Below are 144,179 nucleotides of genomic sequence, written 5' to 3'. Positions count from 1 at the left end.
AAGTGGGGGGGGGGGGGGGGGGGGGTAGAAAAAAAAATATGAATGGTAAGTGAAATAATACATTTTTATGAAAGCATATTTTATGTATAGCAAAAGGTATACTGTATAAAGTTTTAAAGAAAAAAAAGTATTTTAGATAACTCTGTTGCAAAAACTTTGTACGGAGGCCATTAAAAGCAATAAGAACAAAATAATCTTTTTGCAAATAAACAATAAATAATTTAAATCAAATTTTAGGCACACTCCCTAAATATTTCAGAATATAGTACTCACTGATTGCAATTGTTGCACATTACTAAACTATAAAATATAAATATTTACAGGGGTCATATTTAATTATAGGTAATTTAATTTATAGGTATTCAGGAGCATGTAAAATGTTGATATGCAAATTGATAAAATTGTTAATAACTCAAAACATCGTTCTATTACTTTTTAAAATCAAAATAAATTGTATACTTTTTAAAATCAAATTTTACTTACAATTTTGTTGACGACAATGCCATTTTAGTGCTTTTAATATTGCTAAGATCAATAATTAAGAGACTGTTTAAAAATAAAGTGTTTTTCGGTCACAAAGACTATTTACATTAGATTTGTCATGTGAATACTGCTCACAAACAAAAGACAAGCTGTCAAATAATAGAAAAGGAACTGTGTATTATTGAGCAAAATTTTGAACGATCTAGGGATGCAATCCATCAGGACGATGTACATCCATACATTCGAAATTTGTGGATAACACATTTATTTAATGATCAAAATCGAATAGACATTATAAAATCTAAAGAAAAACAAATAAACAAGGAAATAAGGCTCCATCTTAATAAAAACATAGCGCAAAATGTCAGTTGTAGATATGGATTCAGATGATGAAGAAAGTTTAACACTAAGTACATTGAAAACAAAGTAACGAACAACAATAAATGTGATGCTGAAGATGATATCCCTCTTAATATACTGGCAACCACTCTAAAAGAACATCAAACCAATCAAAATACTAGTAAAAAAAACCATTTTTGATGAACAAGAACAAGCTAGTGTTCATACTGTGATCATTTAGATTATTTTCGATCGACATGTGAAAATGGTGATATGGAAGTCAACTATGCTACTTCTGAAGAAACCAGTGTCTACACTGAGTTATCTGTAGAAATTGTCTCCAACAAAAACCACATTGAATCAATGGAGTGTGACGGAATTTTTGACATGAATGAGACTCATGTTGTTGATGATGAAGTTCAAGAGTTATATGACGCTCTCTCAACATTGATGTACTGCATCCATTGTTTGACATCCCAGAAAATGCCTCGGACACATAATTCTACATGATACTTGGAAATGAAGTTATGCCTGAATTAAATGTTCATGATGAGAATTTGACCACCGGAACTGACTCAACACTTGAAAGTGATAAAGAAAATGAAGAACCCGAGAATGAGGATGACACAGACACTTCTCATGGAATCGGGGCAGGAAGAAAGTCCGTTTAGATCACGTCGACACATGAAAGATCCAGTAAAATGGAAACAAAATATAAGAAAATGGAAACGTAATGCTGGTGAAGAGTATCTATCATGCAAGACGAAAGATGCAAAACCAAATTGTTAATGCAAGTATAAATGTGCAGATAAAATTTCAGAAGAACATCTTTCAGAATTACTGGAAGAACATTTACAGTAGTCAACGAGACTTTATTAAACGCCATGTGACCAAAAAAAGAAAAATCCCGAAAAACAACACAACGGAATTCCAGGAAAAAAATATTTGCCAATACAGGCTTTCAAACGAAACAGTTCAAGTATGCAGAACCTTTATTGTAAAACGTTGGGCATTGATGAAAAAACAGTATCGTTCACATTGACACAAAAAGACGAAATAAGCTCGAAGGACGACAGGCAGTTTGTTAGAGAACACAGTAAACCTTTTCCTACAGTTGAATCACATTATTGTAGGAAAAACACATCTAGAAAATACTTGGAAAAAGATTTGTCAATTAATAAATGTACGATTTGTACAAACAAAAATGTCAGAAAGAAGAAAGAACGCCAGTAGAGTACTGGCTATACGACAAAATATTTGGAAATGAATTCAACATTGGTTTCCATCATCCAAAAAAAGATGTTTGTACATTCTGTGACTCGTATGAAAAAATATCCCCAGGGGACAAGGGGAAAAAATACATGAACACGAGAAACATTTAGAAAGAAAACAGAATGCTAGAGAACAGAAAGCTAAAGACAAAATGCGCTTTTTGACTGATAAGAATATACAAGTAATCAATTTTGATTAACAGAAGGTGCTTGTGACACCTAAGCGATGCTTACTACAGTAGAAACATATAATTTTACCACCTACGATTTGAACAGCAGAAATGTAGACTGTTATGTCTGGGATGAGAGTCAGGCCAAACGAGGCAGTTGTGAAATCGCAACATGTCTTCTTAAGGAAGGAGTCTTTTCTGGTTTTCGACTTGTCAAACGTAAATTTGATTAATTGTTCATTAAATCAAGATGAAAGGAAATTAAAATAGTATATTTTTCTTTCTTTTTTACTATCATACAACTTGGCATAGAAAAATGTAATCAATGTTTAGAATGGAACAAGGACTATATTTTTGGCGTAACATTGGCGTAGGAAAATATCACATGTTGCGCAATTCAGAATTGCTGCAGATTATATATATATAATGAGTCTGTTTTAGCATTTTAAAAACAATAACAATAATGTTGGATTTTTTTTTACTAATGTGAATTAATAATATGATATTTTGGTTTCAGAATATGTTTTTAAAATATGATTTGCCTATCAAATAACATTTTTATAAGCTTTTCAAAGCGCCCATTCTATACATTGATTTTTGTGAAAAAATCACTAAAATCAGTTTTTCTCTCTTATGAAATGGTCAATATATTAGCTTTTCTGTCAATTTATATCTTTATATAAAGTCTTCATAATACATAAAAATTAGAAATATTTTATTATTGGAAGCATAAAAAAATAATCAAAATTTCTTCAAAATTTAAGAAAATTAGAGGAAATGCGGGCTAAGCAATATCAATTTTAGTATAAATATTTATTCCAATTTAGTAGTATAAGCTGATAGACACTCTAGGTCTATGATTTCATTGAAGATTTGAATCTTCAAATCTCAAACAAATGTCTACAGAACTATAAAGAGCTACACTTATTTTTATCATTCTTTACGTTGAGGAAAAAGGTAGTGACCTTGACCTGACCTTTATCCGAAAACAAAAAGGTCAAATTTAATTAAACTGATAGAATCAATAAGTAATATGATCCGTTTGACTGTGTCAAAATTTCATGCATTTCTTATTATAAGAAGTATGTTTGATAATGAAAAGACTCCTTCCTTGAGCACAACAGGAGCGCAGGTGAAAAAGACGAAGTCATTTACTACTCTGATAGTTGCATTGGACAACAGAGAAATATCCAGTTTTGTACTATGGTTTTGTACTCTGTCACAAATTTACCTATCGAAACCATTTCACACAATTACTTTGAAAGAGGTCACTCCCAAATGGAGGGGGACTCTGTTCACACAACATTTGAAAATGCTACAGAACGTTTGGAAATTTACAGTCCCAAAGATTGGGTTCTTGGGATTAAAAACTCAAAACAAAATCCTCCCAAGTACAATGTGACCGAAATAAGACATAACATGATGATTGACTTTAAGGAATGTGCTTCATCTGTTATTTCTAACAGAAGGAAAGGCATCAATGGGCAAAGCGAACGATGGAACAAAATCCTAAGCTTCCAATATAGGAAGGAATCACCAATCATCATATTCTTTAAGTATGATTACATCGATGCCTATCAGATGCTTGATGTCAATCAGGATAGAAGGAGAAGGAGTTTAAAAAACTACAATTTGAAAAGACTCTACAGAACACGCTTGTCCATTTATAATCCAAAATATGCAGATTTAGTGAGATTGTGCAACAAGGGGCTTATCCCTTCCAAACACCACTTGTTTTATGAGAATCTGCCAAGGGATAGGCAAGTCGATAAATTGCCAGAGCCTCATTCATCAAACGAGTCAGATGGCAATTCTGATGCAGATTAAATGAAGTGCTGTAGATAAAACTAAATGATCTGTAATGTTAAGTAAATTCATTTAAACATCAATCAAGTAAAATACATAATATTGTTATGTTTCGTTTTCAGGTTTCTGTTGGAATTAATTTTGTTAAATATTTATAGTTTTTATTGCTGTTCCATTCCTTCATAGTTAATTAAAGTTGTAACAAATCAATGAAACTGCTTTGTTTATCTTTGATATTTATGTAGAATTAAATTTTTTTTTATTAATTGAAAAAAACAAACATTGTAACATTGTTTTAGACAAAAAAATTAATTGTTAACCTTATGTAAATTGTCTTATAAATCGTTAAAAAACATATCAATTAAAATAAAATATGACAAACCAAACTTTAAACAAGACTCATCTAAAAAATCTTAACAAGCCAAAAAAAAAAAAAAGGAAAATTTAAAGTTTCACAAAATCTTCAAAATCCTAATCCGGGGGGGGGGGGGGGGGGGGGGGGGGGGGATAGTATTTGACTTTAACTTCAATTTCACTCCTCATTTCCTTATTTTCATATCAATTTTTTACATACTTCCAAAAAAGTGGGGGGGGGGGGTAACTCCACGATAATTCAATTTTTTATCTGTAAATTTTTTTGCTGTGAGAAAAAGAAGGGGGGGGGGGGGGGGGGCACCCACCCCCCCCCCCCCCCCCCCCCCCCCACCAATGCTACGTGCCTGTAGTTACTGCCAGAGATGAATTGAAATTGATAGTATAATTCTATAGCATTTTTTGCTCTCCTGTAAAATCATTAAATTACAGTTACGACCTTTCCATCCCACAGCGTCGAATTATCAATTCCTGTAGAATATTAAATTGGTAACCCTTTTTGATTGCATTATGTTATTTAGGCGACACTTAAATTGTGTCTTCTATAATTTGACTTCATAAACTACGCCGTCCGGATTGCCCATTTGCATAAGCTCAACAGCACGTAATCACAGATTACAAAGCTCACCGAGACGAGACATCATCCTTATGAGACTTCACCTTTATGAGACCACCTTTATCATATTAAATGAAAATCATACTTTATGATGTTGGATATTCATGGATTCTGTTTTGACACAATATCGTATATCATCTGTTAAAAAATTGTATGATAATCATATGTTCATATGTTAATCAATACAATAATATAAAATTAAATATTGCATACTATCATATTTACAACATATATCAAATAATACAATAAAATATCATAATAAACAATGATGAGATATGATATTGTAATGTATGATATGACATTCTATTGTGTTAATATACGTTATTGTATTTGATTACACAATACAATATCATTATATATAAAACAATATAGTATTATATTACAATATCATATTACATAATACATCATAACATTGAAACATATGATATTATATTGTATAATATAGTATGATATTGTATGATACTGTATCATTTTTGAAACATAATGATATTGTATCATATGATACAATATAATTTGATACAAAATTGTATCATATCAAATGATACAATATTATGTGATAAAGTAAAATATATAATACAACATTATACATATTGTATCATATGATACAATAATATAGTTTACAATATTATACAATACAATTTCATGTGATGTGATAATATATCATATTATAAACCAATGTCATATTATACAATATCGTATGATACGATATTATATAATATTACAGCATCATATAATACAATTTCATGTGATATGATTCTATATTATAGAAACTAATATCATTTAATACAATATAGTATGATACAATATTATAGAATATACTATATTGTATCATAGGATACAATATTATATTTTGCAATATCTTATATAATAGTATCATATGATAAAATAATAAATTAATAATACAATATAATATTATACAATATTGTATCATAATATACAATACTATACATAACGATATCATGTTACAATATCATAACATAAAAAAAATTGATACAATATTATATCGTATCATATAACTTTTTATAATATTACATATGATATTGTATTGTATCATATTAAACAATATTGTTTCATACCATACAATACTATATCATAGGAATCATGTTATATAATTTATTAACAAACACATCTATCTATCGAGCAGGTTTGAGCGAGGTAGGAGATTTCTTTAGTTTCCTTGATAATGGAGATCAGGCTCTGCATCTGAAGCAACCTCTGCGTTTCATTTATAATATAGTTAAATCAACTATGAAAGCTATCATCTATAAAACATGTGACCTGTTCCAAAAAAACTAAACCTAATCCAGCATCTGAAACCTATGGCTCAGATTCAGCATTCAAGCCTGTCAGGTGCATCAGTATACATAAGACGCATCTCCATGCAAGTTTGGTGAAGTTCAGGGTGCCGTTTCACAAAAGCATCGTAAATTAGGTACTACTTAACGAGTTACGACACACTTAAGTACTACGTACGCACTTAGTTAAGACCGTTTCACGACAGATACGTAGAAATGACGTAAATGTTCGCAACTTAAGAACGACGTAAATGTACCGGAAGTTTAGAAAAAATGGCAGACGGCACGATCAAAAAAGAACGAAAGAAGAACTTTTCTGCAAGAGAGGTAGAGATCCTTGTGGAGGAGGTCGAAAAGAATAAATCCGTCTTATTTGCCCCCCACAAGGATGTAAACACCAATCAGCGGAAAAATAACTGCTGGAAGGACATTTGTGGCGTGTATGTATAAAAGATTAATTTTTTTTATCATGTATTGCATAATATGCATATGCATTCATGTATATGCATATATATATATATAATATGCAATTAAATTAAGGGCACTTTATACTATACCCCGGTCCCCTTATAGGTGCCCCACTGCTCGGAGTAATGCTCATTTATTTCAAAAGGAACAATCAACAATTAAGTAAATATATAATTACATGGACATTGCTATACACATAAGTTATTGAAATCGGTCAATATTTTAATACATCCTAAGGTGTGAATTAGCTTCTGTAACCCAAAGATATCCGTAGGCCTAACATCTTCTGTTGTAGTTGAAAAATCACTGTTGAATGAACAACTAAAGTGTTATCATAATACAATTTAAACTGAGATTTATAGAATTTAAGATATATTATATGCTATGAAAAGCGATGGTTTTATAAAAAACAAAGACAATAGTACACGTTTGGTGTTTGAACCAGGAAAAATATTCGTCTGCTGTTTATAACATTTTTAATGTAGACCTTGACCTTTGATACGCGAGACCCCTTATGGATAAGATAAAATTACAGTAGGCTACAAGTATATTGTTACTGTGGCAGAGCAAAATATTTTCCTTTCATCCAAATGAATTTAAAAAAACAACATTTATAACTTGAGAAAACATAAAAGAAAAATCATTTCCTCTATGAATTCATTTAATTTCAGCTACCGGTACTTTCATTTTCAATCAAAGTGGCGGATCATGTTGCTCATAAAAATTAAGAGAGAGAGGATGGGGGGGGGGGGGCGGGGTATGTAAGTTTGTAATTTTAAGGTGTCTTTGTAATTTTGCATAATAAACATGTACATTGATTAAGCAAATTATTGATAGAACATATGCTATGAAAATAAAGACGTTTACATTATCCTTTCTTATTAAAACAGAATAAACAGCATCGGAATTCAAGAGCGGACGTCCGCGGAGATAATTAAAAAAATGGAGAGACATATCCTTCCAAACCAAAAAGAAGGAGGCTCAGTATAGGAGAGAGCTAGGGAAAACCGGTGGCGGACCTACTCCTTCCCCTGTGAACACTTCTGATGTCGGTCAAAAGGTGGTACTGCGTCTACACTTTTACATTAATAATGCAAGTTGTTATTTGTATTGAACATGAATCAATAACATTAGTTAATATGTTAACCGAAGGGGGCACTGATTGTCTGAGACAAAAAATGTATTATTGTCGCAGTTGTCATATAAAAGTTTCATACTTTGCATATTTATATTTGGCGCGCATTGCCAATGGAGCGTGTATGAGAGATGAATGAGTGAACGTATGAATGAGTTTTGGGTTAGTCACGTGAGGATTTTGTTTACAGGTGTATGTTGACCACGTGTTTATTCTTTACTACTATATTACAGCTGACCAATAAAAATTTACGACTGAATTCATTAATATGCATGACTTTACTAACTCACTATAAATAGCAAAAATCCCGCCAATTCCTCAACCCCCACGACTTTTACCTTCATGGTAGACACAGTGAAGTGTATCTTTACCTTACCTGTACAAGATATTTCATATATTTTGTTAACTCATAGTTCTGGATACCTGGTAAGCTTCCGTTTACCTTGTAATTGAAATAATATATTATATTAAATGTAAATTACTTTTAATTCATTTTATTCAAATATTCTAAATTACCGTGCGATGTTGCGTATGAATTGTGAGTGTGAGTGTGTTTGTACTTATAGGTTTTATTTGATAATATACAATCCTCGAAATAAAGAACCATTGAATACATGTAGCTGAAATCAGTACCAGCGTTATTTATTCATACAAGACCCTGCGACATTATAATTAATATCATAATTAATGATAAATAAATATATTGACATTTATGAATTTCAGGTTGTTGCTATATTAGGTAAAACCTCAGTCGAAGGAATCGAGGGTGGTTTAGACACAGACGATGTGAATGGTATGGTCCCCGTTCTTCTATCATCATTCACCAGATAAATTAAAGCGAAGATATAAGTAAAGTTAAAAATATCAAATTTTATTTCAGAGGTGGATCTGTTCAAGGTAGAAGAGTTGTGGCTCTCTCCTCCGATGACTTCCGAGTCCGAGCGAGCTGTTGTTCCCAGCCATGTGCCTTCACAATCTCCTGGCCCATCCCATGCTTTGCCTGATAATCCTGCTGTCACTCCTACTCTGCCAAAGTCTCCAAGTCACGGAGAGCATCTACAAATGAAAAAGTATGTGTCTTATCAAACATACATGTAAATTATGCAACTGAAGTCGATTGATTTTTTTGAATATTTAGAACGTATATTAAGTAGAGTTAATACAATTTGAATACAAGCTAGTGATACCAATTTCTAGCACTTTAGGCCGCAAACAAGTTAAAAATTATACGTTAGAAGAAATTCAAATTGAAAAAAAGTTTTAAATACTTTTTTTACAGGAAAAAATGTGCTGTGAAGCGGAAGAGGACAGCGGAGGATGTTTATGACCTGCAATGCCAAGTTTTAGAACAGGAGATGGAGAAGAACAAACTGGAGATGGAGAAAACTCAGCTCCAGATTGATCTACTGAGAACACTGAATGCGGGGGTTGCACCTGGCGGACGGAGTGCCCTAGCGGAACTATTCACTTCTCTGAGTCGTTGAGAGAGAGAGATGAGAGAGAGAGAGAGTCGGCGTACGTATTTCTTAATTTGATTTTTTGTTCAATTTTAAGTATATTTTTCATTGATGTATTTGTTTTGTCTTTTTTATTTGTATAGATGGAAAATGCCTGAAAGCATAAATCAAATAACTAATGAAAAAATAAAATGTTACAAGTACATGAATTTATATTATTAAGTTAATTAATGGTTTACCTAAGAGAACCGTTGCCTGATAAGTTGGTCTCTGGTTGATTTACCGTCATTGACCGGGCCCTGGTACACAACATCATTTTCGTCTTCGGGCAGTTCTTCTGGATTATCACTAACTGGAAGATGCTTGTCGATACAGATATTGTGTAGCTGGCAACAGACAAAGATAATCTTGCAACACTTTGTAGGTTGATGATCCAAAACCCCTCCTGTTTTATGCAGACATCTGAAAATGATGTTATATATGTGTCTTAGTGTTTAGAACGTATGGTTCTTTATAACTTTCATCGCTGTTGACATTTTTTCGTTGTTTACTCCTCAAAAAGGTTCATTTACGAATTGATTATTTTTTTAATTATATCATGAGGAAGACGAAACAACTTTAAAGAGGTGTAGCGCACTAAGTATACGATTTCGTCTACGAAATAGCGCTTTTGCAAACGGCAGACATTTTCAATATTATACGATATTTATGTAGTTTAAATATATTCAAAGAAACGCAAGCTACTCAACAAGTTAAAAGAGTCTTAACTGTCTTACACAACATTGTTGACCACTTTACATGTATATGCAAGACACAAACATGAGTGAATAAATAGAGTTACTCTTGACATAATAGATAATTAATTAAAAGGATTACTAAGGATTAATAATTGATTTCATAACAGTGGCATCTTAATGTCCGATGGTCAAGGTCTAATTAGAACTAATTAGCACTGAATTAAAGAAACAATATGTCACTCTAAATAAGTATTTTTCACACGGTGACAATAAAATTGGAAAACAGAATAAAACAAAAAAGTGTATATTGGGTATTTGAACTACATTAAGGTGGTATGGGACATCTGTCGATATTAAGTACCTAATAATTGGAATACATTTAACCAAAGAATTGCTTTTAAAATATTTGGACAGGTAAAAATTGTAAAAGCCCGGATTCGAACTCATGACTTACAGATTCGTAGTACACCCTCTAACCCAGTGCACTACGCTGTTAGGTGACAATATTGGGAAAGAAACTACTTGTATAATAACACTTCATTTTATTGTCTATTTCGATATATAATACGTCACAACAGGGATGTGTCCCATACCACCTTAAACCAAAGAAATCCGATTAAAATAATATTTTTTCATGAACATGTATTATGATATATATGTTTACATTGAATTAATTTAGGTTTGTACTGTAAATTGTACTTGTTTCAATTAGTGACTTTTCTTAAACATTCATGAATAGAGCCACATATATTGAAAGGACATTCTATAATTGTGTTGTAAGCGTGACCAAATGGTAACGCATTGTTCTTTTTTTTTTAATTTTATCGTCGCTGAATCGATTCCCCCAAGTTATATATTTTTTCTTTTCATTAAAATAAAAAGCATGATAAAAATAGAAAGTATAAATCATATGTGTCTGATATGCAGGATGTTTCTTTTCAATTCATCTTTTATAATACGCCGAGTCTGAACTCATCCAAGATGATCATTATGATATCTCCCTTTATATTCATTTCATTTTGCTGGAAGTAATGTTAACTAACTTTATACACAGAGTTCTATATATTCATTTTTGATGCAGATTTCTAGAATTTATGACAAGTAGTTACAAACCTTTATAAAATCAGTTCTTAGGTTTATAAAATCGTATATAGCGAGAGGTACCTGAATCTATTTTTAGTAAAAGTACTTTCCGTTCAAACACGGATGTAGGTGAATTTAGCGAGAATTGGGCGGACTAAATTAAGTGGGATACCTGAAGCGGGATTTTAAAACGCCAAAGGCTTGCTCCACGACAACCCTCGATCTTCTGTGTGACCGGTTAAATCGATCTTCTCCCCGGCAACTTGGACGATTGACTGGTGTTAAAAGCCACGGTCGAAGAGGATAACCGGAATCGCCCAGAAGCCACCCATCAACCTGACCACTCTCGAAACGTCTGGCTATTGAGGAATTGGCCCAGACAAAAGCATCATGTGTTGAGCCTGGCCATTTACTGACAATGCTCAGAAATCTGAATAAAGATTAATGTTATAAATTACAACTGGTGTCTCACGATTACAAACCCCTTTACATGTATAAAGCCGTTGAACATTTTCAAAATCAGATAAGTCGAAGATTACCCTTCCATTTTCTTTATATAATTCTTTTATGGAAGTTATTGCTATATAAATACTAATATTTAAACATTTTTAGTATTATTCTGCCCCTCGTATCAATTAGTTCTAAATTATTGTAATTTATAAGGAAATTATTGAGTTTTTCTTATGCTAAAAAAACTTCATAGTAATATAAATATGATTTATATGTATTCAATACACCTTCTCCATACTTTTTCATAATTAAATAATTACATGCAGCTACATTTTTCAGTTTATACTTTGACCTTGGATTCGTAGCTTATCAAATATGTAATGAATAGGAAATATTTTTATTTAACACTGCGACATTTAAGTCCGGACTTCAAGTTTCATACCCTTTCTGTAATATATAAACTAAGTTTTGAAATACTTAATGAAAATAATCACATTTATATACTATAGTAATTAACATTTACTTCATGTCAGCATCAACTATTGCCTGGACATTGGTTGAATGATAGCCCTTCCGACATATGGAAAGGTGCTCGTCTGTAGAAGGTGCAGTTATTGCGATGTGGGTCCTGTCGATGGCTCCTAACACATTGGGAAATCCAGCGATGGAGTGGATATCCACCTTCGTCCTGGTTACGTCAATGTCACTGGTTGGAAATTTGATGTTTTGCAGTGATGCACTCAAGGCATTTGTTACATCTTCGACGGATCTGAACAAAATTTTACATCGCACTGAAGAACTATTACAGAATTATATAGTGAATATATGTGCACCCTTCTGCAATTAAAATGTCGATTTTTGCGAATATAGAATATATCAAACTATGTGCTATTTTTAAAATCACAAAATTACTTTCTCATATCTTATGCTACATGTATATATCGATTATTTTTATCAAAATTATGTAATAATTAAATAAGTGTAGTTGTTAAATTAGACAGACCCGTGAACTTTCACTCGCAGCGTAAGAACACTGTATTCATAGTAAATTTCTGAATGAAAATTTCATAACCTGCAAACGGAGGACTTAGAAATTCCTAGCGTGTCCCCAATCAGTCTCTGCTGGGTGCCAGAACCAAGGAAGCGAAAAGTTGCAAAGACTTGCAGAGATACAGGAAGGCTGACCGATCGCTGGGTGGGCCTCTCTAAGCGGTCTTTAACCAAATCGATGATGGAAATGATGGATTGCCTGTCTTATCGATAACGCTGAATGATTTCAAGGTCGTTGTAGGCGTCAAGGGGATTCTGTCTGTCCCTAAAAATGCGCTGCCGCCTCAAATCCCGTCGCACTTGCTCATCAATAACCATCATGAACGCCGCCATTTTGATAAACTAACGCTGAGAAGTAATTTTACGTCACCTCCGAGATGACGTAGAGTTACGACGTAACTTACGATGCAATGTGAATTAAGACGCTTTCGTGAAAGTTACGTACTACGTAAGATTTACGATGCTTTTGTGAAACGGTTCCCAGACCAGTAAAAACTAAGATATCATCATCAGAGGGCACTAGCAATTAAAACCTTAACCTGCTCCAGCATCCGCAACCTATGGCTCAGATTCAACATCCATGACTGTCAGGTGCATCTGTATAATAAGACACACCATCCATTCAAGTTTGGTGACGTTAGGAATTGTAATAACTAAGATATATTTTTTAGCATCCTTGATAATGGAGATCAAGCTTTGCATCTGAAGCTTCCTCTGTGATTCATTCATATTACAGTTTAATCAACTACGCAAGTTTGAAATAGTACTATTAAAACATGTGACCTGTTCCAAAAAACTTAACCATATCCAGCATCTGAAACCTATGGCTCAGACTCAGCATTCAAGCCCGTCAGGTGCATCAGTATCATAAGACGCACCATCCATGGAAGTCTGGTGTAGTTAGGACAAAGTAATAACTAAGATATAATCATCAGAGGGCACCTGTTTCAAAAACTTTAACTAGCTCTAAAAACCTAAACCTCCTCCAGCATCCGAAACCTATCGCTCAGATTCAGCATTCAAGCCTGTCTGGTGCATCAGTATCATAAGACGCACCATCCATGGAAGTCTGGTGAAGTTAGGACAAGTAGTAACTAAGATATAATCATCAGAGGGCACCTGTAACAAAAACTTTAACCAGCTCTAAAAACCTTAACCTCCTTCAGCATCTGTAACCTATAGCTCAGATTCAGCATCCACGCCTGCCTGGTGCATCAGTATCATAAGACACACCATCCATGGAAGTCTGGTGAAGTTAGGACAAGTAGTAACTAAGATATAATCATCAGAGGGCACCTGTAACAAAAACTTTAACCAGCTCTAAAAACCTTAACCTCCTTCAGCATCTGTAACCTATAGCTCAGATTCAGCATCCACGCCTGCCTGGTGCATCAGTATCATAAGACACACCATCAATGCAAGTTTGGTGAAGTACGGACCAGCAGTAACTTAGATATTGCTATCAAAGGGCACCTGCAACAAAAACTTTAACCTGCTCCAAAAACCTTAACCTCCTCCAGCATCCGAAACCTATCGCTCAGATTCAGCACTCAAGCCTGTCTGGTGCATTAGTATCATAAATCATGCAAGTTTGGTGAAGTACGGACCTGCAGTAACTTAGATATTGCTATTAAAGGGCACCTGCAACAAAAACTTTAACCTGGTCCAACAACCTTAACCTCCTCCAGCATCTGAAATTTAGGACTCTAATTCAGCATTCAAGTCTTTCAAGTCCATAAGTAGGTCCAGATGCATCATCCATGTAAGTTTGGTGAAGATAGGACAAGTAATAGCTTAGATACAGGACCTGCAACAAAAACTTTAACCAGGTCCGGACGCCGACACCGACGCCGAGGGTATAGCATAAGCTCCCCCTGACTTCGTCTCGGTGAGCTAAAAAGCCTGCATGCATGCCAATACTTTGTCTTTTAACATGCCTATATGATAAACTATCTTTACACAACACACATTGGCGCGGATACAACTTCTCAAAACACATAACACAACTTCGCACAACTCGCTAGCATAAACACATGTGCAATGGACAGTACATGTAGCTCAAACACAACTTCACACAACACGCTGTTTTGTTTTAAAAATGTGTTGTCGAATACCACGCCATCGCGCTAAATGACCGAAATTATAATATAGCACGATGGCGGTTAGTTGTGTATATAGCTGCGTTAGCGCAACGGTGTGTTGTGTAACTGCATAATGTGTGAAGTTGTATTAGCACGACTTCATGTTGTGTGCATGGTGTTTACGTTATGGTTTGTTGTGAATAGTGGTTTTAGCGCCACGAGATGCTATGTACCTTGTTTTATCAGCGCAATGGCTTGTTGTGTGAGGGAAAGATTTTTTAACACCAAAAGGTTAAACTTTGCAATGGCCGTTTCGGAATACCATATTAATGATTTGGTTGATCGGAATATAAGCTAACGGGAAAATATTAATAGACAATCAATTAATTTACATATTAACAAACAAACAATGGTTTAAAAAAGGAACATATAAAATTACAATGATTTTATAGAAAATACTTCCTTGCCACCCGATATGATATAAAATAGAATGAATAACAACGAAAAATATGATGTAACTAAGGAAGGAGTCTTATCTGGTTTTCGACTTGTCCAAATATCAAAAAGTACTTTTGATAATGTTTTCATTAAATCAATGGAAAGGAAATTTAAAGGAACATATACAACTTGGCATCGATATAATCATCAAAGTTTAGAGCTTTACAAGAACTATAATTTTGTAGGAAAATTGCTTAGGAAACATGATATGTTTCTGTTATTCAGAATAATTGTAGATTTATGAGCTTATGTAGCATTTTTCAGGCAATAAATCAATTATAGTGAAGCTCCTGTATTATAGTAATCTATTAGGGTAAAAATTAAGTTTTAAAAGTTAGACATATGTGTCATTACGTGTCCTATAAAAAAAAGAGAGACGAGCGGTCGCTGTAAGCTCTGTTTACCCGAATTTTCCAGTAGAACTACATTTATGTAGCCGATACCACCAATGCTCACTATAACATAAATCCTTATTGTTATGTCCAAATCGGGCGTTAAAAATTTTTCCCGATGCCACTAAAATCAACTTTCTTGATACAATAATTGTACTCCCGCTCCAAAGGAGAGGTGGGTAGACTGTTTTAGCCTTGTCTGTCTGTCTGTAACGAATCTCAATTTTCGCAGCTGCTTGAAGTTTATAAAACACTCTTTCGTTAGGCATGCCATATGGTTGGATTCATTGTTTATCAATCAGGCGTTAACTTCCTGTTAAATGACGACTTTGTTTAGTTTTGGTCAAAATTTTCGTAAAAGATATCCAGGAACTATTTTTGTTGTTGCAAATTTATTAACTATCTAATCAAAGATGGCGAAAACAGAATTTTCGGAGTAAAATTATTGTTTGGCCTAGAAATCCTTCAGGACTGGCCTGCTACTGAAAGAATCCAAAATAATTTTATAGGTTTAGTTCAAAGGAATAAATTGAGATAGAAATTTTTTAGGGGCACCCTGGCCCTAGAGTAAAATTTTGCAAAAACCGAGAACTTCGGTGCACCGCACAGCCCTAGTGGAAGAAGTACTGTAAAAAGATTTAGATCGTTCTTTGAGAGGAATGTGTGCATTGGTAAAATTTAATGTAAAAAAATGCAGGACGAAGGTATATAGATTTTAAACAATGGTGGTTGGGTCAGTTAGAGTTTGATATCCATGTCATCTTGGTATCAGGTAAGTCCCATTATACAAAGGACGCAGCAGTTAATAAAGAAAAGAGTTCAGTTGAATGTACGTCGAATGATGATAGTGTTTCAACGCCTCGTAAAAACCCTTCCACGTCTACAAACATCATTCTTCCAGTTATTTTCGTTGAAAAAACTAAGGCGACGTGCATCATTTGTAGCAAAGACTCAAAGGGTTTGCGACCTTTGAAATTCTGTCACGCAAGACTTTTGATAATTGCTAATATGTCCATGGTTGTAAATGAACGCATATAAGGAACATGTACTGTATTAAAGAAAGTAAACTGAAAATAAAAATTAACTACAATTAACTTTTTTTTCAATCACTATACATCATGAGAACAAGAACCTAAGAGTTTACACTGTCTGGCCTAAAATCAAGAAGTGAAATCGATATGTTTTTTTGTAATGACAGAAACCAATACCAGACCTATAGATCAATTCAGTTGTTATTCGCAATAGAATCTTTGATAGCAACTTCCTGTCAAATGTCAGCTTGCTTTTTTTAAAATTATATTTACAACAAAGCAGGAGGACATGTCTCACTAGTGAGCATTGCTCACAAATATCTTGTATATTTCTGATCCTTAAATATCTGTAATTTGTTAATATGCGTTGAATTGCATATAACTTTAAAAAGTGTATATTGAATACTAAAACTTTAATCATGGTTAAATAAATTAATTAAAATTTTGAAAAAAAATCAAGTCGTATCGTCCTCTTTCCGAAAATAACTATAGAAATAGAATAATTTCCTGATGCGCGAATGACTACTTTGTTCATGATTTGCATATCGAATTCAGTTGTCTTAACTTAATATTAACAGTGTAACTTCTCGTGCTTGTGAGGGACACTACAGTAGATTTATCTTTAGATAGCATCTTGCAGTAGGAAAAAAGATGGTCAAACTGAAAAATGTTACGTTTGACGTCGAGGACTGGAACAGTGAATATGCCAAGAGGTACCTAGTGAGCACTATTTTGCAGTCACTGTTTTTAGTCTTAGGATTCTGTGGAAATATGATTGTAATCGTCATTTACACCACCAGAATGAAATCGAAAAATGATGACAGGTACTTTATACCGTTTCTTGCTTGTGTGGATCTTTTGGGTTGTCTTGTTTCAACAACCTTAATTTTACTGAACAATAACCTACCGTACAAATATCCAAATTCTGCTATTTGTAAAAGTTTAAATGTAATGGCTTGTGGGCTTATTGTTGCTTCCGTATTTCTGTTGTTTGTCATATCGGTACAAAGATATCAGAAAATCTGTCGCCCATTTGGGTTTCAAATGACATTACACTTGAAGCGGAAAGTTGTAGCATTAGTGTTTACTTTAGCAATAGCTTTCGCATTCCCAACGATCTTTCTGACTGAGAAAATTGAAGTCCTGCATCCAGTGACCAACATCACGGGTTATAGGTGTGGTCCTGTGCCTAATACTGAACAAATTGGTGAGACACATCTCGGAATTCTCATAACTGCAGAGCTAACCTCTGTAATTTGCATGTCCATTTTGTATGGTTTTGTTGCGTACACGCTGGTAACGAAATTAAAACCATCAAGAAAAATAAACAAAACAGAAATTGTGTCACGGACGACTCACTTTGAAATTACCAGTAATGATACCAAAACTACAAGAGTAACTGATAATACACCAAAAATGGACGACTTTGATAGTAACGAATGGGATCACACAAACATTGATGCAAAGAAAGGCAAAACACGCTCCGGAAAACATTATTCAATGATGTTTATGTCGATTTCGTTGGTCAGTATACTTTGCCTTTTACCACCTTGGGTATTTGTCTTGCTGGAAACAAAGAATAAGGCGTTTTGGAATAACTTAACGTACCAGGAAACCCAAGGATATGTAATCATCCGAGGGCTTTTTGTGTTGAACTTTGTGGTAAACCCTTTTATCTACGGATATTTTGATTCCAAATTCCGACACAATGTTGCACAGATATTCGCTTCTATTTTCAATTTGAAATTTAACAAATTCAAAATGCCGCACCGTTTGCCTGAGCAACAATGGTCGTAACTGTGATGAAGGCAGTTTAAAATAACTGCAATTTTGTATAGTATCATTTATGTTTTAATTTTTCTCTACACATTTTTATAAATGTTTGCAGTATTTGGGTTTTAGAGAGTATGTTTCACTTTAAATAGGATTTTTTAACACTTTCTCACGAAACCTTCCTACTAATACCATACATGATAAATTTATTATATGCGTTTATCAACTCGTATGCAAAATTTTATATTACGGTTCAATTCTACCCCCGGAATTTATTATTTGAACAAACTTTATCTACGATATAGTGTTTAATTTCTTTAATGCCAAAAACGTTTTTCTTAAATTACCGTTAATTATCTCCCATTGTAAGAGGACACGATGACATTTCGTTTTAAAAACAAAACAAATTTCATTAAAATAAAGCCGGACGACGGAAAAAAGGGATCGGAAAAGCTCAGTTTAATTTTAATTTCAGCTCAGGTGAGCTAAACAGGGGAAAAACAAAAGATACACAATATCAGATTAAAAATAATAAGGAATCGGTTTTATATATTACTGAATAAATTTTAAATGTATTAATAAACTCTGCTTGTTTTACTGTAATATATATATTAACAAAATATAACTTCTTGAAAATTTGAAATTTTATTGAATCCTGCATTAGCCATAAAGAGCAAAGGTGAAAATTGTTCCTTCCAATTATATTTATATCTATTTGAGATGACAAATGTGCACGTTCATTCTTTCTCAATGGGAGGATATTCTGTTTTTCTTAGTGTTGTATTATTTTCTATATCTATATATAGTTATTACCAATAGACAGACACCATACTTCTTACATAAAAACATAGATATTAGTTTTGTCAAATTAAAATAGATTTTTAAAATGATAATTAATAATAAGTATAAGGAAATAGTTGATAATATGAGCTATTTTTAATATTCTTCATTACATACATTTAATATGATTGGCACTTTTTCGAGGAAATTATGTCCTGACGGTTTAATGAAATTAGAATATTCTCATGTTATCAAACAGGAAATAACATATATGACTTCCCTGATTTTTTCATGTTGTATAGCACTAAAAGGAAGAAATTTAATTAAATTAGGTGTTCTCTTAACAATCTTAAGTACTTATTATGTTTGAGGATGCTATGTTCAAGTTAAATGATATTGTGTAGAAGTACAACCGATAAAGGCATATTTATGATTTATAAGTAATGCTGTATTTAGCTGTTAGTTATTTTTACTATATCATGTTAAAAGATTTGTTGCTATAAATAACATTCTGCAGAAACAAAAGGAAAGAAAATATTCATACAATAGATTAAAACACTGCTGTTGGAAATTCTCTTCATCTCTTGCAATGTATTTGATAAATAAATAAATAAATATATATGTGTGTGTGTGTGTGTGTGTGTGTGTGGTGTGGAAGGGCGGATCGAAAGACAGACTCGCCAAATAACTTTACCGATGCGTTTCGAGCAAAAATTCCAGCTGATGTGACAATTTTAAATAAAATTCAAGATGGCGAAGATGTGAACCTTTTTTACTAATAAATAGAGGGTATATTTTTAATTATAAGAAAATTATATAATGTTAGGTGCCATTTGTTCATAACCTATTTACTTAAAATCTAAAACGGTCTACTTTCCAACTTAAACGCTGAACGAACGGTGTCTGAAAGTTGAGCTGGATTTTGTGAACAGTTAGCGCACGTACAACGCGAGCGCAGAGTAAACGATGAACGCAAGTTATCCTCAAATTGTGTTTTAACACGTACACAAATGAAAAAATAGCACTGTTCAATTCTGTTTACAGACTAACAAAGTTAAAAGATTAATACGTGTATTTAAATGTTAGTAATGTATTAGTATTTTTTTCTCTATCATGAATTCTAAGGCTTTTCGACAAGAATTCCGAGCTTTGTACGAAAAACCCTTTATGAATCATGTTGTGTAAAATAAATTTAAAGATAGAATTAACGCCATCAAAGTTTACGAAGCCTTATATATCAGTAATTGAAATATATCTGAAAAAGAGTATCCATGGCCAATCTTAAACAAACAAATAAAATAGAGCCGAGTCTGTGCCTGGACTTGTTCTATCTTTAAATTATAAAGTCTGCAATTGATTTCAAACGCTACCGTTGTAGGAATCAATGACAGTCTAATTGAACTGTAGCGTATGAATACATACGATTCCAAAAATATCCAAATTGTTCTTACCATTTAAAATCTCCATACATGTAGGACTTGATTCAACTCCCAGAAATCTGCAATTGCCGAGTATTTAACTGTAACAACGTTGGTATTTTCTATTTATTGATGAAAAAGTTGCAGCATGGCGTCGTTTGCCTTACCCCCGCTTATGGAGTGATTTACGATATATGTTTAACGTAATCTGTACTGGCACTGTACCAGTTTTTGGCTAAAATTTAACGTTTTCCATTTTCGTAATTCCTTATTTTTTGATATGTTTGGATAAAACTTGACATACCCGGTACTTTAAAAAGTGAACTCCTTATTTATCAATCTGTTAGTTTATATCATTATTTAGAACCCAAAACATCTTGTTTTGTGCTTTTAAGCACGCCCCGATTTTACTGTACCAGTCATCGGCTTCGTAATAATAACTAAGATAAAAATCCGTGTTCCTGTTGATTTTATACTCTGCTAAATGTAGTTTGAATTATGCCCCTTTGCTAGGTCATACTAAAGTATTCGGGGTCATGATACATTACAAACAAAACTCATAAAATAATTCGTTTATTATCATACGGTAATACACCAAGTCGTATACTATTCAATACATAATTGTGCAATCAGGCGTTCAATTGCGCTACGAATTTCTCGTGAATTCCTTTTGTTTATACATGTTAAATGTATTGATTTTATATGTCAAATCAAAGAAGGGATATAATAACGTATCACAAAGAGATAATATTCTATTTTTACCTTATTACGTCACTTCCCCCACTGCTGAAAGTGTAAAGATGTAAAATCAGCGGTAAACAATGATCGTTTAAGCTCATGTATAAAGCATATTCAAGAAAGTTTTCAAGCAAACTTACTTCTCTTTATTCGAAAAAGACGACTGAATTAAAAAATCTTGGATTGTCGCGTGCTATAAACCCGAACTCTCAGTTTAGCCGATAACTGGTACAGTACCAGTATACGATCAGTTGTCTGACAGCCGATTTATCAAAATCGCCGGACAGACCAGTTTGAAGGTGAACAAGTGAAAAATCAACCCCTTGTTTCATCGAATAAGTATATTCTAATGAAGTATTACAAACATTAAACGTACTCGTCTTCTGTATTTTAGGAGGAAAATTGCTCCATCTAAATCAAGTACATAGCTTGTAGTAATAACATAGGTGTCTAAATCGATAGTTTCAGAAATATACTAAATCAATTTCAAGAAGATAGGGAAATGAGATGTCGCAAATGCTTATTTGGGTCAATTACAACTCAATTTTTGACCAATTAAATATTTTTGATAATGTTATAATACAAATTTACAAAAGGACAATTCTAACTTTATACAGATTTGAATATTTTGATAAACGACAAGAAGAAAATAATCCTAAAGTTTTGGTGGTATCGAGCCCACCACCAAAGAGGCCAAGTTCTATAAGGTAAACTAATTTCTGGTGCTCTTAACAACGGAGCCATTTCGGTCAAAACATGGTGCATTTATTTTAATGCTATATGCGTTTTTGGTCACGAATTTACGGACTTGTAATATTTTTCTAAAACGTTCAATTGTTGGGATAAACAAAAGTATTTTTGAAGTTTAATGGGCTATCACTTCCAAGTTTTCTTTTAATTGAAATCGGTTTGATTTCCATTAGACCTTACTTAGATTATGAAAAAAATATGAAGCCCAGAGTCGCTCTGTAAAAGAAAGGCATTGCATAAAGATCTAAAAATGACATTATTTTGGAGTTTTGATACGCATACACTGATTTAAATTATCACATTCCAAGTAATTAAGGTCTACAGATCGATGTTTTTTAAATATACATTGTTTTGAATGGTTTAAAAAGAAAAGCAAATCACATAAGTGGATATTTTAATTTTACAGTATCTTATTTGTTTTCATGCCTTATTTACCCATCTTCTTTTCTTACAAAAAAAAAAAATTCCGACAAATATCGCGACAATTTTTACATCATGTGGAAACAATATAAAGTAACTTGTGGTTGTTCTTTAAACAGTTGTAAATCCTTATGTTGCAGATCGATTAAGCAATATAATCAAAGCATTCTTTTAAAGATATTTACCGAAAGCTAAGTTGGTTAATATGTAAAATCATTGTTAACATTCCACTGAGAGGTTGTAGGTATAACGCTACAAGGAAAAGGTGTGCAAGTTATTTATCCTTAATTATATATTCCCTATAAATAAGAAGAAAATGCATTCTTTCACTAATTATACCTGCTGACTACTGAACAGCGTAACGACAGGAATCATGAAGTGCCTGTTACTGCTTTGTGTGGTTTCAGTCAGTCTGTATATTTCTGAAGCCTGCACCTGTCTACCACAGCCTCCTAACGGATGCAAATCAGATTACTGTATGTCGTAAAAAGTATTTGTATTTAGTGAAAATTTCAGTCTAGCAAAATATGGCTTAACGTGATGTATGGTAAAACATGATGTATATTTTATGATTTTGATAGCGATTGTTGGGTGTGTACTCAAAGTCAAGAAAGTAGGAAAGACTCAAGCAGCCCAATTTATCTACACAGTAGCTGTTAGACGAGTTTTTAAAGTAAGTAAAACTGTAAATTTAATTGTCATGTATCTTAGCAAAATGTTATACTTATTTATCCACACTTTAGTGAATAAAAATTTGATTTTCTTTCGAAATGGAACTATCGTTTTACATTTTCTACATTTTTTTTACTCAAATCTGACTTAACCGAAGAAAGTAACGTATCTTCGATCAATGCAGGAAATATATATATGCTATGACGACTTTTATAAAATGAAAATAATATGTTTCTACAATTGATTAAACGACAGGGCGCGAAGTATTCCAAGTTGAAACGGGGACGAGTCGTCACGATTAAATCAGCAGTGTCCAGCGCCGCTTGTGGAGTTTCCCTGAAGCCCAAAGCAACCTATGTCATTTCCGGTAAATGAATTATTTCATTTCTTATGGTAAAATAATTTTGAAATTATTGAAGCTTAGAAATGGAATTCAGTTAAGAGTTTATTAAGAGCTTTATCATACGATATTCACTTTCTATACAGGAAGTTCACGTGGACACATTTTAAGAACCAACTCTTGCCAGTTTGTTAGATTATGGAAATCCATTCCATTGAAAAAGAGAAAATCCCTTTACTGCAAGAAACGTGAGTATTGTGTTAACACCAACGTTTGCAAAGCGAGTTCAGTGATTCCAATTAGGAATTAAAATTATTTTTGAGATGTAAAATGACGTACTTGTTTTAGTTTCGACATTTTTCAAATACCGGATAAATTAATAACATTCAGTATCTTTTTACGGAAATACCAGGTATTACACAGATTGCTTATTCTAATGCTGTCTCTGATCTTGTGCTCTTTGTAATAGTCCACCTATCTGTATGACATCAAAAAAGATGAAATAAGTTGAAACTGAGAAACATTTTTTGAAAGAGTCATAAATACTTAGTTACAGTGTTTTCAAGATCGATTATCATAACTGCTAATTTTAAAAAGTTAGTTCACACTTAAATAGATTGAAGATTATTATCTTCACATTTACCTTCATTTCAGCGCAAGTCTATGGAAAAAAGCAATACATATTTGGCCGAAAACGTAATCAAAAAAGATATGGGAGACGCCAAGGCAAACGATACGGTAAAGGTTACGGCAGACGTCGCAGCAAAGGTTACGGCAGGCGTCGGGGAAAAGGTTACGGCAGACGCCGCGAACGATTTTGGAAGAATGGCGGGAGGAAAGGAAAGCGTTCCGGAAATAAAGGATATTATTAGTTAATTTGACAACAAAATATCTTATTGCAAGATTAAATGAGATATACAAATGTAGAATAAAACATCTATAAATGCCTAAAAAATAGATTTTTTATGCCTCAAAAACAGGAGCTTAGTTGTGTATGTCCTGTCAATGTGTTTGTGGCATTGTGTTTTACAGATATTGTTTTATAAGCTTTTTAATTAAGAAATAGTCCGTGACACAAATCTGTTTCCTGACATGATAACCATTCTGTTGATACAAAACAATTCATCATAAAACGCGCCTTTATATATATTTTGCAACCAATCACATTAAAACGTAACTACTTCTAAATAATTTGTGAAGGACTAGGACAAAACACCGTTATCCGTTATTAGTTGTTAGAAAACAGAGAAAAGATGTGAAGACATCGGAACCAAATGACATGAATCTTATCTTTGTCCTTTGATAGGCCCTGGAATATTAGCAAATGCTACTTTTTACATAGTCATCCACATCCAGTTTGATAATTACTACATCGCTTGCTAATGTACACCAGCCATTGTTCGAGTTTTCGTGGTCGTTATGACAACGCACTAGAGATGCCGTGAAGGAGCGGTTCAAACGCCAATTAACGCAAAAGAAACGTGAAGAGAGCGCGATGAACGCAGCAACAGCTCTTTAGGGGTCGCTGTGTGAACGCAACCAAATTAAAAACACCTTGTTAAAACGCCGTGGAAGCGCAGTGAGAGCGCTAAAGAAACGCAGTGAGATCCCAAAGGACTCCGAGAGGTCTCCATGCAAGCGCAATTGACTTATCACTGCGTCTACACTGTGATTAGCTGCGTTCCTTGTGCACGCGAATGGAGCTGTCGTGGTGCTGTTGGAGACCTTATGGCGTTGTCACTGCACCTTACTACGCTTCTACGGCATGTTTATCAGAACGCAGAGCCACGGCGCGAACTTTGTGCATGTTTAAAGTGTGCGCCTTCGCATGACGTTCTAAAATGTTCTAGGTTATCCAACCGCGACGAACGAAGATACCGTTGCGTTGTAACGGCGCTGTAGGAGACCCTACTGCATTTACCTTGGGGTTTTACATTATTTAACGACACAGCGAGATCGCCGTGAGGACGCAGCACTGGTGTGAGAGGGGTTTTACGGAGACAGCCGGGCGTCTAGTTGAACGAGACTATATTGAATAAGTGTCCTTGAAAAACAATACTTCAAAAAAAATTAAATCGAATTTATCGATTATTTTCAGGAACTTGTCAAGAAGTCTTGTCAGCGGTTATGATTTGTGTTAAGATTAAAACACGTCAGGTAATAAACCGGAATGTTCAGCCTCTGCGACGACAATGAACGGAAACTGTTGGTGGACCGACCGACAGGCAGCAACAAAGTAATATGCCCATCCTTCTTCGAAGGGGGGGCATAACAAATAGTAGACACAGAAAGAAACTACGATCAGAGGCATACGCTAGCAGACGCTACATGTGTATTTGGAATATACAAGGGCAGGAATTATAGGCAGTAAGGCGGTTAGTTAAAAGACTAGTCTGATTACTACCTAAATGCATCAAGTGGACCCCAAAAAGCAAATCCCGAGTGGACCAAAGGAAACCCTGAGTGAACGCAAATTTCAAAGAGCAGACCCATAGTAAACCCCGGAAGTACACCCGGGGATAAGTTGGGGTCTGCTGTTGTGTTATGTTGTTAGGTACTGTATCTTTAAGCGAAGGACCAAAATCGCCATATATCGGGTCAATCCTTTCATTTCAGAAATTCATAATCAACAGCCGAAGAAACCAAATGGTAATCACACTAAAATAAATGAATTTCTAATTTCTGATATACAAGTTGTGCAAGGTAAAAAGGTTGGTGGTGGTCTCTCACGCCATAATGCAACTGAGCAAATTAATTGACGGCCAGCTACTCACAATGTATTTGTCGAAAGAAATTACTAAATTTTTCAAACTTGTTAGTTTTAACTATTGAAGATCGTTTAAAAGATTTAATTATTTACATGTACGATCCAGAGTTTTATGAATGATAATTTAATTATTACCTTCATAAATTTAGATGTTGGTAATAAAGTTAACTTTTAAAGTGTTTTGAAATATGGATTATCCGAAGCAAAGTGCTTTACAAAATACTTGTGTATTAAAATATAAATAAAAAAAAAACACCTAAAGAGGATTTTGATTATATTGATGTCGGCACCTAGTTGTCGCGCCATATTATGTTGCCTTTGACTTGCACGAGGTTAAGGTACTTCACTACACAGAGCAATCTCTCACCAGAGGGTGCGTTCCGCAAGCTTCACTAACACCTCTGTTATCGTCTAAAAAATAGTCCGGCTTATCACGTGAATATCACATTGTTTTGCTTGGAACAAAATGGCGGCCTCGACGCCAACTAAGAGTGTGGCTATTGACTGTTTTTTGTGTTTTACAAAAAATGCGACTTGTTTTAAACTTTCTGGAAGAAAAGCGATAAAAGAAAACTTTCAGGAAAAGTTGAACAACATAATTGGACAGACATATCAGCATGAACTAATGCGCAGAGATGCAATGGTTTGTAGGAATTGTTATTCTCGTGTTATCAGTGTTAATGATTTCATTGAGAAATGTAAACATTCAACACAGTCTTTTTTAAACGTATCCGTGTGTAAACGAGGTGCTCTCTCTCCTTTGACACCTCGTTCTGCGTCAAACATTCAACTTCCTGTATTGCCTAAATCGAGGAAAATGTTGAAACTTGATTCTGTTACTGTTGATTGTGTCAGTGCTGTGAATCCCAGCGTTTCCCCTGTCATTGAACATGATTATGTGTCCAAGCCTATATCCCAGACTGAGACGGAGACGGAGAATAATGCAGTTCTTGATGTCATCTCTGACGTTTTCAAGGAAATGAAAGAGAAAAATGAGGAGGCAATGCTAGACTTGAGAAGCCAGTGTCAGAGTTTGACATCAAGAACTGCAGTATTTTCATCAGTGTTGCAGAAATACAGAGGAATTACAGATTTGTTAGACAACAGGGAACATTTTCTGCAAGACATCATTTTGGAAATGAGGAAAAGGTAAAATTAAGACAGAAATAGTATAATATTATACATAAACTGACACTTTATTAGTCTAATCAAGAGATTTATACATCTATAAAAACCATTTATTTATTTGAAGAAAATTCTCAGTCTTCTTTCTTTGGTTCAGTTAAGGATTATTCAGTTGATAAAAAAATCACACCAGTATTTATAGTAAATAAATATCTACATTACAGATTTATTGTAAAGATCTCTATTATATTTACTAAGGCTGTAAGTAACACAATTATCAGTATTATTGTAGAGTTCCATTGTTACTGGAGGTACTCTGTTGTGCTGCCATTCCTGCAAATGGAAAAGTGGCCCCATCTTTGATTCCCATCCTTGCAGCTTCCTACGCCATATTGATGAAACACAGGTTTCATAACCTCTCAGCATTTCAGAGGCTTACTACTGCCATTGCCATCAAAGGAGGACTAGATGATAGGGTATCTACCATTTATTAAAATGTAACTTAAGTTGGCTCTGCATTTCAAGTTCATTATTAATTATTTTCCAATTGTTAAATACTAACATTCATTTAAATTTATTGTTATTGGCTTGCTTATCTCTCAATTTATATTTTGTCTACAAATAAGCTTTTTGATTGCTTTTATCCTGGTAATTTATTCAAATTTATGCTCATAAGACATTACATTTATGAAATCTATTAATTTTTTCAACCTTACAGTGAAACATATTTAGTTTACGGTAATTAAAATTAGCCCTTAAATTCCTATCAAATTATACGTCAATATTTTGCATTTACAGAATGAAATAATTAGAAATCTACAGTGGCTTATTTTAATTTAATTTAATTAATACACTGAAAAATATTGAGAGATGTACAGAATTTGCATTATTTGAAATTTTGATCATTTATGCTTTATAATTTTTTATATAGATATATAAATTTATCACATGTTTGTAGCCTTGGATATCATCCATTACATATTTTTTTCATATTCCAAGTGTCCTTACGTGGCGTGACGCCATAATATAACACAATACATTGAACACAACAATATGTGTGTCATTAGTTTGTTTAAAAATATGTCAAGAGCAGAATTACTTATAATTATTACATATTATACACATTTTTGTAAACTTGTTTTTGGAAAAAATTTAAATACACTTAAAATAATTTTTTGTTTGTTTTGTAAGGAACTTTTTCCTCTTTCCAACATGAAATGTAAGAAAATAAGAAATTTACAAAAATATGTGATAAAAAGAATCTTTCATGATTTGTAGTGGTATACGATTTGTATTCAATGAGTTTTGTGGGTTTTTTTTTATCCCTTTGCGAAGGCCCAGGGGTAAAAAAACACACAACTTAATGAATACAAATCATTATGATATAGTAGCATACCACACATTAGATCCTATATTTACACATATAATATACATATAATATACATGTGACATTTTTCTTGTTTACTTTTTTTTCGTATCAAAGTTTCATTCAACATATAATATTAAAGTGTACTGTAGTTAGGTATGATATGCATGTAATAAATTACTGCATCTATTTATTAAACAATATATACCGGTCACACACTAACAGTTGTTTCTGAAAAAGAGATGAAGTGAAATGAATAACTTTCATTCCTGTCTATTTGTTTTATCTCCGTTTGATTTTCAGATTTGTTCAGTTTTGTTGTCTGTTGTTCTTTTAGAACTGTTTCTTGGGAAAGCTCGAGTTGATTTGTTTTACTGTTCAGAATTCTTGTGGACTGTACGGTAAGAAATGTGAAATATATTTTTTGTTTCAAATTAATTATTTCAAGGTTACTTATAATTATATTTATATTGACTTTTCCAATTTATTGGTAATTTATAAAGAAAATGTAGGGTGATAATTCAAATTTAAAAATATATACCGGTAGTAATTTCCAAACATAATTTTAAAATTAAAAAAATTTTTTAAATATATATCACAATCACTTTCACTTTAGACCATTGAAGATATGCATTCTTTGAATTTTAGGCACAGACAAGGTTGAACCATCTTGGACTGACATTATCAACTTCAAATAGAATAAGGTTCCAAGAAAGTGTGCATGACTGTTCTTTGAAGCTGATTACAGAGAGTCTAAAATCAAATCCACTAGTCAAGATAACAGGTAATTAATATTTATTGATAACTTTTAAAATACCTTATTTATAACATGCATTAAGTTAAAAATTGAGATTTGTAATTTTCAAAACATTCAAGATTAGGAGGTTAAAAATTATTTTGCAACATCTATGATTGACCATGATCAAATATTTTTCTTTTAACTCAGAATTGTAGCTGATTGCTTCCTCATTTTAAAAACGATTAAAGAGGTCAATGAAGATATCTGCTCTAGGTTATTTAAAAAGGATTATAGAAAGCTTGTTGATCATTGTTAATGAATAAAAAAAAAACAACCTTTGTTAATAATGCATTTGAAATACATTTTGAAAGTATCCTTATTATAAGGGCATGGTTGGTATGTTGTTTTTGTGTATGTGTGGATGATCATCCCCTTTCATGGCTGCTGTGTTTCTTTAATTACAATACTGACAGCATGCGGCAGAATTTTGAATATGGGACATTTTTTTTTTTGGTAGGTGATAACCTTGATATATATGTGAAAACCTCAAAACTTACATCAGAAAAAAGAAACCAAGACCTTCATCTGTTTACATCAAATGTAATATTCAGCCGAATTGCAACCACAGACATGTCGAACACAAAGCCAAATGTTGAAGCAAACAAGCTCACAGCTGATGATGTGCTGTTGACATCAGGAAGTCTGAAACAAGAGAGACTTGCATATGCATATAGCGTTTTACTGGCAAGAATCCTGTGTAAGCTGCCTGCTTTCCAGAGCTACAAGAAACTTATTCCTGAGCATTTGCCCCATGAGTATTCTAAGAAGATGGAAGCCAAGTCTTTGGTGTACCCACTTCCTATCCAGTTTAGGAATGAAGCCAAACACGAGGACTGCCTGTGTATAATGGACACATATGAAGACCAGCTGATCAAAATGTTCACAGAAGCTTTTGGTTAGTGTTAAGACTAACAACTGAAGATAGTGTTTACATTTACATATAAATAGCAGATGTTTTTATGCATCTTTTAATTATCAACAGGTAACACAGATGTCTTGAGGAAGTTTGGTGTACCAGTTGGTGGCGACCAGCTGACCAGAGTCAGACTACAGGAAGCAAAGAACATCAGATGTCTCTCTGTTACTCCTGAGAGGAGACTGGATGACCTACATCCTATTGTTTGTGAAATGTGGCACAATAAGCAAGACTTTCTTGAGGTAAACTAAATTGAATTGCAGATAAATTTCAATATGTATACCATGTTAAGTGTACCAGTAACTACAGTATGTTGCAAGTAAGAATGATATCCTTAGATACATGTAATACGCCATTTGGTGAGAGATTTGCAGACTGTAGTGAAGATACATGTACCTTAATTTTTCTTGTTTGCAAAATATGATTTAAATATTCAAAAATATAAATTATTTGGCATTGATTAAAAATCTTACTAGATAATCTCACTATACAGTTTTATTTTTGTTATCTGTACTTTAGAAATGCTTTAAAGCACTATACAAGACAAGCAATACTCCTCCAACTCTGGCATACTTCAAGACTCTGCTGCAACGCTCCAATGTGAATGGCAAAGTTAAAGGAAGGTTTCAGCCTCATTTTGACCTTTTGATGACAGTTGGTGAGGGAATGATCACAGAGCAGTTCATGGAATTCTTCAACATGGAGGACATGGACAGTAAGCCTCAGCATCGAGACTTTGACGATTTGAGTCATCAACCAAAAGATCAACAGAAATCTTTTCTTTTGGATATCATCCAAAAATTTATGAAATACTTTGGTTATGGATTGTTGGAGACACCACATTTGATACCCAGAAGAAATGAATATCAAGAAAGAGTGGAGAAAAGAAGCACCATACTTGTGAATGGGCAACAGTTCATCATTCAGACATCCGAAGAGAAAACATGCTACAAAGAAGAGGATGAAGTATACAATTACTGCATGCTTCTATGTCACTGGTACCTGCATGTTATTGAAATGCATGACACTGCTAAAGAGGGAGATATCCACAGAGCAGTACTTAACTGCAAGTATGCCATCCCATTTTTTTATTCTCATTCTAAACTAAGTAAATACTTGGTGGAAAATGTCAATTATGTCCTCCAAACAGAACACTTATTATCTCCTCTGCAAAGTTTGCGAGTGCTAGAGGGATCATTTGTTAACACCATTGGTGGGAAGGGTAAATGTGTTGAGAGTGATTTAGTGCAGGAACATTCCGTGTGCAACCAAAAGAGCCTTATACGAAGTCTCGGCGCTAACAAGACTGAGAAATCCATTTCAAGAGCCACAGCATCAGCAGATGCTATTGCAGAGATTTGTTCCCAAATGGACAACTGCTTGCAAATTAAGCCCAAAAGTGGTCGTCATTCCAAGACGGTTTCCGTGAATGATCAAATTATCGTTAGCAGGGAACTTCGAAAAATTCGCCCATTTCAATACATACCTGGACGAAAGTGTCAAGGATTTTCATCTCTCCATCCAATTCCTGTTGCAACTGAAAATGTGCCAAACATGAAAGACTGGATAAATCACCTTATAAGGAGGCTTACTCGTGGACAGGTAGTTCCAGTGGAGGAAGAGGAGGATGAAGAGGAGCAAGATGATTGGGAAGAAGACTAACTTTATTAAGTTTATGATCATTTTTTTCCATTTCGATTTAATAGGGGATTTTCATAAAACACTTTTGGGGGGAATATTCTATCTGAATTTTTATTACGAACTATTTCATTTATTGATAAAGCATGCAGTTTTAATTAATATTTTGACCAATTTTAATTTTTAGTGATTTTTCTTTTCAGTTGGTATTTTATAGCTTGTGTTTCTGTAAAAATAGTCAGTGGTATAATACAGTTATTATGGTATATGCATATAATGCATATAATGTTAAATTAATGTTTGTATATTGATGTTTGTATGTATTGTGTATACCTTACACTCCCTTGATTAAATCACCTGTGATACACAGATACATATAATGCATTGTCATCTCTGTCAAAGTGATCAAAGAGTTCACAAATATTTGTTTTCTGTTTTATACCATGGATCATATGAACATTTCAGTTCATTGCAGATAATCATTTTTCTTCCTCATCTTTATCATTTGCTTTATATTATTGAAGTTTTCTCTTTTTTCAAAGGTTGAATTATACATCATACAGTCATTTCATAAGCTTGGTTTTTCATATAGGAAGATATTTAGAAGTTTTGGCACCTTTACTAAATTTCTAGCCAACATTAATTTTGGATATGTATGTAATGCTATAGTATACTGGAAGCTTGAATGGATGTTTTTTTTGTGTGTAATGAATTTAGCTGAAATATCATAATTGAATATGTCTGGTATTACATGTACATGTATAATACTTGATGTTTGTCTGGATGGATGGATGTATATTATAATTGTTTGCATGTATATATATTTTTCAATATATGTATAGACAAGTATCAAAAAGCTAAAAAAAAATTAAGGAATTAAAGTTCATATTTAATTTGTTCATATGGCATCTTTCTCAGAACACTTTGTACATTGACATTGTGTAATGCAGCATGAACAGCATTCACAACCAGTGATGGTTTTGTCTTTTGTAAAACCAAATGTAGATAAAAGCTGATCTCTTAAACACATGGAGTTATTTTTGCAGTAATTAATAATATTTTCATGGATTCCTGGTAAATTGCGAGCATATCCTGATTGTTGTAGTAAAGAACTGCATGTGATCGCTGTCCTCGGCGGCCAGCTCTTCCCACTTCCTGAAAATACTGAGATAAATCTCTTGGAGGACAGGCATGGATAACTTGGGTAACATTACTGGGGTCAAAACCCATGCCCGATATAGAGGTGGTTAGCACCAAACGAATTCTCGGGTTTTCTTTTTTTAATTCATTAATTGTTGCATCAATGACTTCATTATCCTGTCCAGTACATAAGGCACTGTATATGGAACTGTAAATATTTTGAATGCCAAATATGCTATTAATATATCTCAGTGCTTCACTCATATAGTTGATTATGTAATAATCATTGTTTATATATATATTAAACTCTTTCAATCTTCCCTTGGGACACCCTATGTTTATAAGTTATTTTTAGACAAGCCTCGTTTTCAGTGTAATTTTCAGCGTCAGTAGCCATTGTTGTTTTGTTTGATAATTCATCTAATCTCAAGCCATCCTCTTCCATGGACTTATTTATCTACTCTTTTTGTGAATTATCGCTTTCCTGGAACATGGATTATTTATTTGTGTTAGTGTTTCATTGGGATGATTATTCCTTTTAATTTATTTTATTCGAACTGTGAACTTTGAACAATGGCTTCGGGTCGGAGATCACGCGCCAATTCTTCTAACGTTATGCCTCCTGTAGAGGAATCTGACAATCCTTCTAACTGGACAGTTACAGTTTTAAAGAAGAAATTGGCAGATATGGGAATAGTTATCAATGCACAATTATCTCATAGCGTGTTAAAAAGAATTTATTTAGACAATGTAGACAATGGTGTTAGCGTCCGAGAGGGTACCACGGCCACACCTTCCGATTCTACTACAGTGCCTCCAGTCAGGGCCGTCCAAAGTACAGACTTGCCTGTCAGTAATGCAGCTGGATCTTCGAATTTGCCTTACTCAAGCGGTTCGCTCGTTCAAATGCCCGGAGCCAGTCCGGAAAATTTAAGGCAGTCCGGTTTTGCTCAAACATTAGTATCGCCCATGTCAACAACAATGGCCGACAATGTCCTCGTTTCCACGTTGCAACTGTGTCAACAAGCTTTGACCACGTTGGGGCAATCTGTTAATAAAACAGACGTCAACCAGTTCAACCTCAGCACAGCTATGGTCAGTCCCGGAGCTGGAACTCCTGCGTCTCAGTTGTCAGAAGTGGATCTTGTTTCGCCTGATATACGGGCAGACATCATAGCAGGTAAGGACGTGAATTTAAACGTCTTACTCATACCCAACTATACTACGCCATCTCATAAGAAAATCAGAGAGAATGACGAACGTCTCGTGAGAAATTTGACTTTAGACGAATTCATAATTGCATTTGGACGGTACAAACGTATTATGTGCAATGCATATCCCAACAGAATGGATGAATTAGACGCATACTTGTCTCATATCATCGAAACTGCCAACATCTGGCCCGAACGTTTTTATGAATATCATCAGGTTTTCTCTAACAAATGTGCCGCTTTACTTCTACAACGAAATATCAAAGTTGACTGGTCTAAGGGAGACAATGAGCTCCGTATGCTAATCTGTGCTGGTTCCCCTGTTAAATCTTGTGATTTTTGTGGATCCAATATTCACAGTTCGTCCATGTGTGCACAGAAATATTTTCGGAAAAATCTAAACAGTAGACCTTCCATGGCAAATCGTTCATCTCGACAGGCCGTTGACATGCACGGGCGTGACGTCAAATTTCATGATGGAAAACAAATCTGTAACAATTTTAATACTTCTAAAGGTTGCTCAAAACCATATTGCAAATATTTACACATATGTAAATCTTGCAAGTCAAACCATCCCAAGATTGAATGCAATCAAACGAAGACTGACGCAAAAACTAAAGTCGCTTCAAATCCATCACCATCTCAAAAGTGACTAGGCCCTTTGACTAATATTAATATAGACAGACTTCATCTCGAATTGGCAGAACATCCTGATAGAAACTTCGTAAATTACTTGTGTTCAAGCTTAGAGTTCGGATTTGATACCCTTGTGACTTACGAAAGTATTAATTCTTATGAATGTAAAAACGCCTTATCAGCCAGAAAAAATCCACTGGTGGTCGATGAACTTCTCTATACTGAAATTCAAAGAGGTTACGTTAAAGGACCATATCCCTCTCCGCCATTTGAAAATTACAGAGTCAGTCCTTTAGGAATAGCAACACACAAATATTCCGGCAAGAAACGATTAATTTTCGATTTATCTTCTCCTCATAATAATGCAGAACCCAGCATCAATGAACTCATCAACAAAGATCTATGTTCATTAAGTTATGTCAGGATAGATGATGCAATAGAAAAGATTCAAGACTATGGAGTAGGAAGCATTCTGTGTAAAACTGACATGACTGACGCTTTCAAACAAATTCCAATTGTACCATCACAATATCATCTGTTCTGTTTCAAGTGGAGAAATTCTTATTTTTATTATGTTCGTTTACCTTTTGGATGCAGATCAAGTCCAAAATTATTTGACAACTTATCTACGGCTATTTGTTGGATTGCCAAAAACAATTATGGTGTAGATGCCATTTTTCATTTATTAGATGATTTTTTGACTATAGATAAACCAGACGCTTGTGGTGATAGAACTATGGCACTCTTGTGTACCATTTTTCATCGACTGAGATTACCCTTATCTGAGAAAAAGACTATTGGACCTACTTGTGAATTAGAATACTTGGGCATTATCCTAGACACTGATAAAATGCAAGCTAGGTTACCACGTGAGAAAATTGACAGAATTTCCCAGTTTATTCTACAGATTTTGTCTCAAAAAAGTTGTACGCGCAAGGACCTCGAACAATTATTAGGGCATCTCAATTTTGCTTCAAGAGTTATTCTCCCTGGACGTTCATTTGTTTCCTACTTGTACAAATTAATGTCTTCCGTTAAAGAAAGTTATCACCATGTTTACCTTAACCAGGAGTGTAAAGCGGACTTGCATATGTGGTTAACGTTTTTAAAAAATTGGAATGGAATTTCAATGTTTTATGATAATTTCAAAGTAAACGCCTATGATATGGAGCTGTTTACAGATGCTTCCTCCACTTTAGGCTTCGGAGGATATTTCCAAGGTCATTGGTTCAACAGCAAATGGCCTGAAGACTTACCATCAGTAGTGGATTCTAAATTATCTATGGCCTTGTTAGAATTATATCCCATTGTCGTCGCATGTATTCTTTGGGGTGATCGCTGGTGTGGAAAAAGAATAGTGTTTTACTGTGATAATCAAGCGGTTGTTCATATCATTTCAAAAGGCAGATCCAAAGAACCTACCATCATGAAATTTATGAGAAGACTTACTATGTGTGCGGCACATAATAACTTTGCGGTGTATAGTACTTATATACCTGGTGTTCAGAATGAAATAGCTGACAGTTTATCTCGATTTCAGATGGACAGATTTCGTCAACTGGCTCCAGATGCAGACAATCTCAGTACCCCATGTCCACCTTTGAAGGAAGTGATCTGGACAGTGTCGTGAGCAGTCTCTGGGATCATTCCATTTCCAGTAAAACCAGAGCGCAATACCGTACAGGACTAGATTCCTATATTAAATTCATGTTACTTAGAGGAATTCAAAAACATTCTAATGATTGTTTACCCCCCATTTCTGAACAGATGTTGATCTATTATGTTGCACATTGTGATGAAAACCTTCATTTGTCATATTCTACAATCAAGCTATATCTTAGTGGTATAAGATTTTTTTACTTAAAAATGAAAGGATTCAATCCTTTAGAAAACATGTCAGGTCAACCTTCACCATGTTTGCAAACAATTTTAAATGGTGTCAAGAAAAAACAAGCTAGTTCACATGTTAAGCGTACAAGATTGCCTATAACAAGTTCTATTCTTTGTAAAATTTGTCATTTGCTTCATTCGGGTATATTCGATATGTTTACTAGTTCTTTGTTAGAAGCAGCATGCACTGCTGCTTTCTTTGGTTTTTTAAGATGTGGAGAGTTCACTGTCTTAAGTGAAACGAATGTCAATGATTGCCTTTCGACACAAGATGTTATGTGTTTTGAGAATTATGTCGTTATAAATTTAAAACAATCAAAAACTGATCCTTTCAGAAAAGGTGTACAAATTCAGTTATTCAAGACAAATACAAATGTGTGTCCAGTTAATGCCATACACAAATATTCAGATTTAAAAGTTAGAACATTTTCATGTGTACCAAATCCTTTTTTCGTTACCAAAGAAGGTTCTGTCTTGACCAGGTCTTATTTTGTAGACAAGTTAAAACTCCTTCTGAGTAAGTTAGGTTACAATCCTGAAAATTATAATGGTCATTCATTCAGAATCGGAGCAGCTACTACAGCTCAAGAAGCACGTATCGAAGATCATGTTATTAAAACATTAGGGAGATGGTCTTCAAATTGTTATACAACATATATTCACAAATCATCAAATGTGATTCAACAAGCCCAAAAACAATTGGCATCTACCTATTTCTAATAGTTATGTCATTGAATTCGTTTGTAAATATTTGTCAACACTTTCATATCTATGGTAGTTCATTTCATCGTTTTTGATTGTATTTAGTCATTAGTGTTCAATTTATTATATTGCACAAAATATTACAATTACATTTTGTAATTTTTTAAGGTGGTGGCAATTTAATTTTATCCTTACACAAACTTGGGGGCTACAATCGTTTACAGTTTTTGTTTTAACTTCCAACTCTTGTATTTGGCATTCTTGGTTCAAATTCAAAATTCTTGTTGTTTAAATTTTTGAATTTTCACCAATTTCCCCCATGTTTTTCTAAGGGGATAATTTGTACGTAATTTTAACTCTCTTTAGAGGGTTAATTTTGTCATTTAAGTATCCATGTATTTTGTTGGAAGTTATGTTACCCGATTACAGGGTGTGTTTTTTCCTTCGGACAGTATTTGTCATTTACTTACATCTGTTAATCTTAGCTGTAAACAGTTAGTAGTCCCCAGTGTCCAATATGGAATGGTTCAATAAATTGTTGGTAAACTATTTTAATCTTGTTATATATTTATATAAATAGAATATTGGAATAAAAAGTAATGTCACAGGATACAACTCTCGCTTCTTGTACAGCTCATCACATACTTGATATATTATCTGCTCGTACTGACTAAGAACATCTATACCAGACTGTTTTTGCTTTTTCTCAAGAAATATATTTGGTCTATCTGGTGTTGTTTCTATTATTTCATGTTTCACTAAACACAGATGTTTTGGAATAGTAATCTTTTGTTCTCTAGTGAGAGTACCACTAAGGGCAACAAAAGGAACATCAGGGAAGAAGACTTTGAGGGTTCCTAACCTCTTAAATGCAGTTCTGAATTCATCTCCCCTTAATTGTGAAACAAACAATAGTATTTTAAATACAATTAGAAGACTGTTAATATTGTTAGATTAATAAGATGATGGTGAGTTGTACATTAAATAACAACAGAATCCAAAACATAGATAATAATGAAAAGTCTATTTAGATAATTAAAATTGTCATGACAGCTACAGTACCGATCAGACCAAACCTAACACCAGAGTAAACCCCAACTAAACCCCGGGTTTACTTTTTTGGTTTACTTGGGGTTTACTTTTTTGAAAATTTGGGTCCACTCGGGGTTTACTTTGGGTTTACTTTGAAATTGCTTTTGAGGTCAACTGTATGCACTGAAGTGTGAAACAGACAAGTATTTTATCTTACCATCTTACTGCCTGCAATTCCTACCCTCTGTATATTCCGAATACACAGTTAGCGTCTGCTTTCAGGGGTATACTTCTGACTGGGTTTACTCTCTGTGTCCACTCTGGGTTTACTCTGGGTCCACTCTAGTAAACCCGAAGTAAACCCAGGGTTTAGTTTGGGTTTATTTTCTGTTAGGTTGGGTCTAATCGGTACTGTACATTACATGTATTTATTGTGAAATGAATTGCATACCATTTTTCTATTATGTGGCATTCATCTATGACAACGCCAACTACGTTTTTCTTAAAAGCAGGATCGATTAACAGAGAGTACCCTTTCTTAGTGTTAAGAAGGGCCTCTGGGTGACACAATAATACGGAATATCGGCCATGTATAACATTATCTAGATCAACCCCCGTCGAGTCCAATTCAAATGATCCCATATCTTCATCATCCGTAGTCTCCTCAACTTTCGAACAGATGTTTAGTCTACATGCAGAAATGCCATGTTTTTTCAAGTCTTCCATCTGGTCTTTATGAATAATATTTAAAGGGGACACTACTATCACAACGGGGGATATTCTGTGGGTTGCTAGGGCCTGCGGTAAAAGATGGTATATTAGGCTTTTTCCAAAACCCACGGGTAAGTTAACCAACAAATCACCTTTTTGTTTCATTAAAAACAATAGAGCCTGTTCTTGTTCTTTTCGTAGCTTAATATCGGGATCGTATGCAGCAACTATGTCTTTTAACTTTGCCTCCATGTTTTGAAGTGAAAGTGAAAGTAAATACCGAATCAAAACAAAATAGTCCATTAATTTTTTGAGGTTTGATAAATATATACCACGTTTAAGATGCAAAAAATGTTCATCAAATCTACATTCTTATTTTTACTTTTCAAAATTTACAGAGTTAGTGAATAAAATAAAATACTTTAGTTTTTACAAGATTCTTGTAATTTAGACGATAACAGAGGTGTTGAAGCACAGCGTAATACGCCCTCTGGTGAGAGATTGTACACAGAGCTGTATACTTTTTAAGACACTACGTCACAAGATGGCGATTTAAATGTTTTGTTAAACTGTTTGTATCAATCGATTCAGATGTGTATCGTCATAGCTCAGTTGTTAAAGTATTATGCTTGTGAACTGCAGATCATTAATTTGACTCCACCTGGAGCTTTTGTTCATGTTTACTGAATGACATTTTTGAAAAATATCATTTTTTATCTAAAATTGAACATTTTTTCGCCTTTTTGACAAACAAATTCTTATCCATCATGCTTTCTATCAAAATCAAGTAATACTCTGCCGAGTTGAGAAACTATTTCAAGGTTAAGTGAGGCACCTTAAAGAATATTATGTATTCCTATCAAGAGACGATGTTTGTTTGACAGAATGTTGTGTACACATTATCAAAATACAAGTAATTAAGTTTGAAACATAATGCTTGTCAAAATATTTTCGTCATTCCTTTTACTTTTCAGTTTTCCTTGAAAATTCTAATATGATTTCAAAATGGTAATAAATCATTGTAAAATCTTTAAATTTTCTAAAATTATCAATCAAACCTGAAACATACAAGCTTTAAACTATTTTTCCAAGAAAAAGCCAATTATATGGATGTCGACTGTATTTAAAACAATAAAATATGAATCTATTGAGATCGTTCTGGCATCTGTACGTAAGAATGAAGGCTGTTGTTATCTTGTTTTCCGTTTTAACCCTTTGTGTGGGATACGCTCATTGTTGCAGATGTGATATGATCCCAACCAACGGATGCAATTCGGATTTTTGTAAGATTGATTTTCTTCCATAATTGATAAATAAATTTTACGCCATAACTGGTTGTTAATGATAAACTTTTCAATTAAAAGTTAATAATTATTTAAAGGAATTATGGTAATGAAACTAACTATGCCTTTAATTTCAAGATGGAATGTGTTTGGTCCTTTCTTTCTGACAAAAAAAGCATTAAGTAATAAATATGTTTGAACCGCTTTTGGTAAATTGGCTTATTTTTTCAAATTTTTTGTTAAGTTGTGTGAAGAAAAAAATTTTATGTAATGTTTTTTGTAAACGTTCTGTAGAAAATCAATGAGATTAATTTAACGACTATTATCAGATTTTCTAAAATCATAATCTTATTGAATGTGTTTGTCTGCATTATTTAATAAATTACAAGATCAGTATTTATTGTTTTAAACTTTTGCTGTTGAATTTTTGGACCTTGGATATACTGTAAGAAAACAAACACGCAAAGAAATAAATAATTTGACCTCCTTAGTTTGTTTATAGGTTGTTTTAAGGTCAGACGACACGTTCCTCGAGAATCTTTTTTGTATCTCCTCATAATAAAGAGTTCCAATAAAAAAATATTAATTTTATAATTATTTTAAAAATGATTAAAATTTAATTGTTTGAGGTTGTCTGTCTAGATGGCCGAGTGGTTAGAACCGTGGTCGCTCACTGCCAGAAGCGTATAGGTTCTTGAGGTCGTGAGTTCAATGCCACACCCCGGCCGAGATAGAGTTCCAATATAGTGAATTTTGCTCTGCTGTAAATGTATTTGTTTTTATATCAGCAATTCAAGTGTATTTTCAAAAAAATTATATAGGAAATTGCATAATCTAGTATTTTACAGAAATGCCTGGTAAGGTACCATAATTTTTTGCAAGAAAGCTTGTTTAAATAGTAGTAAACCATCAACAAATTCCTGGAAAAAGTTATATAAAACTGAGGACCATGTCATCTGACCTTAATTGTTAAAATTAAAAAAAAAAGTTTGGTTTGACACAGGTTTCCAAAACAATGGGTCTTCCTAAAATAAAATGTATTTGGTATGTGAAGGGCTGTTACATGTGTTTATTCAATTAGATATTCCAAGTGAGCTGTCCTTTCAACTTCAGTGTCTGATGACTTGTCAAATTTTTAAGCTTTCCGAGGTTATGTGCTCGGGATGCAGCCACGCGGAACCCCTCCAAACGATGAAAGAATATATACTGTCTTTGTTGACCAGGTGTATAAGGTAGGTCAAAACTTTTCGGAAATGAAATATGAATAAATGCATTTCGCTGCTTAACTACGAAAGCTCTGCAACAAAACTGCTTACAACTTTGAGATTTCAACACATGAGATGATAATGCATTTTTTCTTAAAATGGAATTACTGTGAAATCCTCTTCAATAAATTACCCAAAGAAAGCAAAACTAAATGTTAGCTGGTACACAGACTTTGGATGATGTAAATCACTCGGTATTTATATCAAAATGACACTTTGGAATGATATGAAATTAATTCTAATGGTGAGTACGTACATATACAGTTAATGAATATATTTATTCGATAATGATCCAAACAGCACACAGAAATGTACAAACCCTGAAAAGGGCTACCACATCAGTTGCACGGTTCGGTTCGGTACGCTTTATGGAAGGTACTTTTCGCACGTTACATTTCAATATGTAAACGGTATGGTTCGTTTTGTGAACGGTACTTTTCGCTTCTTGCACGGTACGCTTATAATTAGCTGAAAAAATAGCTGCACGTTTTCTGAACGTTTTGCGTGCTTTATTAATGAGGTGGGTGTGGCCTGAACACTTTCTTAAATTTGTCCTATAGACTTGAGCAAGATGGTGATTTTGAGAAGCATTTTTTCTGTATCTATATAAGGTATAATTTCATTCTATATATATAAAATTAGAATTTTTATCCGTTCACCCATTTTTAGACGTTAAGGTTACCAAGCGATAAAACTATAGGCTATGATAAACGTGATGATTTTAAATTTTTCAATAGTCATCTTCCCTTACTTATGTAGCAATATACTATGATCATCCCCTGCTTATTTCGTTATGAAAGAGCTCGCTGTACATACGAACGAATTCTGAAACGAGTAAGGCTTCTAAAAACAAATTATTGGAACAAAATCATTGTACGCAAGTTCTTAAGGTCGATACAATGACCTTGTCAGCAAGTACAATGTTTCATTAAGACACAAGTTGACTGACGTTATTCATACTTGTTAGACCATTATTTATATCTCGAACGGTTTCTTCCGTCTTTTATGATCACGACATGGAAACACGGCAGGTGATGCTTACTACTCCTAGGCACATGGGACTCCTAACATAAAGAGAACTTAAGTCTAAGACAGTGCTTAAGTAGGACTTAAGTACATTCTTATACCTAATTCCGTAACTAGAAGACTGCTTAGCTAGGACAATTTTCCCTAAACTTAGACTGCCGAAAGAGGTGGATTAAGTTTGTTTTAAACAAATGTAGAAGTTTATTTGTTAATTATTTCAATTCAGCATGTAAATACAGTGTATTTATAACATAATTTAAACAAATGTATTATCTTGAAATTCACCTATATCAATGTTTTGATTTAATTGAAATAAACATAAGCATTGTTTGTAATGAGCTGTAACATTTTCCATATAGTATGCAAGTTAAGTGCGGAATAGGTTGTAAACACGTAAGTCAGTTTACAATATACGTAATCATAATATTGTATATCATATGTAAATTCCCAAAACCTGTTAAATTTTAAATAGGACGTTTAAAAACGACGAAAATTGTAGGTAAATATATTTACACTGATGCCACCTTATATTTGGGTGTCTGTACATTAACTTCTACTCCATCTGATAACAAACAATACCAAGCACTTGTATCTATAAATAAATATATCAACCTAAGATAACGAATTATTACCAATACATTCAAATTCTATAAAAATAATGGATAATTCGTTTTTACTTTTTAACATAACCAGGACAATGCTAAGTTTGCTTTATGTTACAGTAGAATACATACTTAATATCACTTATGTAGGTCCTAAGATTCCGCCTAAGTCCTACTTCTGACCCTACTTAGTCAAAATCTTAGCGGGCTACATGTTACGAGCCCCAGATCCTACCCCTTATCTATTTAGAGGTCCATGTTTGCTCTGTTTTGAATTGTGTTAAGCTTTATGGCTTTTTGAGACGGTTGACAGTTTGAATAGTATTATTTGTTTTGACTTAAAATAATGTACTTATTAAAACAAGCATTCTGAGAGTATTGCATAAGCAATACACGTCCCCTACCGGTTTGTATTATTCTATGAAAGCTTCCAAGCACACAACTATTTCAGAGCTATTGTAAACGAGATGTCATGCTTTAATCAGAGATAAAAGAACAGAGGAAATTAAAACTATATAGTTGATATAGAAATTAAATAGGAAATAGGTAAAATAATACTCTTTATTTCATCTCCTGTAATTGCGCCAAGTCTATTCTGTATTCGCTGGTAAAAATTTGTGAAAACAATGCACTGTTATGCACAATATCATTTCTTACCGTCTTCTGTACCCCGAATCAAACCAAACAGTTAAACAGCCCAACCCGACAACGAACCCGATTGTAATAATAATACAAAAAAACCCTGCCGATTAAATTTACAAATCAATGCTTGACACTATTTTATAGAATTCATTTGTTTGTTAGAAATGATACAAGGAATGGTACAGGAAAAGGAATGGTACAAGTAACGCACAGTATACTGACTACATACTGACCTCGTTTATTCAGTTATGTACACCAAACCCGATAACGAACCCGAACATTAAAAAATTGGAATATAAAAAATTAATTTTCTCGAAAATATGTCAATCAGACGCTACAAAAGTGTAAACTTGATCTGTAGTTTGACATTTTGAAGCTGTTCAGCAAGTTTCATATTATTCCTCAATTGCATAAAGAAAAAAAGTGTGGAAAACTGAAGTGGGACAGACAGACGGACTGACGGACGGACGGACGGACGGACAGACGGACTGACGGACGCAGAGGAAAGCTATAGTCCCCTCCGGTGAAACCGGTAGGGGACTAATAATTACTTAGGAGAACGGGTTTTACTTTACTTCGATATTTCTTTTTTGTTTAATTTAGTGTGATTTATTTTTAAATTTCGGCCTGTTGATCATTTTCCACATCTTTCTACTTCCATACTAGTATTCGCGTTCTGCAAATATTTCTATTTCATTTAAAATGCTAAAATATCGCTCTGTCTTTTATCCGATGAGTTTTGGCCAGTTGTAATTTGAAAAGCATCTCTCTGTTTCTTCATTCATATTATGACAGTTTGTTATTAACACCATCTACCTAATCTTTTATTTGTAACGTAAAAAAAAGTTCTTTATTTATTTGGTCGAAATTCTGCTAACGAATAAACAATAAAAAAAAAACCACGGAAAATTAATTAGATAAGAAAGAAAAATTGTATTTCACTCCTGAAATTTCAAGAATAATTAACCGTAGTAAAATTACTCGACAGGCGGATTTTTATTAATTCAATAATTGATTCTGTATTCCTGCACTTATTCGTATAAACAGGTCACACCTTACCCGTCATCGCTTCTCTAACCTGATATTACATCGGGAGAATAGTCAAAATATGGTTTTGTTAATTGCGTTAATACATATAATTATACATGTACATACAACAAATTTCTTTAAAGATATTATACAATGTAGATTTAAACAAGATATCTGTGAGCCAATGCTCACTAGTGATACCCCCGCTCTGATGTGAATATGCAAAATAAGCAAAGTCGACATTTAACAGAAAGCTGGCATCCAATTGGTACAGAAATACATCCCACAATATGGCATGCCTAAACAAAGAGTGTGTTAAAATTTCAAGCATCTGCGATAAATCGCTGCTGAGAAATCTTTGGCGATAATTTGTTTGAAAATTTTGGCTATAATAAACAAAGTGCTGGTACTCATTTAACAGGAAGTTGACGTCCAAATGGTTCAAAAATATATCCCACGATATGGCATGCCTTAACAAACACTGTGTAAAAATAAACAGTTGCTGAGGTTCTTTGATGGAAATTTGTTTTGAAAATTTTGGCTAAAAAAAACGAAGTACTCATTTAACAGGAAGTTGACGTCTGATTGGTACAAAAATACATCCCACGAAAAAGCATGCCTATACAAATACTGTGTAAAAAATTCAAGCATCTGCAATAAACATTTGCTGAGAATTCTTTGACAAAAAATTAATTGAAAATTTTGGTTAAAAATAAACAGTCATCATTTAACAGGAAGTTGACGTCCGATTGATACAAAAATACATCCCACGATATGGCATGCCTATACAAATACTGTGTAAAAATTTCAAGCATCTGCGATAAACAGTTGCTGAGAAATCTTTGACAAAAATTTGTTTGAAAATTGTGGTTAAAAAATAAAAAAAGTCGTCATTTAACAGGAAGTTGACGTCCGATTGGTACAAAAATATATCCCACGGTATGGCATGCCTTAACAAACACTGTGTAAAAATTTCAAGCATCTGCAATAAATAGTTGCTGAGATAAATGCGACAGAAATTTTTGTAACGAACGGACAGACAGACACACACACAAGGGTAAAACAGTATACCCCCTCTCCTTCGGATCGGGGGTATAACAATCAATCCATAGCTTTAAATGACCAAGAAATATTTATCCTTTGATGGACACGTGTCAGCTCTTCATTGTGTGCATGTGATTTTGCAGAAGTTTTAAATGTAAAACAGCAACATATGTTCATGTTAGAATCATGTACCACTTACTGGTAATTGATTGAATTATGTTCTTGTATAGTGACGGTCATTCTATATGTCCGATTGGCGGGGTGTAAGTTGACATTTATTTATGGAACATCATTCTATAGTAATTGTTTTGATATGCATAATACATTTCGTTTACTAAATTACTCACCTAGAGATTGTATACAGGACACGGATGATAAAATTGAACAACGACAATCAACCATACTTGATATTGAAAGATTAGAACCTTTTAATCACACCTTATGGTTGCATCATAATAAAATTGAAAAGATACAAAATTCAACCCCCGCGTCCAAAGGATAAAAAAAACGTATATTGAAGAAGTGGCTCATCTTGAAAACCGACTCAACTTGCAAAATGCTATATGACCCGGAACCTGTCATTGCATATATCAGAAACAAACATACAGGAGATTTTTTGATAAAATCTCGCTTACAATAGAAACACGTAATTTTTACCCCTAATGAGGCTTACTGTACCGCCAAAATACGAAACATTATAATACAAGTATCTTGTTAAATATTTTTAGGTTGCAACGATCAGGTATGGCTTAGAGAGTCTGGTCCTAAAATTCCAATATCAAGCCTAATTGATTAATGTTGTTTATATTTAACATGTAAAACACCGCAAAATTAAGGAATACATTCTTTAATTCATTATCAAAAACCAAGCATAATATTAAAATTATCTGTCAGCAAAAAGGCCTATCTTCATCGAGTAACAGTAGTAAATCAAATATTTGAGTACGACTTCACTAGTCAACTCGTACCCACGGGGAAAAATATACTTATACTAGGAAAATAAAATGAATGGCTTTTATTCGTATGTTGTTATGTTTTGTATATTATCGATAACATTAATATGCGAATTGTATAACAAATCTAAAAGAATTTGTTATAAAAATCTGGTATACTATAGTTCTGTACTTGAATGCGGACGGATCAAAGAATGATTATGAGCAGGTTAACTATCATCAATCAAAATTAAAATTAATTGCTTTATGTGATTCCGTTCAACCGATCAACCAATGAGTTTGTCAGCACAAAATAAACATGCTGCTCATAATTAAGAAGAAACACACATTTTCATCACTTTTGGAAGATCAACATGGTTCGAGAGAGAGGTGTTTCCTGCAAGAAAATGGTAAGTAAATCACTATATTAGATATTGTTTTATAATTAAAACATATTTTTTTGAGTAATCAAATGGATTAGGCAACAGGCAAAGTTAATTTAAAGTTAAATAAAACATAAATAAAAAACATAACCTATGAATGAAAACTATTGTATTTTATTTTCCTAGTATAAATATATTTTTCCCGTGGGTACGAGTTGACTAGTGAAGTCGTACTCAAATATTTGGGTACGAGTTGGTTTGGGTGCGAGTCGGGTTGGGTACGACTTAACTTGATTCCAATCAAGCAGTAGATGGAAGTTGCACGCTTATTGCTCGGTACTGTACATGTGCGCGTTTTTTGTCGTGTTAGATCGGGCCTGGCATGAATTTTCATTTCACTCTTTTTGCACGGTCATGTTCGTCTTTTGAACTGCACGTTTCGTTTTTTTGAAGGGTACGGTTCGATTTGAGAACGGTACTGTTCGTTTCTTTCACGCAGGAGGATAAAACGTACGCTCAACTAGGACCCCAGGTCACCTGCTTATTCACAACTACCAATTCTGTGCACTCCGCTACAAAATGTAGTGCATTACAACCGCAAAGTGAAAGTAGAAGAACTAGTACCACTACTTAGCCTTTAGAAATGATATACAACAGGCAGAAATGTATTTTTTTTTTTTTAAGAATAACCCTCTAAGTATTGGAAATACACTATAGAGGATAAAAATTTCAACATAGACTGTTATTTGAAAGATATATGATATACGTTATATAGACATAAGGTGACCTGTGGTCCCCCTAAGGATAAATTAAATGTAACACAAAATCCTCCTCATTAAAATAACAAAGTACTTCACCTTTTTACTCTGTATACGTAGGTGTAGCCTGTAGAAAGATGTAGTTTTGCCCCCCCCCTCCCCCCAGCCACCAACCCATAGACTTTTCACTGATACTTTAATATAATGGTAAAATGATTTGATAATGAATTACATTAGATGTAACTGGTTTCCGTAATGGATGCATGCCAAAACAGGTTTGTATAAAAAATATCTGACATTTTCGAGCCCGTTAGTGATGAGAACTGTGTGATATTTTTTTTCATACAGAGCTGTTTTCGGCATACATCGTACTTAAAACACTGCTATTGAATTTCATTGTTGATTTACCTGAGACAGTCTGATTTTGAAGGATATCAGTACTGTAACCACGAGTCACGGTCTTATTTTAAGAAGCTCACTAAAATTAGTCTGCTGCAACAAAGGAATGACATCAAATTTGTGTTCTAACTAAAGTTCCCCTGTCTACAGGTGTTGCTTGAGGGTTGGAGTTCACCACTCCCCGCTCCACCTACCACTTCCCTGGACTGGATTGATTTTTACTCATCAAATTTAAAAAAATATATTTGAATTGCAAAAATAAACATAGTTAATGCGGACCTACTGTGAAATGCATCTGAGAAAAAAATGAAGACGAGCAAATCGTCACCTCTTTAACCCCCCCCCCCCTAACTTCCTTTGACGACAAAAAATAAGGAATAAATGTGAAAATACTGAGATAAATCTCTTGGAGGACAGGCATGGATAACTTGGGTAACATTACTGGGGTCAAAACCCATGCCCGATATAGAGGTGGTTAGCACCAAACGAATTCTCGGGTTTTCTTTTTTTAATTCATTAATTGTTGCATCAATGACTTCATTATCCTGTCCAGTACATAAGGCACTGTATATGGAACTGTAAATATTTTGAATGCCAAATATGCTATTAATATATCTCAGTGCTTCACTCATATAGTTGATTATGTAATAATCATTGTTTATATATATATTAAACTCTTTCAATCTTCCCTTGGGACACCCTATGTTTATAAGTTATTTTTAGACAAGCCTCGTTTTCAGTGTAATTTTCAGCGTCAGTAGCCATTGTTGTTTTGTTTGATAATTCATCTAATCTCAAGCCATCCTCTTCCATGGACTTATTTATCTACTCTTTTTGTGAATTATCGCTTTCCTGGAACATGGATTATTTATTTGTGTTAGTGTTTCATTGGGATGATTATTCCTTTTAATTTATTTTATTCGAACTGTGAACTTTGAACAATGGCTTCGGGTCGGAGATCACGCGCCAATTCTTCTAACGTTATGCCTCCTGTAGAGGAATCTGACAATCCTTCTAACTGGACAGTTACAGTTTTAAAGAAGAAATTGGCAGATATGGGAATAGTTATCAATGCACAATTATCTCATAGCGTGTTAAAAAGAATTTATTTAGACAATGTAGACAATGGTGTTAGCGTCCGAGAGGGTACCACGGCCACACCTTCCGATTCTACTACAGTGCCTCCAGTCAGGGCCGTCCAAAGTACAGACTTGCCTGTCAGTAATGCAGCTGGATCTTCGAATTTGCCTTACTCAAGCGGTTCGCTCGTTCAAATGCCCGGAGCCAGTCCGGAAAATTTAAGGCAGTCCGGTTTTGCTCAAACATTAGTATCGCCCATGTCAACAACAATGGCCGACAATGTCCTCGTTTCCACGTTGCAACTGTGTCAACAAGCTTTGACCACGTTGGGGCAATCTGTTAATAAAACAGACGTCAACCAGTTCAACCTCAGCACAGCTATGGTCAGTCCCGGAGCTGGAACTCCTGCGTCTCAGTTGTCAGAAGTGGATCTTGTTTCGCCTGATATACGGGCAGACATCATAGCAGGTAAGGACGTGAATTTAAACGTCTTACTCATACCCAACTATACTACGCCATCTCATAAGAAAATCAGAGAGAATGACGAACGTCTCGTGAGAAATTTGACTTTAGACGAATTCATAATTGCATTTGGACGGTACAAACGTATTATGTGCAATGCATATCCCAACAGAATGGATGAATTAGACGCATACTTGTCTCATATCATCGAAACTGCCAACATCTGGCCCGAACGTTTTTATGAATATCATCAGGTTTTCTCTAACAAATGTGCCGCTTTACTTCTACAACGAAATATCAAAGTTGACTGGTCTAAGGGAGACAATGAGCTCCGTATGCTAATCTGTGCTGGTTCCCCTGTTAAATCTTGTGATTTTTGTGGATCCAATATTCACAGTTCGTCCATGTGTGCACAGAAATATTTTCGGAAAAATCTAAACAGTAGACCTTCCATGGCAAATCGTTCATCTCGACAGGCCGTTGACATGCACGGGCGTGACGTCAAATTTCATGATGGAAAACAAATCTGTAACAATTTTAATACTTCTAAAGGTTGCTCAAAACCATATTGCAAATATTTACACATATGTAAATCTTGCAAGTCAAACCATCCCAAGATTGAATGCAATCAAACGAAGACTGACGCAAAAACTAAAGTCGCTTCAAATCCATCACCATCTCAAAAGTGACTAGGCCCTTTGACTAATATTAATATAGACAGACTTCATCTCGAATTGGCAGAACATCCTGATAGAAACTTCGTAAATTACTTGTGTTCAAGCTTAGAGTTCGGATTTGATACCCTTGTGACTTACGAAAGTATTAATTCTTATGAATGTAAAAACGCCTTATCAGCCAGAAAAAATCCACTGGTGGTCGATGAACTTCTCTATACTGAAATTCAAAGAGGTTACGTTAAAGGACCATATCCCTCTCCGCCATTTGAAAATTACAGAGTCAGTCCTTTAGGAATAGCAACACACAAATATTCCGGCAAGAAACGATTAATTTTCGATTTATCTTCTCCTCATAATAATGCAGAACCCAGCATCAATGAACTCATCAACAAAGATCTATGTTCATTAAGTTATGTCAGGATAGATGATGCAATAGAAAAGATTCAAGACTATGGAGTAGGAAGCATTCTGTGTAAAACTGACATGACTGACGCTTTCAAACAAATTCCAATTGTACCATCACAATATCATCTGTTCTGTTTCAAGTGGAGAAATTCTTATTTTTATTATGTTCGTTTACCTTTTGGATGCAGATCAAGTCCAAAATTATTTGACAACTTATCTACGGCTATTTGTTGGATTGCCAAAAACAATTATGGTGTAGATGCCATTTTTCATTTATTAGATGATTTTTTGACTATAGATAAACCAGACGCTTGTGGTGATAGAACTATGGCACTCTTGTGTACCATTTTTCATCGACTGAGATTACCCTTATCTGAGAAAAAGACTATTGGACCTACTTGTGAATTAGAATACTTGGGCATTATCCTAGACACTGATAAAATGCAAGCTAGGTTACCACGTGAGAAAATTGACAGAATTTCCCAGTTTATTCTACAGATTTTGTCTCAAAAAAGTTGTACGCGCAAGGACCTCGAACAATTATTAGGGCATCTCAATTTTGCTTCAAGAGTTATTCTCCCTGGACGTTCATTTGTTTCCTACTTGTACAAATTAATGTCTTCCGTTAAAGAAAGTTATCACCATGTTTACCTTAACCAGGAGTGTAAAGCGGACTTGCATATGTGGTTAACGTTTTTAAAAAATTGGAATGGAATTTCAATGTTTTATGATAATTTCAAAGTAAACGCCTATGATATGGAGCTGTTTACAGATGCTTCCTCCACTTTAGGCTTCGGAGGATATTTCCAAGGTCATTGGTTCAACAGCAAATGGCCTGAAGACTTACCATCAGTAGTGGATTCTAAATTATCTATGGCCTTGTTAGAATTATATCCCATTGTCGTCGCATGTATTCTTTGGGGTGATCGCTGGTGTGGAAAAAGAATAGTGTTTTACTGTGATAATCAAGCGGTTGTTCATATCATTTCAAAAGGCAGATCCAAAGAACCTACCATCATGAAATTTATGAGAAGACTTACTATGTGTGCGGCACATAATAACTTTGCGGTGTATAGTACTTATATACCTGGTGTTCAGAATGAAATAGCTGACAGTTTATCTCGATTTCAGATGGACAGATTTCGTCAACTGGCTCCAGATGCAGACAATCTCAGTACCCCATGTCCACCTTTGAAGGAAGTGATCTGGACAGTGTCGTGAGCAGTCTCTGGGATCATTCCATTTCCAGTAAAACCAGAGCGCAATACCGTACAGGACTAGATTCCTATATTAAATTCATGTTACTTAGAGGAATTCAAAAACATTCTAATGATTGTTTACCCCCCATTTCTGAACAGATGTTGATCTATTATGTTGCACATTGTGATGAAAACCTTCATTTGTCATATTCTACAATCAAGCTATATCTTAGTGGTATAAGATTTTTTTACTTAAAAATGAAAGGATTCAATCCTTTAGAAAACATGTCAGGTCAACCTTCACCATGTTTGCAAACAATTTTAAATGGTGTCAAGAAAAAACAAGCTAGTTCACATGTTAAGCGTACAAGATTGCCTATAACAAGTTCTATTCTTTGTAAAATTTGTCATTTGCTTCATTCGGGTATATTCGATATGTTTACTAGTTCTTTGTTAGAAGCAGCATGCACTGCTGCTTTCTTTGGTTTTTTAAGATGTGGAGAGTTCACTGTCTTAAGTGAAACGAATGTCAATGATTGCCTTTCGACACAAGATGTTATGTGTTTTGAGAATTATGTCGTTATAAATTTAAAACAATCAAAAACTGATCCTTTCAGAAAAGGTGTACAAATTCAGTTATTCAAGACAAATACAAATGTGTGTCCAGTTAATGCCATACACAAATATTCAGATTTAAAAGTTAGAACATTTTCATGTGTACCAAATCCTTTTTTCGTTACCAAAGAAGGTTCTGTCTTGACCAGGTCTTATTTTGTAGACAAGTTAAAACTCCTTCTGAGTAAGTTAGGTTACAATCCTGAAAATTATAATGGTCATTCATTCAGAATCGGAGCAGCTACTACAGCTCAAGAAGCACGTATCGAAGATCATGTTATTAAAACATTAGGGAGATGGTCTTCAAATTGTTATACAACATATATTCACAAATCATCAAATGTGATTCAACAAGCCCAAAAACAATTGGCATCTACCTATTTCTAATAGTTATGTCATTGAATTCGTTTGTAAATATTTGTCAACACTTTCATATCTATGGTAGTTCATTTCATCGTTTTTGATTGTATTTAGTCATTAGTGTTCAATTTATTATATTGCACAAAATATTACAATAACATTTTGTAATTTTTTAAGGTGGTGGCAATTTAATTTTATCCTTACACAAACTTGGGGGCTACAATCGTTTACAGTTTTTGTTTTAACTTCCAACTCTTGTATTTGGCATTCTTGGTTCAAATTCAAAATTCTTGTTGTTTAAATTTTTGAATTTTCACCAATTTCCCCCATGTTTTTCTAAGGGGATAATTTGTACGTAATTTTAACTCTCTTTAGAGGGTTAATTTTGTCATTTAAGTATCCATGTATTTTGTTGGAAGTTATGTTACCCGATTACAGGGTGTGTTTTTTCCTTCGGACAGTATTTGTCATTTACTTACATCTGTTAATCTTAGCTGTAAACAGTTAGTAGTCCCCAGTGTCCAATATGGAATGGTTCAATAAATTGTTGGTAAACTATTTTAATCTTGTTATATATTTATATAAATAGAATATTGGAATAAAAAGTAATGTCACAGGATACAACTCTCGCTTCTTGTACAGCTCATCACATACTTGATATATTATCTGCTCGTACTGACTAAGAACATCTATACCAGACTGTTTTTGCTTTTTCTCAAGAAATATATTTGGTCTATCTGGTGTTGTTTCTATTATTTCATGTTTCACTAAACACAGATGTTTTGGAATAGTAATCTTTTGTTCTCTAGTGAGAGTACCACTAAGGGCAACAAAAGGAACATCAGGGAAGAAGACTTTGAGGGTTCCTAACCTCTTAAATGCAGTTCTGAATTCATCTCCCCTTAATTGTGAAACAAACAATAGTATTTTAAATACAATTAGAAGACTGTTAATATTGTTAGATTAATAAGATGATGGTGAGTTGTACATTAAATAACAACAGAATCCAAAACATAGATAATAATGAAAAGTCTATTTAGATAATTAAAATTGTCATGACAGCTACAGTACCGATCAGACCAAACCTAACACCAGAGTAAACCCCAACTAAACCCCGGGTTTACTTTTTTGGTTTACTTGGGGTTTACTTTTTTGAAAATTTGGGTCCACTCGGGGTTTACTTTGGGTTTACTTTGAAATTGCTTTTGAGGTCAACTGTATGCACTGAAGTGTGAAACAGACAAGTATTTTATCTTACCATCTTACTGCCTGCAATTCCTACCCTCTGTATATTCCGAATACACAGTTAGCGTCTGCTTTCAGGGGTATACTTCTGACTGGGTTTACTCTCTGTGTCCACTCTGGGTTTACTCTGGGTCCACTCTAGTAAACCCGAAGTAAACCCAGGGTTTAGTTTGGGTTTATTTTCTGTTAGGTTGGGTCTAATCGGTACTGTACATTACATGTATTTATTGTGAAATGAATTGCATACCATTTTTCTATTATGTGGCATTCATCTATGACAACGCCAACTACGTTTTTCTTAAAAGCAGGATCGATTAACAGAGAGTACCCTTTCTTAGTGTTAAGAAGGGCCTCTGGGTGACACAATAATACGGAATATCGGCCATGTATAACATTATCTAGATCAACCCCCGTCGAGTCCAATTCAAATGATCCCATATCTTCATCATCCGTAGTCTCCTCAACTTTCGAACAGATGTTTAGTCTACATGCAGAAATGCCATGTTTTTTCAAGTCTTCCATCTGGTCTTTATGAATAATATTTAAAGGGGACACTACTATCACAACGGGGGATATTCTGTGGGTTGCTAGGGCCTGCGGTAAAAGATGGTATATTAGGCTTTTTCCAAAACCCACGGGTAAGTTAACCAACAAATCACCTTTTTGTTTCATTAAAAACAATAGAGCCTGTTCTTGTTCTTTTCGTAGCTTAATATCGGGATCGTATGCAGCAACTATGTCTTTTAACTTTGCCTCCATGTTTTGAAGTGAAAGTGAAAGTAAATACCGAATCAAAACAAAATAGTCCATTAATTTTTTGAGGTTTGATAAATATATACCACGTTTAAGATGCAAAAAATGTTCATCAAATCTACATTCTTATTTTTACTTTTCAAAATTTACAGAGTTAGTGAATAAAATAAAATACTTTAGTTTTTACAAGATTCTTGTAATTTAGACGATAACAGAGGTGTTGAAGCACAGCGTAATACGCCCTCTGGTGAGAGATTGTACACAGAGCTGTATACTTTTTAAGACACTACGTCACAAGATGGCGATTTAAATGTTTTGTTAAACTGTTTGTATCAATCGATTCAGATGTGTATCGTCATAGCTCAGTTGTTAAAGTATTATGCTTGTGAACTGCAGATCATTAATTTGACTCCACCTGGAGCTTTTGTTCATGTTTACTGAATGACATTTTTGAAAAATATCATTTTTTATCTAAAATTGAACATTTTTTCGCCTTTTTGACAAACAAATTCTTATCCATCATGCTTTCTATCAAAATCAAGTAATACTCTGCCGAGTTGAGAAACTATTTCAAGGTTAAGTGAGGCACCTTAAAGAATATTATGTATTCCTATCAAGAGACGATGTTTGTTTGACAGAATGTTGTGTACACATTATCAAAATACAAGTAATTAAGTTTGAAACATAATGCTTGTCAAAATATTTTCGTCATTCCTTTTACTTTTCAGTTTTCCTTGAAAATTCTAATATGATTTCAAAATGGTAATAAATCATTGTAAAATCTTTAAATTTTCTAAAATTATCAATCAAACCTGAAACATACAAGCTTTAAACTATTTTTCCAAGAAAAAGCCAATTATATGGATGTCGACTGTATTTAAAACAATAAAATATGAATCTATTGAGATCGTTCTGGCATCTGTACGTAAGAATGAAGGCTGTTGTTATCTTGTTTTCCGTTTTAACCCTTTGTGTGGGATACGCTCATTGTTGCAGATGTGATATGATCCCAACCAACGGATGCAATTCGGATTTTTGTAAGATTGATTTTCTTCCATAATTGATAAATAAATTTTACGCCATAACTGGTTGTTAATGATAAACTTTTCAATTAAAAGTTAATAATTATTTAAAGGAATTATGGTAATGAAACTAACTATGCCTTTAATTTCAAGATGGAATGTGTTTGGTCCTTTCTTTCTGACAAAAAAAGCATTAAGTAATAAATATGTTTGAACCGCTTTTGGTAAATTGGCTTATTTTTTCAAATTTTTTGTTAAGTTGTGTGAAGAAAAAAATTTTATGTAATGTTTTTTGTAAACGTTCTGTAGAAAATCAATGAGATTAATTTAACGACTATTATCAGATTTTCTAAAATCATAATCTTATTGAATGTGTTTGTCTGCATTATTTAATAAATTACAAGATCAGTATTTATTGTTTTAAACTTTTGCTGTTGAATTTTTGGACCTTGGATATACTGTAAGAAAACAAACACGCAAAGAAATAAATAATTTGACCTCCTTAGTTTGTTTATAGGTTGTTTTATGGTCAGACGACACGTTCCTCGAGAATCTTTTTTGTATCTCCTCATAATAAAGAGTTCCAATAAAAAAATATTAATTTTATAATTACTTTAAAAATGATTAAAATTTAATTGTTTGAGGTTGTCTGTCTAGATGGCCGAGTGGTTAGAACCGTGGTCGCTCACTGCCAGAAGCGTATAGGTTCTTGAGGTCGTGAGTTCAATGCCACACCCTGGCCGAGATAGAGTTCCAATATAGTGAATTTTGCTCTGCTGTAAATGTATTTGTTTTTATATCAGCAATTCAAGTGTATTTTCAAAAAAATTATATAGGACATTGCATAATCTAGTATTTTACAGAAATGCCTGGTAAGGTACCATAATTTTTTGCAAGAAAGCTTGTTTAAATAGTAGTAAACCATCAACAAATTCCTGGAAAAAGTTATATAAAACTGAGGACCATGTCATCTGACCTTAATTGTTAAAATTAAAAAAAAAAGTTTGGTTTGACACAGGTTTCCAAAACAATGGGTCTTCCTAAAATAAAATGTATTTGGTATGTGAAGGGCTGTTACATGTGTTTATTCAATTAGATATTCCAAGTGAGCTGTCCTTTCAACTTCAGTGTCTGATGACTTGTCAAATTTTTAAGCTTTCCGAGGTTATGTGCTCGGGATGCAGCCACGCGGAACCCCTCCAAACGATGAAAGAATATATACTGTCTTTGTTGACCAGGTGTATAAGGTAGGTCAAAACTTTTCGGAAATGAAATATGAATAAATGCATTTCGCTGCTTAACTACGAAAGCTCTGCAACAAAACTGCTTACAACTTTGAGATTTCAACACATGAGATGATAATGCATTTTTTCTTAAAATGGAATTACTGTGAAATCCTCTTCAATAAATTACCCAAAGAAAGCAAAACTAAATGTTAGCTGGTACACAGACTTTGGATGATGTAAATCACTCGGTATTCATATCAAAATGACACTTTGGAATGATATGAAATTAATTCTAATGGTGAGTACGTACATATACAGTTAATGAATATATTTATTCGATAATGATCCAAACAGCACACAGAAATGTACAAACCCTGAAAAGGGCTACCACATCAGTTGCACGGTTCGGTTCGGTACGCTTTATGGAAGGTACTTTTCGCACGTTACATTTCAATATGTAAACGGTATGGTTCGTTTTGTGAACGGTACTTTTCGCTTCTTGCACGGTACGCTTATAATTAGCTGAAAAAATAGCTGCACGTTTTCTGAACGTTTTGCGTGCTTTATTAATGAGGTGGGTGTGGCCTGAACGCTTTCTTAAATTTGTCCTATAGACTTGAGCAAGATGGTGATTTTGAGAAGCATTTTTTCTGTATCTATATAAGGTATAATTTCATTCTATATATATAAAATTAGAATTTTTATCCGTTCACCCATTTTTAGACGTTAAGGTTACCAAGCGATAAAACTATAGGCTATGATAAACGTGATGATTTTAAATTTTTCAATAGTCATCTTCCCTTACTTATGTAGCAATATACTATGATCATCCCCTGCTTATTTCGTTATGAAAGAGCTCGCTGTACATACGAACGAATTCTGAAACGAGTAAGGCTTCTAAAAACAAATTATTGGAACAAAATCATTGTACGCAAGTTCTTAAGGTCGATACAATGACCTTGTCAGCAAGTACAATGTTTCATTAAGACACAAGTTGACTGACGTTATTCATACTTGTTAGACCATTATTTATATCTCGAACGGTTTCTTCCGTCTTTTATGATCACGACATGGAAACACGGCAGGTGATGCTTACTACTCCTAGGCACATGGGACTCCTAACATAAAGAGAACTTAAGTCTAAGACAGTGCTTAAGTAGGACTTAAGTACATTCTTATACCTAATTCCGTAACTAGAAGACTGCTTAGCTAGGACAATTTTCCCTAAACTTAGACTGCCGAAAGAGGTGGATTAAGTTTGTTTTAAACAAATGTAGAAGTTTATTTGTTAATTATTTCAATTCAGCATGTAAATACAGTGTATTTATAACATAATTTAAACAAATGTATTATCTTGAAATTCACCTATATCAATGTTTTGATTTAATTGAAATAAACATAAGCATTGTTTGTAATGAGCTGTAACATTTTCCATATAGTATGCAAGTTAAGTGCGGAATAGGTTGTAAACACGTAAGTCAGTTTACAATATACGTAATCATAATATTGTATATCATATGTAAATTCCCAAAACCTGTTAAATTTTAAATAGGACGTTTAAAAACGACGAAAATTGTAGGTAAATATATTTACACTGATGCCACCTTATATTTGGGTGTCTGTACATTAACTTCTACTCCATCTGATAACAAACAATACCAAGCACTTGTATCTATAAATAAATATATCAACCTAAGATAACGAATTATTACCAATACATTCAAATTCTATAAAAATAATGGATAATTCGTTTTTACTTTTTAACATAACCAGGACAATGCTAAGTTTGCTTTATGTTACAGTAGAATACATACTTAATATCACTTATGTAGGTCCTAAGATTCCGCCTAAGTCCTACTTCTGACCCTACTTAGTCAAAATCTTAGCGGGCTACATGTTACGAGCCCCAGATCCTACCCCTTATCTATTTAGAGGTCCATGTTTGCTCTGTTTTGAATTGTGTTAAGCTTTATGGCTTTTTGAGACGGTTGACAGTTTGAATAGTATTATTTGTTTTGACTTAAAATAATGTACTTATTAAAACAAGCATTCTGAGAGTATTGCATAAGCAATACACGTCCCCTACCGGTTTGTATTATTCTATGAAAGCTTCCAAGCACACAACTATTTCAGAGCTATTGTAAACGAGATGTCATGCTTTAATCAGAGATAAAAGAACAGAGGAAATTAAAACTATATAGTTGATATAGAAATTAAATAGGAAATAGGTAAAATAATACTCTTTATTTCATCTCCTGTAATTGCGCCAAGTCTATTCTGTATTCGCTGGTAAAAATTTGTGAAAACAATGCACTGTTATGCACAATATCATTTCTTACCGTCTTCTGTACCCCGAATCAAACCAAACAGTTAAACAGCCCAACCCGACAACGAACCCGATTGTAATAATAATACAAAAAAACCCTGCCGATTAAATTTACAAATCAATGCTTGACACTATTTTATAGAATTCATTTGTTTGTTAGAAATGATACAAGGAATGGTACAGGAAAAGGAATGGTACAAGTAACGCACAGTATACTGACTACATACTGACCTCGTTTATTCAGTTATGTACACCAAACCCGATAACGAACCCGAACATTAAAAAATTGGAATATAAAAAATTAATTTTCTCGAAAATATGTCAATCAGACGCTACAAAAGTGTAAACTTGATCTGTAGTTTGACATTTTGAAGCTGTTCAGCAAGTTTCATATTATTCCTCAATTGCATAAAGAAAAAAAGTGTGGAAAACTGAAGTGGGACAGACAGACGGACTGACGGACGGACGGACGGACGGACAGACGGACTGACGGACGCAGAGGAAAGCTATAGTCCCCTCCGGTGAAACCGGTAGGGGACTAATAATTACTTAGGAGAACGGGTTTTACTTTACTTCGATATTTCTTTTTTGTTTAATTTAGTGTGATTTATTTTTAAATTTCGGCCTGTTGATCATTTTCCACATCTTTCTACTTCCATACTAGTATTCGCGTTCTGCAAATATTTCTATTTCATTTAAAATGCTAAAATATCGCTCTGTCTTTTATCCGATGAGTTTTGGCCAGTTGTAATTTGAAAAGCATCTCTCTGTTTCTTCATTCATATTATGACAGTTTGTTATTAACACCATCTACCTAATCTTTTATTTGTAACGTAAAAAAAAAGTTCTTTATTTATTTGGTCGAAATTCTGCTAACGAATAAACAATAAAAAAAAAACCACGGAAAATTAATTAGATAAGAAAGAAAAATTGTATTTCACTCCTGAAATTTCAAGAATAATTAACCGTAGTAAAATTACTCGACAGGCGGATTTTTATTAATTCAATAATTGATTCTGTATTCCTGCACTTATTCGTATAAACAGGTCACACCTTACCCGTCATCGCTTCTCTAACCTGATATTACATCGGGAGAATAGTCAAAATATGGTTTTGTTAATTGCGTTAATACATATAATTATACATGTACATACAACAAATTTCTTTAAAGATATTATACAATGTAGATTTAAACAAGATATCTGTGAGCCAATGCTCACTAGTGATACCCCCGCTCTGATGTGAATATGCAAAATAAGCAAAGTCGACATTTAACAGAAAGCTGGCATCCAATTGGTACAGAAAAACATCCCACAATATGGCATGCCTAAACAAAGAGTGTGTTAAAATTTCAAGCATCTGCGATAAATCGCTGCTGAGAAATCTTTGGCGATAATTTGTTTGAAAATTTTGGCTATAATAAACAAAGTGCTGGTACTCATTTAACAGGAAGTTGACGTCCAAATGGTTCAAAAATATATCCCACGATATGGCATGCCTTAACAAACACTTTGTAAAAATAAACAGTTGCTGAGGTTCTTTGATGGAAATTTGTTTTGAAAATTTTGGCTAAAAATAAACGAAGTACTCATTTAACAGGAAGTTGACGTCTGATTGGTACAAAAATACATCCCACGAAAAAGCATGCCTATACAAATACTGTGTAAAAAATTCAAGCATCTGCAATAAACATTTGCTGAGAATTCTTTGACAAAAAATTAATTGAAAATTTTGGTTAAAAATAAACAGTCATCATTTAACAGGAAGTTGACGTCCGATTGATACAAAAATACATCCCACGATATGGCATGCCTATACAAATACTGTGTAAAAATTTCAAGCATCTGCGATAAACAGTTGCTGAGAAATCTTTGACAAAAATTTGTTTGAAAATTGTGGTTAAAAAATAAAAAAAGTCGTCATTTAACAGGAAGTTGACGTCCGATTGGTACAAAAATATATCCCACGGTATGGCATGCCTTAACAAACACTGTGTAAAAATTTCAAGCATCTGCAATAAATAGTTGCTGAGATAAATGCGACAGAAATTTTTGTAACGAACGGACAGACAGACACACACACAAGGGTAAAACAGTATACCCCCTCTCCTTCGGATCGGGGGTATAACAATCAATCCATAGCTTTAAATGACCAAGAAATATTTATCCTTTGATGGACACGTGTCAGCTCTTCATTGTGTGCATGTGATTTTGCAGAAGTTTTAAATGTAAAACAGCAACATATGTTCATGTTAGAATCATGTACCACTTACTGGTAATTGATTGAATTATGTTCTTGTATAGTGACGGTCATTCTATATGTCCGATTGGCGGGGTGTAAGTTGACATTTATTTATGGAACATCATTCTATAGTAATTGTTTTGATATGCATAATACATTTCGTTTACTAAATTACTCACCTAGAGATTGTATACAGGACACGGATGATAAAATTGAACAACGACAATCAACCATACTTGATATTGAAAGATTAGAACCTTTTAATCACACCTTATGGTTGCATCATAATAAAATTGAAAAGATACAAAATTCAACCCCCGCGTCCAAAGGATAAAAAAAACGTATATTGAAGAAGTGGCTCATCTTGAAAACCGACTCAACTTGCAAAATGCTATATGACCCGGAACCTGTCATTGCATATATCAGAAACAAACATACAGGAGATTTTTTGATAAAATCTCGCTTACAATAGAAACACGTAATTTTTACCCCTAATGAGGCTTACTGTACCGCCAAAATACGAAACATTATAATACAAGTATCTTGTTAAATATTTTTAGGTTGCAACGATCAGGTATGGCTTAGAGAGTCTGGTCCTAAAATTCCAATATCAAGCCTAATTGATTAATGTTGTTTATATTTAACATGTAAAACACCGCAAAATTAAGGAATACATTCTTTAATTCATTATCAAAAACCAAGCATAATATTAAAATTATCTGTCAGCAAAAGGGCCTATCTTCATCGAGTAACAGTAGTAAATCAAGCGAATTACAGTCAAGTCGTACCCAACCCGACTCGCACCCAAACCAACTCGTACCCAAATATTTGAGTACGACTTCACTAGTCAACTCGTACCCACGGGGAAAAATATACTTATACTAGGAAAATAAAATGAATGGCTTTTATTCGTATGTTGTTATGTTTTGTATATTATCGATAACATTAATATGCGAATTGTATAACAAATCTAAAAGAATTTGTTATAAAAATCTGGTATACTATAGTTCTGTACTTGAATGCGGACGGATCAAAGAATGATTATGAGCAGGTTAACTATCATCAATCAAAATTAAAATTAATTGCTTTATGTGATTCCGTTCAACCGATCAACCAATGAGTTTGTCAGCACAAAATAAACATGCTGCTCATAATTAAGAAGAAACACACATTTTCATCACTTTTGGAAGATCAACATGGTTCGAGAGAGAGGTGTTTCCTGCAAGAAAATGGTAAGTAAATCACTATATTAGATATTGTTTTATAATTAAAACATATTTTTTTGAGTAATCAAATGGATTAGGCAACAGGCAAAGTTAATTTAAAGTTAAATAAAACATAAATAAAAAACATAACCTATGAATGAAAACTATTGTATTTTATTTTCCTAGTATAAATATATTTTTCCCGTGGGTACGAGTTGACTAGTGAAGTCGTACTCAAATATTTGGGTACGAGTTGGTTTGGGTGCGAGTCGGGTTGGGTACGACTTAACTTGATTCCAATCAAGCAGTAGATGGAAGTTGCACGCTTATTGCTCGGTACTGTACATGTGCGCGTTTTTTGTCGTGTTAGATCGGGCCTGGCATGAATTTTCATTTCACTCTTTTTGCACGGTCATGTTCGTCTTTTGAACTGCACGTTTCGTTTTTTTGAAGGGTACGGTTCGATTTGAGAACGGTACTGTTCGTTTCTTTCACGCAGGAGGATAAAACGTACGCTCAACTAGGACCCCAGGTCACCTGCTTATTCACAACTACCAATTCTGTGCACTCCGCTACAAAATGTAGTGCATTACAACCGCAAAGTGAAAGTAGAAGAACTAGTACCACTACTTAGCCTTTAGAAATGATATACAACAGGCAGAAATGTATTTTTTTTTTTTTAAGAATAACCCTCTAAGTATTGGAAATACACTATAGAGGATAAAAATTTCAACATAGACTGTTATTTGAAAGATATATGATATACGTTATATAGACATAAGGTGACCTGTGGTCCCCCTAAGGATAAATTAAATGTAACACAAAATCCTCCTCATTAAAATAACAAAGTACTTCACCTTTTTACTCTGTATACGTAGGTGTAGCCTGTAGAAAGATGTAGTTTTGCCCCCCCCCCCCCTCCCCCCAGCCACCAACCCATAGACTTTTCACTGATACTTTAATATAATGGTAAAATGATTTGATAATGAATTACATTAGATGTAACTGGTTTCCGTAATGGATGCATGCCAAAACAGGTTTGTATAAAAAATATCTGACATTTTCGAGCCCGTTAGTGATGAGAACTGTGTGATATTTTTTTTCATACAGAGCTGTTTTCGGCATACATCGTACTTAAAACACTGCTATTGAATTTCATTGTTGATTTACCTGAGACAGTCTGATTTTGAAGGATATCAGTACTGTAACCACGAGTCACGGTCTTATTTTAAGAAGCTCACTAAAATTAGTCTGCTGCAACAAAGGAATGACATCAAATTTGTGTTCTAACTAAAGTTCCCCTGTCTACAGGTGTTGCTTGAGGGTTGGAGTTCACCACTCCCCGCTCCACCTACCACTTCCCTGGACTGGATTGATTTTTACTCATCAAATTTAAAAAAATATATTTGAATTGCAAAAATAAACATAGTTAATGCGGACCTACTGTGAAATGCATCTGAGAAAAAAATGAAGACGAGCAAATCGTCACCTCTTTAACCCCCCCCCCCCCTAACTTCCTTTGACGACAAAAAATAAGGAATAAATGTGATCGAAACGTGTACCGTTTTTGCTTATTTATAAAATAAAAGTCTGAACTTTTTTGTTCAGTAGATCAGAGTATAATTTTTCACACACCACATTTTTAACCTGTTGTCTCCTTATAAGTTATGCAATCTCTGGTCTCCCCAATGATGTACAATATATGGCGAACTCTGGTTTACGTATTTATTATCATCTTTATGTGACACCTGTTCCCTCTAACAATTATGTTCTTCCTAATAAACAATATAAATAAAGTGCATGATTTTCGTCTTTTAAAAAGACATAAGACAACCTCTGGTATCCGTATTGATTTTCTAAATATTACATTGATTTAGAAGCTAAGGTGACCTCTGGTCTCCTAATAGACATTGGTGTCTTTACAGTGGATGAATTCTGCACGGTAATTCTCCATCTTGTAAAAGAAGGCGGCATCTGGTCTTTGTATTGATGAACAATTTACTACAATAATTTAGGTCTAATGGTGACCTCTCATCTCCTTATTGATAATTCATAAAATTTTATCCCTAGTCTCTCTACCGTGGATTACTTTGGTCTCTCTACAGTGGATTACTTTTGTATCTCCACCTTATAAAATGAAATAAGGTGACCTCTGATCTCAATTAACAAAATTATTACGACACATATCCAAGACCTAAAACGAACTCTGGTTTACCTACAATAGATGATATTTTATGATTCCTCATCTTGTAAAATAACATTAACGGATCTCTGATCACCGTATTAATTTACAGAATTAATAATTACTACATCAATTTAGATCATAAGGTGACCTATGGTCTCCTTTTGGATATTTCACCTAAGGTGACCCTTGGGTCCCCTACAGTAGATGACTTTTTTGAATCTCCATCTTGTAAAATTACATTAAGTGACCTCTGGTCTTCGTTATTAGTTAACAAAAATATAACGACATAGATCGAATACCAAAGGTGACCTTTGGTTTTCCTACAGAGGATGGCTTTTTGGGAATCTCCATCTTTTAAAATGACATTATCTGACCTCTGGTTAACGTATTAATCTTTGAATTAAATCTAAACCTTTTTGAAGCTAAGGTGACCTCTAAATTCCTTTTAGATAGTCCTCTTATAATTACCACTTGGTTTCTCTACAGTAAATGACTTAAGGTAAATGTCTATCTTGGAAAAGAAGGTGACATCTGGTGTTCGTATTTATCATCAAACTATTACATTGATTTAGGACATATCGGGACCTATCATCTTGAAATTCCATTCAAGCTGACCCATGATCTAACAAATGGATGACATTTAGTGAGTATACATCTTGTTTAATGACATTTGGGGACCTCTGGTCTCCTATTGATAAACAAAATTATTGCTCCATTGTTGTAGGACATAAGGGGACCTCAGGGCTCCTCATGGATATTTTACTAAATGTGACCTCTGCTATCCCTACAGTAAATGACTTATTTGAATCTACATCTTGTAATATGACATTAGGTGACCCCTGATTTCCGTTATTAATGGACAAAATTATAACGACAGACATCGCTTTCCAAAGGTGACCTTTAGTGGATGGCTTCTAGGGATATCCATCTTGTTATGACATAAGCTGATCGTTTCTATATTAAAATTATTTTATTGATGAAGGACCTGAGGTGACATCTGGTCTCCTTGTGCATATTTTCACTTCAGGTGACCCCTGATCTCCCTACCATGGCCGAGTACCTATCATGTAAATGACATAAGGTGACCTCTGGTCTCCCTTTAGATAAGGAAAATGATCAATAGGGGACATGAAATGACCTCTGGTCTCCTTATGGGTGTTTCTGTAAATGACATACGTTGACATCTGGACTTCATGTCATTTTAAGAAAATTAAAACTACATTGTCTTTAGACCTAGGTTGACGTCTGGTAACCTTTAAGATATTCACTTAGGGTGATCCCTGGTCTTCCCACTGTAGATGGTTTTGGTAAATCTTTACCTTGTATATTGATATTTTGTTAAAACTCAGGTCTCCATATTGAATCAAAGAATTGCAACGTCAATCTAAAACTATTGGTGACCTCTGGTCCCCATATCGATTTTTTACTTAAGGTGACCCCTGGTCACCCTACCGTGAATAACCTTAGTGAATCTCCATCTTGTAAAATCATCTGAGGTAACACCAGGTAGTCAAAGAATGGATAAAGACTGATTAATCTCCATCTGCAAGATGCATCTGCCGACCTCCAGTTTCCGTATTGATTTACAAAATCACTACGACATTTGAGTAGGAAATACATGTAAGGAGGTGACTTCTCTTTCTCTCATGATATTTCAATTACTACAGTGGATGACCGGTAGCTCTCAATCCTGTAAAATGACATAAGGGGACCCTTGGTCACCCTACAATGGATGACCAATGACTCTTAATAGTGTAAATTGACATAAGGTGACCCGTGGTCACCTTTCAGTGGATGACTGGTGACTCTCTATATTGTAAAATGACATTAGGGGACCCCTAGTCACCCTACAGTGGATGACCGTTCACTCTCCATCGTGTAAAATGACATAAGGTGACCACTGGTCACCCTGCAGTGGACGGCCGGTGAATCTCCAAATTGTAAAATGACATAAAGTGACTCCTTGCCACCCTGCAGAGGATAACCGATGCCTCTCCATTGTGTAAAATAATAAAAGATGACCCCTGGTCATCCTACAGTGAATGACCGGTGACTGTCCATCGTGTAAAATGATATACGGGGACCCCTGGTCGTCACCCTACAGAGGATGACCGATGACTCTCCAAAATGATATAAGGTGACCTATGAGCACCCTACTGTGGATTACTGGTGACTCACCATCATGTTATATGACATAAGGTGAGAGTCACCGGTCATCTACTCTAGGGTGACCATGGGTCACCTTATGTCACTTTACAGGATAGCGAGTCATTAATTAGTCATCCACTGAAGGGTGTCCACGGGTCACCTTATGTCATTTTGCACAATGGAAAGTTACCGGTTTCCACAGTAGGGTGACCAGGGATCACCTTAAGTCATTTTACACTATGGGGAGTTAGCGGTCTTCCACAGTAGGGTGACCAGGGGGTCACCTTAACATAAATATCATGAGAGAAAGAGAATTCGCCTCCTTACCTGTATTTCCCACACAAATGTCGTTATGATTATGTGAACCTTATGTTCTTTTACACGATGGAGAGTGACCGGTCATCCATTGTAGAGTGACTAGGGGTCCCCGTATGTCATTTCAAAATAAAGAGAGTCACCGGTCATTTACTGTAGGGTGACCAGAGGTAACCTTATGTCATTTTACAGAATGGGGAGTCACCAGTCATCCATTGAAGGGTACCCACGGGTCACCTTATGTTATTTTGCACAATGGAGAGTTACCATATATCATTTTACACAATGGAGAGTCACTCACTGGTCAACCACTGTAGGGTGACCAGGGGTCCCCGTATGTCATTTTACACAATGAATAATTGAAATATGCCTAGGGGGACCAGAGGTAACCTAAGCTAAGTTATTTTATCACTGTTGTATTAATTCTTTATATCATTACGGAGATCTCGGCTCACCTTATGTCATATAACAGGATGGAGAGTCACCAGTAATCCACTGCAGGGTGCCCACAGGTCACCTTATATCATTTTGGAGAGTCACCGGTCATCCACTGTAGAATGAGCAGGGGTCACCTTATCATTTTACACGATGGAGAGTCACCGCCCAACTACTGTAGGTGACCAGGGGTCCCCGTATGTCATTTTACACAATGGAGTGTCACCGGTCATCCACTGTAGGGTGACCAGGGGTCACCTTATATCCTTTAACACGTTGGAGAGTCACCGGTCATCCACTGCAGAGTTACCAGGGGTCCCCGTATGTCATTTTACACGGTTGAGAGTCACCGGTAATTCACTGTAGGGTGACCAGGGGTCATCTTATATCATTTTACACAATGAAGTGTCACCGGTCACCCTCTGTAGTGTGACCAGGAGTAACCAGGGTGTAAGGTGACCAGGGGTCCACGTATGTCATTTTACATGATGGAGAGTCACCGGCCTTTCACTGTAGGATGACCAGGGGTCACCTTATATTATTTTACACGATGGAGAGTCATCGGTTATCCTATACAGGGTGGCCAGGAGTCACTTCATGTCATTTTACAATTTGGAGAGTCACCGGTAGTCCACTGCAGGGTGACCAGTGGTCACCTTATGTCATTTTACACAATGAACAGTCAACGGTCGTCCACTGCAGGGTGACCAGGGGTCTCCGTATGTCATTTAACACGATGCAGAGTCACCGGTCGTCCTTTGTAGGGTGACCAGGGGTCCCCGTATGTCATTTTGCATGATGGAGAGTCACCAGTCATCCACTGAAGGGTGCCCACGTGCCCCCTTATGTAATTTCACACAATTGAGAGTCACCGGTCATCCACTGCAGGGAGACCAGGTGTCACCTTATGTCATTTTACACGATGGAGAAACACTGGTCATCCACTGTAGGGTGAACAGGGGTCACCTTATGTCATTGTACACGATAGAGAGTCACCGGTCATCCTCTGTAGGGTGACCAGTTGTCACCTTAGATCATTTTACGCCATGGAGTATCATCGGTCATCCTCTTGAGGATGATAAGTGACTCTCCATTGTGTAAATTGACATACGGGGACCCCTGTTCACCCTACAGTGGTTGACCGTTGACTCTCCATTGTGTATAATGTTATAAGATGACATGTGGGCACCCTGCAGTGGATTACTGTTGACTCTTCATCCTGTTATATGACATAAGGTGACCCGAGGTTTCCGTATTGATATAAAGAATTAATACAACAGCGTAGTAAAAAAAACGTAGGTTACCTCTGGTCCCCCTAGGCATATTTCAATTATTTATTGTGTAAAACGACATACGGGGACCCCTGGTCACCCTACAGCGGAGGACCAGTGAGTGACTCTCCATTGTGTAAAATGATATAAGGTGACCTGTGGGCACCCTGCAGTGGATAACTGGTGACTCGCCATCCTGTAATATGACATAAGATGACCTGAGATCTCCGTTTTGAGATAAAGAATTAATACAACAGTGAATAAATTAACCTAGGTTACCTCTGGTCCCCCTAGGCATATTTCAATTAAAGGGGGATGGTCACGATTTTCGTCAAATTCTATTTTTTTATATTTATTTTTTAGAATGCTTTAGACATGCATTACCAATGATCAAATAAATTTGAGAGTCATTCGTGGAGTTGAAAGCAAGATACAGAGCTGAGAATTCTTTGTAATGTAAACAACGCCCGTGCCCAGTTTTTGTTTACATAGGTTCAATATACGAGTAAAAAAAATTGTAAACCTGATTTGTCTATCTTTTAATTTATATTTTAAGCATAAATAAACAGTTTCATTTCATTGATTTAGGGCCTTAGGTGACGTTGGCTTTCCTTACTGAAGTTCCACTTATGGTTAAGGTAGTATCCTACAGTGGCGAACTTTTAGTGATTATCCATCTTTAAAAATGGCATTTGGTGAACTTGGTCTTCCAATATATTACCAAAATTATAACAACACTTGATTCAGGACCTAAGGTGATCTCTATTGATCACCTATTTATAATGATCCCTTGTTTCTCTACAGTGAATGGCTTCTGGTGAATCTGTATCCTTAAAAATCTATAAAGGTGACCTTAGGCACGTAGCATCGTTTTTTAGTTTTTTTAAAGTGGGGGGGGGGGGCAGACTCATCCAAAAAATCTTCAAAAATCGTGACAAGCAAAAAAAAAAATCCCCCAAAGTCTTCAAAATCCTAATCCGTGGGGGACTGGGGGGAAGCCCCCCCCCCCCCCTCCCGATGCTACGTGCTTGGGCCTCTAATTTCCCTATAGATTAATAGAATTCATAGGTCCTATTATAATATGACCTCCAGGCATATTATGAATATTTCACTTAACGTGACACCTGCTCTATTGATTACCAAAATTATTTTTCTCTCTTCATATATAGGACCTAAGGTAACCTCTGGTCTCGAACGAACATTCCACTAAATTTAACCCCCTGTCTCTCTAAAATGACTGACTTCCAGTAAATATTAATCTTGTAAATTGTCATAAGATAACCGGATGATATCTCCCCATTGATATTACACATAAGGTGACCCCTGGTCTCCCTACAGTGGATCACTTCTGATGAATCTCAATATTGTAAAACTAACACTAGGCAGATGTTAGGTAACTTTTGTAACCGTATTGATTAACAAAATGATTACGACATTGTTTTAGGACGTAAGGTGACCTGTGGTCTCCCTATGGATATAGAAAAAAAGAAAGTAGATTTACATTCTTATCTTCACTTGTAAAAGAGTTCCATAAGTGCTCATTAATACACTCATTTTGGAGAACTATTTTCGGGGACCCAAGGTCCTAGTTGAGCGTACGTTTTATCCTTCTGCTTCTTTCACGGTACGGTTCAATTCGGAACTGTACGGTTCGTTTTTTGCACGACACTGTATGTTTCCTTTACAGTAGCACACTTCACGGTCTGTAGGATTTGACAAATCTTGAATAATTAAATGCGGTCGTTGTCTTTCAATTTTTTTCAGCAAACTTTTCTCTTGCGCTTACGCAGGTTATCATCTTGTCAACAAAAACAACCCCAAAACAATACAGCAGTTTTTATTTACGCTGATGACTTCAATTAATTCAAGGTTCAACATACAAAACAATACATATTTGTAGCTTCTAATTTCGCAAATTTACAAACAGGCAAATCGACCTATACAACGGTTTTCCTTTGTTCAAGTACGGGCCTATATAGGTGGCCACCTCTGTGGAATACGTTTGAACCAAAGACTATACGTCATTTCCGGTAATGATTGTAGTTACAGTGCTGCTATCGTAAAAGTTGACAAAACTATCCTATCCTATATCCTATCCTGCAATTTTAGATTTATCCTATCCTATACCTTCAAAATATAGGAAAGCAAGTTAAATGAAACGAAATTAAAGAATAAAATGATTTTATCAATTAATGTAGTAATCAAAATGAATAATTACATCTTTAAACCGAATTTTCTTCGAGCGGGATAACTTACTTACCTGTGCTACGGTAAAATTAAATCGTACGCGGGATGGACACAATAACGTAAACAAACAGGTAAGCGATTCTTTTAGTGCCACGTATACCAAGCAAACCAAGACTTCACAATTTATACTGTTTTATTTCATATGTTGGGTAGAGAATGTCTATGATCATTTGGTAAATAAATGGTGAGGTGACAAGCATGGAGCATATGGTAAATTGTTCTAAAGTCGTGCAGAAATACACAAAAATAACTCCGTTTATGGAGTGTTTTTCTGGGAAAAGGAAAGGCTAAAAATGAACTTCCGCCAAGGGATGATGACTCACAAAAATGATACGAAGCAAAGAGCAATAACTCTTGCTAGTACTACAAACAAGTTAGCACAATTCTGTTTTTGATTTTATTATATTTATGCATAAAAACAGATAAGTAACTTCGATGCACTTATTGAGGAACTGTTTAGTTACATATTTTTATCAAATTATTTTCTTATCACGTATAACTGAGCGTAATTATCATTATTCGAGCGATTAGTTCGGCGATAAATGAAAACACGATCTGGAAATAAATAATTCCTTTAGGAAGTTTATATCGTTTATAGTTAAACCACTCGGAGTTCTTTTTAAAGTATAAACTCTTAAGCATTTATAGCTAGCTAACATTTAATAATTCGGTATGTTCAGGTTAATATCGGACAGAAATATGCGTACCTGTTATTAGGCATCGAAGAAATTATATGAAACGTGAAGCAATTTCTGTTTCTTGTATAGATGTTTATCTTTTAGAATGCCTAATTGGTCGTTTATAAATTCAAGCTTTTATTACTTTGTAGACTTTAAATGAAGTAAATACAGAAATCTGTTTCTGACGTTGTCAAATGTTGCATCGAATTCTCGCAGTAACTCCGTACTTGCGTACGAATTGACAAAGATATAGCGCCGACGTTTTAGCGCGCATCAATGTTATGCACCGCGTTCTTGATATGATAATTATTCTTAAATGGTTTAACTTGTAAAACGTATTAAAATGACATAGAAAATACATTGTTCAGCCAATTTTCGTTTCGCAAAATAACTCTGAAATTTATACTCGAATCTGATTGGCTACAGGATGCAGGATAGGATAGGATAGGATAGAACTTAACTTTTATATTTCTATCATGTATCGTGCATCCTGCATCCTATCCTATCCTATCCTTGCCAACTTTCAGAATAGCAGCACTGTAAACAATAACGTAATTGTTGATTATTAAATTGTATACAATGTTATGAAATAAAACAATCTCAAGAATAAAACCAAATATAATAGTAGTGGTAATTGTAAATGCACCTCTAATACCATTTGTAACAAATATAATCGTAGTGATCAATATAATTTTATAGAGAAAGTTTTAATTGAAAATGATAATACAATACTCTTATAGGATTTTATAATGGCGCTATTATGAGCACAAATTCCTGTCAATACACTCGGCCTTGGGACGATATTCCCCCCATAGAAAGAATGGACCTGGACTGCATGTTTTAGTACCTAATAAAAACATGATGTATTAAGAAACAGTAAGTAAAATTTATATACGTCATGTAATTATGTAAGTTGTATTTGTGTAGCTGAGTGATTTACTTATCTTAATATTCTTTTTTTTATTGATTATTATTTTTTCTTCATTTTCCAGATAACATGCAGAAAATAACAGAAAAAGAACATTTCTATGGTTACGGAAGATTAAAAATAAACATGTACAGGGACGAAGTAAATTTCGTTTTCGTCAACTCTTCGTTCAAAGTTGATGTATGTTTTTTTTTAAACAAAAAGTGGAAATAAATTGCTTAATTCTAAATTAATCATATTGAATAATATAATTTCAAATTATGCAAAATATTTTGAATTATGATACTCGAATTATGTTGACACAATAAATATTCTACTTCGCTTTTACATGTAGGGGAAAGAACTACTGTGTGTTTTTCGGAAATGCTCACCATTTACCATGTGCAGGTAGTAATGTTATATAGCAATCCTTTCAACGAACATTCCGGAATAGTTTTAATGTATCATAGGGACTTTTCGTGACCCCCACGCACATTTAAACACCACGAAACATGTTCGATAATACACGAATAAGCACACTAAGGCCTCTAGATCCAGTCAAAAGCATGTTTTAATGATTATAATTAGTGTCAAATATATACAAATCCATCAATTATTTTTTAATAAGTTTAATCTGATAACCACGAGTGGGCTAATTGGACAGAAGGAATTACATTGTTTTTTCATAAAAACATACATGGGGATACATTTTAAATACACCCATGCCTCACCTTTCATATCACTATCATTCTCTTGCATACACACTAAACACAATACAGTTTCTTTCGTAGATTTTATCTTTTCCTTTGGGTTTTTTCCCTTCTTTTCTCAGCCCTCTCAGTTACAGATGCAGCACGGCTTGTCAAAGGGACAACTTTCATCTTCCTCAGAGCAGTAATGGTGTCTGACACCCTGGGTTATATGATGGACAAATCAACCTCTTCTCTCTCAAAGGTTCTCGTCAAGGAAGATAGAGACGTACACACGTCACATAGCAAGTGGATGAAATAAAGCTTTTTATATGTCTTCTTGGCCTTGAGGATGGAGTTTGCTTGGGTTCCATTGTTGGCCCTAATGCCCTTGTTTCTGCCAGATGCAACAGCATTTTCAAGGTCCATGATGATTGGTAAATTAAGCTTCCTTACAGTTTGGACTTTAGCTTATTGACTGAGCAAAAAACTCCCTAAATCACTGCTTCCTAATTGCAACAGCATTAGTCATCTACGCCTTTTTTCAAGAATGTACAGACAATATCCGGAGGACCATCAGCTGTTGAAAGGACTCCAGACTTTGTCTCGTCTTTCCTTTTGCAACAACCATGGGATGCATCCGTGCATCAAGTTCATTAATAGAAGCGAGAACAGAAAAGCCCTCCCGCGAAATAAAGATGCGGCTAGGAAGGGAACAAAATCCTTTTCTGGTACAGACAAACACAGGGGAAGGTTCCAACTGGAAAATTTCTCATCACAGTTCTAAATACACTCTGGTTTGTCATGTAGAGGAAGACTGTCGCAAACTGGTCAAGAACCCTGAAATACATTGACACAACCTCCGGTTCAGCATCCTGGAACTAGCTGTGGACAGCTTTTCCGGCTTTTTGATTACCAGTTCCGGATGCCTCGACTTTAAGCTTCTCGTCTACATATTCCAAGGAAGACCATCATTAAAGGGGTAAGAAGTTTTAAACAGTTAATCAGTTGTCCTGTCTTTGATTAAATTTAGCATTCCTCTACTTATGCCAAATTCCATTTCGGCGGCCTGACTTAAGAACCTTGGACTCGATTTTAACGGGGATGGCAGGCGGCTTTCATGGTTAAGCCGCCACAGGCGCAATCTTCCCAGAAACATGACCATGAATGGTTGCTTCTGGAACTGAATACTGCATGGATGTTTTTCTAAACATACATTTAAGCCATCGCTGCAGAGACAGCTTTTTCTATGTGTTGTGCGTTGTAGTTTTGATAAATGTTCTTCCTCTTTTTTGCCACTCTTTCTAAATAAAATAATAAAGTAATTTTATTTAGAAACATTATTTTCCCCTTATATGATTTGTGTCTCTCTTCCTTGTTATTTGACCACCCTCCCTTGCCAGTGAGTTGAAAAAAATCCTGCTTTTAGAATTTAAAATATATAAAATATACAGAACAAACTTGAAATACGATTTCAATTTTTTTTTTATAAAATCAAAAAAGAATCTGTCATTCACTGAATTTTTATTTACACTGAAAATGAGGTATTTAAATACGAATTCAGACCTTCTTCAAAGTGGTGTTCTAAAATCGGACACAGGTAGTGAACGTTTTAAATAAATGACAACCTATCATAGTGAAGCTGGGCTTGCGCACTAAATTCAGTGTTTTCCATTTAGTAAATACATTAACTTAAAATATAGTTTAAATTTAGAGCAAACGACAACAAAATTGTACGTTATACGGATTTTTAATGACTGTCCGAAATATCAAACCCGTCCGAAAGATCAACACTTTCCTCTAGTATCATCAGGACCCCTCATACATTATATATGTCTGTTTCTCGACACTTTTTTGCGATACAATAACTTATAAAATAGTTGTCATCTTCTTTTTCAAATGTTGTACTTCTGTTTAATACCATAAGAAGAAATATCTTCCTCAGATCAATACCGGATATAGTGTTTATCATCGGGATCGGTATGCCTATTTTTACATCCGGTTTTGGAGGTGGATTACAGAAAAAAACCTAAGGCTTTGTTTGTTTAAAGTAGAGTAATTTTGTTCTCAGATATACATAGTTTTACAATACGAGGGTGTCTATTTTTTGGTCGCATTTATTTGATACCGACTTTGTTGTTATCCGTAATTTTCTCAGATGGTGTGTTCTATAGACAGTCCCTAGATTGCAAGATAATCGTATAGTTATTTTATATAAAATAATTTAAAATTACCTATTTAATTTCATGGTCCTAAATGATCTAAAGTGTTGGCATATGATGGTAAGTATTTAAATATAAGGAAAGCTACCCACCTATACATTTTGTATCTCTGTTAATCTTCAGTCTATGTTAGTTTGTTTTTTAAGGGATAACAAGAAATGGATTCAAATCAGTTTGACATTATGCATAATTTTTTATTACTGTCAATGTCCATACTCTCCAATTTTGTTGAAATAATCAAGCTTTTAAGAAGGACAATATAGTACACTTTAGCTACCTTATGGGCGCACAATACATGTATATGCGATACAAAATGGTGAAAATTGTAATATTCATTACAAACATAATTACAGTTGTAACAGCAAAAGTTCACTGCAAATATCGTCTTATGAAAATATGATATTGAATACCTGTACGTTATCTCCTTAAGTGTTTGATCAACCGCTGGTTTAATTAACACGGGAGTTGACAATCGTTTTAATGGAAATTGCTATATGTTATAATTTATCTAAGAACTGAATAGCGAAAATTTGATGCATGTAAATGAACTCGGCATTTACATCAGATTTTATTACTGTACTTTATTATAATACTTTTATACGTATTCTGAGAGCAATAAATGCCCACACTCTGGAGCGAATAAGGTAAGGAGGGATGAGAGATGACCTCCCTCCTTCTTAATATGTAGCAACAGATGAACCTGAGAATATTGAAGAATATTGACGGACTTTTAGGTAAAGTGATCAACAACAATTGCAATATCTATAAACCAATAAATCGATGCATCGATACACCAGTCTGGCTAGTCCAAAAGGCTATATCAGTTGGATAATTTCTTTCATGAAGTAATACATTTGGTTATAATCTAATGCTAAAGGAAATGAAATGTCTGAATTTTTATAAAAACTTTCACTCCTTTTTCTACAGAAATACAATTTGTAAATGTCCTTGCATTGCAAACAAGTCAGTTTTCGACGATTTATTAGTTTTCCTTGATTTGAAGTACTGTGAGCAAGCTAAGAATTGATACCCCCCCCCCCCCCCCCCCCGCTAAGAAAAAAATCAAAACGCGTGAATTTGTGATAGTATAGAAACTATTGGATGAATCTATTTCACTGACCATTTTCTATAAATAACAACTGCTCTATTTTTTTAAACTTTTAATGCTAATAGGAGTAAACAAACCAATTTCTTTCCTTAAATTCCATTTCATTTTAAGTTAACTGTTAATGCATGAGGACATTTGCATCCTTCCTTTAACAACCATGACTCAAATCAAACTCGAATCAAATGAAATTCACATGTCAAGCAGCCATTTAATATTCAAACATTTTGAATGATTGGTAAACTGAGCACGATTTTTTCCGAATTTTTTTTACCACACATGTTTTTTCCAAATAAAAATTTCATTGGGGCAGGCCATTTTCAGGGAGACGGGGATGAAAATCTAAAAATAATGTTATGTGGCCTGAGAAGAGCAAGCTTTGTGTCAAAGGACTATATATAGTTTGAGCCTAAAATGGCCCCTTTAAATGAACATTGTCATTTTACTGCAATTCTTTGTTTTATATATACAAATATACGTTTGAAGTTTTTTCATAATTTTCATTGTGATTTTAGTGCCCACAATTTAAATATATGACATCATAAAGTTTACCTTTTCCCGCCATTTTCTCATTTTTAGCATAAAACGGCTTGTTTTGAAGCAGTTTTTTCTTAAGAAAACATTAAGCGACTGCATGAACAAACAAAATATTTTCACCAAAGATGTATCTATCCTATACTTATAAGTGACAAAAAGTTCGTTCTTGTTCAAGGAGTCGCTCTATCTTTCCCATTCGAAAAAAGATAAGAAAAATGTCAATATTTGACTGATTTTGAATGAATTGTAAAAATAGCGTAAATTCTGACGTCATATACTGGCAGTGAGTGCATATAAATCAAATAAATAGATGAAAAACATATTTTATGTCAACTCTTTTATGAAATATCACAACAAATTATTGTACCTGAATCATTTTAAAAATAGCGAATTATGGGGGCCAAATTTGACTAATATAATATATAGTTCTATTAGCTTCTTATATTTCCATTAAGACAAGAAATGACACAGACAAAATTTAGCATTTTCGAAACATTGACCTTGAACTTCCTCAATTGACCTTGGGTAAAGGTCATGACACACCCTTACGTCAAAAGCAATCTTTGTGTGAAGTAAGAACTTCCAATATTTCTCCATAAGAAAGATATAGACCGGACACGAATGTTGCATTTTTTCTGCCAGTGACCTTGACCTTGCCCAAATGACCTTGGGTCAAGGTCAAGACACACCCTTAGGTCATAAGCAATCTTTTTGTGAAGTAAGAACTTCCAATGTTTCCCCATAGATATGGACCGGACACGATGGACAAGGACAGATGGACAAGGTGATTGCTATATACATGTACCCCCCCCCCCCCTCCCCAAACTTTGTTTGCGGGGGGTATAATTAACCATGGGAGACATCATTTTTTTAACAATGATTCTGAACTGTTTTTTAGGGGGGCTCTACTCCTGGGTTCCTCAGCCATTCGTCGATGTATTTGAGAGCAATACGGTCAGATCCAATCATCTTCATTGATGTCAGAATTTTCTTCTTATGTTGCTGTACTTTCTAAATCTAAAATTTAGTAATACAAGTTATTATACATGCTTCTATTTTCTTCACAATGTTCATGAAATGTTAAAATAAAAAAATTGTTTAAATAAATGTGTACTTAAATACATAAGGGTTAATATGTAGTTTAAGAAATGCCAACTTTCACGACACGCATATTTTTTAAAACATATTTAATTTTAAGGAATTAATTAAGAATCATGTGATGTGTCGATTTAATAAAAAACAAATTCGGGACAGGCGTTCATTTATTAAAAATTTAACTTACAGACCTCTATTATGTTCAAATGGAGATTCCCTGTTGTTTACAAGATACATGCAAATCAGATAAATCCGTCTTTCACCTGTATTTCGCATTTACATAAATGGGATTTTAACGCCATTAAATAAGTCAATAACACTGCGCGTGCTACAAGAACGGAACATGTTAAAGTATATTTTGTTGTGTTTCTGTGGTATGATATCGCTATGTGCCATTTCTAAAGCCTGCAGATGCTTCACACGGCACCCCCAGACCAACTTCTGCGAAGCAGATTATGGTAAAGCAAACTCTTATTTAATTGTTACTTGTGTTGAACAATTTTTATCGTTGTAATCATTTGGATTGAGAGAAATATTGATTAAATAATCATAATTCTAATCAACCAGTACGTCAATAGATCTTTAAAACATTTCTGTCTAAACAGCGATTAAGGCAGATATTCTAAAGGAGGACGTAATCGGTCAATTCGGAAGGAGGAGATACAGAGTTAAAGTACTGAAAAACTACAAGGTAAGTACATTAACCAGCATTTATTTCATATAAGATTATGATAGCCAACCGTTATTGGCAAAATCTATTCCATAACAAGTTTGTAAACACTTTACTTAATGCAAGAAACAAAGAAGTGGTACATAGAGTTAATTAAACTTAAAATTGGCCTTCTATAATGGATTATAAAAGAATTAACATTCACAATGCAAAATACTAGAAGAAAAATTTTGATTCAAATTTGCGATTACCAGAATGAAAAGATTTCATTTAGATTGGTATAATGCTAAGACCTCTTTTCAATTTTTTTTTTATCATAGAGTGGGTATGCAAAGCCATTTGAATTTTCCGAGGTTTGGATATATTCACCAGAAACTTGCAGAGTATCTTTGGACACAAGAAGTACATATGTTATCACAGGTAGTAAAACATTTATTTTTTAGCATATATGACCCCTGACTATTTTTTCCATGCATTATTTCTTACGAAAGAAGATTTTTCTTTCATATAGCCATTGGATAACTGAATTATGATCTAACTAGGTATAATTAACTCGTTTTCTGATTAATCATAAAAGTTTTTGGTTTTGTTTTTATACTTGGTGCAAATTTGGTAATTTAATTTCATGGTTTATTCAGTTTACCTGTCATTAAATTGATACATTTGACATCATTCATTATTTATGTAAAAAGCATTGACATCAGAAATATTACGACATTAGCATAGAGATTGCAAGCATATAATACTGATTGGCTTGATTATTTTGACAAGGATTTATCTTTCTCTATTTTAGACATGTTGATATAAACATTCTGATGCAATGCAATATGCATATATATATTCTTGTCCTGCGAGAAACACCATAAGATAAATCTCTGCCCTTCAGTCAACTAAAATATGACTGAAAGGTAACTAAAAGGTAACTCCATGACAAAGCTCTGCAATTCAGTTCTGTTTCGGAGCTTTTAATTAACAAACAGTTGACTGAATGGTAGAGTGTCATCCTGTGAATGACATAGACTAACTAGAAATTTTACAGATTTTATTTATTTTTGCAAAATTTTCATCAGTCGAAAAAACGGGGCGCCTGTAAAGTGCGAAACGAAATGAAACTAAACCGAACGAAACGAAACAAAAGCTATCAAAACGAAACCAAACCAAAAATCGAAACGAAACGGAATTAAACAAAACTAAAAACCAATTATGACAACATAAAAAAATGTTTAAAATAAAATTTTTAACCATAAATACATGTACAGTGTATAACAACCTATAGGTGTCAGGTTGCCGTTGTAAATTCTTAAGCCGATTTCCCAGAATTTGTTAAAAAAAATAAATAAATAAAAAACTGATTTTCATTATAATATCGAAATCTTTTTGTACGCACTCGTTTGGAGAGAGAGAAAGAGAGAGGGAGGATGATTATACTATAAACGTATTAAAAGACTCTCTTTAGTCCTTTGGCTGGGTATTCTATTTTGCGTTTTTGGGCGGAAAACGGCGTTTAAGTACATTTAGTACTAATTAAGTACATGGCCAAATGTAAAATACACAAGTAGATAAAAAGGTAAATTCAGAAATGCGCTAAATCAAATCAATGCTAACTTGTTGAATAATTATTCTATTCAGCCAAATATCGTACACCCTAAATAGAGTACATTTACAGTATTTACGGAGACATTCCAACCACACGTTTTTTTATATTGATATAAAATAGTGTAAAAATGAATGAAATACAATGTGCGTGCGTGTGAAAATGAGACAAAGAGGGGATTATGTTTGGTTTAATGTAATACACAGGTAAAAACTCTTTATAATGCAAGTTAATTTTGTCAAATTACGACGTCCAAATTCATGCTATACATATTAAAAAAATTATTATAACATATTAGAAACTGATAACCAACCAGTATGCTTTAAATCACATTGTATTCGATCGTTTTATTTTTAACCGGGTTTTCCAACGGAAAAATCCGGTTATTAAAATGGTGAAAATGGCGGGCGGGTGGGCGGGCGGCTGCCAAAAGGGTACCCTCAGTGTACGGATAACTCCTCCTACAGTTTTCAAGATAGGACATATATCAGAGGTGTGCATATTGCTAGGATTTTGTTTTCTGATAATTTATGAAAAAAATACATGCTTTTGAACTTAGTCATTTTTGGGCAAAATATTGCATATAGGGTACCCTCATTGTACGGAAAAGTCCTCCTACAGTTATCAAGATAGAAAGAACAAGGGGCATTAAGACCTAAAATTTGCCCAATGCATTGAAAACATTTCATGGTTATTTTTTAGTAAATTATGATCTGTTAACCCTATTTCAGCCATATTTTTAATGAAAAATTACATTTTTGTCATTTTTAGGGCAAAAATAGGAAAAAAGCCAAAAAATCACTAATTTCTGGATTTTTTAAATATCTTGTCTCAGATAATATCTGGTGATTCCTACTACTATAAAACAAAACAAGTCATAGGAAAACATAATCTTTACCCAAAAAGTGACCAAAACTTCAATTTTGAGATAAAAAGGGTTTTTTATATAAAACAACAGATTTAAGGAAATGTTATATAACAGTGCCTTTTTAATAGAATATTTATGTACTATATGCATATGTATGCTTCTTTTATATGGTATTAAAATGAGTTTAGAATACAACCCAATGAAGTCAAAGAAAAACTGCAGATAGAAATTAAAAGACCAAAATCTGAATTTGCATTAAAAAATTAAATTCAAATATCAATGTATGCACAAAAACTCATGAATTTCAGTGATTATTTGTTTTTAACACTTATTGCTCGGTAAAGAAAAAGAAATCCTGTTATATTTTTAAAAAATCAACCATATAATTAACATGAAAAAAAAAATAAAAACTTAATTAACAAAATTAACAAGCAGTTTTGGGGGTTCGATGGGGTGGAGTGGGGATGGATGGGTTGTTAGTTAAATCCTTGTTCAAGCCATGAAGGCTAAAGAGCCGGTGCTTATCCCCAGTATCTGCGCATGGTGCTAAATGGATGGGAGTCATAAACATTCCCTGAATGGAACAACAGTCCACCCCAGCATATGCCAGTGCCCAAGTTCAGCTGGGTGGAGTGAGACAATGTAGATTAAGAATTTGGGGGATTTAATGGGACAATATTTGTTTAATAATTTATCATGACATAGTTCATCATTCATTACCACATATTACATGTAATCACAACGTTAACCTCTTTTCTTAACGTGACTAAAACTCAATTTATAATAAAATGGGTTTTTTATTAATAAACAATTGATATTTCATTTCAGTGAAGGTGAATTCTAACATTCACACATTACATAATTAACAAACATAACCACCACTGACTCACAAAACTGTTCATCACAAAAAATCTTAAATTTTTTCATATGTTCTCCTTGTTATAATTTTATAGTGCATGCATAAGTAAATTACACATCAGATAATTGATTAAATATTTCATAATCTAACACAACTTTTTATCTATAAAGTTTATACAGTTGGGTGAAATAGTATGATAGTTCTAATGAAAATATCACAGATTTCTAAATCATTAAACAAGAGACCCAGAGGCCACATCCCTCACCTGAGCGACAAAAGCTTATCAAATAAGCACTAAGTGTACAATATCAAATTCAAAATATGTTGACAAGTAAGTACAGTAGATCTTGCACAAAAAGTTGTGGCCCCACCCTACCCTACCTCTGGGGACCATGATTTGAAGAAACTTGAATCTACACTACCTGAGGATGCTTTCACACAAGTATCACCTTTTCTGGCCAAATGGTTTTTGAGAAGAGGATTTTTTAAAGAAACATGTACCAACAAATTTCATTTTATTTTAATAAACTTAAATCCCTTCACCTAAATAAGGACGATTTGTGCAAAGTTAGGTTGATATTGGCCCAGTGGTTCGGGAAAAGAAGTCGAAAATGTAAAAGCAGACAGACCGACGCCAAACAAAGAGTGATCAGAATAGCTGAGCTCACTTAAGCTTTCAGCTCAGGTGAGCTAATAATGAACAATGAATTTCATTGACTAAAAATCGCTGTCACTTTTATGTTTCACTTTGTTAACTTTTTGAACTACCCATAATTGCTGAAAACACAGTCATGAGTAGCTCTTCCATAGAGAGTGTGTGTCTATAGTAATCAAGGTATCAAAGAACTGACCCCATCAACTTTCACACAAGTGCGACATTGGTTGTACCACACATTCATTAATTAAGTAATGGCTCCAGAAAAAATGTTCAATCCATATAAGATATTGTGTTCCTAAAATGTAGTGACTATCCATATCGGCAGATCATCAAGATTGTCAAAATTTACCATGTCAAATGATATCAATCACTTTCATAATTCTTGTGCTTGGCACTGTTTATTCCTTTGCAAGCTTTAGTAAGAAAAACAGCAACAATCAGATCACTGAGGTTTAATTCTGCAGCATTACTTCATGGGATCTATGTCACCCTTGAATGCATGTTTTCAGACTTCCCATAGCTCTCTTGAAGCTCTCCATTTGTCAAAGATTCTAAATACTGAATTGAAAAAAAAAATCAATTTTTAAAAATATCATGTTCATTTCATATTTTTATACATGTTCAATTATAAATGTGTTACTTAGTAATGATGTGAAATGACAATCATTATATACGATACGATAGGGTAAACAATATATACATGTACGTTTATTTATTTTAATCATTTGTGGGTGTGTTTCGGATTCCTCTAGAGGCCGAAAAGCTAGGGCAATAGTAGAGAAAGTATATACTAAATAGGTAACTGGATATTGATTTTGTTACATTTACATGTATGTAAAGAAAATGTTTACCAATTACAGTAAGAATGAAAGAAATAATTTCAAAAAACATGTTACAGGATATTAATTGTATAAAAATAATATTACCATGGGTTTTTAGAACATACATGTATTCTATATAAATAACCATTACATACATGTACATTACCCAATTTTTATTAAAGCGATTATCTAAATACTTTAAATGCAATAAAGTATAAAATGTAGATCTATTTTAAAACATAAAAAATAACAGATTTCTTATAAAATACACAAATAGCAGTTGTGTGCTAGGGTATCATTTACTCAAAACACAAATTAACATAGCCCTGGTATAAGAGGGCAATTTGATAAATAGATTGAAAACATGATTTTTTGATTGTTAAATGTATATTCCATGTGTTGTGTAATGTCAACCTATTGTCGTAATGCTATTTAATACTCAATCAGGTAAAGCTGACATTCAACCAACAGTTTATCAAAAGCAATTTAAAATGTAGCCGTGTTCTTACTTATCTTAGTTTTCATTGGAAGCGGTTTTATGAACGATATCGATATCTCTTTCCTTTAAATTTTTATTACATTTTCAAACTACTTACTAGAAATAAGATTATAGCCTAATGTATTCCACATGGTGTAGTTAGCGATTACTGTCAATCATGCAAGTTCGGTCAGCTGTCGATCTCGTAAACATGGTTAAGAATGCAGATCAATTGCAATACCCCATTTAAATTCATAATGCATAGCTGTATCTTTAAGTCTTATACTATTTTCACACATTCTTACCAGTTAATGAAATGATTTTGCCTTCATATTTATTGCTGTCGTCCGACTTTCACTTTTGTTTACGTCTGCTGTGTATAAAAACCAAAACCTGAACCGAAAAATTCGCACATCGTAAAACAACATAATTTATTTTTTAAACAGTGGCCGCATGCAAACAACAACAAAATATTTTGAGAATAACATTCTTTCGTTATTTTGAATAAATTTGTTAAAATTTTACCGTGTTGTTTGCATGCGGCCATATCTAATTCTTGTTGGGAATGTGACCATTTCATAGGAAATACGCGATATCCGGAAAATTACTCAGATCAAAAGAGGGATAACTCTACCAAAAAAAACATCGGTGACAATTTTGCGACTATATATTGAAAAATAAACATCCCATCAACAAAAAAATCAAATCATGTCAATGATTGAGCTTGTTTGAAAATTTTAAAAAATATTGGGCAAATAATATATGCTTACTGCTCCTTGTTCTTTGTTCTTTTGTCGATCAATTGTACATATATCAGAAGTGTGCATATTGCTCGGATTTTGATTTCTGATAATTTATTTTTAAATAATGCCAGCTTTTGAACTTAGTCATTTTTTGGCAAAAAATTGTATATAGGGTACCCTTTCACCTTATCCATTTGACTGGATACGGGTTGACATGGATTATGGATACAGTTCACATAAAAGAATACCCGGTTTGCTGTTACATTGACAGCTTTTCACTTGTTACAATATTTTAAATCAAATTGTTGTTCGCATGTCTCCTTCAGTATCATCATATCTCTAACTCTCTTTCTTTTTCTCTTTTTCCCACACTTGCGTGTATACTTTGCTATGTTATGTCGCTGATAAGTTTTAAGGCATCTCTCTCTCCTCTCTCTCTCTCTCAACATCTGAATATCATTTAATGAAACAAATTAGAAACATTAAAAGGTATAGGAATGTACATCAGTTATTAACATAATTATTATTTATGTAATTTTTTCAAAATTTCGGATAATCGGCTTAAAAATTTATTTTAATGAATTTATTTCAAAAGTCAAAATTGATATAACCGTTTCGTTTCGATTGGTTTGGTTTGATTTCGTTACGCACTTTACAGGAGCCCGAAAAAACGAATGTACGGTGTATGCTGGGCAGTAATGTATTACTATAAATGTAATTCAATGAAATTGATTTAAAAAACATGTTCAAAACAATCGCTGCGGTTGGCGATTTGGTAAGAAGGAAGAAAGCCATCGACTATTTCTACGATGAACCCCGAAATTGCGTTTATTGAATTCGTACACTATCCTAACTTAAAATCGTGACAGCGAGACCGGGGCTTTATTATTGAAACCGATAAAAATCTTATTTTCATATTTGCAGTGGTAAAAAATTATTAACATTGGGTTTTTGTTAAAAGGTGCTATAAGAGATGATAATTTCACGGCTAGCAGCTGTTCTTGGAATGTCAAAACATCTGATTTAACGACTTTCCAATCCAATGCCCTTAGACATGGTGTCTACAAAAAGAATTGCAATTGCAAGGTACGTATGATTTATATATGTACCTAATAAAACATTGCAACAACATTGAAATCTTGCTAGTTGTTCAGATGGGCGGGGATGAGAATTATCAATAAATATTAGTCTTTTATCAATGCAACTAGTAGAGGGATAAATAATACAGAAGGCAGCACAACGTAGTTTAAAAAGTAATGCTTACACTTGTTTAATTTTGATCAATTCATAAGAGGCAAAGTGATATATCACATTCAGTCCAAAGAAATTACATTCTTATATACAGGAAACCCCTGATGATACTATGACAACAAGAAACGTATTTATCTTCCATCTTTAATTAAATTTTTTTGTTGATTTTTATCTGAAAACTCGATGGATATGATAACAAAATACATATTCATCCTCCATCTTTCATGTACATTTTTGATGATTTTTATCGCTAAAAACTAGATGGACATAGTTTAACATTTTACAAAAAATATGCATGGCTGTTGCTGTTAGGAATAATTAATACATGTATGCATGCATAGAATAGAATATCAAATATGTATGCATATATATTATGATTTAGTTATATTGTTTTGTTTTAGATAAAAGAGTGTCCACAAAATGACTGTAACCAAGGAGAAGGTTGTTTTGCTCCATACGATAAACAATTTTGTTATCACCAAAAGGCTGTGTGTAAGCAGTCTCCATATTCAAAAACTTGTGAATGGACCTCCAATACTTGTTAATAGTCGTTATTTGGGATCACAAAGAAACTATTAAAAATACATAAATTTATTTTTAGATTGCTTATTAACTTTCACGATCACCTAAACAGTACAGATTATTAATATTAGTAATATAAAAATGCACATGGAAACATTTTGGTAAAAAAACCAAGAATTGCCTGCACCAGAGTTACAGCTTACATCTTTGGTTTTTCAACACGTGTGAGATGGTGTTTGTAAATTATAATATTAAAGGAATTTACCAAAAAGTGATAATTGTGCAATTTCGCAAAAAAACATACTTTTATTTTTATTACATCAGTCTAAATAGCTAAATTGAGGTAAGATAGTGAACACGCTTTTGAGGATAAAAGTAAGTTTGTAAGGTTGAATTTTATTATTGAATAATTATGTAATGAGTGAATTTATTACCTGGAATGTTTAAAGCGTATGCATAGACATTAAAATTTGATACAATTTTAAATAAACTAGTTGAGTTAATTCATATCATGCATGCGCGATATAAATTTTGGTGAAACAACTTTCAAAAACATGATAACCATGAGCGCGGGTTGAATAATAAATATCATAGTGGAAAGTCTAGGGCGAGTTCATTCACTGGACAAATAATGGTTGGCCACACCCATGAGGATGTTAACCAGATGTTTCCAAGGGTGTAATTGTATATCGCCAAAAAGTCTGTCCCTACGATTTCCATTTACGATTTAGCAATAGAGGCAGACAACCCCATGCCAAATGTACAACACCTTGAAAATATCTGGTATTACAGAAAGATGGGGATTTAGCCAGAGGTTCAGCTTGTTTGACACAGCAGCCCAACCAGCTAAAATTTGTCAAAGAAGGGGATAAATTGTAATGCCTTACAAGAAATGGCCTCTTCAGTCTACAAAATATCAGGTCGTTGCCGTCACTAGCCATGCTGCTGCATACCAAATTGATACAAAGCAAATCAAGTGTGTGGCAAAATTAGGAAAAAACCGTTTTGAAGCCTTAGAAGGAGACCTTAAGAATTGACAAGATGGTGGGAAACTGACTGAGGACCAGGTAAAATGGTAGAAGGACCATCTTCACAAGCAAAGAGGATTGTCATTGTCTTCGGCAAAAAAGGCGAGTCAATTTACACACTTCGATAATGATTTTCTCTCTGATTTGGCGAGGATGGTGGAGAAGTCATTCATCGGTAACAAAGCCGTTATCAATGACGTAATATTTCAGTAGCGGGACTGGAAATCCTTTCTTGTTGATGAGTTTTGTCTCATACAAAGCATCTGAAACTACCACTAGTTTCGGTTTAGTGCTGTAATTATCGGGGTTATGTTCTTAAAGGAGATTTCTGCATTAATTTGTATGTAGGCGGCCTTTCTTCCTCTCTCTCTTTCTCCCTCACCTTCAGTTAAATTTTTTCAGTTCATGTATCTTACATGTTTTTGTTATTTTAAATGTTATACGCTATAAATGTATTCATTTAAAAAAAAACATATATCATAGTAGAATGTCTAGGGCGAGTTCATTCATCGGACTCATAATTGTTGGCCATGACAATGAAGATGTTGAACAGATGTGGGTGTCAGTGCATAACGCCAGAAAGTGCGTCCCGACGCTTCCCATCCTCCAGGATTTGGCAAGAGAGGCATACCACCCCATCCAAATGTTCAACATTTTGAAAATATTTGTGATTACAGACAGATGGTGATATCGTCAGAGATTTAGCTTGTTTGCCACATCAGCCCATACCAGTTCTAATTTGTCAAGTCAAGGAAGGGAATATAATGCTGAAGTCTAACAAGGAATGTGCTTGTATATCTGCAAACATCAGGTCGTTGACGTCACTAGCCTTGCTGCTGCATACCAAAATGATCAAGAACCAATCAAACAGGTCGCAAAAAAAGAAAGAAAACGTTTTGAAGCCATGAAAAGAGACCTTAAGAAATGACAATATGGTGTGAAACTGACAGGTAAAATGGTAGAAGGACCATCTACAAAAGGAAAGAGAATTGCCATTGCCTCCAACAAAAAGGGTCAGTCAGATTACACTCTTCAAATAATGATTCTGTCTCTGAATTAACGGTAATGGTAGAGAAGTCATCCAAAGGTAACAAAGCCGTCATCGTTGACGAAATATTTCACTAGCGGGACTAGAAATCTTTTCTTGCCGATGAGTTTTGTCTCAAACAAAGCACAGGGGCTTGGTTGTTGGATATTGAATTTCCTTATTATTTGTTCCCGAAGAAACCCCCTATAAATCCAAGATGGCGAGTGTCGTCCCTTTACTTTTTTTAAAGTACATTGAATACATTTTTATAACATGACTGAAACGGGGGGTTTCAGTGTATTTATTTCATGCAATACACAGAAATGCATCTAAGATTACCAATCTTCATCAATTTTTTCTTCGGGAACAAATACTTAAGAACTTCACTATCCAACAACCAAGTCCCTGTGATACAAAGCATCAGAAACTAGCACTACTTTCGGTTTCGTGTAATATATATCGGGGTCACGTTCGTTAAGGAGATTTCTGCAGATGATGAAAGGTCACTCACATTATGCTGCAAACACACCGGTGCTTAATTTTCCAGCAATATACTTCCACTTGTTTTAGACAAAGATTGGAGATTTATTTTTGGTTATGAAAATAGTTACATTTTGTATGTTGATTAGGAAACTTACAATAAAATACATTAATTTGTATACAGGCGACCTTTCTTTCTCTCTTTTTTCCTCCTTGTTCTTCAGAAAAGTTTTTCAATTCATGTAATTTATTAAAAAAATTTCATGTTTTTGTCAGTATAAATGTTGCAATATAAATTAATTCATTTAAAAAAATAATGATAGAATGTTTTGGTCGGTTCATTCACCGGACAAATAAGGGTTGACCACTCCATGAGGATGTTTACCAGATCTTTCCAAGGGTGTCATTGCATATCGCAAGAAAGTCTGTCCCTACGCTTCAATATTCCCTAGAATTTGGCAATAGAGACATAACACCCAATGCCAAATTTACTTCTTGAAAATATTTTGGATTACAAAGAAAGGAGGATTTAGTGAAAGGTTCAGCTTGTTTGGCACAGCAGCCCCAATCAGTTCAAATTATCAAAGAGGGGAATGAAGTGCTGATGTCTTACAAGTAAAGGGCTCGTAAGTCTACAAAAACTCAGGTCGATGACGTCACTAGCCTTGCCGCTGCATACTAAAATGACCAAAAGCCAATCAAGCAGGTCTCAAAAAAAGAACGAAAACTTTTTGAAGTCATGGATTAGGAGAACCTCATAATATGGCAAGAATGTTGGAAAACTGATTGAGGACCAGGCCAAATGGTCAGTCAGTTTAAATACCTCAGATATGATTCGTTCTCTGATTTATCTAGAATGGTAGAAAAGTCATCCAAAGGTAACGAAGCCGTCATCATTGTCGAAATATTTCATTGGCAGGACTGGAAATCCTTTTTTGCCGATGAGTTTAGTCTCATAAAAAGCATCAGAAACTACCACTACTTTCGGTTTAGTGCTATATATATATATCAGAGTCGTATTCTTTGAGGAGATTTCTGCAGATGATGAAAGGATACTCACATTATGCTGCAAACCCCGGCGCTGATTTTCCAGCAATACACTTCCACTTGCTCTATCACAAGGTTTGAAATAGTTTCATTTTGCTTGTAAAAAAGGTATGTTAATTGTGAACTTTAAATTAAATACATTAATTTGTATACAGAAGGGTTTTGCTCCGAGAGACAAAGATATCTCAATAAATGTCTAAGACCGTTTGTGTGAGAATATGCCAGAGATCTGACGTGTCCCGCTCCTACTGAGGAATAAACTGAACTAATGTGAGCATCCTCTGCTGACCGATCACACCCGCCGTGTGCTCTTTGTCGTGATCGGGGTAAATAAAATCAAAAAAGTCCGTAGACAATTAGGTGATTAATTATGGTTTAACAATAAGCATGTAATTTTTTCTTACCTTGTCATTGGAAATCTAAAAAAATATTTTATTAAAAACCATTCTGATTTCACACACAAGTACTATGAAGTTGACATTAAAAAGATGCTTGAGTTTCTGATAGACAACATCTATGTAGTTTTTGGAAATAAAGTCTTCCAACAATCTGTTGGAATTTCCATGGGTACCAATTGGGACCCATTATTAGCAGATCTATTTTTGTATTCTGATAAGGCAGAATTTATTACAAAAAAACTTGTACGTGAAAAAAAAACTCGCTGTGACCAACATTCAGGTATATCGACGACGTATCATCAATTAACAATTGTTATTTTCATACTTACGTCGACTCGATATATTCCAGTGAACTTGAAATAAAAGATACCACAGAGTCTGCGTCATCTGTTTCATATATGGATATTTTACTGGACATGGACAGTAATGGTTACCTAACAACAAAACTTCATGATGAATGCGATGACTTCAATTTTTTTATAGTCAACATTCCTTACTTATGTAGCAATATACACGTACCTTCATCAATTGCATATGGTGTTTTTGTCTCTCAGTTGATTCAATACGCAAGGGCATGCTCTTTGTATGAACAGTTTCTAAGATGAAGAAAGCTACTGACAAACAAGTTGATAAAACAGGACTGTCAAAAGTCTCGCTTGAAGTCATCTTTTCGTAAGTTCTATGGTCGATACAATGACCTTGTCAGCAAATACAATTTTCCACTGGGTCGCATGCTGACTGACGTTTTTCATACTAATTGTTAGACCATAATTAATCACCTATTTGTCTATGGACTTTTCCGATATTATTCCCGATTACGACAAAGAGCCCACGGCGGATGTGACCGGTCAGCAGAGGATGCTCGCTCCTCCTACGCACCTGATCCTCCCTCTATGTATTTGGAGGTTCGTGTTGCTCTGCTTTGAATTTGTGCTTCGTTTAATGGATTTTTTAGATGGTTCACGGTTTGTTATCGTCATTTGTAATGCTTCAAATTTGAAAAAGGCCTCAAAGAACACAGTATTTAAAAACAGATATATTATTAGCTTTTTCTAACTTTTTTTTAAAAATTAGGGAGCGTTACTGTCCATTTCGGATATCTACCCAATGCCTTTTGTCTCTAGATCAAGGGATACAAAGGTTGGACATGCGAATAGTGATACGATGCATTTTTTTGCTTCGATGGATAAAAATCGCTAGAAAATGTACTGGAATTGATATATCAGCCTTAAATTGAGAGTGAGAGAACATGCACCTTAAACGTGGTTTAAATACCTATTAAAAGCATATGTCATGTTAATAATAAATTAGGTAGATAGAAGACATGCGCTCTGAAGGAAAATCAAAGCTGGGTTCTTACGCCAATGGCTATATCATAAAGCTACTTTCATGACTTCTTGAAGAGACCTCGATAAACAGATCGCACAATAAATAGTCTAATTTACTACTTTATCGATTTCAAAAAGGTTAACTTGTTACTTTATAAAACTGATAAAAAATGTAAAATAGAGCATCGTGGCGAATTTATATAGAGTACTAAATTACAAAATTCTCCCAGAACGCCAAAGATCTAGTTATGACGTCGCTAGCGTGCGGCGACTATCGTTACCTCATTATCTTCAAAATATAATATCTTCAGAAATAATTATCACAATGCATTAAAATGTTCAGGTCTGAATTGAAACTCCAAATTGTGTATGTTTGTGGCCCTATATGGATCCCATATTACACTAGCAAACTCCATTTGAGGTCGAATCATGGTATTTAAGCACAGCTTCTAAGTCTCCTTAGGACACTGGTAGATGTTTCTTTGGAGGAAGGCTCTGGTATTGTTAGCTTTATTTGTAACCTGATTTATGTTTTGTAACCTGGTTTATGTGACGATTCCAGCTGAGCTTGTTGTGAATGTTGACACCGAAGTACTTTGCTGATTCTACTATCTCCCAGGATGTGTCCTTGGATGGTATAGGAATGTTGTATCAGCAGCTGTCTCTTGTTGCTTATTTGAAGGACTTGGCATTTCTGGGGGGACCCCATGAGCAAGTCATTTTCCCACTCTTGGATGGCCTCGCCAGGAAAGAGTCGCACTGAAGAACCGTTCTTTTGTACTCGGGAAGATCATTAATATATAGAAGGAAGAGTGTCGGACCAAGGACACTCCCTTGAGGGACTCCAGATATAACTGGAACTGAGTCAGATTTAGTAAATTATGTAAACAAACAGGTAAACGATACACGTTTTGTTTTTATTATGTTTTTTATAAAAACTTTTATTTATTGCTAAAATAAACATTTTAATTAAATCAATTTCCTTTAAATATAATATGCACGGAAATAATCGGTAATCGCCGAATAATGTAAACACGATTTGGGAAAACATTACGTTATGAGACAAATAAAATAAAACCATTTGTTTACATATGATTTGAATTTATTGATAAGATATAAATTCTTCCGCATTTATATTTAATTTTCTTAAACATTTCTTAAGTTGATCTGTTCAGTGTATTATCGAGCCTTATACGTCCCTGTGATCGGACATCCAAGATATTAGATGAAACGTGATTACAATACCCACAAACAACGTTCTTCTCTTATTAAGATAAATGTTTACTTATATGTCGAATTGTTCGTAGACTGAATGCTGTTGAAATCTTTAAATAAAGCAATAAAACATAATTTATGTAGTAACTTAAGGCTGCATTGTACAGCCTAATATTTAAAGCAACGCTATAATTACGCTGTTTCCAAATTGACAAAAATGTAGCGCGCATCAATTTTCTTTACTGCTTTGTAAATATAAAACACAGGGTATCTGCCCGCGATGCATGATCAACTTGTCTTACACTTACGTTAATTATCTATCCGCGTTCTTTGTTACCCCGTTCTAGAAAGATATCAAAACTAAGATCGCCAACTAAAGAAACGAATTGAATCATTTTATTTATTCAACATTTATCTAATCTTAACTTCTATATATTCTCTAAATAGGCTCACAGTAAATATATTCACTCAATATTTTTTTCATTGCAAGTATATATTTTGATGCAAACTATCCCTGATTTTGATCCGCCAAATCGTGTCGACCACCTTATCCTCATTTTTGCTTTTTCGGGCTTGTTTATCGAACATGAAAGTAGGTTTTGGATTAATTTCACAATATTAACTAATCACTTAAAATTCAAATATACCTTACGGATATCATCACGCATGTGTTGAAATGCCAAAGGTGTAAGCAAGTACTCTGGTGCAGGCATTTTGTAGTTTATTTGCAAAATGCCTTGATTAATAATTATAGATTAACATTATTTTTTCAATATTTTACTTTGAATTACAAATAAAACTGTTGTTGTAAATGTATCTCTAAATTAGTTTTCGTTTCGCAATTCCACTCTGAAATTTATACTCGAATCTGATTAGCAACAGGATGCAGAATAGAATAGGATCCTATCCTATCCTTGTCATTTTTCAGGATAGCAGCACTGAATTTAATGTATGATATTAGAGATAGTTTGAGATATTGAAATTCGCTCAGTCTTTACCGCTGACAACGAGAGTTAAAGAGGAGAATATTAAACACGGATAAATATTTTTCATTATATATGTCTATCTGCTGGCATGAAAGTTTATCTTTAAAAATAATATAAGTACGGTGTACTTTGCAGCGATTTATGATATTCATCTATTCATAAACAGCAAAACTTAACTTACGTTTCCTTTTTTTCAATGTATATGTCCTCGTGATACACGTATCAGCTCTTAAAACTAGAACAAAGAAAAGAATAAAAACCGTGACTTGTGAGGAATTTGTCGAATGAGATAGGTATAAAAAATTGTTTTAATTAACATATATTGTTTATTTAATTTTTTGAGAGAGATAAACAATAATTACAAGGAGCATAATAATTTATACACCTCTCAATGAAATTATTATTGAGAATGTTAATTGACAAGACCATCAAGCACTGTCATTGTTAAAATGACAGAGAAACAAATAATTTTTTAAGACATTTAAATCATGTAACAAGCCACTTCATGAAATTAATCATACTAAACGCAGTTACCTCTGGTATTTACAATCCTTGTCCTAAAAGGGGATTGACTAATGTTGACCAAGATTTATGTAAATAAGTTTTATTATGCTAACATCTGTTTCTTAGTTCCACATAAAAAGATTAACACAACTAATCAATGGTCTGACATTGGATATACACACAACGAAAAATGAAGTCTGCTGTGTTGATTGTTTGTGTTCTGATATCTGTTTCCATCATCTCTGAAGCTTGTAAATGTTTCGTCCGTCATCCGCAAAACGATTTTTGCCAAGCAGATTATGGTATGTCTATATAGTCCTATTTTTTATTTCCTATATAACGCGTTCTGAAACAAATAAATTAGTAAGCTTTAAAAAATGTATTTAATGTTAATTTTTTGCGTTTATAAAGTGATCAAGGCAGAAGTACTCGGTGAGAAAAACGTCACTTCGTTTGAAAAAAGATACAAAGTAAAAGTGCTGGAAAATTACAAGGTTAGTAAACTTTGTTAACTAGTGTCTAACTAATGACCCCCTTATTTCATCATACTCAACAATTATATACGAAGCTTAAAGAAGTAAAGTGATTTACTTGTCAAAAAAATTCAATTAAAAGACAAGAAGGGACTTTTTAAAATTAATATAGCTGTCAATATTTTAAGTTACTAATTTAGATTTAAAAAGCAATGCCTAACTTAATGATCGAAAATTGAGGTCAAGCCTATGCATGTACATGCAAATATACCTTTTTTCTTCACAATACATGCGAAGAAAATATCGACAGAAAAAATGTTTGAAAATGTAAACACCCAAATTATTAAATATCTTTTGCATCAGTGCATAAGTACCATAATTTCTTATACTTTCATACTTCAATTTTCACAGAGTGGGTACACAAGTCCATTCAAATATTCCCAAGTATGGATATACACTACAACTTCATCGGCCGCATGTGGAGTACAGCTAGACATAGGAAAAACATATGTTATCACAGGTACGTTGTAACAGTACAAAATTATAGTAATGGCATGTTGATTTAATTTACACATTCTGTGATGTAATATCCTACTCTTTCCTATCATACCTGCTTTAATGTTTTAATTATTAACACGTGTATATTTTATGCAAAAAATGTGAAAAAAATTGTAATCATAGGGACAAAATGGCGTTGTTAATCAAGGATATCTTTTGGGATTTTTCAAAAACAGTTTTGTACGTTAAACAGCAAAACAACTCCATTAACAAGTGGTTTAAACATCAGAAAGGCGTGTCTATTTATGTACATACACAGACAATGATCATAATGGCCTATGTATAAGACGAAAACTTTAATCGAAATTGAGCTTTAGAAACAAACATGTTCATTATTCCATTTACACGAAAAAATGGCCTTTACTTTTTTTTATCAAAAAAGTTAGGGAAAGTTTATTATTATAAATGCATAGGTTAAAAGCTTAAGATTTAAACAAATTCTTGAATCGTATTTTAACCTGCTTTAGGATTTCATTTTGTTTCAAAACATTATGTACATGTAACCAATTTTGTATTGTAAGGTCCTAAAAGAGATACTAAACTTACGGCTAACACCTGTTCCTGGAATGTCGAAGTATCTGCCTTGACAAGTTTCCAAAGAAACGCCCTTAGAAAAGGCTATTACAGAAAGAATTGCGAATGCAAGGTATGTAATTGTATCGTTCAGCAATTAGCTCGTGCAACATATTTAAATGTTCTATCTTACTAATGTTTTCAATTGAGGTTTTTTTAATTTTTGCATCAGGAAAATTTAAATGACGTAGATGGATCTACATTTTTTTTGGTTCTAGTTAGGTCTAAATATACATGTGTTATTACATAAACATGTATTTTTTATTAGCAATACTAGTTACCTTTCCAAATATGAATACTTTCATGAAATTATTGTTCTCGGCAGATTGCATCAAAAGATGTTCAAATTACTGATATTCAACCCTTTATTATCCAAAATTTAAACAAAGTATAGACATTCTTACTGTTAAAATAAAAGATCTAAAAAATGGTTTTATTAAACTTTTATATTATTTTGTTTACTGCATTTAGATTCGGGAATGTCCACATAATCGATGTGAACAAGGAGATGGTTGTCTTGCTCCATACGACAACTCTTTTTGTTTCCACCAGAACGCGGCTTGTAAACAATCAGCATATCCAACGTCATGTGAATGGACCCCCAATACTTGTTAATACTTTATATATGGATAAAATTTCATGAATAAACATTTACAAAAAAATTGGTATGCTTACTCCTTTTTGCTAGAGAACATTCTATTTCTTGATTCTATTTATGAAGATTAGATATTTATGTTTGTGTAATGAACTTTATATGAGGTCATCATAACCATTCATAGGCATAACCTTTTAATTCAACAAACTTTTCAAACCTAATATTTAAAAAAAACGTGATTTTTTTATAACCTCGAAAACCCAGATATTTAATTTCTGACGGAAATCGTGGTAAACTCGAATCAAATGTAGATCAGGCTTGATAAGAAAGCGCTGAGAAGGATTATTTTATTTCAATTAATTAAAACAAATTTTATCGCTTCATTGGATTGCAACAAAATTTATAAATACATGTATAGTGTAAAATATTTTCCTACGCATCAATTTGAAGCGCGAGGGGAACATATTCATATCTTGTACGCTTGACGTTTTATTTTAATTACATACAGATTTATTCCTTTCATATCACATATTTTTTTTTAAACGTATTAATTGAAAATTAAATTATAGAAAACATTTTCAATTTCTTTGTTAAAGTTTCTTTTTTTGTTTCTTTTCTAAAAAAACACATGCCAGTGTTTGTCGAATAAACAGTTGTATTGAAAATTATAATACCTATTAGGCAATCAGTATATTTATTTACGAAACATGACATTCGATTACAAATTATTTGTGAGCTTTTTATTACGCTTATAACTCGTTGCCAGACACTCAGATTTTGATGACCTTTGAAAATACTTTTGTAAAGTGTTTAAAAAGTTCAAATCGTTACTCTGCCATTTGTTGATCGTAAACAAGGTAAATCACTTAAAACCTCAAAGTGTATAATAGACTACAAATGCTAAATGTGCGGGACAAGGGTAATTAATGCGTGTATACTTGCTAACATGACCGCTCCCAGAGTAATAAATCATTGAAGAAACATGCGCGGTGTCAAAATCATCTGTTCCAAACAACAACATTTAAATGATAAGATATAAACACTGTCATTTGTCATATCACCACAATGTGTTGCACACTAGATAATTACGCAGTGATGTTTAACTTAGTTGTAGTTGCAATTTACGACACAGAAAAAAAGCTTAGTTCTGGGCTGAGTAACCTTATTTTCAAACAAAACATTAGCAAAACTTGTACCATTTAATTCTGGATTTGTAGATACATTTAACACTTCTATTTATTTACATTTGTTTTTTTTTTGGGGGGGGGGGGGGGGGTACAAAACGTACGTTTTAAAAAAATGCTTTTCTTACTACTGTAAAAAATAAACTACCTAAATACACATTTTTAAGATCTAAATCAATTTGCAATTTATTATATTTGATATGAATGTACTTTTTAATTAACATCATTTTGATGATCAACGAGAAAAATTAATGTGAATTTACTGACATGCCACGTGGTTTGTGAAAAGTTGCCGTTAAACTTATCTATTTCAAAACTAAAAAAATTGTATTTTATCAGAATATCAATATATTTACCAATTCAATCGATAAGACATCTGCATATTTTAGTTTTACATGCAGGAAAGGGAAGCAACTATGTAAAGTATTCATGAAAGCACAAAGCAGCTTTTAAAAATTGGTATTTGATTTAATTTGAATAAGTTGGGACTTTTCTTTGGAAAAAAATGTAAGATAAATTTTATCAAACTTACAAATCGATATTTAATGATAGTAACAATTTATATGTTTTTTTTTTATATCAAACTATCTTAAAATCAAAGAAATAAGCTTAGATGTAACTATTTATATGGTTATTTTCTGTATCTGTGCAAGTTTTTATTACCCTAATGATCAAAATAATAAACATATTTACATTCTTTTATATAAAATGATTAAATGGCAATCTATAATGTCCGCCTCCGTCTGTATATTTCTCTCTGTGTGCAGTGTTTTAGTGGATATTATTAAAAAAAACATTAAGATTCCTTTCATCTTCATTTCTAAACATATCTAAGACATTACTTTTATGACTGCAGAATTTTCTACAAATATTGAAAATGCCTAAAAAAATGGTGTTAATGCTTCCTTTTTTTTGCTTTCATATTACAAATGTTAATACTTTGAACTTTGTACATGTATCATCGATTTAACACACTAAAACGATCTTACTTAAATACTCATTTCGTTATACAAATGTATATATTATTTTTTGAATTTTTTTTATCATTTTTGTTTTCTGTTAATTAAAAATACAATTCTGAATTAAACAGGTACAAATTGTGCTATTTAATTTATGTTTTCCTTGTTAAGGGCTTGTTGGTATATCGATGAGAAAAGAGAAACATGGCGGACAAAGCGTTGTTGTTATCTTTTTTGTTGTATTTATATTTTAAATGCATAATTTCAAACTAAAGAAAACCTTGGTCAGGTTGAACAACTTTACGTGTTTTTCTATAAATATCTAGAGGTCACTAGCTTGAAAAGTAGGCCATTGACCTAATTATTTGAAAGTAAAAAAATGTCGTGTTAAGCTTTGAGTATTTAAAATATAACAAGTTGACAGCAGCATGAAAATTACCAGCTTCAATCGTGATCAAGTTATTGAGTGTCCCCTCCCCCTCCCCCCGCAGATATTTTTAATTTTAGAATGATTATTACCCGGGGAAATCACGGAAAATTAACATCTATCATGCAACACCTCAAACATACGCATATATTTAATGGAGGAAATCGATGGGAACTGTCATAGATTGTTTACAAAGGCAAAATGAAGGTCGTCCTGATACTGTCAGTGTTATGGGTATGTGTGGAAAACGTTTACACCTGTACATGTGTCGATATTCCGACAAATGGATGCAATTCGGATTATTGTAAGATTTGTGTCATTACATTAATTCTTTTTACATGTGTTTGACCTTTAATTTTTTTATAGTTTTTTAGTTTATGAAAATTTCTCTTAAAGATCAGAATTTTTTTTATCTTTAATAAGATGTTCATGTAAAATAAAATGGCAGTTAGTAAATTCCCTTTATTTATTGCATATTATTGAATTTCGTTTGATAAAGACTCAGTTTTTTTTATTTGGTTCTTAGACGGCACCTTACTCTGTCTTATCAAAACAACAAGATAAGCAACAGTATTTAATCGGATTCATAACACACTTCGAAAAAAATCATATTAAAAAACAAATCCAAACGTGAAAAAAGTTTAAATATTGACCATGATCTCTAGCTCTTCCTAGCAAATCCAGAACACTGTAAAGACTAAGCATTATAATTATCTATTTCCAACTTTGCTTTGCTGTATGATGTTTAAAAAAGTTTTAATTTTGCCGTGTTGTTCTTTAGCAATTCTAGGTACTATCATAGGAGTGATTCCACTTGGAACACCACCGAATGATGCCAGAATTTACAATGTCTTAGTGAACAGGATCTATAAGGTTCCCCCCTTTTAATCGTTTTAAAAACGATAGAATGTAATTCATTCGATGAATTGAATATATATATTTGTTTGACAGATAATTTCATACACCTTTGCAGATTCAAAAAAAAAAAAAAAAATAACAATCCTTAGCACCAGACTGCACATTCTTAAGATTGAAATAATATTTCAAATATACATGTTTTTATTTCTTAGTACTCTGAAGATATGAAATAATGTGCTTAGATTTTTATATGTCTTACTATTTGATATTGAAAAGCCATTCATAATTGACGATAAAAGGCCCTTATCAGTTTTTTTCAAATTACTTTACAGGCAAATCGACCGCTCCTTCCATTAGTGAGAATTCGTGCTTATGTTGGAGGATCGTTATGTGGTCTACTGTTGGATCGAGGGAGACAATATGTGATATCCGGTAGGAGTTGACTGTTGGTGTTATTTTGTATCTACAACATATAAAATGAAAAAAAATAACATGATCAAAATTTTTCATAATTTGATTTGCGAAACTTCATACTGATTTAATTATTATTTAAGAACATCAAAATATACTTTTCTGTTGATATGTAAAATGTCTTTCTCCACATTTTGCTACTCTTTAAATTATTTTTAATTTGCAATTTTTTTACAGGATCTTTTGATAACGATAACGGTACTATGAGGACAAACCATTGTTTATACACCCGACTTTTGACCGAAATTCCTTTCCGTGAGAGGTGGAATCTATACTGCTACAATCAACGCAGGTAAAGTCCTTTGGATTTTGTTGTGAATTAAAAATTTCAGAGGGAATTGAGATAAAAGAAAATCGTCTATTAAGATTGGCAAAGTGCTCTTCTAAATCAATTACTAATAATGCATTCCTTTTTCTCGTTTTGCAGAGAAAGTTATCCTCAAAGAAAAATCCAAGCGAGATAAAATGTCTCTATTTTCCAGAATATAAACATTCATCATTAAATCCTGCTTTATGTAACTTGATTTTTGTCCCCCCCCCCCCCCCCCCACTTTCGTTTCCATGCGATATCTCGAACATCTTTTGCAATAAACTACGATATATACACACCATTTGACCTAAAGTAGAACCTTAATAATTCTGAGGTCAAAAGGCCGCATATAAGTATTATATTCTGTGTTTATGTAATTTTTTCGTTTTCGGGCAAAATCTTAAAATATGCTTTTGAGTTTTTTAATCTAATTGGACATTTCAGACCGAAGTGTTATAAAAAGACCCTTTTGATTTAAATTCAAATGGTTTAGTGTTCTAGATTAAATCGCAAACAGAAGTCTGAAAACTTTCAACTTGCCTCTTCATTAGTACTTTGCCCGAGAAACGGTAGGCTTATATGCTCTCAACTATACTTAAACCATTTGCATAATGATGCAAAACCAGGTACATGTTGTACCGTTTATTATGATATATAAACACACTATAATGAGTGTGACCATTAAGTATAGATGACAACACAAATGCCCCTACTAAAATGAATAGCAGAATAATATTGTAAAAGCACAACCGTCGTGTATGATAGGATCTTATGTTGTCCTTCAACCATAAATAAACCATGTGCATAATGATGCAAACAAATGTACAGATGTATCATGTATCTGTTGACCATGTAAACAATAAAACCATGGACAAATGATTCAGTGTCATGATTGATTGTAACCGAACATATTTGTTGCTCTGTATCTAAACATGAGGCTTACCAACTATGTAACTAATAATGGACTACCGTACGAAACACATAGTAACTGAACATCTTGATGAAACATGAATGAAGCATGAAGTCGATATAACACTCTTACCCGAATTTGTTCTACCTTCTTTTGAACGAACCGACTGCTGCACGAATACTTTTCGCATATATCTGCATACCATCATCATTAAGATGAACTTTATCCGTTAACAAGGACTCAGTGTTTTTCAATAATCCTTGATGCTTCCAGAAGGAAATATTGCCTCTATCTTTGAACAATGTTGTCAATTGTTTGTTAGCTTCAATGACCTTGACATTGTTACGAGGATTTATCCCATCGGAATACCTCGGCAGTGACTGACCAACTATCACATGAGAAACATTATGCGCAACTAGTAAGAATTCTGCAAACGATCTTATATCACGCGCTAATTTTTCCACATTTACTTCTCGACACAAATCATTTCCACCAATCTGAAGGAAAACTGAATTTGGTTGATATGAATGAAAAACCTGCATAAATCGTTCCGATTAAATGGATTTTGGACCCGGGCGCAATGCCCCCCCCCCCCCCCCCCACCTAAACCGGCAAATTGAACCTGAATTTCTGTACTATCGAAGCCTAAATTGTACCAACCCGACCTACGATTTTGAAATTGAAATGACTCTAAACGATGGATAAAAGAGTGACCCACAATTAGTACTCGATGAACCATTGTTATAAATGTAATTCAGATAGGTATATAATATGGGTGGCCTATACCTTCTACGCATTGAAATTCCTCCTGTAATCCAAGATAGCACGTTCGTAGATTGGGTATAGTGGAGATCACAAAGAATAAGATTAAACAAAGTTCATGAAAATTTCTTGCGCCCAGCAGCCAGAACAGAAAAAATAGTAATAAGATAATATTCACATCTGACATGATATATTACGACAATAATTACATAAAGATATTCGATGCTAGACGTGTTAATTGAACTATGGTGAAAACATACTTGACACCTAACACTCGGTGACCCTGTTGTGCGCAAATGCAAATTACAGATCAACCTGGGTAACTTGACCATGGGGTGTTAATGGATATACCCCCTGCATGCGTACATCTGCTTATTATACATTTATAATGCCAGCTTGATTTACAAAGAGATATAAAGTTGACACATACATCCCATGAATAATTACAAAATTTGTTCCCAAAAATGTTTTTATTTACAATTAAATTAGTTAGCTAAAATGGGTTAAGGTCAAGATCTAGTAAATGAAAGATGCCTACAGGTTTATGAAACTCATGATATATATTCGTTTAATGAGGCTTCATAACTATATTCTGTCCCAAGATATCTTGGATTCACATTTTGCTTAATTGCTTGATATTACATAAATAGTGCCTGTTTGGGAGGGTAACTGTTGAAATTGACACCCCGAGAAAACCATTGTCAACCGACGCGAAGTCAATTTCAACAGTTACCCTTCATAACAGGCACAATTTATTTTATTATACAGAATGTCTTAATTTTAAAGAAAAAAATATTGCTTTTAAGCAGAAATAAGTTGAATTGTACGGCGAAACGTACGTGCATAATTTACGCGCATGTAACAATTCGTTGTTTTACCCGTTGCCAAGCGTGTTGCTAACGCTGAGGGTAATAGAATGGATTACCAACTGCGTCTAAACCAATAAGATTTCAGTATTTAACATTAAAGTATAATAATTATAAATACCTCAGGGTTCAAACGATGTTCATTCAAAAGTATAAAAAAATTCCAATATTTCTCAGTCGAAACGCCCCTGTTAGCTTATCAGGTTTTAATACAATGCTAAAAAATGTGATGTCTACGGAGATTTTGTATTGCAGCAAGCCCGGATGATAACGTTGAAAAATTGCGCGATGTATTCCGAGTGTATTCCGAATGGAGAAAAGATGTAAACATTCCCCATTATAAATCTCCGTAAGGAATCTGTTTTTGTTCCTGTGAATTTTTCTGAGTGACAGTTGATAATGTGTCAATGAAATTATCTTGGAAATTATCCCTTTCAACTATTACAATTGCACTTCTTTCACAGGTATTTGTATTTTTTTTTTAAAAATCGTCCAAATGTGCTGCATAAATATCTTGGGACGGACTAAAGTTTTGTTTGATAGAGTTTACCGGGGCTTAAATTTCTGATAAACACAACGAAGAATCTTGTTTTTACAGTGAATTTCTATGTTATATGAAGAAAAAAACGTAACACATCTCGAAGCTTTATCCATTTTTGACCAATGAAATATATATAGGCATATATCTAGAATGCCTAGTCTCTTCAAAAACGACGTTAAACAAGCTAATGACCTCCTCTATAAATCGATATAAATTTTAATATGAGTGTCGGGATTGATATAGAATGTAAATAAAGTGTTTCATTTTCTACGTCATTCCTTTAGGGCCGTAAAGTACGGAAAATAAATTTCATCAAATCAATTGTGACGTCATAATGGTTCTAGCACGAAAAAGACACTCTGGAATCATATACTATAGGGTGATTTCACCATGCATCGGACACCTTTGGATTTTTCCCTTTGTTCACGCATCAAACATCGTCCGAATATTAATATAACTTGTTTTAAAAGTTGCAGGTTTTTCCCCTTTGCTGAATTATTGGAGACAAAATTATGAAATTGATAAAAAGTGTATAAAATAAAGCAAATTAATGATGTGTTAACCTATTTTACCAAGCATCGGACAGCTACATGTATACAGTAGAGATTAAAAATAACATTTTCTGGTTTTAATTCAAAAATATAAAGGTTCGGAAAAATAAATTTATTCAATTGCTTTTCAGATTCTTTTTTAAATGTAAATCCTTAATTCTGCATATAGTAATTTAGACTAGTGCTTCTGTTTAAAAAAAAAGATTAATTTTCATCATAACTCATAAGTGTTTCTCTATCGTGCCAGCTCCTACAGGAAATTTGGACTCAAAAGGCTGTGTCTGTAAAACTCGGATTTTAAGTGGTCCGAGGAAAATGTTTGTATTAATTATTTTTCAATGTTTATTTTACTTCACATTTAAAGTATCACATGGATTGGATGGGTTATAAGAAGAAATCATGCACTGAAAACTGTCCGATGCATGGTTAATTTGTGTGAATGACCTTAGTATTGTTCAAATTTCTTGGACTTATTTTAATCAAATTTTGTTTCAAACTTACTTCTTTCTAATAATTTTAAGTGCAAATTCTTTAATAATGATAAGGTTCACTAGTTCTAATTCAGGAATATACAAATCATCACATGAGCGCATACACATTTAATTGTATATTTATAACCAAAGTTGTCCGATCCAAAGTATATGTCCGATGCATGGTTAACTCTCCCTATCTTGACTTAAAGTTGAGAGTATACTATGCTCTCAAAAAAGGATTTATATATATATATGACATTGACACTTGTTCTAAACATCTTTCCGGTTTACTCTATAGTCTTTAATCAGACACCATTTTGGTCAAATATGAGCCAGATTGGAGCAAAAGGAGAAAATATATGCTCCAGACAAGGATTTTTTTAAAATATATAATCCTGCTATTTCCATCGTTGCTCTGGGTATTGGGGCAGACCTTTGACAAGTGACAAAAGTTGTCCATGCATGACCACCACAAAACATAAAAGGCCATTATCTTTTGATATTTAAAGTACAACAATAAATTAAATGTGTGTTACTGTTACTAGTTGCATTGCATAAAAGCTTTTCCGGAGCAGAGTCACAACCACATAATTCTCTCAGAAATGCAATTTACTGCATCCATATAATGTTATTTATACTTTAATAAGAAGGAAAACATTTAATATATATATATATATATATATATAAATATATATATATATATATATCTAAATATTTTTCTTCAAGCAGCATTTTATGTAAAGAAAAAACCAAACCCAAAAAACCTTCAGTTTGAAATTATTAATAAATTGATAATGCTGTGCTATTCTAATGCATTTTGACAACATATATTCAGCAAATTGGAAATGGCTAGCTGAAATGGCACTGAGGCAATGGTGTCCTTAACTTTAACGATTCTGACATAGGTGAACCTTCTGTAAAGAAAACTAAAGGAGAATACCGCAGAAATGTGTCAGAATGCCTTACAAAAGTTCTTAGCAGATACTTTGAATAAAATGATTTTAAACAACTGCGGTGACATTTGTCAACCAGAAAAGCAGGCGCTTTTGAAATTCAATGAAGTTCCAACCAGTAATTAGAAAGTTGCTATTCGCGAAAAATTAGTCAAACATTTATCAGAATAAAATGGTGTGATTGATCCTGTCATTGAGAAAATTGTGAACGAAGCCGAATTATTTTAACAACTTGATTCACTTATATCAGACTTTGGTTTGAAAGTGGAGCTGTCGGAATATATAGCCAACATGTAGGCTTCGTCTCTTCATGTACCAACAACCGTACTGTTACAGAATTGCAGCAGATATTGCAATGGCAGGATATGCTGCTAGAGCGCTGCAATTATACTTAATCTACTGCAAAAATAAAGTATATTTGCAGTATTTATTAGCATAAGTGTATTGCCCAGCAGTATCTGCTGAAAAAATCAACTGTAAAGATACTGAATATGTGCTGCAAAAACTTTATAAATTTTCTTTTCAGTGACAAAAATTACTTGTTGCTTTTGTAATGGCTGTATTTCTACTGTATTATCTCTTTTATAAGGATACTTGTATTAAAGGAATACTGCATTTCTGCTGCATTATCATTGCCATATGTCTGCCATAGGTGTTTATCATTTAGATACTGAAGGCATACCATATTCTGCAAATATATTAATTGGCTGTATTTGCATTATCTTTAACTGTGAAAAAAAAATGCAGAAAAAAACTGAAAACACGCTTTAATACTCCTTATTCACGCATGACAGCTTCCGGTTTTAAAACGAGGCTCTCAGCGCAAACGACATGTCTGCATATCATTATGTACTAACGATTCTCGAAAAGAAGGTGTTATCGTTTCATAAATTTCCAAGCGATAAGGTCCTACGGAAGGAATAGATCGTCAGAATTCGCCGTGATGCGGGGTGAATTTTCGTTAGCAATCATGCATAAACACAAACGGTTTCCATCTCGGCAGATGAACGCATAACTAATATACTATCTGTAAGTGTACAGATATGTTTTAAGGCCTTATATAAAAGTTAATGAAGAAGTCGACAAAGTGTTATTACACACGCCTTTTGCACACAAATGGTAGTACAGTTGTACCATTTTTGTGTACAATGCCTAAAATGCAAGGTAAACGCACCTGGCAACGGTACGACAAAAATGAATTATCAAAAACATGTATGTTCAGGTTTAGATACACATTCATTGACTTTAGAGGTGGGGTAGTTAAGTAGTTGAATGTATAATTATGTTCACCAAAATAAGTTTTAATAAAATCAGAATAAGCTATAGGACAATTGTTATAACGTGTATTCTCTTCCGATAAAGTTCGTCATACCTTGAAGATACTGATATATCGAAAACATTTGGCTGTCCCCAAAATACTTGCCTGGACGAAGACACATGAAAAGCGCTTAGGACCACAGCGCAGACCATTGTAAGTTATTTGAGGAATGAAAAGCATCAGCATGCACGTGACTAGTTTACAAATTTTATGTGCTGATCATGTTTAAAGAAATGCAATTTATTCTGAAAATTAAATAATGATAAATTTCCTTCTGAATCAATACTGAAGAGAGATTTTATCACTTTTTCCTGGGAAAATTGCAAATATAACAAGATATCTGTGAGCCAATGCTCACTATACTCTGTCCCGAGTTTTTGCTTCCACCACTTTTTGCATGATATTTCAATAATAGTAAATACCTTTGTGCTCAAACTAAGTTCATCCACTAATATAAAAAATGTCCAGATTATCTGTTTTGAAACGCCCCCTCTACCGCTTCAGGTTTCAATACACATTCCGAAATTGAAAGTCTACGGAGATTTTGCATTGCAACAGCCATTAATAAGCCCGGATGATAACGTTAAAAAATTGCGCGATGTATTCCGAGTGTATTCCGAATGGAGAAAAGATGTAAACATTCCCCATTATAAATCTCCGTAAGGAATCTGTTTTCGTTCCTGTGAGTTTTTCTGAGTGGAAATGGATAATTGTTCAATGAAGATATCTTGGATATATTCCCTTTTAACGATTTCAACTGTATTTCTTTCACAGGTATGTGTAATTTTATTAAAAATCATCAAAAAGCGATGGAAGCAATAACTTGGGACAGACTATAGTGATACCCCCCTCTGATGTGAATATGCAAAATAAGCAAAGTCGACATTTAACAGAAAGCTGGCATCCGATTGGTACAGAAATATATCCCACAATATAGCATGCCTAAACAAACACTGTGTTAAAATTTCAAGCATCTCCGATAAATAGCTGCTGAGAAATTGACGAAAATTTGTTTGAAAATTTTGGCAAAAAATAAACAAAGTCATTATTTAACAGGAAGTTGACGTGCGATTGATACAAAAATATATCCCACAATATGGCATACCTAAACAAATAGTGTGTTAAAATTTCAAGCATCTGCGATAAATAGCTGCTGAAAAATCTTTAACGAAAATTAGATAGAAAATGTTGGCTAAAAATAAACAAAGTTGTCATTTAACAGGAAGTTGACACCCGATTGGTACAGAAATATATCCCACGATATGGCATGCCTATACAAATATTGTGGTAAAAATTAAAGCATCTGCGATAAATAGTTGCTGAGAAATCTTTGACGAAAATTTGTTTGAAAATTTGGTTAAAAAATAAGCAAAGTCGTCATTTAACAGGAAGTTGACGTCCGTTTGGTGCAAAAATATATCCCACGATATGGCATGCCTAAACAAATAGTGTGTTAAAATTTCAAGCATCTGCAATAAATAGTTGCTAAGAAATCTTTGACGAAAATTTGTTTGAAAATTTTGGCAAAAAATAAACAAAGTCGTCATTTAACAGGAAGTTGACGTCTGATTGGTACAAAAATACATTTCACGATATGGCATGCCTTAAAAAACACTGTGTAAATATTTCAAGTATCTGCGATAAATAGTTGCTGAGAATTCTTTGACGGAAATTTGTTTGAAAAGTTTTGCAAAAAATAAACAAAGTCGTCATTTAACAGGAAGTTGACGTCTGATTGGTACAAAAATATATCCCACAATATGGCATGCCTATACAAATACTGTGTGAAAATTTCAATCATCTGCAATAAAAAGTTGCTGAGAAATCTTTGACGAAAATTTGTTTGAAAATTTTGGCTAAAAAATAAGCAAAGTCGTCATTTAACAGGAAGTTGACGTCTGATTGGTACAAAAATATATCCCACGATATGGCATGCCTTAACAAACACTGTGTTAAAATTTCAAGCGTCTGCGATAAATAGTTGCTGAGATAAATGCGACAGAAATTTTTGTTACGGACGGACAGACAGACACACAAGGGTAAAACAGTATACCCCCTCTCCTTCGGAGCGGGGGTATAATTAATCTACTGTAATTATTACTGGAGATTATTATTTTATAATACCAGGGAAAACTCAATGTTATTAAATGTATGCCTATTACATTTATTGCAGAGCTTTAACTCTGTAAAATGTATTGTCTGATTGTCAACAACTTTTTGTTTACATTGGTAGTTAAATAAAATGAATGAAATTTTCTCTAAAAAAATTGTTTTTTGTTCATGACATCAAAATAAAATACAGTATTTTCTCCCAATTTTCAGAGTTAATATTGCAGAGGATAGTGGTGATGTTCCATCAAACATCTGTATCAACATCTGAAAGTTACTGTGTACAAGTTCCTATGGCAACATCTGATCATGACTATGTTGTACCGCAAGAATCGGATCTTTCTAAACTCGAATTAGCTCAAGCGACTTGAGGAGGAGAATGCATCTTTAAGAGAGGCAAAGTTTGGACTAGAACGATTTCACAATGATGACAATATGATAAATTTCTACACAGGATTGAGACATTGAAAGCTGTGTTTTGTGCTCTCAAACCAACAGCTACAACTATGATTCGATGGACTCGGATGAGACAGGGAGCAGATTTAGAAAAAGTGAAAAAAACAGTCCTAAAAGTCGTAATCTGTCCATGATTGACGAGTTCTTTGTCTTCTATGCTTGGAAGTTTGCCCCTGTGACCTTTAAGGAGTGTGGTGAATAAGAACATGCCTGAAAGTACCATTTGCTCGTGTAACACTTGACTGCACCGAGGAAAACGTCCAAACACCTAGCCCGAAAGTTCTGAACTCGCAGATTTACTCGAAATACAAAAACCACACCACATGTAAGGGTCTCATTGGTATTACACCTTATGGAACTGTTTCATTCATTAGTTCTCTATACACTGGATGGATTTCAGACAAAGAAATCACAGCTAGATCCGGAATACTTGATCTACTAGAGGAGAATGATGATGATGTCATGGCAGACAAGGGATTCTTAATTCAGGATCTACTAAAAGCCAAGAATGCTGGTCTTGTTATTCCTCCATTCCTAGGAGCGAAAATGAAAATCTCAAAGAATGAGGTTTCTATGACCCACAACATTGCACGTCTGAGAATTCATGTTGAACGGGCAAACAGAAGGGTAAAAGGAATACCACATCTCTGACGGTGTAATTCCACTGAATCTTGCACCATCCATCAACCAAATATGGACTGTGTGTGTTATTCTGACAAATTTTCGAGGACCGTTATGTTAAGGAAATTGCTAGGAATTGTATCAAATTTTATGTATATCAGTTTTATTTTAAAAATTCTCAAGAGTTTGTATGTATTTGCATTTTGAAATTTAATGAATAAATAAATTATGAATGCATATTGAAAATGCTTATATTGTCAAATCTTTTAAACATGTATCCATACAAAGACAAGTACACCTTCAATTACCTGGTTTGTTCATTGTATTGAAATTAAAAAAAATAAACAAAAGAATATATATGTATATTTGTGTCACTGTCATTGAAAACTTTCAAATTTGATTCAAAAATTTCTTTATAAATTGGAAAAAAAACTAATTCAAATAATGTGAATAAGCAATGAATTTTACAAATATAAAATGAATCATTTACTTTACAAATTAAACAACCATTATGAAAAGGAAAAAGTTTTGCTTTCATTGAGATTCTTAATATGGGTGATGACGTGCTATGTTAGTGCTTTCACTTTTCAATCTGAATCGCATATTTGTGGAAGCATTTCCTCAAAATAGAACTTGTCCAGAGAAGACTTCATAGAAATCCATTTGTCCTGGTCAAACACTATTCTTTTCATGTGAAAATCTTGTTTACACTTGACAAAAAAGTCAAACCATTTGAGTCCAGTTATTGTCATTTGGCCTGGAAATAGTAACTGTGACTGGTCCTCAATTTATATGAATGATTGTTCTTGTTCTCTACCAGATATTTGCACTCTGTAAACGAGTGTTTGCTGTTATTATACCCCCGCTCTGAAGGAGAGGGGGTATACTGTTTTACCCTTGTGTGTCTGTCTGTCTGTCCGTCCGTACAAAAATTTCTGTCGCATTTATCTCAGCAACTATTTATCGCAGATGCTTGAAATTTTAACACAGTGTTTGTTAAGGCATGCCATATCGTGGGATATATTTTTGTACCAATCGGACGCCAACTTCCTGTTAAATGACGACTTTGCTTATTTTTAACTAAAATTTTCAAACAAATTTTCGTCAAAGAATTCTCAGCAACTGTTTATCGCAGATGCTTGAAATTTTTACACAGTATTTGTATAGGCATGCCATATCGTGGGATATATTTTTGTACCAATCGGACGCCAACTTCCTGTTAAATGACGACTTTGCTTATTTTTTAACCAAAATTTTCAAACAAATTTTCGTCAAAGAATTCTCAGCAACTGTTTATCACAGATGCTTGAAATTTTTACACAGTATTTGTATAGGCATGCCATATCGTGGGATATATTTTTGTACCAATCAGACGCCAACTTCCTGTTAAATGACGACTTTGCTTATTTTTTAACCAAAATTTTCAAACAAATTTTCGTCAAAGAATTCTCAGCAACTGTTTATCACAGATGCTTGAAATTTTTACACAGTATTTGTATAGGCATGCTATATAGTGGGATGTATTTTTGTACCAATCGGACGTTAACTTCCTATTTAATGAGTACTATGTTTATTTTTAGCCAAAATTTTCAAACAAATTTCCGTCAAAGATTTCTCAGCAACTGTTTATCGCAGATGCTTGAAATATTTACACACTATTTGTATAGGCATGCCATAATGTGGGATATATTTTTGTATCAATCGGACGTCAACTTCCTGTTAAATAATGACTTTGCTTATTTTCAGCAAAAATTTTCAAACAAATTTTTGTCAAAGAATTCTCAGCAACTGTTTATTGCAGATGCTTGAAATTTTTACACAATATTTGTATATGCATGCCATATCGTGGGATGTATTTTTGTACCAATCGGACGTCAACTTCCTGTTAAATGACGACTTTGTTTATTTTTAGCCAAAATTTTCAAATTAATTTCCGTCAAAGACTCTCAGCAACTATTTATCGCAGATGCTTGAAATTTTAACACACTTTTTGTATAGGCATGCCATATTGTGGGATATATTTTTGTATCAATCGGATGTCAAACTTCCTGTGAAATAATGACTTTGTTTATTTTTAGCCAAAATTTTCAAACAAATTTTCGTCAAAGATTTCTCAGCAGCTATTTATCGCAGATGCTTGAAAGTTTTACACAGTGTTTGTTAAGGCATGCCGTATCATGGGATATATTTGTGTACCAATCGGACGTCAACTTCCTGTTAAATGAGTACTTTGTTTATTTTAGCCAAAATTTTCAAACAAATTTTCCTCAAAGATTTCTCAGCAACTGTTTATCGCAGATGCTTGAAATTTAAACACACTATTTGTTTAGGCATGCCATATTGTTGGATATATTTCTGTACCAATCGTTTTTAATACCGTATTTCATCTGTGCCGTCATTATGTTTTTTGACTTCAAAAGTCTAGAAGCAAGAGCTACGAAGTCGGATTTGCGTGAACATACGTCCTTGAACACTGTAGATGTTATCCGATTTTTTCCTACGTCATGCTAAGTTTTGTTGTGGCCCTGAAGTCTCGTTTGCTCCTCCACTTCTTTTCTTGTTTGTGTCAGTGATATTCATTCCCATGATCTTGTTGAGTTGGTTTTCAGGTAAAACTGCATTGCATGACTGTTGTACATTTGAATTGGTAAAATCTGGATATCTTACATCTGGTCGATTAACTATATCTGTGATGGTTAAATTTAATTTCTGTTGGTGGGCTAAAGGACTTCCAAAAGTTGATTCAACTGTATGGGATGTGGTAGGGGACGTACATTTGAGAATCTACAAACCAAAATATTTTATAAGCATGTGTATGTACAACATCATATAAAAATACATGGTTGTTTTTTCAATGTCAACATAATTTCAACTGTTAACTTTTTGAACAACACATTTTTAATTATAGGTAACATGCAATATAAGTTTGTTTCATAGTACCTGCAGTTTTTGGTTTTGAAACTATAAAATAAAAAGTTTATCTGTGCATTACTTCCGATAGATTTCAAGTTTACTGCCAACTGTTGAGCAAAGTCAGGTAAGATGGGTTTCTCAACAGGGCAGTAAACATTTGGAAGAATGCCTTCCGTGACCCTGCTTTTCTTTTTTGGTGGACCCTGTTGTGTAACCTTGGATATTTGTAAGCTGTCCACTGAATTTGGAGTAATTCCATCCACTCAATTGGGAATATGCCATGTCTGTGGCAGTGACGTCTTACTCTGGACTAGCGGAACAGCTGTAAACGTGTAAAAAAATATGATTTTAAAAATAAAATGAAGCATGCAAACAATGGTTCTTACTGTGTCATATGTATGCATTGAAGGTAAACTTTAGTACAAACCTGTAAGTCCAAGTTTCTGATAATGTGATATCAGATAGAGGAGACCTAAGGAATGGCTGCAATGTCCACTCCCAGCCTTGCACTCGAATTCCGATCCAAGTATGATTGTACCGGTAGAGGTATCTGCCGATATTTTAACCTAAATATATAGAAATTGATTTTCAAAATATGCTACGAGTTGGAGTAGTAACAATATGCACGTATGAACACATCAGTCGATGAAAACTCAAATTTTAAAGTCAGTACATAAAGATGTAAATATTTGATGTCATTTACAAATAAAATTATAAATTAAGTTATAACTTTGAATTAAGACCCATAAGAATAAATTTACAATCCTGATTAAGAGTTGGGTACTATATTTATAATGATCCAGTTTTATTGTCAGTATTGATACATGTAAACATGTTCATAGAAACAAAGTATGATATAATTTTTATATTTGAGTTCCAAGTATTCGCTAGTATTCAAAGCATGCAGGTTCAAAATTTGAGGGGTTTAAATTAAACTGACACGACTTGTGTAAACTGGGTAGTACTAAACAACTCGTATGTTCGTTCAATTCTTGAGGCTTGATTCTGAATGTCTATTAATGACATCTTTACACTTATTAAAGATAATTAATTCTTTATGATCAACAAATCTTACTTAAAGTAAAGAATTTAATGGTACTAATTGTTTTCACAGAATTTGCGTATAAATAAGGTAAATCAGTCCAAAACTAGCACTCGTTTTTCTGCGCAATAAATATACAATTTTTTCAATGGGTGGGCCTGTAGCTCCCAGGTCGTCAATCCGAATTTTTCAAACCGGGAGCTACAGACCTGCAGCTAATCTTTACAATGAGGGTACCCTTTTGGCAGCCGCCCATCCTCCCGCCATTTTCACCATTTTAATAACCGGATTTTTCCGTTAGAAAACCCGGTTAAAAATACAATTTTTAAGGCTTTTGAGTTATGACCTGTTCATTTTAATATTAATATTGTGCAACTCATTTTGTTTTAAAAGTTTCAGAGGCTTACTAAGAGTTGAAGGAGTTAAAAAGCTTAAATATTTCAAAAGAAAATAATAATATACTCATTTTACCATTTTGAACCAACTGTCTAAAAAATTGAACAATAAAAGATACTGGAAAACAATCACATCATGCATGTGAATGTGTTAATTTGGTAATATCTTTTGTATTTAAGAAAGATGCATTAAAGGAATAATAATTAAGAATGTTATAACAAAATTTCACCTTCATCTTGGGTATAGGGGGGTATGCAACATCTGCAGGATAAATCCCTGACACGGAAGTTTTGTAGGTTGGACAGTTGTCTGCCCTAATACCTCTTCATCACTTAGATGTCCTTGATTTTTGGGGCGTTGATTTCTAATGCGTTGTTCTTGTTACATGTATATGCGTGCATCATATCTAAACGATCACTTTCTTGGTGTTGTTCTTGTCTCGCATATTCATGTTGAAATGGCTTCATCTAAAAATTAATGAATCTTACTATACACGCATTAACATCTCGATATTCATTACCTATCCTTAAATCAAAACCAAATCAGCTGAGTAAAATGATTGAGTGAAAGGTGTGTCATGGGAAATTAACATACTTTATTGCTGTTTATTTATGTTCCTGTTACATCTTTATTAAAACCAGCATACATGTAGTCAATAAATCAATGTATGACAAGTACAATGTATTGGCTGAAATCAATAAACAAATATTTGGCATTTAGGAATTTAATAAATTATTTAAGAGGTGCTTCTTAAACTCTTCTACATCAATGAAAACTCGGAGGCCCGGCATTACGGTATCTCTTTTACAACTAAGGATCCGATAGGTTTCTCATCTAATGAGGATGAAGACGAAGCTTTAAGTGTCCTCTTCGTAGTAGGAAGTGCTACAGGGGAGGTTGACCGTCACCATTGAGAAGTATCCACGGGGGAATATGACCTCCTATTGCGTCTTGACCTCTTCTGTTCTGGAGACACTCTAGGAGAGGGAACAACGGTTCCTCGATCGGGTTGGGTAACAGGCAAAGGGGTGCGGGATATTCTACCAGAGGGATGGAGGCTTAGCTCTCTAAAGCTTCTGGGGGACACCGCCCGAATGAAATCATCGATTCTACTTGTGTACTTGTATAACTTATCCTGAGCTCTACTACCCCGCATCCAATCGGAGCGTCTGTTTATCTCCATCCTTCGGGAACTAGAATATTTCCCATGGCACGATGTGTGATTGTCACGACGTGTATAAATATCATTTGGCAGCCAGTACAGGTAAAGTAGAGCTTTTGCTTTTATTTTCTTTGGACATCACCTAACATTTTTTTTAAATCTTTAATTAATGACATTGATCCTGGAATCCAGTCTTCTTTTGTAAGACTTATCTTCGCATTAAATGCCAACAGAGACATAAATAACAAATTTATGTCTCTAATGCCAAACAAGGTATCGGTGTTTTACAAACACACACTGTACCTATTTATCAATACCAACTTTGAATATATAATCGTCTAAAAATTGGACTTGAGTCAATAGCCCAACTGGCCTAAACATTATAAATTTGGTATGGGGTTATCCAGTATGTAAACTTACATGTACATGTATAGCTGAGTGATTAAATCGTATAATCGATAATCTAATTTACAAACATAATCTGTTGCGCGGAAACGCCGAATACAGTTAGCCTTGAAAAAAGTCTTAGTTATATTAAGTTTTTGCGCGACCGCTCCAGTGATCCCAGCCCTAAATCAAGTGTCACCAGGCCCGACAGTCGGGGAATGAGGGTTGTATATAAGGATCTGACCCGTGACATTAAAAACGATCTGTATGTATCACATGTTAGGTGTAATTGCCAAACTGCTGATTTTGAGATCAAATCCGAAACTAAGTGGGGGCTAGGCTGGTCATGGAACATTCAGGTGCAAGAGGTGCAATTTTATATCGAAGCCATATAAATTGTATCATGAGGTTCCATCAAAGCACTGGCAGAAAAGCTGCAGAAATTAATCTAGGTATACAAAACAGGTCTCTGCTAGACCCTATTAGGTAATAAACCAGGCCAGATTTATTTTGGCATGTACCGGCATTCCACCCCCAGCAAGGTCTGGAATGTATAAATAATGTAAAGTGGGTGAACAAATTGTTGAGATTGCAGAACGCAATATGGAAGAAAAATTTGGAAGCAAAAATAATTAATAGCTTCTATTGTATTTGACAGACAAGAACATAAGAATTAGCACAATTACACTGATAAAGCTTTACTAGAAATGTAGATTTAGTGCGTAAATTAAATACAACGTGACCGATTGCAGCATTTCTAAAAAAAAAAAAGTGGTTCTGTTTTTGTTGTATGATGGTAAATTACATATAGCACGAATTATATGTTATCTTTGCATTAGGTACACAGTTGAGGAAAGACTGTCTCAAAGACGACCGCTTTCCGTTGCCTAATTTCAATATTTCAAATATGAGTCATCAAGTGCTACAGCCGGAGTTGCGGTGAAGGTTGCAGATAAAGTGTAACTTTCTGTAAGGGTGGTAAGAAAACTAGCTGGTGGCACAAATCTGTTGGTCTCCGGGTACATAATCAAGAACCAGGTGACCTAAAGTTTAATCAAAAAGGCAGGGTTATTCTCAAATCATGGTTCTCCTCTCGATCTCTGCCTGAAATGAAACTGTACACAACAAAAAACAAGTGCGAGTCAGTCAATCGAACCATATCGGTCAGTCTTCCCCAAAACAAAACTTACGGTATAAATGCAAAATCATGTGCTCTCTCAGGTCTGTTACGAGATAACAATGTGGTAGACATGGCGGTGTGTACAACCCTTGCTTCTCTAGGTGCTCCTCTTGGTGTCAGGTTTCAGTCACTGAAAGTTCTGCAAAGAAACAAACAAATGTCAGAGTATAGCATAAAGCATGCAAAATCTTTGAATCAGAAAAAGAAGCGTGCAGTATGTCCAACAAAAAACTCAATCGGCCTGTAAACACTGACTTCCGAAAGAATCAACTAGAACCGTCGCTCTCCTGTCTGGCAAAACAAGGGTGTGAGAATTTAGAGAATCCCGATCCCTATCAACCTGGTTGCAATCATTGGTGAAAAAATAATTGATATCAATAAATAGCATACTTTTAAACTGTTTTGTTCCATGGATTAAAAAAATTAAAACTGATTTACAATAAATATGAAATGAAAATCATGTGCAATTTTTTTTGAAAATAAAATTTGTAATATGGAAAAGAATTATAGACCACTGGGGGAGGTTTGGAGATGGGCCTCAAGGGCTTTGCATATTTTATTATCTTTATACAATTACAAAATACATAAAATTTAAGTGAATTATATCTATAAAATACATACCATTACTCATTTAAATGGAGATTTATAAGACAAGGCGGGTAATTCACACGTTGTCTGCATACACCTTCAGACATATAATTGACACGCTGCATATTAATTCTTATGGTTAAAGTGAGAGATGATCAGGGTCTATACATAACCGGTTGTGGCATAAATGAGAGTAATAAAGCCGAGTTTATTAATAAAAGACAACTTAACGGGGAAATAACTATGCCATTTCAGGTTACGGAGTTTAAATTTAACCTTTGGAGATTGGCAGCTAAATAGCTTTTTCATGTAATTTCGTGGAATATTTAGGCACAAAGGCATCCATATTGATGACGAAGATGAATAGGTAGTGAATAAATGGTAGTGAATAAAATGAAAACACACACCGTTGGATTTTATATTTCAGATAAAGAATGAATAAATAAAAAAAGATATTTGTGCTACTTGCTCATTATAGGTATAGTCCATTAATACATTCTCCGTAGCCGATAATGTTAAAAAACATGTCGCACAGCATTCTCCCTAACTTTCGTTTAGCAACGATTGATCCTTCAAACTGAAGCTACATAAATTGTGCATCTTTGGTCTGAGTTTCGTGGTTTGATGTCAGATTCCTCTTCCCACTAAATCCGTCTGTTTATGTCATCCCCTGAAAAAGAAAGTGAAAGTAGAACTCCTGCCTATCAGTGAAGCATCACATAACACAAAATAATTCCATACACCTTCAGGTCAAATCTTATTTTGCTTTTATACTTGCAGGAAAAATGCTTCTCACTTACAAGGTTGATGTTCATTATAATATATAGCTTTCCTCTGCGTCCGTCAGTTTGTCCGTCTGTTTGTTCCACTTCAGTTTTCCACACTTTTTTTCTCTATGCGTTGGAGGAATAATAAGAAGTTGCTGAACAGCTTGAAAATTTCAAACTACAGATAAAGGTTACACTTTTGTAGTGTCTAGCTGACATATTTTCGAGAAAATTATTTTTTTTATATTCCAATTGTTTAATGTTCGGGTTCGGCGTGTATTGAATAAACGAGGAAAGTATGTAGTCAGTAATTGTCACACAAGTAATAGCTTTCCAAAAAGCTTGCCTGACTAAACAAAATTATTCAATGGAAGCATGCATGTATCAATTAGGCTATTTTATCAGAAATGAATTTTAATTGTCGCTGCTGATCATAAATTTATAAATGGAATGTGCAAATATAAGACGAAATGTCAGTCTTATCTTCGATGTAGAGTATGTTCATATATATCACTTGAAATTCATTTATTTTATTAATTCAGTTTTTTAGGAATGTGCATATATCATATAATATGTAAATGCATGTAAGCTTGAAAGCTGGAGAGTAATTAGTCGTTTTTTTGAAAATTGTATTTGTTATATTAAGATGCAAAGTCAACTGAAAGGCATTTAAAAAATTCTAACCATATGAAATAAGAAAGGGTATACAAACACGTATTGTTTTTGAATGTGTATGGGCAGCTTTATCAAAATCATCTTGACAAGCAATAAAAAAAGGGTGAATTCTTCATGAAAAAAACCCTAACTATAACTTCAGTTTAATTAGAATTCCTTATCTGCAGTTTCATTTATTGCGTGCTCCTTCAAAAGTGGGGGGGGGGGGAATCCATGATATTTCCATTTATCATATATAGTTAAGAAAATTGCCAGCCGCCAAAAAAGTGGGGAGGAGGAAGCAGCCCCCCTCAACCCAACCCCCGAAGCTACGTGCCTGTGATGTAAACACATGGTGTGCTCTGGAGTGTTCGCATGATCCCAACGGACTCGTCCACTAATCAGCGCGCAAAAACTATGAATGAGACATTATGGCGCGAAATCCTGCTATTACCGTTCACACAACGAATGAACTCATCCATTGGCAGAGATCCATGGGGAGGGGGTCAGATTATATATTATATTATACTTTGGATCGGGTGTCTTCGAAGAAATCTATCGAATTAAGAAACACACTTGATTAGTAATTGTTAAATTTAGTAATGTACATTTAGTAAGACACGCGAGTTATGACCCCTTTTCAAGATTAATGAAATCGCCCAACTGAACGAAAATTTGGGTCACACCCCGCTTTGGCGATTTAGTTCCTCCAGTAAACATACCAGCCGTATAAATATATATTTGTTTTAATCCAAACTGATGACTCTTTTGTAATAATGATAATCCAACACCAATTATTACTTACATTGTACCGTAATAGACAATATGTTAAAACTTGTTGCGATGACCCCCTACCCCTTTTTCACCGTTCAAATATGGTGGAATGCAGATCTATTTTTAAATCAAAATTACACACGTGCACTGCATGGTGAACGTCCCTTTTACTTGAAAACTCTTGCTTGCTGTTGTTATTACATGCCGTATACCATTTTCATTAATTGTGAATATAAATGCTGACTTCTTAAACATGCATCGGTTAATCTTTTTTGTGAAATATCATGATATTGCTTGTCCCATTGTCTGCACTGTTTCGGAGAATGCAACTTTTAAACCTTAGATATGCCTGACGTCATGACGTCAGGCAATTAAAATTCATCATTGTATATATTTAGTTTCGTATTTTAATTTAATCACATATATCGTGGTGAGCCCCGTAGTGTTTTAATTTTAAGTATTTGTAAATACCCTTATTGAACCTCAGTTCACTTGGCCTTAAACCCGCCAGTCCGTGCAATGTCAGTTTGGACGCGGCAGTCCAGATGGAAGGACGTACTAATACTTCTCTCGTGACAAACCATCCAGTACCTATGCATGTTGTCAATTTAAAAAGCTGTGTGCTGACTCTGATGTGAACCTGGTACTGGCTTTTTCTGAGGTGAGGTTTATTAATTGTCAATTTTATCGTTATCGTTCATTACTGTTTTAAAACATCCAGTCATGGTATTTCAATCGTTAATATGATTATTTGTTACGTTTGAATTCAAATGTCTATGTTTAGATACACGTGTTTGAATCTATTATAAGTATGGCAGACTATTATGGTCATATCCTTTTGTAGTAATGAGTAGTATTATGCAACACTGCATATAAGTAATTATGTTAGTATTTTGTGAGTGTAAAAGCTAACATGCTTTATAGTAGGTCTTCTTTAAGACTTTATATCATTATTTTGTGTGCAATAAGCGTCTATGCTAAGAGTGTCATTCAAGACCGTATAGCATGTAAGTTTAGTATGGTGCGTATTTGTGTAAAAGCCACAGTTGCTTTTATCATGTACTTAATGTGTTTGTTTACTATGTTGGCGCAGGTTCCTTTTTCCAGCCAGTGTAAACCACTTTCATCGATGGTGCTACTCATTACCGAATATTGGAGAAGTCTTGTGTAGGCTAAGTGTCCAGTGGAGAACATTGTCTCAATGGAGGATCTTACCAGTACATTCTTGTTTAGGCCAAGGGGCAGCAGACTACATGACCAGTGGAGGACCCTACCAGTCCACGTATTAGGACAACTACAGTACCGTCAAAGCGGATCCCGTATTTAACCGCGCTCCCCCCGCGGTTAATTAATCCTTTCCGCGTTACACCATCGCGGTCCTCGCTGCAGCCATGTTTAAACCGCGGCGGTGTGACCTACCGTTGAACAAGGTGATCGGAGATTTTTACCTGTACGCTATTAGACAATAAGACGGCCACCTAATATTAAGAATATGTACTGATAATGTCTGATGAATGGCTTCATTTCACATTAAATGATTACGTATTAAATGCACGTTTTCAAAACTCTCTATTTGATTTTTAAGAAATTTTAATTAAATAATTATATGCACCCGTAACAATTTTCATGTAACGGTGGATAAAGCTATTATTTCGAAGACATTTTATTTTTATCATTTTCTTAATATAATCTACATGTAGGATAAGATAAAAACTAAAAAAAAAATACCAATTTTTTAATGAGTTTAAACTTTTCCGACTCTAAATATTTTTAAATCCATATCAAGAAGTAGCACATCTTACGGCTTGGTCTCTCGATGCTCAAGACAGTAAATGTTATACTATAGTCCGTGACAAGCACATGCTTCACGGTGAACGTTTACCTTACGATCAATGACATAAAATGAAAATTTTACTTTACTCTGAAAATACTACCTGATATTATCATTTTATGTGTGTTGATTATAAATAAAGGTGCTAAAATATGTTGAAACAGTTGCGAATAACGTTTTTCGTAGCCCCCCCCCCCCCCCCCCCATCTTGAACGTTTTATGACTGTCAAAGTAAACTGTATTTAACTTTAGTCCCAATTGTTTTACACAGAGGTGTGAAACCATCGCACTGACAGGAAATCCACTCTACGCTTGAACGCACAGAATACACAGGTATAGACTGGTGGGTCATCCGTGAAACGAGTGACCATAAGGAATTCTACCCGTATCAAACAATTTTACTAACAGTAACAATAATTATTATTGTCATTTTATTTCGTTCTTAAATTGTTAAACGTGTTTTAAGATGTTCCTCTCCGCAAAAAAAAAAAAACCCATTAAAGCTTCAATATAAACTAATCGAGAGAATGAAAATTAACAGAACGAACTTTTTTCCTTTACCATGGAAGAAACGCGTAGTGCAGCTAGCAGGCTGATTTGATTGACAGGTGTAGCACGTGGACTCAGACTAAACTGCATGTTGGATTCAATCACAATGTACCCTATCATTATATGAATAATAATTTATGAATATTTAAAATTGGTATAGTTCAAATGAAAGTAGGTAAATTACGCCTTAAACTCTCTCTCTCTCTCTCTCTCTCTCTCATATGAAGATCATAAACAGAGAATATTTGCATCGACGACACTCTGTAAGCAAAATACTGGCAACATGAAAATTCAAATGTGTTTCCTGTTTTTCTTAAAATGTGTCAAATAAACAACCCAAGCACTGACAGGAAATCGTTCTCCGCTTGACTGCCCATAATACACAGGCCTGAGACAAGTCTGTGTAAAACATCACATGATGATCGATGATCTCCGATAAACCAGTACTTTACCATAACGATATTGTGAACAAATTAGTTAAGTCTTTCACTGTGTGTATGTCCACTTCTTTTTAATAAATTAAACAGTCATCATATTTGAGATCAAACTACTTGACATTGTACTACCTCTTATCTAAATTAAAGCAGTAATTTTAATTTAGTAGTATAAATGCCTAGCGTGTATTTATATGAAAACTTTACCTGAATCTTGTTCGCTTCATTAACTCTTAATAAGTTGACTCTTTATAAAGAATGTTTATATACACAGAATAACAACATAGAAAAGTTGTTTCACATATTTATCGCAAGATGAAAAAGATTTCAAAAATGGGAAACTTCAATAAATTTTAATTTTCACAGCATAGCATATAAAAAGTTCGTCATAATGACAAGTAGTTAATACATGTATGATAAGACACACACAATCTCATTACACACACAAGTACGTGTACGCCGATCGTCTCTAATCCACAAAGTCAAGACGCTTATCGTTCCTTCTCGGGCACTCGTTTATCTTTGGAACCACACGTTCCCTCCAAGCTTCGTGAGACTGGAACTCTGGGAAGAAATACACAACGTACTGTTTTACCACCTGTTTCCTCACTGGATCCAGTTCTTTCTTTGCTAACTTCCCGCCTCCATACCAATTATACTAGTATCGCAACTGTCCTTCACCAAACAGTTCAGGAAACAGTTTCCGTGTAAGGTTCACCGCGAAATTGCCGGCATTCCTGGACTCCCGGACAAGGACGCGAAGTTCAGAGTCATCAATCTTGAATTCCGGGGGGATTCCTTCAGCTGTGGGCGTTGATGAAGGGGTCTCTTCTGCGCTAGTCTGGCTGTGCATCACCGAATTCAGCTGCGTCAAAGTGTTGTCGCTGGACTGCCTCCTTATAATGTCAATAATGATGTTTGTATTGGCAATGGCTGTTGTCAGTAGAATTTCTAGATGGGTTGTGCGCCTGTTGGTGGCATCTATCTTCTTATTAACAATGTCGACGGATTTACGCAGATCGGACACTTCCTTCAAAAGTCCGCCGACGAGAGAGTCACTATCACTGGTGGATAACCGGTGTGGACGGAATCTCACGACTGGTGTAGATGCTCTCGGAGTTTGAAGTCCTATGGGCACAGATGCAGGCACAACAACGGGCGGAGTCTGCGGTCCAGTGGGCACAGATGCAGGCACAACAACGGGCGGAGTCTGCGGTCCCGTGGGCACAGATGCAGGCACAACGACGGGCGGAATCTGTGGTCCAGTGGGCACAGTTGCAGGCACAGCAAAGGGGAGAGTCTGTTCGTTTACAGTTGGAGGGGAACCTGATGTAATCATTGAAGCTCTGGGTTTCCCTGACTTTTTCTGCAATTTATTAAAAAAGAGTTGCATTATAAATGAAAATAAAGTGCCATACTATGAAAAAAAACACCAAAATATACACTTGTTATTAAGCCACAGGGGGGGGGTCACACGCGCGACTACACAAAATAAATGTCAATTACACAAATTTAAATATGATATATTTTAATTAAATTAAGTAAGGTAAGTTAAGCAATTTTTTGAAATATCATTAGAGATATCGTATTATCTCGCACATACCCACATAACAAATGGAATACACACATTTCGGAGATTTTTAATTTGAATAGCTGGAGAAAAGAAGACAATATGTACATATCTATAGTCTGTTTAATAATTAACCAGCAATTGGGTAAGAACTACTTATCTTGTGAACATTATTTATTTTTTATTCAATATTATTTCATTAATTCAATTTTTCTATAAACGTAAACTACTATCTTTATTTTTGTAATTATTCAAAGGTTTCAAGTATTTTTTTATTTTACTGCTTAACATTTTTTGAATACAGACTAAAGACAGGTAAATTTTAAGGTATCACATTTGGTTGAATGCGAGAATACGAGGTGGGGATGACCCCCGTTTTTACCGTGGGTAGACCTAACAATTACATAATCTTGCGTAATATCCTTAAGCGCTTAGCACATTAAATCAACTACTTAATGATTTCATTGTTGTAATTAGGAAAGATGGGTCGGATAAATCATAAACTTAAACTGCGCATAGTTAAGATGCACAAGGACGGTTTGTCGGTTGCTGCAATTAGAAGAGAAATGCGGTTCCTTGGGTACACAGTTTGTCGGGACACAATATCTTACTGGATTCACAAGTGCCAGATCGGATTGTTTGGGGACATTTGTGAGTCTGATATTCCGCAAGTGTCGACATGTGTAAGCTTAAGAGATGCCGAACTGATAAAGGAGTGTATCGCTAAGGATTGCACGGTTTCGAGCACAGAAATTCATCGAGTGTTAAAAGAAGATGGTGCGAGTTTTGGACTAACCACCACTAAGTGGGCTATTGCTGCAAGTGGCTATACTCATTCGAAACCAAGATATGGACAAATGGTCCGTGATGCTAACAAACTGAAACGTGTTGAATTTTGTGAACGATTAATTGTGGCAGATGACACTTTCGACAATGTGATATTTTCGGATGAGTGCTCCATTCAGTTACATCAGAACAAACTGCACAGTTACCGTCAAAGAGATGCTTGTGCCGCAGTGTTACCGAAACCAAAACATCCACTCAAGATACACGTTTGGGCTGCTATAAGCAAACGAGGAGCTTCAAAAATTAGACTTTTCGAAGGGATAATGGACTCTACATTCTACGTGGAGAACATTTTGCGCGATACACTGGTGCCATTTATCCAGTCGAAGTTTGGTGGAAACGACGGACACAGGTTTCAACAAGACAACGACCCGAAACACACGTCAAAGTTGTCCAAGCAATTTATGGGTGAGAACCAGATTAATTGGTGGAACGATTGGCCTGCAGGTAATTATCTAATTTGTAGATTATGTTAATACATAATTTATTTTTTTTAATTCAAGTTAGTATTCTGTTTATGACTTGTTTATATGCACATTGTTCAAAGTATAATTAAAAAATTATAAATATTAAATCAAATTGATAATTGATATAATAAAGAAATTATTTCCAGTAATAATTTATAATAATATTTTTTTTTCATTTATCAATAATTTTTTTCTTTTCAGAGAGTCCTGACCTTAACCCCATCGAAATGGTGTGGAACTAGTTGAAGAGATGTGTTTCCAGGGAAGCCCCGAGGACAAAACAGGAGTTGCAAGTGTGCGTTGTGCAATTTTGGAGGACCGAAATGACTGTGGAGAAATGCTGTGCCTACATTGACCATGTGTACAAAGTTGTGCCAGTGTGTGTGTTGATGAAGGAGAATGCAACCGGTGATGTGCCAAAAAAACTGTTCTGTGAAAGATCGCGAGGGAAAAGCATCGGGCACTTCAACAACTTGCTGACATCAGACAAGGACGTTTGTGCAGGGGCCAGTAACCTTCAACCGTGGATGTGAAATTGTGTATACTGTGCTCGTAATGTAGAACAAAACTTTTGACTGTGATTTTGTGTGCAGTTTGTGATAAGGTATAAAACTCAATCAATTGTTATTTGCAACAATTTAAACAAATCATTATGTCCGTTGACGGCGAGGTGTTCTTGTAGAAAACAATCGTTAAATGTGAATTTTGTGGAGATCAATGTTTAATTATATGTATCATGTGTATGAATGAGTAATAAATATTTCTTTAAATCCATATGTACACGGCTTTAATGTTGGTTTTTGACAAGATATCAACATTTAGATCGGGATCGGGATTAAACATTTTACACCAATTTACATGCATGAACATGTGTTAGCAATACAATAATTTAAGTAAATAATATTTATTGAATTTATACAATAAAATAAAGAAAAATATAAAGTTTACAAATGCATGCATGCATAACTATTTAGTAGCCTTCTTCAATGTATATAACTCAATTTTTATAATTTTCAAGTACTAAATATAAATGAAAACAAGACTGCTTAATCACTGACTAGTCTTAACAGGTTAGATCAATTTACTCTTATAACAAAAATTATGCAAGCGGGTCAAAATTCCATGTCTGGTAAAATAAATGAATAAATAATATAATCATAATAATAATCGTTAAATTCTTTATCTACGTCGTCTATTACTATTACATTTTTAGTAAAGATATAAAAACTAACGAAGTTGAAAAATTTACTTACGAAAGATATGGTGGTTTTCTGACGCTTCGGTGCTGGGGTTGGGGTGATGGAGGTGGTGATGGCGATAATGGGCTTGCGGGAGGTGTTGGGGATGAGGGCTCAGTCCTGGTCTTCAACTCTCTCATCTTCACTCGAAGTTCCTGGTCGGACCCGGAATCAAGGACAACGGCTCTGTCAACTTCTTTGGCCCAGCCCCACTGAACATCATACTCCTCACCAACAGTGATCGTAATGTCACTCTCACATCGGAAGAATGCACGACTCCGCACTTGAAAATTGTCATCGCACAAGAAAATGTCTATCTTCACGCACACTAGAACGTCTAGCCATTGTTTTATGAAAATCACAGAATATACGTGTATTTATCTTTTCAGTGCAACACTTAGTTTAAAACTGAATAAAACCCGTGCGATGTGAAGAATCATACAATATTAATTATAAGTAACTTTTTTATTTTGTGTTTTAATTAGGAGAACTGATTTTCCTTTGAACATTTAATTGTGAGCATGTGTTTTTATAAGGCTACAACTAGTCGGTCTACAGAGCTGGTTGAAATCAATTTTCCGAACAAATTATAAATTTTTTATCAAAACAATGACGCTTGTTACAGCAATTATAAGGACGTGATTTTCCATAATATGAGCGATTAAGCCACTTTTAAAATTTGAATGAATTTTTAACGGTTTGATAGGATAAAAAGATAAAAATGATATTGAAAATAAAAATATACATACCTGAATAATTATAAAAAAAAATAATTAATTTAAGTAAATAAGTCTTATTAATTTTACAATTTTTTTTGTAAGATTTTAAAATTTAATTTAATTGTATATCGATATTTCAATAAGTTAGTAAAGCATGATTTTTCAACCACCTGCGGGCATGGCCCAATTTTCCTTGGATTGTACAGATAACAGCTTTAAATGATTAGAATTAAAATATTACCTCAGTATTACCAAATAAACAGCTAATACTTAAAAAAATATATTTACCTTCAAATATGTGATTTTCTATAAAAGGATCATGATTATCTTTATGCATTTGTTAACTTACGTTATATTTTTTTTAATCGAGGGAGATAACTCGTGTTCCTTGTCGATACTTTTTAACACCTGTAATCGATCGTCCAAACCGCGGGGGTGTTGTCATTATAGGTGATTGAACCGCGGGGGCACGCGGTTTTTACCTGAGACAGGTGTTTAAACCGCGTTGCAATTTGGACCGCGGGGGTGCGCGGAAAATACGGGATCCGCGTTGACGGTACTGTACTTTAAAGACTATGTATCGATTCAAACTATATTAAATATGTAAAAACAATGTAAAAATATCTTCTTATTCTTTGTCTTAAGGACGTTGTTTACTCAGGGTTTGAGTTCTCAAATCCGGATTGTTAAAAAGTTCAATTTCATGAGTAAAATTTGTTTTAAATACAAAAAGTGTTTATGAAATGAATTATTATTAATATAACAATCGATATTTTTACTAAATTATGGAATTAGGCTCTGACAAAGTTTGACTTTTAGCAAAACAGAGAAAATTCGGACTAAATTTTTCAGATTTTTTTTTCCACTGAAATATTTTTGGTAGTACTATGATATTTAACGTTAAGATTTTATTTGTTAGTCAACATAATTTTGCATATTTTCTGTTGGTTTTATCTTGCTTTTTCGTTTAGATAATCGTATGGCACATACTACAAAAATATTGAAAATGCTTTAAAATGATAAAAGACACCATATCTCAAAATTTTGATCATTGACCTCATATAAATTATGTACCAGCAGAGAAAGGTCAACATACTTCGTTTAATACTATAAATGTTTTAGCATTATCATCATTCAGTTTTCTGTTATATTGAATCAAAAATGGGTAGTAATTTGAAAACTGATAGAGGAAATTCGGACTAAAATATCTATAAAAATTGTGAATGAAAACTTAATGCTTTGTATCTATTTAATGTCACTACCATTCATAAACTATATTTCATTTGTTAAAGAGTTAAGCAATTTGTATTATTTTCACAATTAAAAAAATCTGAATCATAGTGTAAAATTTTTATGGATTTTTCTTGAATTTCCCAAATATATTCAATGGTCATTAACTCAAAAAGTAGGTCATTGACCTACTTTTTTGAAGGTGAAGAATAACACTACCATGTAAGGTCTATAACACACAATAGTTGGTTTTTCATTATCATCAGTGGAATTTTTTTTCATTCTGAGTAAACGTCATCCTTAAAGTAAATATAAATTTTAACCAAATATATTAGTATTCCGCTCGAAAATCTGAGACAGTAATAATATCGTGCATTACTTGTACCATTCCTTTTATTGTTTCAAACATACAAAATAAGTTCAGTAAAATAGTGTCAAGCATTGTGTTGTAAATTTAATCGGCAGGGTGTTTTGTTTTATTACAATCGGGTTCGTTATCGGGTTGGTCTGTTGATTCGGGGTACAGAAGACGGTAAGAAATGATATTCTGCATAAGTTAACAGTGAACTGTTTTAACAAATTTCTACCAGCAAATGCTTATTGGACTTGGCGAAATTACAGGATGTAAAAAGAGTTTTATGTTACCCATTTCCATATCAACTATGTAATTTGAATGTCCTCTGTTCTTTTATCTCTGATTAAAGCATAACATCTCAATTGCAATAGTTTTGAAATAGATGTATGCTTCGAAGCTTTCATAGAATAATACAAAACGGTAGACGACGTGTATTGATTATGCAATACTCTCAGAATGCTTGTTTTTAATGACACTACTTTGTTGTCCTGCCGATTCTAAAATTAGTTGTAAGGGATAATACTATGTTTATTTTTAGCCAAAATTTTCAAACAAATTTCCGTCAAAGATTTCTCAGCAACTGTTTATCGCAGATGCTTGAAATATTTACACACTATTTGTATAGGCATGCCATAATGTGGGATATATTTTTGTATCAATCGGACGTCAACTTCCTGTTAAATAATGACTTTGCTTATTTTCAGCAAAAATTTTCAAACAAATTTTTGTCAAAGAATTCTCAGCAACTGTTTATTGCAGATGCTTGAAATTTTTACACAATATTTGTATATGCATGCCATATCGTGGGATGTATTTTTGTACCAATCGGACGTCAACTTCCTGTTAAATGACGACTTTGTTTATTTTTAGCCAAAATTTTCAAATTAATTTCCGTCAAAGACTCTCAGCAACTATTTATCGCAGATGCTTGAAATTTTAACACACTTTTTGTATAGGCATGCCATATTGTGGGATATATTTTTGTATCAATCGGATGTCAAACTTCCTGTGAAATAATGACTTTGTTTATTTTTAGCCAAAATTTTCAAACAAATTTTCGTCAAAGATTTCTCAGCAGCTATTTATCGCAGATGCTTGAAAGTTTTACACAGTGTTTGTTAAGGCATGCCGTATCATGGGATATATTTGTGTACCAATCGGACGTCAACTTCCTGTTAAATGAGTACTTTGTTTATTTTAGCCAAAATTTTCAAACAAATTTTCCTCAAAGATTTCTCAGCAACTGTTTATCGCAGATGCTTGAAATTTAAACACACTATTTGTTTAGGCATGCCATATTGTTGGATATATTTCTGTACCAATCGTTTTTAATACCGTATTTCATCTGTGCCGTCATTATGTTTTTTGACTTCAAAAGTCTAGAAGCAAGAGCTACGAAGTCGGATTTGCGTGAACATACGTCCTTGAACACTGTAGATGTTATCCGATTTTTTCCTACGTCATGCTAAGTTTTGTTGTGGCCCTGAAGTCTCGTTTGCTCCTCCACTTCTTTTCTTGTTTGTGTCAGTGATATTCATTCCCATGATCTTGTTGAGTTGGTTTTCAGGTAAAACTGCATTGCATGACTGTTGTACATTTGAATTGGTAAAATCTGGATATCTTACATCTGGTCGATTAACTATATCTGTGATGGTTAAATTTAATTTCTGTTGGTGGGCTAAAGGACTTCCAAAAGTTGATTCAACTGTATGGGATGTGGTAGGGGACGTACATTTGAGAATCTACAAACCAAAATATTTTATAAGCATGTGTATGTACAACATCATATAAAAATACATGGTTGTTTTTTCAATGTCAACATAATTTCAACTGTTAACTTTTTGAACAACACATTTTTAATTATAGGTAACATGCAATATAAGTTTGTTTCCTAGTACCTGCAGTTTTTGGTTTTGAAACTATAAAATAAAAAGTTTATCTGTGCATTACTTCCGATAGATTTCAAGTTTACTGCCAACTGTTGAGCAAAGTCAGGTAAGATGGGTTTCTCAACAGGGCAGTAAACATTTGGAAGAATGCCTTCCGTGACCCTGCTTTTCTTTTTTGGTGGACCCTGTTGTGTAACCTTGGATATTTGTAAGCTGTCCACTGAATTTGGAGTAATTCCATCCACTCAATTGGGAATATGCCATGTCTGTGGCAGTGACGTCTTACTCTGGACTAGCGGAACAGCTGTAAACGTGTAAAAAAAATATGATTTTAAAAATAAAATGAAGCATGCAAACAATGGTTCTTACTGTGTCATATGTATGCATTGAAGGTAAACTTTAGTACAAACCTGTAAGTCCAAGTTTCTGATAATGTGATATCAGATAGAGGAGACCTAAGGAATGGCTGCAATGTCCACTCCCAGCCTTGCACTCGAATTCCGATCCAAGTATGATTGTACCGGTAGAGGTATCTGCCGATATTTTAACCTAAATATATAGAAATTGATTTTCAAAATATGCTACGAGTTGGAGTAGTAACAATATGCATGTATGAACACATCAGTCGATGAAAACTCAAATTTTAAAGTCAGTACATAAAGATGTAAATATTTGATGTCATTTACAAATAAAATTATAAATTAAGTTATAACTTTGAATTAAGACCCATAAGAATAAATTTACAATCCTGATTAAGAGTTGGGTGCTATATTTATAATGATCCAGTTTTATTGTCAGTATTGATACATGTAAACATGTTCATAGAAACAAAGTATGATATAATTTTTATATTTGAGTTCCAAGTATTCGCTAGTATTCAAAGCATGCAGGTTCAAAATTTGAGGGGTTTAAATTAAACTGACACGACTTGTGTAAACTGGGTAGTACTAAACAACTCGTATGTTCGTTCAATTCTTGAGGCTTGATTCTGAATGTCTATTAATGACATCTTTACACTTATTAAAGATAATTAATTCTTTATGATCAACAAATCTTACTTAAAGTAAAGAATTTAATGGTACTAATTGTTTTCACAGAATTTGCGTATAAATAAGGTAAATCAGTCCAAAACTAGCACTCGTTTTTCTGCGCAATAAATATACAATTTTTTCAATGGGTGGGCCTGTAGCTCCCAGGTCGTCAATCCGAATTTTTCAAACCGGGAGCTACAGACCTGCAGCTAATCTTTACAATGAGGGTACCCTTTTGGCAGCCGCCCATCCTCCCGCCATTTTCACCATTTTAATAACCGGATTTTTCCGTTAGAAAACCCGGTTAAAAATACAATTTTTAAGGCTTTTGAGTTATGACCTGTTCATTTTAATATTAATATTGTGCAACTCATTTTGTTTTAAAAGTTTCAGAGGCTTACTAAGAGTTGAAGGAGTTAAAAAGCTTAAATATTTCAAAAGAAAATAATAATATACTCATTTTACCATTTTGAACCAACTGTCTAAAAAATTGAACAATAAAAGATACTGGAAAACAATCACATCATGCATGTGAATGTGTTAATTTGGTAATATCTTTTGTATTTAAGAAAGATGCATTAAAGGAATAATAATTAAGAATGTTATAACAAAATTTCACCTTCATCTTGGGTATAGGGGGGTATGCAACATCTGCAGGATAAATCCCTGACACGGAAGTTTTGTAGGTTGGACAGTTGTCTGCCCTAATACCTCTTCATCACTTAGATGTCCTTGATTTTTGGGGCGTTGATTTCTAATGCGTTGTTCTTGTTACATGTATATGCGTGCATCATATCTAAACGATCACTTTCTTGGTGTTGTTCTTGTCTCGCATATTCATGTTGAAATGGCTTCATCTAAAAATTAATGAATCTTACTATACACGCATTAACATCTCGATATTCATTACCTATCCTTAAATCAAAACCAAATCAGCTGAGTAAAATGATTGAGTGAAAGGTGTGTCATGGGAAATTAACATACTTTATTGCTGTTTATTTATGTTCCTGTTACATCTTTATTAAAACCAGCATACATGTAGTCAATAAATCAATGTATGACAAGTACAATGTATTGGCTGAAATCAATAAACAAATATTTGGCATTTAGGAATTTAATAAATTATTTAAGAGGTGCTTCTTAAACTCTTCTACATCAATGAAAACTCGGAGGCCCGGCATTACGGTATCTCTTTTACAACTAAGGATCTGATAGGTTTCTCATCTAATGAGGATGAAGACGAAGCTTTAAGTGTCCTCTTCGTAGTAGGAAGTGCTACAGGGGAGGTTGACCGTCACCATTGAGAAGTATCCACGGGGGAATATGACCTCCTATTGCGTCTTGACCTCTTCTGTTCTGGAGACACTCTAGGAGAGGGAACAACGGTTCCTCGATCGGGTTGGGTAACAGGCAAAGGGGTGCGGGATATTCTACCAGAGGGATGGAGGCTTAGCTCTCTAAAGCTTCTGGGGGACACCGCCCGAATGAAATCATCGATTCTACTTGTGTACTTGTATAACTTATCCTGAGCTCTACTACCCCGCATCCAATCGGAGCGTCTGATTATCTCCATCCTTCGGGAACTAGAATATTTCCCATGGCACGATGTGTGATTGTCACGACGTGTATAAATATCATTTGGCAGCCAGTACAGGTAAAGTAGAGCTTTTGCTTTTATTTTCTTTGGACATCACCTAACATTTTTTTTTAATCTTTAATTAATGACATTGATCCTGGAATCCAGTCTTCTTTTGTAAGACTTATCTTCGCATTAAATGCCAACAGAGACATAAATAACAAATTTATGTCTCTAATGCCAAACAAGGTATCGGTGTTTTACAAACACACACTGTACCTATTTATCAATACCAACTTTGAATATAACAGTGGGACGGACAACTTCGAAATGGACATTTTTCCGGCGTTGCGCACCCCTTTCCATTCACAACAACGACCAAAATTTAGTACCAAATGGTGGGGTATTTTATTCTAAATAAATTTATGGAAAAAAAATTGAAACATTTTTAGATAGTTTTTTAGATATTTGAACTTAAAAGTTCCAACCCCATGGGATTTTAGTTTGGAAAAAATACCCCACAGAAAACCCCATGCAAACCCCATGGGGTTTTGCAATAAACCCCATGGGGCAAGAAACCCCATGAAATTATTTATGGGGAAAAAAAACCCACCATTCCCGAAAAAAATCAGATGGGGTTTTTATCCCCATATTTAATGCTAATGTTGGGTTTTTTCCCCCATATTTACTAAAGTAATGATAATGGGGTAAAAAAACCCACAAAATATTAATCTGAAGTGAAGCAATAGAATCTGCTTAATGTCTGATATAAGGCCGATTGCATAGTTGATATACCTTACAAATTTTTACGGTAATTTTCAAATAAAGTTGAATTTACTCATCAAATGTATGATGGATCTCTTTGTGACAGAACAGGTTGCAAGTGATTTTAATTTTTGGTTGTTTGAATAAATCTGTATAATATTTCCATATTAGCTAGTTTATGCTTAAAATTAGCATTTAAAAATCAAGGAAAATATATAGCAGCCCAGGTGAAAACTTAACTAACCTAATGTCAATTGTTGGAAAGTACCTGTTCATGTATTCTCACAAAGTCTACTTATTAGTTTATTTCATAAGTTATCCTAAATTAATTGTGACTTTCACATTGCAATGGCAAGATGTGGTATTTATCAAGATTTTGGTCAGCTAGGACGTATTACATGTAGTCTGTAATGTTGCAATCAAAAATTTGCTGGCAATGAAGTTTTAAAAGTGAAAATATTTCAACAGCAAAACGATTAGGAAAAAATCACAAACAGCAAAATAAAACTGGACCAGTTAGCCTATTTAATATCAATCTACAACATATATATACTGTCTGGGGTTCTGTATTCGTCAAGAAGAAGACCTCGTGATATTATGAGTAAATAATGAACTACGAGAGCAAGTTCCACACGCAAAAATCTACAATCCCTTATTTTGTACTTACAGCAAATGAATTCTTTGAAGGTGATGTTTAGTGAACTGATTCACGGCATCGAAAATTAGATTCTCGGAAAATTATTTACACGAGAAACAATTTACAAATGCATGATTCAGTCCAAACACTGTGACTGTCACTGTGAGAATCTTGTTCAAATGTTGCATCGTGTTTGTTTCAGATTGTTCTTTCCAGACTGATAATAACGTAACAGTAAGCGCTTTTAAGACTATGACAGGTGTTGGCTAAAATCAGAACATGCAACTGGGGAAGCTAATACACGAAACTGTCTGTTTTGAAGTTATTTCATTTAAAAAAAAAATATTCTAGAAGTAGATCAGAACATTGTTATAAGGCCGGCGGAACAGCGGTGACAGTTGTTGTCTCAGAAAAAAGATCAATTTTTGGGAGTTGATTTTTAATCAACTCTCCTATGCAGTCACTCGGACAAACCAAAAGTGAAACAGTGTTTGGACCTCAGCACAAATCATTGCGCCTGACAAGACTTAGTTCTTGAAAATAATTGATGAATTCGATGTAATGTATGCTAAAGCATTGTTTTTCAAGGAAACTTATTTACAAATACCTTAAAAATAGTCAGATTTTAAATGGTACGAACAATTTAAATATTTTTTGTAGTCGTATGTATTCCTACGCCAGAGTTCAATATAGTCTCGTTCAACTCGACGCTCGGCTGTCTCCGTAAACCCTTGTCGGAGATTTACGGTGTCAGCCGAGCGTTTGGTTGAACGAGACTAGAGTCCAATATTGCTTGGATCCATACAATTTTCGAGAAATATTTCTACCACTGATACATAGTTTGATTGAATTAATTTTATCTTTAAATATTATTTAACATGATTCATATGGAGGTTTCTCGACATTCTAGTCAAAAAAGTTCAAAAATTCATATTATAAAAATATGCGTAATTCAAATTAGAAACTACGTAGACATGTACTTGTCATGCAAAATAACATATCATTGAAAACATCGACGAAATCAACTCCCGTCAGTTCTTCAGTACTTTGATTTACATTAGTGTACAGGTGTATCTTCGACCTATTGTATGCCTGTCCACTTCTCAAAAGAGAATATCTTCGACCATATATTGGAGTACAGTACTGCAGTGTAATGGTGAATATATTGTACAACGGCTGCATCAGCGAACAGTGGTCATAAACTCTGTTGTATACACAAGCGCGAAGCGTGGTGAAGATATATACTTCCGAGGCAAGTGTATGTTGACATTTAACATGGCATTTTAAATTGGGTATATCTTAATTATAGTAGTAACTGCAAACTGTTTGAACTTCTCTGAGAGCTAGCTAGCAACTTAACATGGCTAATTTCTGGCAAACCCTATTTCATATACTTCCCAGAGTAAGTGCATGCATTTCCAAGCTAGTTAAAAGAAAGAGAAAACCCCAATTAAGATACCTAAAGACACCCCACACACCTTCCCCTTAATGTGCTAATTACCCCTTAAAATTGGTTTTCATCCACCCTCCCTAGGAATTCACCCCTGCCCCCCCCCCCCCCCCCCTATTACTTCTACTGGTCTGCATGGGTTTGATCCCTAATGATGAATACATCCCTGAATGTTGAACATATTTAGACTCATCAGACTGATTTTTTTGCATCATTGATAAACCAAAACTTTATGATTGCAACATGTCATATAACCTGGAATTAATATAGCAAATGGTATATATATTACATAAGTAAATAAGGTTTATCCCTTTCCATTTTTGGATTTATTATATGATTTACTGATTTTATTGTCTTGGTTTTTATATGAGGATAAATTTAATAATTAAACTAATATGAATTATACATGTTATATGGCAGCAATTTTTTTCTAAAATGTTTCAGTTTGATATGAATACAAATCATAACTGCCATGAATCCATATTTTTATGAAAATTATACTAAATGAAAATAGATCAGTAAACTTTCATTAAGTTATAATAAGTGCAGTTGATTAACAGCAGGAATGATCATTAAACTGTTATTTTAAGTAATTACAATTTATGAAATGCATTAACTTGGAATAGGGTTTCAATAAACCTCATAGACCCCTTTACTGTAAGATACTGTGGTACTGCTCTCTTGCAGGGAAATATGATCAATTATGGTGAAGTTTAAGTACTTGTGATGGTCATGCAGACCAGTTCGTATACCAGGGCGAGATAGCTCAGTTGGTAGAGCACCTGACTAGAGAATCGGGGGCCAGTGTTCGAATCACGGCCATCATTATTTCTCCCATCCTGTTACAATTGGTTCCATGACCAACCCCTGGAACTGACAGGTTAACTCCTGCCAGGGGAAAAGTCTGGGTTGATCTTCAAGGGCGAAGATCATTTAAAGGGGGAGGAATGTGATGGTCAGACCTGTTCGAATACCAGCGCCAGATAGCTCAGTTGGTAGAGCACCTGCCTAGAGATTCAGGGGGCCTGGTTTAATGGTACATCATGTTTCACCAAATAAAGTCATTTTGCCCTGCAAAAGAGCAGTCATCACAGTTACCGTGAAGGGGTCTATGACCCTAGCACAAATGTTTGTTTCTGTTTCAGTAAAAAATATTTTTGAAATTAAGTTGACATGTAGACAAACAAAGTTATCATAGAAAACAAAATGTGAAAAAACCCATGTTTGCTCTGTTGCTTCTTCTGTCCAAAAGTCATATTTGAATAATATTAGATACATCTAGTACATGTGGAAAATCACTTCATTCTTCAGTTAACATGTAAAATATGTAAATGTATCTTTGACTGTAAAAATAACATCTACTTTGAAAATTATTTTCAAAATGAACAAAAAATATAATATATATTTGGAATATTTATTTGATATACATGTAGAAAAACATAGGTAAAATTTGAACATTTTTCCATGAAATTCTATTACATGTATCACCATGCAGCTATCCAGCTGTATATTAATCTTATTTTACTTAAAAGCATGCATCACACTGGTAGCTATACATGTAGGTCTTATTGCTTTAGCATGGTAGACAAGAGAGTAGAAACCCCATATAGCTATAAGTATATGTAAGATATTCACTAAAAATGAGTGTTTAATTAAGCTCACTTTTTCATGGAATCAAGAAATATCATATGCAGGATGGAATGTCTCTTTGTCTGTGGCTATATATAAATATATACATATTGTAAAATGCTACAAATCTAAAGGTCAATTTTTAGTTTCTATGACAATTGTTTTCAAATGTGTGTGAGAATTGACTCGAGGAAATTGCCATAGGTTTTATGATCCTATATGTGAAAGGTTTTTAACATCTAGCTGCACTTCATGAAAATCAAAAGATAGGGGAGGGTATACATGTAAGGGTATTTCTTAATGTGATGTTATGCTTTTATCATGATAATATCATGAAGATACTTGTAGTATTGAATAATTAAGGTTTCTAATTATTAGAGGGGACTGAAGAGCAATTGACTTCTTAATGATTATTTAGTAAAAATGTTTTACTGAAGGAAATCTAAACCCCATGAATCTGTGTATGTTTATACTTATAGAAAGATGATTAAGTGAAGTGGAGATAGTGGGATCACTTAAATGGTTATATTTTTTCTTAAACCTCAATGGAAGTGGCATTATGGGGTTTACTTTTTTTTTAGAACTGCATATTCTTTCTTATTATAATACAAAACTCTTTTTGATAGAAAGTTAGTGTAAGTGAAAGGTAGCAAGGGACTGTTTCAGATTATTTGTACCTGTCAATTATTTGGTGAAATGGATAATTGCTCTACTTTCCGGCTTATGTTGTGTTGCAAAAAGTCATAAAATAGTTTTTAGTGATTAGCATTAGTTAGAGAGATGTTTCCTATTGAAATTGGTATGCGATATGTAGGTCCCTAATGACTTATATTAAGTTCATTATGATCCAAAGTACCGGTAAACTTTTAATTCATCTTGCAGCTATGACTGTTGTGTTGACTTTAGACAAGGGGTAAAATATAACATGAAACATTTTATTCGAAGGGGAATAGTCAATGTGTTTACATCGTTTAAATGTACAGAATTCTTGATGTAACTCATTGTAATAAAAATGGCTTTTGAATTAAAAGTGGTCATAATTAATCTTAAAAGCAATTTACAGAAACTGTTATTACCCGGTACAAGGTGATTGGTTCAGCCGGGAATGGGGATGTTACTAAAACAGAATTTACTTTTTTATTTTTCAATGAAATAAGATTAAATTTGAAAATTTCTACTTAAAATTGCACAACATAAGCGTTCTGATTATAAAGTGTTTTTGTGAGAAATAAACTCTTAGACTTAATGTCAAAGATGGCAGTGGATATATTTATAGTTTTGTCAGAAAGACCTGTCTAATTTATGAAAAAGGAGGGGGGAAACCAGACATTTGAATGGTTATTTTAGGAGTGTAGTCAGAATAATTATTGCAATCATTTGTTTGGGAGTGGAGCACATGTCCACTGTTCATATAATGACTCTTTAATATTGGTTGTTTATTTTATCGAATAGATTAAGAAAATGATACTGTAACAATGTTGCCAAAATTTTCACTTTTTGATTTGTGCTTGAAAAAGAGGATGTATGGGTCCTCCCAATAATTGATAATTTTTTGCATGCAGCTGGGTAGACAATATCCCAAGTACAGTTGCTTCCAGCAGTTACTTGGGGCTTGTGCATGCTGGCCAGTAAGAAAGGTAAAATTTTTAGAAAACAAATTGAGATTGGGCTCCTCTAGTTAGTGAATAATGATTTGAAAATCTCAAGAGTCAGGATTATGTTTACCTTTGCATGCAGAACAATTTTAACAATTTCTAACAACCCCGCCCCGACCCACATGTAAGAAATACACTATATATCCACTACATGTATATATCTAATTGACATATTTCTTTAATCGACAAAAAAAACTGTCTCAGTTGTATTTAGAAAATTATCTCAGTATGCATGTATGTGATAAAATTATACATGTATTTAAAAAGTTAAACTAGTTCTACATATATACAGCGGTAATTACATGTAGATTGCGGCAGACAACCCTTATTCTTGAATATATATTATGAGGTGTAATAAGGTATCGAATACAACTGATAACTGATCAAGAACTTCTAATACCGCTAGTGCATTGGCAGCTCATTTTCCCTGATTGTCAATATAAATATTAATTAGAGCAAATAATTGTTATCTCAATCTTCATGTTTAAAAAAATATTAGAACCTTAAATTGATCTTCACTTAAACAAAAAGATTGATAAGAAAATTAGCCACTAAGTCATTGAATGTATTTTTCTCCTCCTTGACATTTACATGTATGTTTATTTAATGGATAAAACAATGCAGTCATAATTTGAATTTCATTATCAAAAAATCCTGCTGGTATGATTCCATAATATCAATTTTATAAATCTGAGTGACAAGTATGCGCTATTCGGTTGAATATATAATTGTATTTTGATACATGTATTACATGTACATCTACATGTACAATCCAAATTTGCCATTAGGTTACTGATTATCTGGCATAGTAGCATATAGCAGTGTTTGTTTTATTGCAAAGATTATGTGTTAATTATGATCTACAATTCAGGGTGACCCAAATAAGACTTATCATCTGAGCACTCAATGAATACCAGAGATACATGCAAATTACATGTAGTAAGTTATAGCTGACCGAGTTTATAGACTTTTGAAATTTAAACTTGTTTAGTTTAATGTTATGCATTCCCATTAGGATAACATATTAATGTATCAAGTTACAGAGCTTGATTAATAATGAGATTATGAAAATATCAATAATTTTAAGAAATAACCCCATTACTACAAAATAATGCATTGTATAATAGTATGTATCAAAGACTGGACTGGACATTGTTCTAGGAGATTCAAGAAATGCACAGTGGGTTTAGAAACACTTCATTGAAGAAACAATGTAATTTGTTTGCATATCATGATAATTTTTTCAGGATGTATAAAATTGAATTAAATTGATTTCAGAGGCCAGGATGATACTGATATAAATGAAACTTGACAACCATGTATGTACCCAGAATATGTACATGTATAGATACATTGTACATTCAATTAGAGATTAAATAGTCTAATATTCTAATACTGTAAGATTTTCTATCTGAATTATCTAAATTAATCTGCAAAATTTGGTGTTTGTACATATATTATGTCTAAATAAGCTAGAGTATGAAAGTTTTAAAAAAATCCATAAACCCTTCCCAAATTAAGGAAAATGCAGCGTGTATGTTTTAACAATTTTACATTTGTCTTCTAATATTGTGTTTGAATGAATAATTTAATTACTAGAATGTAGCCCTGTGTGTTTTTGTACCTTAGAAGATGAGAGTGCTGGGCTGGCCTGAGATGAACCAAGGAGACACACTGTGTATACCTCATTAGCACCTATTGTTCTTTCACAGACCTTGCAATTAACTTAGAAATCCTACGTGTCTTTGTAATGGGCACATTCTGTGTATACCTATTGACCACCCTATTGTTCTCCTAATGCTATACAATCAACAGAGCAAAGCACTATATACACACGACACATGAAAACTTGAGAATTTGTAAGAAATTACAAACCAAAGGGAAATTCTGAATGAATGAAATTAAAATGTTTTTATAAGAATTCATAAAATAAAAATGAAAACATTATCTATATTCGAAATAAAATTTAAACATACATTGAAATAAAACACTTGATAATAATAAACAGAGACTCCTTAATAGGTGAAATTTCCTTTAAAGAAGCTTCAACAGTTGTAAAAAATATGGCAAATAATAAGAGTCCAGGCAGTGATGGATTTACAACATTTGCCATATTTTTTATATGGGTACATGCAAAGTTCGGGAACTCTCAGTCAAACAGAAACAAGGAATAATTATCTGTATCCCAAAAGATGGTATTTAAACAACTGGAGACCGATAACACTTCTAAACATTGCTTATAAAATAAGTTATGAGTGTAATGCTCAGAGAATTAAAAATATGCTTGATATAATTATAGTAGTCCCGATCAAACAGGTTTCATTCCAGGAAGATATATTGGTGAAAATACTAAGCTGATATATGATCTGATGCAGCATATGGGGGGGGGGAGACATTAGTGGTGTATTATTCATAATTGATTTAAAA

At 33.9% G+C, this 144,179-nt stretch overlaps 8 protein-coding genes and 1 long non-coding RNA gene across 9 annotated transcripts; all 9 read left to right on the top strand.

Annotated features, from left to right (window-relative positions):
* Positions 1 to 6,461: 6,461 nt before the first annotated feature.
* LOC105341118 (uncharacterized) lies at positions 6,462 to 9,439 on the top strand. Its single transcript, XM_066082077.1, has 5 exons — positions 6,462 to 6,792; positions 7,711 to 7,880; positions 8,679 to 8,748; positions 8,836 to 9,025; positions 9,235 to 9,439. Exons 4-5 carry the CDS (start codon positions 8,880 to 8,882, stop codon positions 9,437 to 9,439), a joined length of 351 nt encoding a protein of 116 aa, XP_065938149.1. The 5' UTR covers positions 6,462 to 6,792; positions 7,711 to 7,880; positions 8,679 to 8,748; positions 8,836 to 8,879.
* A 13,491-nt stretch (positions 9,440 to 22,930) lies between these two features.
* On the top strand, positions 22,931 to 24,580 carry LOC105319608 (metalloproteinase inhibitor 3). The gene is made up of 5 exons (XM_011417204.4): positions 22,931 to 23,089; positions 23,195 to 23,286; positions 23,541 to 23,652; positions 23,772 to 23,873; positions 24,280 to 24,580. Exons 1-5 carry the CDS (start codon positions 22,987 to 22,989, stop codon positions 24,495 to 24,497), a joined length of 627 nt encoding a protein of 208 aa, XP_011415506.3. The 5' UTR covers positions 22,931 to 22,986; the 3' UTR covers positions 24,498 to 24,580.
* Positions 24,581 to 29,277: 4,697 nt separating this feature from the next.
* Positions 29,278 to 33,311, top strand: LOC105319149 (uncharacterized). Its single transcript, XM_066082675.1, has 5 exons — positions 29,278 to 29,284; positions 29,532 to 29,667; positions 30,140 to 30,577; positions 30,665 to 30,840; positions 31,118 to 33,311. Exons 3-5 carry the CDS (start codon positions 30,253 to 30,255, stop codon positions 32,258 to 32,260), a joined length of 1,644 nt encoding a protein of 547 aa, XP_065938747.1. The 5' UTR covers positions 29,278 to 29,284; positions 29,532 to 29,667; positions 30,140 to 30,252; the 3' UTR covers positions 32,261 to 33,311.
* A 334-nt stretch (positions 33,312 to 33,645) lies between these two features.
* Positions 33,646 to 38,390, top strand: LOC136274879 (uncharacterized). Its single transcript, XM_066082674.1, has 2 exons — positions 33,646 to 34,556; positions 36,764 to 38,390. The coding sequence occupies exons 1-2, from the start codon at positions 33,950 to 33,952 to the stop codon at positions 37,831 to 37,833; spliced, it is 1,677 nt and encodes a 558-aa protein (XP_065938746.1). The 5' UTR covers positions 33,646 to 33,949; the 3' UTR covers positions 37,834 to 38,390.
* Positions 38,391 to 49,558: 11,168 nt separating this feature from the next.
* LOC136274878 (uncharacterized) lies at positions 49,559 to 54,299 on the top strand. Its single transcript, XM_066082673.1, has 2 exons — positions 49,559 to 50,469; positions 52,677 to 54,299. The coding sequence occupies exons 1-2, from the start codon at positions 49,863 to 49,865 to the stop codon at positions 53,744 to 53,746; spliced, it is 1,677 nt and encodes a 558-aa protein (XP_065938745.1). The 5' UTR covers positions 49,559 to 49,862; the 3' UTR covers positions 53,747 to 54,299.
* A 2,314-nt stretch (positions 54,300 to 56,613) lies between these two features.
* On the top strand, positions 56,614 to 74,134 carry LOC109617554 (uncharacterized). The gene is made up of 5 exons (XR_010712654.1): positions 56,614 to 56,754; positions 57,895 to 57,986; positions 72,019 to 72,121; positions 73,759 to 73,894; positions 74,011 to 74,134. It is a non-coding gene; the product is annotated as an uncharacterized lncRNA (long non-coding RNA).
* Positions 74,135 to 79,797: 5,663 nt separating this feature from the next.
* Positions 79,798 to 88,109, top strand: LOC117682728 (metalloproteinase inhibitor 3-like). The gene is made up of 5 exons (XM_066082672.1): positions 79,798 to 80,031; positions 80,179 to 80,264; positions 80,564 to 80,663; positions 87,226 to 87,350; positions 87,917 to 88,109. The coding sequence occupies exons 1-5, from the start codon at positions 79,917 to 79,919 to the stop codon at positions 88,058 to 88,060; spliced, it is 570 nt and encodes a 189-aa protein (XP_065938744.1). The 5' UTR covers positions 79,798 to 79,916; the 3' UTR covers positions 88,061 to 88,109.
* An 8,055-nt stretch (positions 88,110 to 96,164) lies between these two features.
* On the top strand, positions 96,165 to 98,318 carry LOC105335006 (metalloproteinase inhibitor 3). The gene is made up of 5 exons (XM_011438667.4): positions 96,165 to 96,352; positions 96,462 to 96,544; positions 96,935 to 97,043; positions 97,603 to 97,727; positions 98,126 to 98,318. Exons 1-5 carry the CDS (start codon positions 96,241 to 96,243, stop codon positions 98,267 to 98,269), a joined length of 573 nt encoding a protein of 190 aa, XP_011436969.3. The 5' UTR covers positions 96,165 to 96,240; the 3' UTR covers positions 98,270 to 98,318.
* A 2,644-nt stretch (positions 98,319 to 100,962) lies between these two features.
* Positions 100,963 to 102,667, top strand: LOC105335005 (NTR domain-containing protein). The gene is made up of 5 exons (XM_011438665.4): positions 100,963 to 101,123; positions 101,601 to 101,692; positions 102,010 to 102,109; positions 102,326 to 102,440; positions 102,576 to 102,667. The coding sequence occupies exons 1-5, from the start codon at positions 101,021 to 101,023 to the stop codon at positions 102,610 to 102,612; spliced, it is 447 nt and encodes a 148-aa protein (XP_011436967.2). The 5' UTR covers positions 100,963 to 101,020; the 3' UTR covers positions 102,613 to 102,667.
* The last annotated feature ends 41,512 nt before the right edge of the window (positions 102,668 to 144,179 follow it).

This window comes from Magallana gigas, chromosome 4, assembly GCF_963853765.1.
Source record: "Magallana gigas chromosome 4, xbMagGiga1.1, whole genome shotgun sequence".
Taxonomy (NCBI): domain Eukaryota; kingdom Metazoa; phylum Mollusca; class Bivalvia; order Ostreida; family Ostreidae; genus Magallana; species Magallana gigas.
The sequence above is the reverse complement of the archived record's forward strand: the minus strand, read 5'-3'. Positions and strand labels throughout refer to the sequence as shown.

Coding starts and splice junctions, on each gene's coding strand:
- LOC136274879 (XM_066082674.1), top strand. CDS start 33,950: ATGGCTTCGGGTCGGAGATCACGCGCCAATTCTTCTAACGTTATGCCT. Junction 34,557..36,763: donor ACGGGCAGACATCATAGCAG/GTAAGGACGTGA, acceptor TCTCGATTTCAG/ATGGACAGATTTCGTCAACT.
- LOC105341118 (XM_066082077.1), top strand. CDS start 8,880: ATGACTTCCGAGTCCGAGCGAGCTGTTGTTCCCAGCCATGTGCCTTCA. Junction 9,026..9,234: donor GAGCATCTACAAATGAAAAA/GTATGTGTCTTA, acceptor CTTTTTTTACAG/GAAAAAATGTGCTGTGAAGC.
- LOC136274878 (XM_066082673.1), top strand. CDS start 49,863: ATGGCTTCGGGTCGGAGATCACGCGCCAATTCTTCTAACGTTATGCCT. Junction 50,470..52,676: donor ACGGGCAGACATCATAGCAG/GTAAGGACGTGA, acceptor TCTCGATTTCAG/ATGGACAGATTTCGTCAACT.
- LOC105335006 (XM_011438667.4), top strand. CDS start 96,241: ATGAAGTCTGCTGTGTTGATTGTTTGTGTTCTGATATCTGTTTCCATC. Junction 96,545..96,934: donor AAGTGCTGGAAAATTACAAG/GTTAGTAAACTT, acceptor CAATTTTCACAG/AGTGGGTACACAAGTCCATT. Junction 97,044..97,602: donor AAAAACATATGTTATCACAG/GTACGTTGTAAC, acceptor TTGTATTGTAAG/GTCCTAAAAGAGATACTAAA.
- LOC105319608 (XM_011417204.4), top strand. CDS start 22,987: ATGAAGTGCCTGTTACTGCTTTGTGTGGTTTCAGTCAGTCTGTATATT. Junction 23,287..23,540: donor CTGTTAGACGAGTTTTTAAA/GTAAGTAAAACT, acceptor ATTAAACGACAG/GGCGCGAAGTATTCCAAGTT. Junction 23,874..24,279: donor ATCCCTTTACTGCAAGAAAC/GTGAGTATTGTG, acceptor CCTTCATTTCAG/CGCAAGTCTATGGAAAAAAG.
- LOC105335005 (XM_011438665.4), top strand. CDS start 101,021: ATGAAGGTCGTCCTGATACTGTCAGTGTTATGGGTATGTGTGGAAAAC. Junction 101,124..101,600: donor TGGATGCAATTCGGATTATT/GTAAGATTTGTG, acceptor GTTGTTCTTTAG/CAATTCTAGGTACTATCATA. Junction 101,693..102,009: donor TAGTGAACAGGATCTATAAG/GTTCCCCCCTTT, acceptor ATTACTTTACAG/GCAAATCGACCGCTCCTTCC.
- LOC117682728 (XM_066082672.1), top strand. CDS start 79,917: ATGTTAAAGTATATTTTGTTGTGTTTCTGTGGTATGATATCGCTATGT. Junction 80,032..80,178: donor CTTCTGCGAAGCAGATTATG/GTAAAGCAAACT, acceptor CTGTCTAAACAG/CGATTAAGGCAGATATTCTA. Junction 80,664..87,225: donor AAGTACATATGTTATCACAG/GTAGTAAAACAT, acceptor TTTTGTTAAAAG/GTGCTATAAGAGATGATAAT.
- LOC105319149 (XM_066082675.1), top strand. CDS start 30,253: ATGTCGAACACAAAGCCAAATGTTGAAGCAAACAAGCTCACAGCTGAT. Junction 30,578..30,664: donor AATGTTCACAGAAGCTTTTG/GTTAGTGTTAAG, acceptor AATTATCAACAG/GTAACACAGATGTCTTGAGG. Junction 30,841..31,117: donor ATAAGCAAGACTTTCTTGAG/GTAAACTAAATT, acceptor TCTGTACTTTAG/AAATGCTTTAAAGCACTATA.